A 144,179-nucleotide genomic window follows, 5' to 3' on the forward strand; every position below is an offset into this window, starting at 1 on the left:
GATTATGCAAATGAAACTCCTAAAGGTGAATGGAAATGAATGCTTTCGACAACAATACGGGTACAGTATGAGAAATGAGAGCAGTGGTCTCAGCGAGGTGCCTTGCTCAGCAGTACAAAGCCTACTACACGGCTTGCCTTTTTGCTTATCTCAGCAAAATGGTCTAGGACAGAATGGGTCACACTGGCAAAAGAATTTCTCAGTTTTGGGGTAGTGGCTGCAACACAGAAAAGACTGAGCAAATCCATAGGCTGAGCACAGCACACAGAAGGCGAGTTTTGGGTATCTTAACTGGGTCCCTCTCACATTAAGAAAAGAAATAAAGATGGAAAAGGACAGGCACAGCACACAGAGCCCTGAGTTCAGTACTAAAATCAATACCTTAAATGTCTGCTTGCCTCCACCTTTAGAAGAAAGCTGCAACTCACATACTTCCTCAAGCAGCTGGTGGTTGTCTGGCATCTCTCACTTACTGGTTTTCCCCCAAAAAAACATCATCCCAAAAGGAGCTCGGTCTAGTGGGATACTGCATTTCCAGAGGACAGGAGAACATGTTTCATGCTGGAGGGTACAAACCAAAGCCCAAGGAGGTTATCAACTCTTCCAATCACTGTTTCTTTTCTGTTTGTTTGTTTGTTTGTTTGTTTGTTTGTTTGTTTCCATAGCTAACTTTCAGCTGCTGACTGCTGTTATTGCATTCAAAATCTCATTATAGACAATATGGAAATGGACCTTATATGTAAATCCAAGAATTTACTGTCAGCGTAACTGTAATCTTAACAGTCTAATCAAAGAATTATTATTTGCCCAGATCTCATTATTGCAGAGAAAAAGTAAAGAAGGAATATTATTACCTGAAAAAAAATCTGAATGCTAATTCATCTGAAACTACTTTACACACTTCTGCTGTCAAATACCCTTTCTCTTTGTAGAGAGGAGGATGGTGCTGATGCACTCTTTCTCCTCCATCTAAGGTCCATATGGAGATGTTTTCATACATTTTCTAGAAATGTTTCACACCTTACTCTTCCTTCCTCAGTCTGCAAGTCCACACTGCATCCAGATTTATTGCTTATAGAGAGTTTTACACATGCTGGAATTTGTTCTATTTTATTTTTGATAACCCTAGGACTGCTTTTGCCCAGCTCTGAGGTCCACATTTCTTCATCTTGTTTCTAGTGAGCTGGGGTGCCCAGCATTATCCTGCATCCTCTATCTTATCACACCGTTCCTGCTTTCCTCTGCACCACATCCTCTGTCTCTTCTTTCAAGACCTCTGTTACCACACCATGCCTGCATTTCCCTACGCTGCATCAGGGGCAGGGAATGTGTGACCTTCAACAAGGCTATCCTTTTGAAAACTAGGAGCTCTCTAGAGACAGGAGGTAGCAGCAAATGGGTGCTGGTCAGCCAGAGACCGTGTGTTATTCTGGGGGAACACACAGTCCTTCATAGACAAATGAAGAACTAAGGAGGATCAGACTTTCTTGAAACCAATTGGAGTTTCTAGATTGGTAGCACAGATTCGACTCTATTTAGTTAAATTAAGTCCTTAATAATAAATTCACTTTTTTCTTCATCTGTATGTTCTTCAAAGGCATGCATTGGACCAATCTATAGGGGGCCTTATTACCAGTGGCCCCTTGGGGTGCAATTGAAATATGAATATGAAAAAATTCTGAAAAGTTCTAGTTACTGCTCCCAGTAACATTCACTGTGTACAAATACATCTAAAAATTGAGCTTTTCATAGATCAGATTCAAGTTTTTTATCTTGAATTATTAGAAAAAGTGCTTTTATTCACATTGTCTCCTTTTGTGGAGATATGTCCTACTGCTTCTCCAATAGAGAAGATTGAAAAGGCTTTTCTCAAAGCTTTGAATTAAAAGCGTTGCCTATAAGGCAACAAAGTTGAGTGGAAGAAAAAGAATAATTGGCAAATTAACAATCTCAGCAGGATCAACATTCAGTTCAGACTAGGCTGCTCAGGGCTTAGACCAGTCAGCTCTTCAAAACCCGAAGGACAGAGACTTCACAACTTCTCCAGGCAACCTGCTCCAGCCATTAATTATCCTCAGTAAAGAGCCTGTCTCTGCCTTCTTGATGACCTCCACGTATGCAAGGACAGATGGCTGTTCGGTCCCCTGACCCTTCTCTCCTCCAGGCTGAAGAAGCCCACGATCCTTGTCTTCTCCTTGTTCGCATGTGGTAGTGAATCAAAATCTCTACAGCACTGCAATATTACTTGATCTCAATCTGATTTAATCCATAGAGAACCACAGCAAGTTCATACTGGTACAGGGTGTGCTAACAAACTAAGGTTTGCTCAGTGTGGCATATGCTTTTTCTGAAGTATCCTCCCCCACTCACTCAACTCCTGGTTCAACATGCCACAGATTTCTTCTTCATCGACTCCAGTTACCAGGGATACTACGTTCTATAACTGTTTCAAGGAGGTGTCATCTCCAAGGATGAATCCTTCTCCTGAAAGAGAACAAGGCAGCTGCCTTTCTCTAGGAAGGCAAAAGCAAGCAGATGCAAACCAGATTTTTCAGAAGTACATAATAAATTTGGCTTTGATGTTGCAAAGAGACAGGTGCATAGTCTTTATCTTTCCTCTACCAGAAGGATTCCAGAGCCAGAGAGCAGGCCTTCATCCTCCTCAGACCAACAACACGATCAACTATTTGATCATGTTGTTAGCCGCATTCCTTGTTATGTGTTGCTACAAAAAACTAGAGGGCTGTGCAATTATGCATTCATGATGTTAGAGTCAAAATTTCAAACCTTCTGCAATGGATTAAGTAAATGCAGCAAGTAACATGCAACCAAAGGCCAGAATATGCCTTGGCCTGCTGCCCAATAAATGAATCCTTAAGGAGCTGGCATCTCACTTCCACACAAATATAGCACTGCAGTCTTCTCTGCTCATTACCATTCCAGTCTGAAATACTGGGGAAGACTACAGGAAAACAGACACTTGGCAGAGATGTGAAGTTATTTCCCTGCATGATGATTTATGCAGCGATACTTCCTAAATCACTAACATGGAGAGTACAAACTGTGCAGTGAACAGGAGCCCTGAGGCGTGACATGAGGTGCACAGTGGAGCTCCCACAGCAGCCTTGCATATCCTGCCAGTACAACAAGCGAGGTCTTCAGTGCAGTGACAGCAATGTGGAGTTTGGACTGAAATCCACTTGAAAGCAATTTTGTTGAGGGTAAATGGGCCGAAGTTTAGCTTAAGCCTGCTTTCCCTCGGTGCCTGCACTGGACTGCTAGATACTGACACAGAGCAAAAGCAGCTAATGCCCTCACAGGAGCCAAGAGCTCCAGCCAGCTGGTTTTCCTTATCCCTGTGGCCATGCCTGCAATGAGGCACAGCAGCCTGTTTCTGATTGAGACAGGTGGCTTGCTTTACAGGTAGATTTGCAGTCCCGTGTTGCAGTTTCAGCTCACCAGAAGGCAGGAACACACATGGGCCACACAAGAAAACTTCAACATCTGGTGATCTCGGCAGCCAAAACTCCCATCATCTACAGCATCACCAGGCATCCATCTTTGCACTTCTGCCTTCTTAAAAAGCCTTCCTCTTCTTGCTTATTCCTGGAACCAAACCCGGCTTCCATGATGGGAGGGAACAGACACAAAGACAGAAAATGGGGTATTAGGGAAATGGTCAGGAATTCATTAAGTGTAAAAGTTTCACAAGTCCAATATTTCACTAGTGAGCAGCACTGCTTTCCAAAAGTCTCAATACATTTCAGGTGCTATCTCTCACACTGTATCTTTATTTCTGATTGTACAGCAACAAGCATGCTGGGGCTGACATTTAGGTGTAGTGTTCCTCAACTTCAGAGCCGTACAAATAAAGAATGTGATACGCCTAATTGGAGGTGTTACCCAGGTTGTAAATTATATAATCCTGTCAAAACTGAATTAATCATGTATATTTCACCAGCTCAGCTCTACTCTATCCATTAATCTCTCTTCACTGAGATGTATTCTAGTGTTACAAATAACTCATTGGTTTCAAAGGCATTTCTCCCCAAATCATCCTCACTCAGGACAGACAAGATTCAGATTGAGCCTTGGGCTAGTGGTGCTTTTCTAGGCACAAAAACCCTGCACAACAAAAACTCTCTCATCTTTAATGCCTGATGGTCATGAAGGGTTAGAAATGAGAGGTTCATGCTATTACAGAAGGGCAATTCCCAGCTGCATTAAAGGGACACATGTCCTGAAAAGACTCGTGATTTTAATGCTATGACATTTTTGTGCATAGAAATGCATTTGAGTCATTTTTAAATGGTTGCACAGCTAATTCCCTTTGAGTTCTCCACAGTTGGATTCATTGAAATGGAGGCAACTGTGTTCACAGTGGTACTATTGTTGCAGTTGTGAAGGCTTTAGGCTGCAGATGAGACTAAGTTTGCAGGGGAAGGAATTATTTTTTATTAGATCAGCTAAGAAATGGAAAAATCAGACCATCTTTTGGGCATGCAAAACCCTATTTAAGATTCAAAACAAAATTTTCGCAGCTGAACACTAGGGAGCAGAGGAGCGGAGAATTGTTTCGATAAACATTTTAAGTTCAATAAAATATTCCATTTGTTTGTTTGTTTGTCTGAGACAGCAGTTTGCAGTTGCAGAGTTACCAAAACTCCTTTAGGATGAGCCACATACGTGAGCTTACTTTTGGACTTACGGAGAACAACTCCACCACTTCTCATTCCAAAAAAAGCTTATCTGGTACGCAGCTTGCTCTCATCCATACAGCACAACACACAAAAGACTTTCCTTCTCCAACCAAAACCAAGCACCAGCGGGTCACATTTGGCTGAGAGAACAAATGGTTATTCCCAAAGGAAACTTTTTCAGCTGGAGTTCCGTTGACTTTTTGTTGTTCTTTTTTTAATAAAAGAAAGGCAACAAGTGATGACATGAGGAGAAATAGTATGTATTTAGGATGGTAGAAGAGAAGCTGAAGTAGGAGAATGTCCCAAATACAACATGCAATACAAGTCAGGATTCCAGGATTGTCAGCCCTAATTTTCACAGTGGTTGGGAAATACATAATGTACACAGTTTCATGTTCCTCCAAAAGAGGGCAAGCTCTGTGCTCCATAACCCATCGTGAGCAACCCTTGTTATAGAAATCACGTGCCTTTAGGAAGGGAAGACAAGAAGGCTTAACTTAGGAAGATCATGTATTAAACGTATCTATAGGCAATCTGAGCCAAAAGTTTTTGGCCTCTTCTAAATATATTATGTAAGCACACCCTGCTAACTTTGCATCTCTCTCTATAAAATTCCTACAGTGCAGAAGGGAGAAAAATCTCTCGCTCAAGTTTACATTAGAGCTGAGTTGAACACTACAACATGAAAAAGCACTGACAGAAAGTCACTTCCCTTTTTGTTCTAGACACTGCTCAGTATTATCAGTGTGGGAAAATGCTGCCCAAATCTGGAGCTCAGAAAGGTCTGCAATCACCCACCAGTGAGTGCCAAATACACACAGTGAAAAGAGGCAGAGCAAGCTAACTCAGAGGGAAAGCATTTGTCCAGCTCTTCCCAAAGAAGATGGTGCTCAGTAGCTTGTCTGCGCTGGAGCTACAGCAGGACCTTACCACAGGAACCAAACTAAGGCTTTTCTGGCTTCTATTTAAGAAGGTCCACTGACACCAGAGACATCTCAACCCAGTTTCACAATCAGCCTTGTTTATATAACAGCAACCAGCAGCAAAGCTGCAAAGAAAGACTTTCAAGGCTCTGTTGCCCGCCTCTATTAACAGCATTTCCTCATTTAGCTATCACAAGTTCCCTAGCAACATCCCTGCGTGCACATTAACACACACATTGGAATTTGAACAGACATCTATACAATCAGCTATGGGGAAGGGCTGGAAAACTTTGCTTGTAAGTTGACTCTAAAGCAGAAGCTACTAACATGCTAGTGACATATTTGTGAAACCATGGAGTTCTTAGTGAAAGGGAAACCTGCTCAATCCAATTTCACTATTGGCATTGCCACATAGGAAGGCAGAGGGTTATCCCTTCAATGCAGCTTTCTAAGAAGGCAGTTGTCAATACATGGAATAATGCTGTGAATAACACGTAAAGATGTATGAGTGGCCAGCTAGGCATACACTGTACATGGAGTCAGAAGGAGTAAAAATTAATTTCTACACAACCTATGCCAAATCCTGTGCGTCTCTCTGTCTGCTTGGGCATTCAAATGTCACCCTCATTTCTCACTACCTAAGACTGTGGCTTTCTTGTCCAAACCAGCTAGCACGTGTGTTCACTTTCTCCAGTACTGCTCAATGAATCCACCATGGAAGCAGGACCTGCCTGATCTGATGGGTGGATTCAAGCCACTCATTTTATACATCATAAGGTGTCTGCTGTTCTGGGATGTGAGGGTTTACCAAGTGCCCAGAGCAAAATCTCTGTAACTTGTGGAAGAGAGAAGCTCCTCTTTCTTAAATCTCACTTGCAGCAGACATGTGGATGAATACCATACCTGGCTGGGCAGGGCAGAAATCATGCCAAATTCCTCATACCACTGAGGTATACCAGCACCTCCCAGATCAGCTGCATTTACCTACCACATCTGCCATGCATATAACACAGAGCTGCATAACTGGCTCAGAATAAAAACACTTGGAGGTTCTTAGGCAAGCAGGCAGTATTTTGGACACCTTTCAAGATTATCCAGTCAACCCTGAGATCACAAAACTCTCAGTCCACCTCACTTTGTGTTTCCTTTCACTGTAGGGTTAATCCGAACTGTAATTTTTCACACAGCTGGAAAGTGATTTGGAGCACACTGAGCTCCAAACCTGTTTCTTGCCCTGCTGAAGCTCCATGTGGTAGAGATATGTATGGTGCAAGAAAATTGCCTTGAGCAGAAACAGACATTTCAGGGAGATAACTTTGCTTTTGAGTCAAACACAGCATAATCTTGCCTCTTACCTATAAAAGAGTTTTTAAGAAACACCTTGATTTGCTGCTGCCTTTCCAGTGGGGTTTCCAAGCCCCCTGAAAGACCGATGTCCATGTGCAGAGCTCCTCCAGACGCGGGGGGAAGATGGTGTCTTACAGATCTGTGCCCTGAAGCGAGGGCCCAAGATAAAGCCACTGCCAGGAAGTGTGCATATCTCTGACTAATGCTCTCAACCTGTCTGTTGACAAAAGCAGCAAGAGGATTTGTAATGCCTAGGCACATCAACATCAGGCTTTGAGAAAGTCCATCTCCAAGAAACCGTGTAAATAAGTAAAGTTTTATAAGTTAACAGACTCTCATAATTGCAGTAACCCTTGTAAATTAGTAACATTGAAGTAAAAGTGCAAAGACTCTGCAGAGTTTCTGGAAGATGTCTAATAAAGTTCAAGTTTACTGAAGTGCCCAGAGGAGCTGGTGCCCAAATCATAGCATAATTTGTTGAGACACTAATGATAGCTAACTCTCAGAGGTTTATTCTAAAGCACAGGTATGAGGGCAAAAGAATCACCAGTAAGTCTCTCCTCCTGACCCAGCCAGGTCCTTCCACTCCCACAGCCTTCCAGTCTAACGGTGAATGGTGGGGGCCTTCCCCTTCCTTCAAGGAGGTCTCACAGTAAAACAGTGAGAAACCAGCCTCAGGACACCCCTCAGAACCAACATGGAAACTCTCAGGGGCATCTCTGCTTGCTGCTCTTCCTGCAAGAGGGTACTCCATCTTATAAAGATCATGTCTTCTCACCCTCTGTGAAGGTGTTTGGTAGTTTAGCACCAATTCGTGAAATGTGAAATAATGCTTTCTAATGCTTTCCTTTTATACCTTTTGCTTTGCCTTCTTCCGTTCCAGCCATTGCTAGCTCAGTCTAGCTGAGGAGAAACTGCATCTGAGTGAATAATCTAGAGTCAATGTACTATTATTTTTAAATAAACTTAATCTTTCTTTGCTCGTGGACATTCATTTACAGCAGTTCTTACTACTGCATTCACTGTTCTAAGCTATTGGGCCATCCATACTATATTTTGACTCTAATGGCTATGAATATTCACATGCTTTCAGTCATTTTGCTTGGAGCTTGTCCAACCATAAAACCATAAGTTCATAAGTTCATAAGGTTGGAAAGGACCTATAAGATCATCTAGTCCAACCATCCTCCTATCACTATCTCTACCCAACTACTAAATTAAATCCCTTAGCACCTCATCTAAACGCTTCTTGAACAGCGCTAGGGATGGTGCCTCAACCACCTCCCTAGGCAGGCCATTCCAGTGCCTGAACACTCTTTCAGAAAAGAAATGCTTCCTCAGGTCTAATCTAAATCTTCCCCAGCGCAACTTGTGGCCATTCCCTCTCGTCCTGTCATTATTTATCAGGGAGAAGAGGCCCACCCCCTCCTCACCACAACCCCCCTTCAGGAAGTGGTAGAGTGCAATAAGGTCTCCTCTGAGCCTCCTCTTCTCCAGACTGAACAATCCCAGCTCCCTCAGCCGCTCCTCATAAGACTTGTGCTCCAGACCCCTCACCAGTTTTGTTGCCCTTCTCTGAACACGCTCCAGGGCCTCAATGTCCTTCTTGTAGTGAGGGGCCCAAAACTGAACACAGTACTCGAGGTGCGGCCGTACCAGAGCTGAGTACAGGGGGATGATCACCTCCCTGCTCCTGCTGGCTACACTATTTCTAATACAGGCCAGAACCATCCTGGTGTTACATTTAGTGGAAGGCTCCTCTCCTTTGCTAGAAATCTTTAGAACTGGAAATTGCTTGTGATGATCCAAGTTAAGTCTCTAAGAAAATTACAAATTAAAAAGCAGATCTAAGCCACTTTTAACAGGCATGGCAGTGCTCAGGGTGGAAAAAGACTATTCTCTTTTCACTCATCCAGGGCAGGGCTGAGTGAGAATGGTTTCAGGCAATGGAAACAACCCTGACAGTGGAAAAGCAGATGTTCCTCAGTTTGCTCTCATGGTCCCTGCAAAGACATTGGGATCCAGTGGATTTCCAGGAGAGTAGTTCATAGAGATTCACTAACTCAAGTCAAGAGGAAAAAAAAACCAGCACAAAACTGAACAGATCAGCTTAAGGCAACAATCTGTTTGGTAACCTGAATGATTTTGAATGGCTCACGCTGAGGAACAAAACATTTACAGCTTCCCTGGCAAACTGACAGGGCTAGTAAACCCCAACAAGTAGTAGCATGTTGAAGCAGCTGTCCTTCCTATTAGTACAGCAACCTCTGCTCACCTGCGGACACTTGAGGTGAAGTCAACTGGCATAAACCCCAGAACAAAAACTGTTTGATTGCCAACGCAGAACACACCATGCTTGCAGCAGTGGTCTGCTGCGCCCAACCCCATGGCACAAGAGTTTCCACTACATGTAGAAGGGCTCCTAAGCTCCAAGGACTTCTGCATCCCACCTGCTCAGGTAGAAACTGATCCAATACACAAGCAGGAGCCTAGCTCAAAAAAAGCAAGGAGCTCTGTGTGTGCTTACATTAAAATGCTAGAACTAGCAGCTCTTGTCTAGTGTAGCCTGTTTCTAAGTCAAGGGCAGTTTGGGTCATTTAAATGCATCTGATTCATGACTCCGCTGGACTGGAAGGTGTGATTGCATGCTCCCCCTGCTCCTCCTTACCACCTTTCTTTCCTCAACTCCCTCCTTTCACCAGCCTTTGCAGACAAGGCCTTGCACAGTGAGCAACAGCACTAACAACACTCTGCTAAGACAGGTTAACGACCACAAATCTGCCTCAAACTTCGGGGCTAAAAGAACTGATAACACCTTGCTCAACAGCTGAAGATCAACTGAGCATGAGCCAAGAAAACGAAAAGCAACGTATGACTATGAGTCGATCATCTTACCCCATAAATAGTGAGTAGTCCAAGAGCCCCCTTTGAGCTCTCCTGTATGGCAGCTGGATGCATGACAAGATCTCCTCTTGAGTAGGGACACCCCACAAGGTTACACATGTGCAGAGATCCTGAACTTCTTAAAATCGAGGCTTCTTGTCAACACAGATCCTCAGGAAATTACTAATTGCTTACATTAGGCTTTGTCAGCCTCACTAAGATCATGTATCTTAGATTGCCTGTTTTAGACTTTGTTAGTCTTGCTAAGATTATATCTTATATCGATTAGGCACATATAATCCCTTATACATAACCCATAGACCAAGTTTGGGACTAGGAGTGGATTCAGCCACACATAGGCTCCCTTAACCCTGTGGTTCAAGAAGTTTAGTAATCAAGGGGGTTGACTTTCAACTTTGTTGAGTCATTGGGAGGGCCTCTTACATAAGTGTGTTTATCCAACCCTCTATGCAGTAAATCATCAAATGTATCTAGCCATCTCAACTCATAAGTTGCTCATAAATCACTACATTGTATTACATCAATAAACATATTCTAGCTTCTCCCAGTAGAAGTATAGTGTATAGTGTAGTGCACTATAGTGTAGCTTGTTTCTGTGACACAAGTATGCAGCTGATGCAGTGCTGATAGGTTTGTGCAGATATGGACTGGGGACACCTGACCCTGACAAGAGCTTCAATGCTTTTGGTTGTAATTTGACAATACATCGCTTACCCCTTAAGCAAACTCAGTAAAGCTCACAGGTAGAAGGGTTATGGGGTGTTTTCCAGATACAACCATTCAAAAACAACCCCTCTCCCTCAACTACAAACTCCGCAAGATTATCAATGCCCTGGCTCCCTACTGCCCATCTCCTTTTCTAGGATCCACTGAACCACGATGCTCCCCTTGTCCCCTGTGGAGTGGCATAACCCACACAACACCATCCACCTTTTTTTCTCCTCTTCTTGTTCCTCCCAGACTTTCTGTTCCCTCCTCTGCTTCTTGGACACAATGCAGCTCATGGTTTGTCCCCCTGCACCAAGCCCAGCACAGGCAGCAGGACAGAAATCTCAGACACCTGCAATGGGATGTGCTGTCTTTGGGTTCAAAACAGAGGAAATACATTCCTTCCACTTACAAATATAATAATATTATGCCAAATATTTCAGACCTTTGCAAGACAGATATGCTGAACCATGGTGAGGTCTTGCTCTTAACACTGAAACACAAGTAACATCCTTTTGGCAAGTAAGTGCCTGTCTGTGGTAGAACAAAGAGACTTATTTGCCAATGCATCAAGCAGAAGAGAAATTGTATTTGCTTGCATGTGCAAGACACACGGTAGAAAAAACAATGCTGAACTCTGGGCAATCGTTAAGTGTCAAAGTCAGTTCTCCATGTAGGCAATTCTATTCTAGGCTTGTGGCATCTGCAGACTTACAAGCTACAAGTCCCACAGGAAAGCACAGAGGAGGAGATGTTCATGTAGGGAGAAATATGTATTTACAGTGCATCCATATTGTGCAGCTGCACTGTGTATTATTACTCCAGCTTCTCATTTTTTAAAATCAGATCACTGCAGAAAGGAAAGAGCTCAAATTCAATGGTCTAATGGAACACCAAAATACGAAGGTTGTTTGTTTAAAAAAGAAAAAAGCATGAAAGCTGCTGATAAATCCAGCAAAATTGATTGGTGTATAAAACCATTCCAGTCAATAGATATAAAGGTGAAGGAAGCGGTGAGAAACAGCAGCTGAAGGTGCTGATAGATAGAATAAGAGAAGATAAAGGAGCCACCACAGCAGTGCTCCTCTCCTCCCTGAGGAGCTGAGCTAAGCCAGAGTTTCCTGCAGCCTTGTATTTTAGTGAACAGGGACCCTAAGTCATACTGTATCCCAAGACTGTCCAGGCTCTCACAAAAGCCCAGCCATGCCCACTGCTGCTGGCCAGATTCCCAGCCCTGCCTGTCTTGGGACTGGCTACTCACTGTCCCATCAGTGGGTCTCCGTGCAAAGGGACCATGCCAAGACCAACTGACATGGGTCGCAGTATTTCAGACCCATGCTGCCTCTGCTGGAGGGACAACAAAACTTTTGCAGGAAAGTGAGGTGCTGTGCAGTCCTGGCTTCCACCATTCTCATGCTACCAGCTGGTCTAATTTCTCTTGACATATCTTCCTTAACAACAACAACAACATGTCAGGATTAATTAAGCCAAACAGTGGGTGAGTCTTGAAAGAGAACATATATCTGCTGTGATTTGCCCTCACCTAAAAGCCAGGGAGATTTTCCTGGCATGGGGAGGAAAAAAGGGAAAGGCACTGAGAATGGCACCCTCCAGTGGAATGAGCATAGTGGGCAACTTTTAGCTGGTGGCGTGCAGAGGAACACCGCCAAAGCTTTGTCACTTGAATCTGATACCAAGCACCAAGACTTGATAAGCACCATCTCCATGCTCAAGGAAAATGACTCAGGTTCCAAATCCCAGCTGGGAGCTGAGACTTGAATGGACCCCTCAGCTTAGCAGGCCTCAGTGACACTCAGTGCAGCTGTACCTGCAGAAACACAGATCAAAGCAGGAGAAAGGGCACTTTGCCATCTCAGTGAATTTGGTCAGTAATGCAAGAAGATGACTGTTAGAAATCAGCAGGATGTTCTCACTTCCCCTTTCTTTCATTTGCCTGTCTCACTTCCAGCCCCGCTGCCAAAACTTTCATCCTTCCACAAGTCAGACAAGGAACCATACGCAGTATCTCCTATGCTTATGGTTCAGCATTAATTCATACAAGTTGAGCTCTGTCCCTTTCACCAAAGCACCACGTGGTTCAGCAATAACAAAAAACTGCACAGAACTCGGCACAATTGTTGAAATGTTTTAAAGCAGAAAAGGTATATTTTAGTAATAAAAAGGAGCTGTCTCAGTAACTAGCAATATATGTAGGAAGGACAGACATGTCATAACATCTAGTACAGATATAATTAACTAAATAATGGTGGTGGTTGATTATCGAAAATCCTGATTTGTGAATCACAGTCTTCTGCTTGTCATTGTATGTCAGCATCTAGATAATCATGGAAATGTTAGGCTGAACGTATTCTAATTTTAGCAAAGTTTCACATTTGTCCAAAAGACTTCACCAACATTATATTTATCACTGGGCTCTTAAAATTAATCCTCTCATCAGAGAGATCTCTGCACAACGGAGGAGACCAACTACAGAAAGAATGACAAGGAATTTGCTGCAAAACCTGTAACTCATTAGGCAAAATTGTTCATGAATTACTTTCTAAAACATCTATGGAGAGGCAACAAGATTGAGACGCAATTCATGTACAGAAAAAAGAGTGTTACATAAGCACTGAATGATTGAGCCCACGTTACTAGGTAGTAATATTGGAACAACAGCCTCTAATCTGTGTTGTACAGATGTTGCCATACAGGGTGTTAAAGGGTTTGACCTTATTTGTAATTCCCTGCATCCTTCAAAAGCTAAGACAATGTCTCAGATGAGATACTCAGCCATATTTCTGCTCCATTTTGATCAAAATAAATGTAGCCATTTGGCAGAAGGTACATCAACCAAACCAGGCTGAGTACAGAAGAGCATAAATGAATCCACACCTAGAGCTGTGGATTCTCTTCCTTGGAACAATCCTGGTGTATATTAGTTTATACATACAGATACAATGGAATATACAACAAATTCCAGTAAATCTCTAGATACACTGAGATCCCAAAGTTCAAGCTTAACTCCAAATCCAAGTACCTCCATGCCCCCCCCCCCCCCTTATGAAGGGCTCCATCTCTGTCAGGGTCCATAATAAAGAGGCACTATATCTACAAAGACATGGCATACAATTCTCAAGGTCACAGTACATCCTTAGGCATACTCCATCTGCATCTACACCCCACAGCTTATTGCACTTTAAGCCTGTCCACATGGTAAGTGGTTTTCTAGCCATAATTTTAATTTTAATTTTAGTGGTTTACTAGCCATAATTTTGCACCCAGTTGGCATGTGGAAGGCTATATTAAGCCCAGACGATTAATGCTGTGTTTGCTGAGAAGCAAGAAAATAGTCTCTGTGCTATTATACTCTGTCAGCTTTCCCAAACACTTCAGGCAACTAATTCTGGGGACTTTTTGACTGAATTGACATAAAATGCATCCTTCCCCTCTTGTTGCTTTTTAAATGTGCTAGGTTATTTTTATACTGCAGTCTCAGAGGTCGTTGGCAAGAGCATATTCTGCTTCCCATAAGGCACTCGAGGAAATTTACGAAGACAGTCAGGTCCCATTTGTTTTGGTCACTCTTGGTGGGTTTAAACACCAGCAGAACATGAATGAGCACTAAAATGCTGCTTGTCATCAGGAGCCCCCTGGAGCTGTCCATGGGGGAGACGTTTTGGATCAGTTACAGTGGATGCTGCTTTCAACAGCTGCACAAAGAAAATATGGTCATTGGTAGATGTGAAACTGGAGATCGACCATCTGGAAAGAAGAAAGGAAGATCTAGGAAGTGCATCACAGCAGAACTGTGAGGTGTCATTTATAAGATAAGCAAGGTGGGTGCAAGATTTAAGAGACATCCATATTTGCATGCACTTAGCACATACTTAACATTCTGGGACTGACTATTCTGTGAATACATCATTCAGAAGAGAATCCAGCTGATGACTTGTTTTCCAGATAATGTATCCATTCTGTTGGTGTGAAATGAAGTGGAAGGACTGTTCTTAAATACCTAGCTGATGTTCCCAGAGAAACAGAGATTAGGCTTTGGTAACCTCTTTCTATAGGAATTTGCTGTTTGATGGACACCAAGGTAAGGTTTGCAGCTCAGGAATGTGTTTGCAGATACAGCCGTGGATATCAAATATGTAGGTTACTGTTTTCCAGTCTCAGGTTGCTTTGTAACATCATAATCATCAAGACTTTAATTTCTCTGGCTCCTGCCATCCAGGCAATGGGGCTTCAGCAGCTCTAAACAAAAATCAGTCTGTGAGCAAACAATCACATCATTGATTTGTATGCACAAAACGAGGTGTTGCTCAACTGCAACATTTTGACATCCACTAAATATCAGATGCAGTGCCACAGAAGTAAGAGCTGGATGTTTAAACTTCCCACTGCAAATTAACTGTCTCAGCAGTCCTGTCCACAGAGTGGCCACCTCTTAACCAATAAGTGCTTTCCATATGGATGCTGTATTTGCTTGCTGTCTTCCCATGAGCTTTGTGAATAGGCAATCCCAGTGGTGCAAGCACCTCACTTGGAACTGAGGGTGTTGATGAAAGCTGCTTTCAAGTCAGTTCAATCCCTCTTATATCAAATGATGTTTGGGAGACAGAGGACCTTCTGTTGCAGCAATCAGAACAGCGTTGGTTGTTTCACTGTGGTTTATGATGTCAGCATAGTCATGTGCACTACGCAAGAGACAAAAGGTCCTATGACAGTGCTGCTGCACACTCCCATTTCAGTGGGAACTCTAGAATGTTTAGTTTCTTAAAAAAAAAAAAAGACAAAGAATAGATTGTTTCTATCTGATATTTCTGAGTTTGCTCCTAATCTTATGGAGAGAGCTAGCAGCATACTTTCTACAGCATCCAAGTGGGTAAATCAGTCCTCAGTAATGCAATTTCTGGTGAAACTAGGCTACTCAGGCAGAAGAGTATGATCAAAAAGAAAAGAGTAGTCAAGATAATCTTATCTTGCCATCCAAGATGCCTTAACATTAGAATATTCATGGCTTCTTTCTCATTTCTGACAAATTCTGATTTGGCAAAGAGGTCCAGGGCCCATCCTGCTGGGCCAGCTTCCCAGCTCAAGAACTTACCAGTAGAAATTCCTGAGGGATCAGAAATTTTGTGTCTAATGACCATTTATTGCCTGTAGTATTCTCATAAATAACACAATAGAAACTTCAATATGATAGATTGCCTCTTCTTTTTCAGGTAGACCCCCCCAGTGATGTGATTTATTCAAATGCTGAGTAGCCATTTGCCTTGTAAGACAGATGAACACTACAGAGACCTTTTCATTCATGTCATTGGAATGCTGAAAGGCTGTCTGTTACAAAATCAATACAAAGCCTTCGACTAAGAGGAAGGAAAGTTTGTCCTCCCAGTCCTGGCTGGATAGGACAATACACTGACAAGCTGGGCAATGTCAAATGAAACACTGGAACAGCTGCACAGAGGTACGGAGCCTTTGATGCTTTGAGAACACGATATACAGGATGGACAGTGGTAAAGCAGCCCGTGACTTTTGGAATGAGATTGCTTAGGATAAAGTCTGTTAAGGCCTATAGCTCACAAGACACACAAGGATCTGGTCATGTTCAGAGCCCCATGAGCAAGCATCAGTAAGTCAGGACAGACAGGATCACAAATGCATTACTGTGAGATCCACAGCCCATGCTGCCCCTACTTCTGCATTCCCAAACATTTAGAGACAGCAGGGGTTCAAATGTGCAGGAAAAAGCAGGACTGCTCCTTCATATTCAAACAGTGGGAAGCCCCAGGGATTTGGGTGGAAAAAAATAAAAAGCCCTCAGCCTCATGCAAAAGCATTGCAAAACTCCTTATTCGAGTTACTTGATGCAAAATATTTCTGCTCATTGGTGCTGCATCTGCTAAATTAAGTGCATTACTTTCTATAAATCCTTCCCATTGTCAGTGGGTTGCCTCTTACTTATGGCCATTGTCCTTTTTGTTTATATGGAGGAAAGAAACATAGCAGAGAGCTACTGTTTAATGAGCCATCACATTTAAACATCATTTGTCTCAGCTGTTTTCCTTTTCTCATCTACCTTTGCTCATTACACTCCACCCTGCTTGGCTGTTAAGAGCATAATCATGGGGAGTAAAAGCATCACGAGATTCCTTGTACCAGTGTGACGCTGTTACCTGCTGCTTCCCCCATATTCACCATCTCTGATGGGACTGTGTTTGCCTACCACCACAGTCTCAGTAGCAGCAGTTTCAGAGGCGGCTTTCCCTGAAGGACAAACAGCTGAAAGCACACTTCCCCCATATGGAACAGGGTTTTGGCTGGATTTTCTTGGTGCTGCCTGTGACGTTCACCTTGTCCCTTTGCACGTCTGTCGCAGCCAGTTGCCAGCCCCTTGCCTCTGCAGAGGGTGTGGGGTGAGGGAAAGAACCAGCAGTCTGTTCTGTGCAGATGGCACATCAGCTGTGATAACACTCAATAGGGATGGGGAAGAAAAACAGAAGCAGCAAGGTGGAGGATTGGTATTTGCAACCCTATGAAGAGGTGCTTCAGGAGACACCCCAACTTGAGAGTCCTCCTGTGCTTCATTCCCTGTCCAGGAACTGCATCAGATTTATGCCAAGCAACTGGGGAAGCAACATTCTCAAGAACAGAAGCCTTGGCATAGGAGAGTCATTTTGGGGAAGAAAAGCTATTCCTATCAACTATTACCATGGTTCAGTTTTAGCATGAAGAACTGCAATGAAAACTCAGTGTCTGGTATTTATCTCCACAGCTTAGACTGTTCATATTTTCTCAGCTGTCCAGCTTGTAGACATTCTGATGCTTGATGGCACTTTCCAACTGTGAAGACAGTGCCAGGACCAGAAAGGTGCAACTGTACCCAGTATAGCCTGTGGCTTGCATTGTTGTCTGCATAAAGGAACATGTCTGATGAGTTTGGTTTGTAGTTCATAGTAACTGGTAAGTCAGGGTCCCTGGGGTGGGAGATGACAGCTGTGGAGCTGACATTCACCTGGCTAGTGGGCAAACAGCTGAGTCTGGGGTGGATCAATGAATCTATAGCATTAACGGGACAGCTAAGTAGACTTGCTAGAAAGGCAGATCCTCAAAGGAAGTGGCCATATCCTCTCAGTCGCTCCATTAGTTGAGTTTATGTTTCTGGGCTAGATCAGTCAGATTGAAGTTTTGCATGGTACTTCATCCCAGGATAAGTTGAAGACCATTAGTACAGCAAAAAATGAAAAAATGCCTCTGAAGAAAACATTCCTGAGAACACACCATAACCTCAAATGCCTATGGAGACGGTCAAATTTCAGTCCTCTTCCCAAATCACTAGGAATATTCAGCAGACACTCCAACCTCCCACCAGTGAGGTGGTTAACATCAATCTCAAATGAAGTTCATCTGCTGTTTTTCATTCAGCCTTCCTATGAGCTGAAGGCAGCCACCTCAAAAGATATGTATGCTTTTGGATGTTCATATCCCACTTTCCGACAACCCAACGTGTGGCAGCTGTACTTTGGACAAAAGGCTCACTATTGTAAGTATTCATCTGGCAGTGATGAATACTTAGGACCAAGAAGTCCCACTTTTCTAATGGGTGGCAAATGTGTTTCTTTGTGACCACCCAAGCCCCCCAGCACACATCATGCAGAGCGTGCAGAGTGCTGAGCCCATCCTTCCCAAGGCATGCAGGTTGGCACTATTTTCTGCCAACAGTTCAGGCTCAGTAATTATGGCTGCTAAGAGATATTGGGTGTTCACTGAAAAAGGACCAATAACCTTACAGAGAAAACAGTGTCCAGGCAACCTCACTGGCGATACCGTGTTAAGCTGAGAATACCTATATAACCATGTCAGAAGTAAGCAAAGTTGGATGTGAATGTAGCAAAACCCAGAGATATGCAGAAAATCTACTTGGGGATACATTGTTGTTTTGTTGTTTGTTTGTTTCTGGTAAGATAAGAATAGCGAAAGGGAAAAACCTGGAAGGGCAATAGGGAGCAAAGAAAAGGAGTGGCAAATCCTGTGATTAAATTGCCCATCAACCAATCTACATGTAGTAACTCTAGTTTGAACCAGGATAGTTAAGAAGAAAAAAGAAAAATTACAATACAGTAACATTACTGACATTACATATCAGCCTATCTGAAGGTGAAATGTCTGCTTCTCCAAGATTCAACGTGGCAAGCTCTATGAAAAGGACTGGACCTCTTCTATAATGCAATCCTATTCCAGTCTTAGAGGAACAGAAGAGATGCATCTCCCCAACATTCACTTGATATTCCTTATTTCCCTCTCTTCTTTTCCCTTCTCATCTGGACTGGAAAACACTCTTCCAACCTTGTTAATTATTCTACGTACACTACCTTCAGAGGGAGGGAAGGGACTTTCAGAACATTATGTCCTACAATGGCACAACAGAGCTGATTCCATTTTTATGTAGAGCTTGATCCGGAGCCAGGGAAGTCTCTCTTGCTCCAGTTTGGTTCTTGTAGTCAAGATCCAACTCACACTTTATAAGCTACATCCTTGTTATGCAGCAATACTCTGCTTTTGTCTGTGTGGGAAAATTTCACCCTTGTAAGCTAGGTTATAAGACTGAAAACTATGTAGCTTTATTATTGAACGTATGAATAAAAATTCCTTTCCTCCTTTGTTTTAGTGATGTTTTGGAAGAGGCTTAAATTAAACCAAAAAGTCATTTGTTCTAAAAGAATGCCTGCAGGGGACATAAACCAATAGCGCCTTAATTATGCTTGTATGCTCATTTTGATTGCTTTAATGTCTCTAATTACAGTGGTAACACTTCTCCAGTTTGACAAGCTGGGAAGACTATTTGGCTCAACCAAGAATGGCGGATTATGCGTTATGGGACCACCTTCCAAAATAGCTTGCTTCTGCCAGCTTGGAAGGAAAGGATGCTCTCGTTGGCATCCTGTCATTTCAGCCTGTTCTTCCTTTGGAGCACTGATGATGAGGTAGCAATTTCAATGACAGTGCAGCAGCAGTGAAAAAGCTGCTATTGCCACTTTTGGCAAGCAAACTTTGTGGGCATATGCAGATCCATGGAACATATAGCTGTAAGAAACCTCAAAGAACAATCTATGCTCTCCTTCCAGGAGAACACAACATCATTTTGACATGTTCATCCAAAATCCTCTAGAGGCAGAAGGCCCCAAAGCCATTTATTCCTATGCAGTATTACTATACCATTAGTAAAGGCTTCTCAATGTCTAACTGAATCTTTCTGCTGTTTAAGCCAATTACTCTCCTGTCTCATGGCAAAAATGATTACTTTGAAGCATATTAAGTTCAATACAAATTAAATAGTAAAGACCGGACTGCAAGTGGAGTATCTGACAACTGATACTTAAATACATCTGGATGGAAGCCATACCCCGTGCAGTTTTTAAGGGCTCTCCATAGACTCTGTAAAGTGCTAAAAAACTTCACTGCAGACAATTTTAATCCAATTTGCTTAGATGGAAGAGAAGGACAGGAGCTTTTTCCTAACACTCGCAAAGATGTGTTTGACATATACCCAGAAATATGTTAATTCAGGTCCTTTAATAATATAGTCTGAAATATAATTTAATGGGTAAGCAATAGATGACATTTACATCTTAGTAAATTTAATACTTAGCATCTGACTCCTTTTGAACACTAGAAAGCTTTGAGTTCAGTGCTACCTAACACCCTCTAGAGGTATGCTTGGTATCAAAACGACCTGTGTTGGTTCCTTGTCCACCAGATCCTATGAAATAGTACCTCCAGCCTCCAAGCTGCTGGTCATTGCGATGATGTCACTCTAAGCTAGCAGCACACCAAGCTAAAACCCATGCCTAATTCAAGGGCTGGGCTGGAGCTAACAAACTGGAGTGTATTATCCTATGCCATTCACGGAGGAAGCGGATGAGATCTTCCAAAAAGTGACCTGTTTCTGAATGACAGCCTCTGAAAAGCCAGTATTTCTTCCCGCTGCCAACACTACTTCTTCTGTTCTCTATTCCATTAATACTGTTCCTTTATACGCATACACTCAAGTGCTGGATTGAGATGACAGTGCAGAACTTTGCTCTTTTATTCCTTGGGCAGGTTTGTGGAGACCTCTCTCCAAACTCCAGTGCCAAGGATAGGTAGTGTTAGGTTACCTACACAGTGTATAGCCTACTGTACAGCTCAGTGACCCTGCTGTCCATCCTATGACAACCACGGCATTTGTCATGCATCCATCTCTGTTGTATTTGTATAGATGTAGTCAAAGGAGAATGTAGTGCTGCTCATCTTAGTCGGCACCTATTACATCAACTAGTTCAGCTAGTTACTAGCCTGACCAAAAATGAAGTCTGTGTTAAAGCACATCATTAACAGATGTGATAAGCCAACATGAGCAGTCCTTCACACAAGATGTGTCAAGATCTGGGCACATTCTCATGACCCACAAGGGTTTTGTAACCATTAGTCACTGCTGGGGCAAGATAGCCCAGCAACAAGGGCCAGAAAAAGGAAACAAAACAGAAATCAGGAGACTAACACTTATGTGTCAGCAGTTCAGTACTATTTTCAGTCTTGGTCCCAGATCATACACATGCTCTTGTCTATACAGCCACCATCTCAGATCACCCCTCTCTATCCACCAACTACCCCAGCTCCCAAGAAAGCACTTTGGGTCTCTTTTCTGTAGGCATCAGATCACTCCTGTTTTTGCAGAGAACAGGAGCTATTCCGAGTCATGTGGAGCACACACTTGTTCAAGCCTTGCATTCATTAAAGTTAAGGTAAATTAACTGAAGATGTTTCATGAATGCATATGAATTAAAGCACATTAAACCCTGTGTGGACATTCAGGGATAAAGTGACCTTGCTTTACTTTGTTTAATTGTCACCACAGTGAATTGAGGCTGTTTTCTTTCTGTATTAGAGCACTCGCACAGGGGTTTAATGCACTTCGACTTCAGTGCATTAACTCACACCTCACACTAATTTGTCTTAACTCTCCATGTAAACAAGCCCTCAGAGGACTGTTTTTTCTCCTCTCTCGTGTGACAGTTCACTTTATCACAAAGTGAAATGTGTTGAAGAAAACTATTTGCAGTGATTTTTCCCTCAGCTGTTCTACGGCTACATCTTAGTTGTGAATTACTGCAGAACTTTTCCCTCTGCTTAAGTTTGCAGTGATATTTTTCCACTTTACAACACCTATATCTGAACAGCTCATAATTAGTAAAGCATGATCCCTCCCTAGGGATGATAGAGAACAGTTGGTCTGGACTGCAGGTCAGGTATGGAGGTATCCATGGAGGTTAACTGCTGAGCTCTGGGCCACACTGGATTAACTAGGCTGCTGAGCACAGAAATTGCCCCTCAGTGGATTTTTTTCTCATTAGAAATAGTCAATGGGCTTCTTCAAACCTCTGTATCATGACAGTTGTGTGGGAAAGAAAAATTACTGCCATCTCCATGACTCCTGTGAGGAGACAAATCTTTCCCCCTCCTTCTCCCCCTTTTCTTCCATCCTCCTTTTTTTTTTATTTAAGAGCTGTAGAAGAACTTCACATTAGGATACTGAAGCCATCACAGTTGGAACAGACAAAGCTGGAGTGAGGAGGGAGGTGATGGAGGCTAAGACAATGTATTTTTAGTCATTTCGATGAATTATGGAGACGTGAAGTTGATAATTTATTGAAGAAGGGAAACGGGGGACTCTATGTAAATGTTTTCAGATGAATAATTAATGTGGCTTTCTAGCATCAGGGGGTCTTTAATTAAAGCCTCTGTTAAACAAGGCAAGGCAGACGGGCCCATCTCCTTGCAGCAGCTAATTACACCTTTCCCATGTATAGCTCCGATTCAGAGATGAAGCATCATTTGCATCCATAAAGAAGGACAGATCCCACCTGGAGTGAGTGGCGGAAGGCTGTGGAGACCAGCTCAGTGGCCCCGGGGCTGAGGTGGTTTGTCTCACATTTTAAATTAGTTTCGAATACAGGCCAAATGTGAGGGGGTAGGGGAGCAGGCTGGGCAGAGGAAGGAGGGGACGCTCTTAACACAAGGCACTGAGGGGCTCAGAAAGCTACTCACAGACTTTTCAAGACAGCATTACCCAGAGCCTTGCTGTCACTGCATGATACATTTGCCTTCCTAAAGCCTGTTCATGGTGTCTCCCTGTCCCAGGACAAAAGATGATGGGAATATGGTAGCACTTGCAGGCAAATCCGTGCCTTCCCTTTGTCCTACTGCTATCTCTATCCTCAGTGTCCTCCACAAGCACCACTCCCTTAGGAGAGCATCAAGCATAGATTCTCACTTCCTGCAGGGATTTCACAGCTGTTATGAAGAGGGTGGGATAAGTGTTCACTGTAGACACAAGTCAGAACAAAGCACTCATTCCCTCTGATGCCAGGTTAAGGGCAAGAAAAATCTAAAGCCTTCTCCCCTGCAAGTGCCTGGCATCATAGAAGGTCTATGATTATTATCCATGGGAAAGTATAAAACTGTGAGAGCCCTACGCTTCAGAAGTTGGAAATGGGGCAAACGGTGAATGACAGAATCTGCCCCAGTTAATATCACTGATGAACTTTCACTATGTCCCTCAAACTGGCTTCTTTAAACTCCTTAGAGAACAGGAGGTGAGTTTCCAAACAAGGGAACAAAGTCTGTTTTTTTTTTTCCTGGAGAATGTTCTCTAAATTAGACACAGATTAATTAGTTTTGACACCTTGGCAAAGAAGCAGCATCTCACATTTTTCATCCGTTTTTACTGCCAATAACATTTGTAATAACTTTATAAAGTAAGGAGGGAACAAGAAGGAGACAGCTGAAATTTCATTTTTAATGGAAAAGGATAGAGCATGCTAAACAGGTTCTAAAAAAAAATATTTCAACACACTGAACATACAAACACAATTCTTTCCTGTGCTGCCAAAGACGGTGTTGAAGGAGAGCTTGAGGGGCTACCTAGTCTATGTCGCTCAGCTGTAAAAAGGGGTTTATTCAACCTCCTGCAAGTATTTGTCTACTTTCTGAAGCCATATTTGAGGTATCCCCTTTTGGCTCTGTACAAATATAATCTGGAGAGCATTCTCTCAAGAAAGACTCCTCTACTCCCGGAGAATACCCAGATTTTCATGAAAGCACCAAATTTATGGGATTGCTACCGTGTGTTTTCTATTCATTCACAGCAATGCTCTTGATAGGTCTGACGTGCCTGCAAGCTCAATGAAGTTTTTACTGTTGTGTTTTGAGGATGCAAGCAGTACAAGAAGTGTTGGAGGATACTCTCTGAGCCCCTTCAAGCAGCTACGAGGCTCTGCTGCTCTCTGCTGGGAAACGAAGGCAGAGTCCCAACTAGAGGATTTACAGTGTGCTCTCTTGGTCGCTGCACACACACAGTAGGTCCTCTGTACAAAAATGGACACTTGTGTGCTATCCCTCACAGCACTGCTGTAGAAACCGGTCCCCATCAAGGGCTGTTGGCATAAGTCAGCACCCCCTGCCTGCCTCTCTTCCTCTCACATCCCAGCAGCACTTAAAACCACTCCCCCTAGTTTGCAATGAACTTGATTTCTCAGCCCCCTGGACAGAGGACTGATCAATTACTGACATTCAGGACAAGACCACAACGCACCCACAGTCACAGATCAGCGTGTGGATGGGTAGAGACCCCAGCCACTACCTCGTCCCCTCATGCAGCCTGCTTTTCTTGATTGCATCTCCATGCCACGATGCTGCCCTTCGCACTGTAGACCTCAGGAAAGCTTTAAATACACCTGGCTGCAACAGTGGAAAACCACAAGTCAGAAAGCCTCGGAGCCACAGGATATGGGAAACCATGAGGCCATGGCCTCTATAAGAAAACAGCTCTTGCAGCCCGGAGAAGACAGATCCCACAGCCTGGCACTGAGCGGGGCCCTCTGTGTCTAAGAAAAAACATGTCATTTTCTGATATATTTCATCTTGCGCATCCCATTATGATTTTCAAGTAGCAGATGAAGTGACAAGAGTTTAGGATGGACATTTTCAGGGTTTGGCTCATATACTTTTATTTACAGCTCAATAAAATAAGTAGAAATATTTAAAATGAAGAGACTGCGGAAAGTGATTTGTTCCAACTCTTCACTGCAGACTCGCAGGAAACGAATCAAAGGCTCTCAGGAGTGGTTAGACCATAATTTATTAACCCAAAAGGGACTGCATTGTTAACCAGCGTTATTTATAGTGAACAGCTCAACCATCTCTACTGAACAACTCTGTGATACTGCAGGGACAAATGCAATGAGTTACTACAGAGATAGGACAATACCAGCAGCAGGTCTTTGTTACAGCTGTTAGAAAAAGTGTCCCCAGGAGACAGACACTGAATCTCTAATGGCTATCTTATTTCTGTGACAATTTATTTAAGTTTTAACTTAACAGCAGGAATGATAGCCACAGTTACACAGTGACTCCCAATAAAGGAGCGTATTGCTGATCTGCAGCTGGTGTTTTCTTATTTATTTGAAAGTCTTTAAGTTCCAGACTTAGCATATGGTGCCATATAAATAATGATATAATAATACGGCTTTGCTTTCCATGTGCCTGGATAGAAAAAAGTCTTGTGATTTATGTTACATGAGCATTATATTTAAGGCTTTATTTTGCTCAGAATTTTACATGTATTTAAAATGCATCCTCTGTTATTTTGGGGGATGTTGTTTCTTTTTGTTGCTGTTTGGTTGGTTGGTTGTTTTTTGTAATCTCTCCTTTTGAAAGAATGAACAAAACAGTGATGTTAATTTAATGGAGTCATTCATCTTACTTCCTTGTACAAAATTCAAGCTTTCCATGCCTAGCAGACAGATTCTTGCAGCAGAGAGTAGGATTGGAAATGGAGAGTTCTGCTGTTTACCAATGAGACACAGACGAAAGGAAAACATGGGGCTCGTGATCTGCCCACAGCAGGACTATATCTGAAGCCAACAGGATGCTGAGAACTGCTCAGTCCTGTCCAGTAAAGGATGGAGAGAAGAAACCCAAGGGAGAAGTTCTGCAAGGAGTCATGCTGTGGAGAAGACAGCACTGAGATGCTCAGCACAGAGCTGAAAGCAGATGCCTACCTACTTCAGCTAAACCTGCAACTGCAGTTACTGCGGCAAACACTGCCCTCTTCAAGTACAACATAGATATAACAGTTTACAGCTCTCCTTTCAGACCCTCGACACACCAGCTCTGTGAACACTACAGCCATGCAGAAATACCTAGCTGCAGAGTAGGGAAGAGCTAACACACGTTTCTGGACTTTGTTTTTCTTGGACTGACTGGCAGCAAGATTTTATTGAGCAAAACCTCTTCACAGCTACAAGGGTTACAAACATGAGTTTAAGCGTGTACAGGCTGCTGCAGAACAGTGTCAACCACAAACAGTATTTCTAAGGAGTGTACAAGATACACTAGTGTCCCTAGACACTTAAGCCATTGGTCCACATCTCCCAGAGGAAACCTGTAAGGGTTCACAAATCAAAACTGACAGATCCTAACACCAGGCAGGACACGGTACTCTCTCTCCCCATGTGAGTACAGCATAATCAGTGTAGTTTGAAGAAGTTATATCCTGAAATCTGACTAACAGTCCACACAAACAACTGCCTAAGACCCATCCACAATTTCATGCAGTATCTTTCAAGATCTTTCCAAGTGAATACACGCATGGAAGAACTCATACTCAAAAAACACAGCAGCCACATGATGACTGGGACTGTAGCAGTCACAAGGGCAAGTAAGAAAGGCAGGAGAAGCTCAAAGGAGCTGAGTACTGACTTGACAGCAGCACTTCAGTGCAGGAGGATCTTAGTGGTCAGCATGCTGGACAGTGTTATGAACCTAGTATGGAAGCAGTGGAGAAGCTAGTTTTTATAAAAGGTCAAGAGCTCAAACTGAAAAACACACTCAAAGTGAACAGAGGTGACGTGTTGGTTTAGAAGAAGTTCTGAAGTCCTGTATCCCCATCTCACTCCTCCCCACTCAAGGCTCATGGCACTTTCAACAACTCATGCCTCAAATCTAGCTCTTGTCACACTGGAGCATGAACCTGAGTATTTCCAGAGCTAGTTACTGTCAGTACTGCTTTAATCTTTTTTTCCCTTTAATCTCCTCTTTGGGGGAAACTGGCAATCTGTTTACTTTTTCTGAGTTCATCACACAGAATATAATCAAGATTTGTGTAAAACCAAGAGGAAGAAGTATCTCTCACTTGAATGCACGTGAACCTTTCCCTCAGAGTTCCACTACCCTCTTGCTTCCCTGCTTCTCTTTACAAGCTATTCACCACGTCCTTTCCATTTGACCCTTTGGGTAGGTCTTTCTCTGCCATGGGCTGCTCTTCTCCTCCATGCCTCCTCACTACTGTGGTAGTTACTAGTAGGGCCAACAAGACTTGTGCTCCAGATCTGTCACCAGTTTTGTTCCCTTCTCTGGACATGCTCCAGGGCCTCAACGTCTTGGCAATCACCTCCCTGCTCCTGCTGGCAACACTATTTCTGACAACAGCCAGGATGCCATTGGCCTTCTTGTCCACCTGGGCACACTGCTGGCTCATGTTCAGCTGAGTGTCAACTAACTTTCCAGGTCCCTTTCCTCTGTGCAGTCGTCCATCCACTCTTCCCCAGATCCATAACAGTGCCTGGGGTTGTAGTGCCCATGTACAGGATCCAACACTAAGGCTTGTTGAACCTCATCCCACTGACCTCAGCCCAGTGACCCAGCCTGCCCAGATCCCTCTGCAGCACCTTTCCACCCTCAGGCAGACAGACACAGGACCAATTCTAGCCCAAAGCCCAGACCGACAACTACAACCCCCCGAGCCCACCCCCTTCCCAGTGCCCCCGCCCCAACCTAAGATGGCGGCGCGGTACCGCCTACCGAGAAAAAGGCGCGAGGCGTCGCGGCGGCGGTTCCCTCGGCAACCTGCCGGCGTCTTCCATCCCTCCAGCCCACGGTGAGCAGGCCGAGAGGCAACGGAGAGCCTCGGGCTGGTGAGCGCGGGCGGCTGCAGCGGGAGGTCCCCGGGGCCAGGGACCTCGATCGCCGGCACACGCTGGGCTGCGGGAGCCGTCTGTCTTCCCCTTCCCCCCCGCCTATGTCAGCTTGGAGAAGAGGAGGCTCAGGGGAGACCATACCGCTCTCTATGACTGCCTGAAAGTGTGTTGAGGGTGGGGGTCAGCCTCTTCTGACAGTGATAGGATGAGAAGGAATGGCCTCAAGTTGAACCAGGGGAGGTTCAGGTTGGACATTAAGAAAAATGTCTTCTGAGAATGAGGCAGTGGCACAGGCTGCCCCGGGAGGTGGTGGAGTCACCGTCCCTTTAGGTGTTCAGGAAACGTGTAGGTGTGGCACTGAGGGGTACAGCCTAGAGCAGTTACAGGCAGTTGAACTAGATGAACTTAGTGCTCTTTTCCAACCTTTATGATTCTATGGTTCTACATTTAAAACATTCTTTTTTTTTTTTTTTCTTTTCCTCCCTCCCTCCCTCCCTCCCTCCAACAAGATCTCAGTGACCACTCAGAAACTGAAAAAATCTAGCAAACCTCCAGCTGCTATACCACCACCTATAGCTGAATCTCCACTATCACTGAAGGACTTCTCTGTGATTGAAACACCAGCGTCTGTAGACCAGCCATCTGTCTTGGAACTGTCAAAGCCTGCAGACCATCTGGTTGTTGAGAACTCACTAGGTTCTGAAGACCAATTTCCCATTCCTAGGGGAAACTCAGCTGATAGATCACCTGTGGGTGAACAGCTTGGTTTTGTAGTCAAAATGTCCATGCCTGAATCCTCACAGTCTTCGAGTAAAATGTCTCTGAATGAATCAGCAGCAGCTGTAGTTAAACCAACTGAGAAAGCATGTGAAATATCAGAGCAGCCAATGTTGTATGAAGACCCTTTTGAAGCCTCCGTTAAGTACGTGGAGAAACATAATATTCTGCAGATATTTCAGGTGAAATTTCTCTTTCCCTTCTTCCTGCAAAGGTTTGCTTGATAAACCATGCATAAGATTAGCTTGGACCAAACAGTTCCTTCCTCTAGATACTTCCTTGTCCCAAGCTTTCTTCAACTTAGGAGAAGCAATAGAAAGGGACACTTGGTCATTTCCAGGGACTGAAAGGGATGATTGCTTTTTAAAATTCAGCTAGTCTCCAAGCAGAAAGTGCAGCCTCTCATCATCAATATTTCTTTCCTTCTGTCTGTCTCTGTTTCAGGAGATCACAGTAAAACTGTTGTATGAGAAACCTGATGACCCCTTGCAGTTCATGTTGCTGCAGGTATGGTATCTTTGTGTTGCTCAGGAGATACTGCCTGTTACAGGCGCAGCAGAATGCCAGCTTTGCCGACCATGCTGGAAACATGGATAATTCATGATGCTTTCTCTCACTGTGTGCCTGTTCAACTGGGAGGAAGAGAAGGATGGGGCAGGAAGTTCCCAAAGTGCAAGGGCCTTCTTGTGCTCTAAAGGGAGAGTGTTGAAAGGTACAAGAGGATGGTTGTGTAGAAGAGCATGGTCTTGAGGGTGATGAGCCCTGAAAGATCATTATCTGAGATGTGAGGGAAGTTTGGGGGCAGAGGTAAGGCTTATCTCTGCCTGTTGTGACCTTTCTCTGTGACCCTCTGTCCCATACAGGGAGGGTACACTTCTCCTGCAAGGTACCCCAGTTCAGGAGAGTGATCTCTGATGGTCCTGGAGGAGTTTAAACAGGAAATTCAGTCTGTCAAGAGAGTGATAGTTTGGGGATTAAACAGAAGTTAGAGTTAAAAGTGTAGGGAGCTCCTTGTGGAAAGGAGGTGGTTAGAAAAAAAGAGAGGAGATAGAAAGAGAGAGGGTCCTTTCCTTCACTGCCATCTTGTCAGCAAGGAGAAGCACCACTTTTGTGATTTGCTTCTAGGTTCATCCTGTGCAGAATGTAGGCAGAACCTGCTGAGAAGTGGAAAGGTTGGTTCTCGGCAATGGTGGCAAACACGTCCCCAAATGACCCTCTTTCTTCTTTTCCTTTTTTGCCAGGTACAGTCTATGATAAATTCCAGGCAGGCAGAAATGGAGGGAGTATCAGAGGAGCACAAAGATACAGAGAAGTCTCTGTGAGAGAACTTGGGCACTCCTTCGGGCTTCTATTGACCTTGCTGTTGTGGTATTGCACAGGGCCTTTCCAGCATCATGCTTTTACAACCAGTGGAAGTACAGTTGAAAAAGTCTGCTATCTGTTTCCTGATTTTTCCGTCGTGGATGCTTGCATTTCCCCTTTCGTTTAAGTCTTGCAACCAAGAATCAGTTTGGATGTACAAACTCAAACCTGAAAGAGTGCATGGATCTACATGCACATGTGACACATCCTGAAAAGGCTGGGCTTGTCTGGTCTATACATACAAATGCGCAAATTTCACACTTTAGGCCATCTCTAGTCTCTACTTTTCTGTGCAGAGAAACAATACACTGTAGAATTAAAAAGTAATCCTGGGCAACCCACAGTCCTTTCTTTTTCGTGCTGCATTGGTGTGGCTTTTCTGCTGCCCCCAAAGCTTGCTAATACATGGAGATGTCCCTCTACTGTTTCCACACAAGTGGCAGCAGCTGTTTCACCCTTAACCATCCTTGTTGGTTTCAGATCACTCTGCTTTTTTATGTTGTCCTGCTTGTATCACTGCAAGTATATCAAGATAAACACAACACTCTGTGGCTTCAAAAGATGTTGCCAATCAGAAAAGTAAAAGGTGAATAAAGCAAAACCAACTGAAACGAAGCACTAGTAGCACAGCAGAGTGAGAGTAAGAATGATGCTTCACAAATACATCACTTGAACTGCTTTTAATTCTCAAGACACTTGCAGTACTCATTTTCATATTTTCCATGTGTTGGCTTTTACCCCCTAAAGAACATTTGTCTTCCTTGACTCTTGCCTGAAGATCACTGTAAATGTGCAATAGCGCATCCAGTTATTTTGCTGTCATTTCATGTGTATGTGCAGTAAGTGCCAGAAAGCTTTTTGTCACTACATCTCTTTTTTAGGCAAGTGTTCTAATTTCGTGATGGATGGTAATATGTTCCCAAAAGTCTGTCTTTGGCTATGAAGGGAGCATCACAGAAACTTTATCTTCCATCTATCTCCTTGTAGCTAGAATTCTGATGATCAGGTTGTGCGAGGCACCACAGCAGAGCTTGGACTCAAAACGTTGGGAAATAACTGAGGCAAGTATTTGGCACGCAGATGCTGTGTTTGAGGAAGAGTTGCCTTTCAATCAAAGGTTCTCAAAAAAGATGTGTTAACTCCTGTGTTTCCAAGTTAAAGGCAGGTAAGCACATCTGTCATTCACAAAGCAGGCAGGTTTTCAAGCTAAAGATCCACATACATCTTTCTAGGTTTTCTTAGAGATGTGATGTAGACTTAGGTGTCTAGGTTCCACTGAAGCATCAAAAGCCCTGCTTCAGCAACTGGAAGAACTGGACTCTTAGTGAAACAGATTGTTTTTCAGCCTCATATATTTTTGTTCAAGAGTTTAAGTGGCCCTGGACATTCACTCATTGTGAATGTAAGAGAAGTGCTGATAATGTACCTCCATAAAACAGAGAATGAGTTGAAGATAGTCAATTTTACATGAACACACTGGCTGGAGCCTTTTGATCCCTATCATCACTTTCCACCACATTTTCCAAGAGATGAAGGTGTTGTCACATCTTTGAATTTTGTTGTAAAATGGGATTAAGGTACTTCTGGGGACAGCCTTAGATGTGAATTTTCTGTTTCTACCATTTGTATATTGTATTTTATTGCTCTGTTTTACTTATGGAAACCATGTGAGTTGTGATATATATCATACAATAGGTGTATGCCCTCAACTTCATGTCACTTTTAAGTGAGTATTGCAAGGAAAGATCCTTAATTTCTCATTCAGATAAATTGAGAGCTGCAAAGTAGTCTTCCAACAGGTAATGGAAGTTTTGCAAGAAAGGCCCTACACAGCATTCCTCAGCAATCTCTGGGCCTAAATTTTCCTTATCTTGTGCAAACAAAGTCACTACATGGTAGCAAGAAGTTCTCTCCAGTGCAAATAAGAGAGCAGCTGTCTCTCCATTCTAAGCATAAAGTTATCTCTCCTTTCAGGAGCAGCAGTTGTGTAGTAGTGTATGTGGCTGCACTCAAGGCAGCTGTGTAGGCCTGAAACTGGCTTGCATGAATGGCAAGAGTATGTGGAAAGCAGCAGGCTTGGGGGCAATACACCAACCCCGAGTAAGGACTTTAACAGAAAATCCTGGGGAACTTCATGAGACATTTGAGGGGAAATGTTACTTCCTTCTTCTCAAGCCTTGTAGGTTACTGGAGATTGTATTTTGAACTGTGTGTATATTTATATATATTTAATTTTTTTTTTTTTTTTTAAGAAACGCAGGCCAGAAACTTCAGTCTTGAAAACAAGAACATTCTTCAGAAGGTGTGCTGATTATTGTATTTAGGCTAATACAACACCACAGTCCTTTTTGATTTGATTCAAAGTTTTGCTGAAAAACAGACCTTAGCTGATGTTTGTTTGTGTGAAGGCTTTTCTGCTGTGAAGAAAAGGAGAAAAATTAGATTTAAACTGGAAACATTTATTGTGGTCTTAATTCCAGGGTGACTGTCTTTTTGCCATTGTTTCTTTCCCAAGCCATTGGATCTATCTTTCTTCTTCGTAAGTGGACATTTATCAACGTGACATTAAACTGTCATTAAATTTCTTGCCTTGGGTGCTCTGAAGGAATTAGCAGTTCATTGTGTGTAACTGAAACTATTCCATATATGTCCTTGTGTCATACTAATCGGTGTAGATTTGAATGCCCTCCAGTAGCGTGCTAAGTAACATGACTAACACTTGCTGTTTGTTTTCCCCCTCCATAAGGGAGATGTATGTGCACTGACGTGCATTTTCTCTAAAAGAGTGTTTCAAATTTTTTCAACCACACCTGTGCATTGCTTTCCTTTGTTAATGGATAAGAATACGCTATGGAGTGGGAGGTGGAGAGGATGGAGATAATTTGTTGTTCCCAAGGGTGTAGTTTCTGTAGTTTGATCTGGGTACCTAGAAAGTGTAGTATTTTCACAGATGAGATTTGTTGTTCATCCACAAGCTGACACAGAAGCGTGATGTCCATTTCAGATGACAAATAGCACAGTTTTGTGATGCTCAGACCTTTTCTGATGTGAATCTTATAGAAAGAAATTGTACACACCTTGAAATATGTGTCACGGATCAAAATGCCAGCTTCATTTTTTGCCATCTCTGTGCAGAACTTAAATCAACTGACATACCCAAGCAGCAGTAAAGTTGTCAGTATACTGTCTCTAACCAAGTGAAAAAACAAGATATTAAAAATCTTGTAACTGCTGTTTAAAAAATTGTTTGTAATGTTCACATAGTCTCTATTTTGCTTCTTAGCTGGAGTGCACACAGGAAGGGTAGCTATTCAATGGTCTGCCACTTACAGATAGCTTGAGACATTTCATTGTGACTCACTGGATATGAATCACAGCTACGTAATACCAATTCTAAGGTAGTTTAATGCCATTGATTTTGAAATTTCACAATCATGTGAAACTTAAAGTACGCAGCAGCAATTATCCAGAGCTCGCATGTCTGAAATGGAAGAAATTAACCTCTGGGTGAAGTCTGATAAAGGGTTTGGATTAGGAGAAAACTCAAGCTGAAGACTAGTGAATTTAGGACAGCTTAGAACAGTAATACACCAGGGCAAATGGTCCTAACCCTGTCTGAAATGCCTTCAGATTGTATTTGAGGGAAAGTTTCTCCTGACTGTTCTTACACTCTGAAGAAATGAAGAAGAAAAAGAATAAACATTCTGTTGAAGTCATACTTCAGTATTCACGGTTGCATTGACTTTTTGGAACTACCTTTGTGGGCAGCATTAACATGGCAACTTCATCAAAAGTTTTGAGCCATATCTCAGTGTACACAAATGAAAAGGGAGATTTTGACTTGCGGAGGTGACATGGGTTATGTGGAGAGCAACTTTTATCATTCTCTCCTGGAGAAAGGTGGTGAGCTGGAATGTCACTCGAGAACAGTAAAATTTAGGCAAAACAGTCCCAGGAGGTTTCTATACACGTAATTCAAGGCCAGAGAATACAGACACTTCAGTTCTTAGTCTGTTTTAGAAATTCCAGGAGCAAAAGAGCAGCATGGCTCTTCCTTCTTCCCTCGAGGCCATCATCCCAATTCCCCATGCCACTCCTTTCTTGAGTGGGAAGATGTCAGCCTTCTTCAGTGCAGAACTAGCTGCATTTAGGCATTAAGAAGGGCATCTCCATGGCATATGGAGTCTAGGGTATGCTTTCCTGTCTTCCCTGCCCAGGGTACAAGGTTTGGAACTAGATGATCTATAAGGTCTCTTCCAACCTGAGCCATTCTATGATTCCCAGTGCAGAAGGTGGAAGAAACTGCTGGTGTAATTTCATTAACTACAGTGAAGTAATACCAGGGAAGGAAAAAACACTATCAGAGCTGCTCTCTTGCTTTTTTTTGTGTGTGTGTGTTGTTACCTACTCTGAGACCAAAATTAACTGCTTGTGCTTTGTCTGTGATAAGGGTGGCAAACACCTTTGGAGATGGAGAAACACAGGTCTGCACAGAGCCAGACTTACAATGATGGACAGCTACTAGTATAGTTTGCAAGACTGAAACTGTTGATAATGTAGCTAAGGGAGTAAGTACAACAACCAGCTTACTCTTGCTTGTGAAAACTTCACTATAAATTGTTATGGGAAATGTCTTATTTGGAATCATCTGGTCCAGTACTTAGAAAATGTTCTAAAGAGTTAAGAGCTGAATTCCAGTTGAAGGTGAGGGATTTTGTAAGAACAAGGGTTGACCTCTGTCCTTCCTGCTTCCCTTCCCTCAGCTTATCTTCTACTATAAAACAGGAAGTAGAGATGAATAAAGACAAATGGGATAGCACAACTGTTCGTTAATGGGGAAAACGCATCTTAACCAGCCATGGAAGAAAGATTGTTCCCACCTCAAGGAGCCACTGGTGTTTGAACAGGTGAATAGACATTAGGGAGAATGCTATATTAAATTGCAGGTGAGTGGGTGATCAGAGAGTCATTGATTTTTAAAACTGACTGAAAGTTGTTTAAACACCATAAACAACAGGAGTCCCTGTGAAGAGCAGAAAGATGCCTACTCTATCCAGCTATTGTTTAAGTATTCCCTTGGGTCTAGCATAATATCCTGTCTCTTTGCAAGGAGATCCAGGGAAAGGAAGTGTCAACAGTTTGTTGAAATTCCGTAGTATTGAAAGCACTGAGAACTCTGTCCATCAGGGAACCCAGTTTTTGTCCCTGTGTCAGCACACAGCAAATCTATTTACTGTTTGAAAATGTTGTAGCACAACTGAGCCCTCTTGAGAGACTCCTTGGCCTTGTTATGATGTCATGGTGCCAACATACATTTGACAGGGTGGATAGAAGCGCATATGGGAGAAGCTCTGCCCGTTCTCAAGAGCAAAAGCTCCCTCTCTTTTTCCTTATTAGATGTTTGAATGTTTCCAAATGAAAATCAGGACTCCTTAGAAAGGTAAGAGCTGGAAGGAGTCCAACACAACTTTTAGAGTTAATTGTCAGCTATATTTCAGAGCCTTCTTAGAAACTGTTCACAAACCTTTCTGGCTTTCCAGAAATCATTGCTGCTAGAGAGGTAGGTTGAAATAAACCGGATGAAATTTAACCTTTCCTACGTGTGTCCATGAGAGGGCAGCACAGACCGGCTGAGCTTGCGGAGGCTGGGTGACTAATTGAAGGTAGGACCGGCAGTAGCTACAAGCAGAGGCGAAAAGATCCACGCAAAAGGACTTGATGGCCCCCTATGTATCTCCCACCTGAAACTGCATCCCAAGTTGTGGTTAGCCGGGTAGTGGGTTGAGCGGGTCAAATTGGCTATTGCTGGCTACAAGTTGTTCAGAAGGGACAGGCAAGGAAAGAGCTATTGGAGCACTACCATCTACATCAGGAAAGGAATAGAATGTGAAGAGCTGTCCCTAAAAAACAGTCACGAGCAAGTTGAAAGCCTATGCTGGTTGGGCTGTAGCAGTCATGTTATGGTTGGGTTCATGCTCCTGAGGGATAAGAGCCAGTCAAAGTGTAAAATTAGGATGCTAAATTTTAGGAAAGCTAACTTCTAGTTCTTCAGGGAGTGAGTCAGTGAAACCCCATGGGAAACTATCTTCACGGACAAGAGTGCAGAGCAGAGCTGGCAGATCTTTAAAGAAGCTTTCCTCGGGGTACAAGAGCTTTCCATCCCCAGGTGCAGCAAGTCAGGAAAGGAAGGCAAGAGACCAGCCTGGCTGAACCAGGACCCGCTGGTCAAACTGGTGAGCAAGAATAAAATGCACAGGCAATGGAAGAAGGGACAGATATCATGGCAAGAGTATAAGGATGCTTCTAGGCTATGTGGGGATGGAGACAGAAAAGCCATGACCCAATTTGAAATAAATTTGGCAAGGGGTGCCAAGATGAACAAGAAAGGCTTCTACAAGTACCTCAGCTAGAAGAGGAAATTTCAAGAGGGAGTAACCCCCACTAGTGGGTGACACAGGCAAGCTGGCAACAACAGACAAGGAGAAGGCTGAGGCACTTAACATTTTTTGCCTCAGTTTTCTCTGATAACTGCTTGTCACACAGCCCTCAAACAATTGATTTGGTAGGAAGGGATTGAGAAAGCAATGCCCCTCCTGCTGTGAGTGAAGATCAGGTTAGTGACCACCTGAGGAACCTGAACATCCACAAGTTTGTGGGTCCTAATGAGATGCATTCCAGAGTCCTGGGGGAATTAGCTGATGTAGTTGCCACACCATTCTAGATGATATGTGAAAAGTCATGGTAGACAAGTGAAGTCTCTGGTGACTGGAAAACACATATTTTTAAGAAGAATAAAAAAGGATGACCCAGGGAACTACCAACCTGTCAGTCTCATCTCTGTGCTGGAAAAGGTCATGGAGCAGATCCTCCTAGAAGCTATGCTAAGGTTCTATCACTTCCCTGCTAAGGAAGACAGGGAGGTGATACGGGAGAACCAGCATGGCTTCACCAAGGGCAAGCCCTACTTGATCAACCTTTTATGGTGTTTTATGATGGTGTCACCGCATCAATGGACAAGGGATGAGCCACTGATGTCATCTATCTGGACTTCAGTAAGGCCTTTGATGTGGTACCCCACAACATACTTCTCTCCAAATTGGAAATAAATTAATCTGATGGGTGGACTGTTTGATGGACAGGGAACTGGCTGCAGGATCAAGTCCAGAGAGTGGTGGTCAGTGGCTCAATGTCTGCATGGAGATCAGTGATGAGTGATGTCCTCCAGGAGTCAGTGCTGGGGCACTGAAAGTAGGGGACTGAATCTTAAGCAGTGTCTGTGGTGACAGGACAAGGGAAAATGGTTTCAAACTAAAAGGGTAGATTTAGGTTGTATATTGGGAAAAAAGTCTTCCTCAGTGAGGGTGGTGAGGCACTGGAACAGGTTACCCAGAGAGGTGGCAGATGCCCCATCCCTGGACACATTCAAGGTCAGACTGAACTGGGTTCAGAGTGTGTCAGGGTCTGACTCATGCAGTCTTCTCAGGGAAGTTTCTAGCTAGTTACTGAAACCTTAAAATAGTTTTAGAGGAAGTGTTTAGGATAGTACCTACAGTTCTGCAAAAGCAATCAGATACCAACCACACCCTTGCCCAGGCAAATGCCTGGGAGCACTATAAACTCACCAGAGTCACGTGCACTATTTATTTCCAGCCCAGAGCTCCCAAGCACTGCACCACCCAACACCTCTCTGCTAATATCCTGTGTTCCTACTGTTGAGCTGCAATGCAACTTGATTTGACAGTCCTCTCCCTTCCTCTTGGGTCCTCCAGCCTTACAGCAACGTGGATAGTGGAGATGCTGAGAAAAATCAGATAGACAAGAGTCTTACAGCACGTGGCTTACAGGAAGTATATTGGGAACTGGACAGTGACAGGCAACCGTATGTAGATGGCAGTGCTCTACTGCCAGCACATTACAGCTTCCCGAGTCAGAAGCAGCCAATGCAGAGGAGGCAAAGAGGATGGATTTGGGAGAAATGAAGTATCCCACACGCCTTTCAGTAATGAGTTGAAACAATTCATGTGAAGAAATTTCATTGGCCCCATGCAAACAAGCAGTAACGATCTCCAAATAAGAGTGTTTTTTTCTACTGCTAACAGACAAGGGATTTTGGAGGATATATTTTTAATCATCAGCAACAGCAGTGCAGTCATCAGGTCCAGACAGAACAGCCTGTTCCCAGTCTGTTAGATGAAATACAATCGAAACACCAGAATCAGAAGTCCATCACAGTGCCATGGTCATTCAGGATCTGGAACCACAAGCTAGTACATATATCAATACAAACATCACCTACAAATTCACAACCAAGAGCAAGATGGAGGCACTTTCTAGCTTTCCCTGGGCATTGCCAGACTTTCAAAGGAGCTCTCTAAAGCATAACCAGGAAACTCCTGTGTTCACAAAAGTATATTTTCCTGCTCTACATTTTGCAAGATTCCAGGTAATCTTCTGACCAAATTTGCTGAGATTTCTGTCCTTCTGTGACCCTTCCCTTGCCAGTCTCCTGTCTGAAGTGAGCTGGCCTGCTCTAGAGTCTCTTCTCTCTCAGCCATTTTCCCTGTGAGCATATTCTAACCATCATGGGAAAAACTACCAATTAAAACACCCTTAAACTCTTCCCGAGACTCAGATAGTACAGTGCTTGAAGGCAGGAAAAACAGCTTTTATCAGATCAATGAGCAAAATTGCAAAAAGCAACTAAGTGCACACAAATTCTTCTTCAGGTCTGCAACAAAAAACAGCAATCTTCAAAGTGAAGTTAAGTGAAGTAAAAAACGTTTGCTTTGAGTTCCATATCCATCAACTGGACCACCTGAGAGAAAAGGTAGCTGGTATCTGGGGAGTAGAGAGAGTATTAATGCTGAAGGAAATGATAAAGTGATGGTCCCCTACAGGAAAGAGGTAGACTTTATCTGTGGGAATGCAATGAGATCAGCAAGGAAAGGAGAAATTGCACTTTATAAAACTCTGCTCTCTGTAGAGTGCTTTCAATCTAGCAGACTGAAGAGAGTTGGCTCCCTTGAGAATTTTGTGCTGCCCTTCAGCATATGAGCTGGGGGGTTAGAGATGGTATGGCTGTAGGATGAGAAGTACTCCCTGCCACTGTTTGTGAGCCCCCAGGATAGCAGTAGTGTGCTACGTACTTTCCAAGGCTTCCCATTTTTGCAAGATCTATAGTAATCATTCTTTTCCTCTTTTATGACTTTTAGAGCCATCAGGAGGGTCTGTAACTTCCTTTGATGATTTATTTGTGCTTCACAGCCACCATGCTTCCAAGGAACACAGCCCACCCAGGTCATCCCTCTTGCTAGGAGTAAAGCAGAGTCTTATCCACTGCTATTTCCCTGCTGCATGGATAAATGCTCAGACAGGCAGACCCTCCACAGAAGGCTGAATATGAGATTCTGGAGATTCACGTCCCACTTACCCTTTTACAGCATCAAGGGTGTTGGCTGGGGAAATGTGTTCTGTCAGGGCTTGGCTCTCTTGCCATACCAGCAGAAACTGGCTTGTGGGATGGGCCCAGGGCAGGGCTTCATCTCAGAGCTTCCCCAGGCTCCTCCATGTTTGTTTCACCTCTGTATGTACCAAAAAGGGACCTCTAAATGCCTGAAAGACCTAGGTGAAAGGAGCAGATCTAAGATGTAGGTATTTCTGTCTGGGTTTTCCTTTGCAGAAATCACCCTCAAGCCTGGTAGGCTCTCCTACCAGTTTCCTTCACAGTGAACAGAGTTAAAGAGACTACCTTAGGAGAGATTCAGAGCCCAGATATCTCGCAAGGTGTACAGAGAGGCGCCTTCAGGACTTTTTCTTTTCCAATGTGAGGAGCAACCAGCAGAGATTAGCCATTGCAGAGATTAGCCTTTGCAGAGATTACCCACCATTTCTCTAAGCATTTGGGCCAAGACCATTGATGAGCTGAAATCAGCTGTAACCCAAAATACCCTGGAGAGTCAGCTCCCTGAACCTGAACCCAATTCTTTCCCGAACTGAGCAGCTTCATCCAACTTGCTTAGCCTTTCTGCTTGCCCACTTGTCACTAGGAGAAGAAGAGATCTTTTCGAACGCTGAAAGTACAGATATTCATGCAATCATCACATTATTCCAATAGCTTGGACTCCATGCAACCAACAAAAATTGCAGGTCCCTGGAATGCTGAAATAAACCACGTGTCACAAAATAAATAAATAAATAAATAAATAAAACTTCATGGATAAAACTCTACCATATAAAGTTAGTCAAATAAGGTGTAACTTCCACCTTCACAAAAATATTAAGAAACTCCAAACATCAAGAGCGTTCTTCTTAGGATTGAGGAGGGCAATGCCATATTCATGGGTGGATTATGCACTGCCAAACGCAAAATACCAGGATTACCAACATCACAAAGATGTCTGTATCTGGCTTTTCTGTAGCGCTCTTAACTAAGGTATCTGAGGTTTTAGAAAGAAATTACTTACTGCATTCCACTTTACACTAAATATATACATACAGTTCTGCTTTTCACTCTGTATGTTTTCAGGCTTGGATGGAGTGGCCAGCCCAGAAGCCCCGTGGTTTATCCTGTCCCACTATAATTAGCCCAGGGTTGTTGCTGGTGGTATGCCATTTGTCTCCCCACACTCAGCACTGTTTGGTAAACATTTTCTGGGACAGAGTTGCTCTCCCCTGATCTCCCTAGGTGGTGCTCACTTATTTATCCCCCACACCCCTGAATTATCCCTCTCTCTTGAGTCTGAAAGGTAAAAGAAGTGTCAGAAAAAGGGCAAAACCTTGCAGAAAGGGGAAACAGCTGCAGCAAAAGCCATAGCCCAACAGGGATGGGGAGGCAGGAGGCCAGCTGCAGACCTGAGGGGCTGGAGGACATCTGTCCCCCGCAGACTCACCCCTCACACAGCAGGAGGAATTCTCTGCTCCTCCGGGGAGAGCCTGGCATCCAGCCACAACATGGGAAGGGTTTGGGTGGCCGCAGCAAGCCTCAGCCCCCATCCTGGCAGGGGAAAGAAGGTTGCAGTGCAGAATGGGAAGCAGCTGTTCACAGCCCTCCTGGGAATGCGAGAGCAAAGCCGACTGACACAGGGCAAGGACAGGGTCGCTGATGGTGGAACCCTGGGTGGGAGGTCACTGAGGCAGGAGCAGGGAAAGACGGCAGCCCTCAGCCCACGAGCAGCACCTCTGCAGCCCATCGCTGCACAAAGTGCTTTCTTCATGATGATGGCATGAGGCAGGCACAGGAGTGACTCCTGGTATCTTGATGGATCTGCCATTACTTCCTCGTTCTTACAGTGTGCTCTCTCTCTTCCCAGTCCCTTCCTTCTCACACTCTCCCAGTCCTAAATCATTATTTGGATGTTATGAAGAGAAGACATTTAAAAGGTACAGGAAGATGAAATGGTATTAGGGGTTGGGAGTAGTGTCGGCCCATTGGAATGGCCCACAGCATCTCTTCAGCATTTATCAGTTTTTTTCTTCCTTTAGGCATTCTCTAGCATCTCTCCCATGACAAATTTGAAAAACTGAGGCACACTTGGTGACAGGCACATTCTTACATTGCCCTGCCTCCATGTGCACATGGTCATAGTGATCATTCTCTCAAGGAATGTCATTTTCCACCTCCATCCGTCCTGCCAACTGAAACCCCAAACTGCAGTGTCTTCACACTCATCCCAGCACTCTGCTTCTGATCTACAGGCAGCAGAGGTGTGCACGTATGTGGATCTCTGTGTGGATCTGTGTGTGGAAACCACATGCACTTGTGGTTTTCTACATGCCAATGCTTTGTGAGGGGGAGGAATGTTTGTGAGCCTGTAGAGTTTGCAAGTACAACAATTTTCACAAATGTATGGATCTAGCTACACAAATATGTTGGCACATTCTCAACTAAAGTTGCCAGTGCAGATGTACATTGACAGGGGAGGCTGAAGCAGCTGCAGGCACTCCACGGGGTACCCTGGGCTCCCACTGTATGGTTTGTCAGCTCCAACACACTCCTTGCTCAGGCCAAGTCTCACTCTGACCCTCTGCTGCGCACACATATGCATGCAATTTCGTAGCTTGCCTCTGACAAAACACAATTAAAAAAAAACAAAACACCATGAAAATCCACAAACAGAAACCCACCATTAATGTGAAATGCACCGTACCCCCAAAAGTGCCAAACCAAACTGGACTTTTGTGTGTGTTGCTGGAAGCACAAATAATGAGCAATTGGCTCCAAGATATTTAGGCCTAGATAAATCTGCATCTCTGATCTTAAGTGTCCAAACCAGCATATTTCTTGTCCCTGTCTACCAGATCAATCTGGATGCAACAGCTGGATCTTCTTTTGCTAACCATTTGGATGCCTCACTGTGCTAGAAATGACAAAAACATAGAATCTCAGAATTTCTGGAGTTGGAAAAGACTGTCAAGATCATCAAGTCCAGCCACAACCTAACCATAATACCCACCACTAAATCATGTCCCTGAGCACCACATCCAAGTGCATTTTAAACACATCCAGGGATGGTGACTCAACCACCTCCCTGGGGAGCCTATTCCAGTGCTTAACTACCCTTTATGTACAGAAGGTTTTCCTTATATCCAACATAAACCTCCCCTGGTACAACTTGAGGCCATTTCCCCTCATCCTGTCACCTGTAACCAATGAGAAGAGACCAACTTCACTCACTGCAACTGCACTCACTCACTTTTCAGATACGTGAAGAGAGCAATAATGTCTCCCCTCAGCCTCCTCTTCCCCAGACTAAATAGCCCCAGTTCCTTCAGTTGCCCTTTTAGGGCATATTCTCCATGCTTTTCATGAGCCTTTCACAAGGCTTCACATGGTCCATTTGTCAGGGTGAAATCTTATGGGTAGCATCCATCCTGCATCTCAATTTGGCAGGACCTTTTTGGCTGTCCCCAGGTACCACGGGGACCTGTAAAACACTGGAGCTATTGCAGTTCTCACTAATTTCCCACAAGACATTTCCAAGAATGGCTACTAAGTATATACATGTCTTTTGCTGTTTGCTTTTGACTCACAAAAGACTCTAAAAACGTGATGTTCCTATCAATCACCCATCCCAAGCTTGCTACTCAGTTGGTTGAGTTTTGCATCACAGATGAAGAACACCAATCACAGGTAGCTGTAGCTCAAGGCTCCAGTAATGGGAGTGATAATTTTTGGCACACTTGGACTGGAATATGTGAGGAAGTTGAGAGAAGCGCCTTTTCTGCTGTTTCTTAGCTTCAGTTCCAGTTCATCACCAGCCAATAAGTATATATATATGTCCATAATTTTACTCACTCCTCTTAAGACCGAATGAGTTAAAAAAACATTGGGCTCAAGGCAATGCAACAGCTTCTCCACTTTTCTAGCTATCCACTGTGTCTTACACAGTAGCCAACACCTACACTTCTGTTTCTAAAATATCTCATGCTAAAAAATATCACAGTGGTTCCAAACCAAGCTACTACTTTACAAGTTTTTCCCGTGTAACACACTTAAATAAGAGCACTATTATTAATTTCTCTCTTTTCTCATCCATGCATTCATTTTACTCTCTGTTCAAACAACAGTTCAGGAGTGCTAATATTTAGATTTACACCCTTCAAATTTGCCTATCCTCTTTAAAGCTCAAGTATCTCATGCGGGTGACTCACTCATCCACCTTTTTGAGAGTACAATGAGTGAAATTCTTTAAGCGTTCTGTTTTTGGCACAACAACATTCCGATACAATCTAAGAATCACAGAGACACCCTCTGGTCCTACAAGAACTGGGAAACAGGTTTGGCTAGAAAAAAAACTGTTCCTCATGTGATGGTCACCCTACCAATCACACATCACTCTCCTCCAGCAGCCCAGGCTCCTTAAAGATCAGCCGAGAAGGGTGAAAGGGGCTCCTTGGGGAACTCACCAGCCAGACACGTGGGTCTGGTTTTCTGCATCACCAACAGGGAAGGGTGAGTACCTGGCTTTGGTCACCATCTTCTTCTTCAGACAGAGGAGCAAAAAGCTTCTAGTATGAGAAAAAGAGGTCATTTTGTTAAACGATTTCTATTTCAATCCCTGGGCTGTGTTTAGTATGAGAGAGGCTGCTACCTGGATAAGGTTAACTGCTGAAGATTTTTAAGAATTGCTTTTTTTCCTTTGATTGCAAACTCTGTCTTCTGTATGGCTGTTTTAATTTGTTTCCTCTTTTTTTTTTTTTTTTCTCCTAAAGACCAGGGAGGGGGGAATGGGAAAATTAGAACTGTTGCCAACATATTTGAGTGTCAAAAAAAAGCACTGTGGACAAATCCCCCTCACTTATGAAAATAGGGAAGGCAAGAAAAAATATCTCTTGTTTTGATTCTGCTGAACTAATGAGAGAGAGAGGAAAAAAAAAACACCTCCCAGCTCTATATCTGAGATAATTATGCCTGATGATTTACCAGCCGCCTCTCTGTTCACAGAGGCTTCGTTTCATAGCAATCTCTCTCAAAAGGAAACTTAATTAGTCTCTGACCCCTGCTTGATGCTGAGCTTTGTTTTTGCTTTACATTTCTCTCCTGGTAGCATAAAATAACTGGCTGGCTCTTCCCCTTCTCAGCGTGGTTGGATCCTGGCGACCACACTGCTCTTGGCCCGGGGTGACTGTATGCTGCTGGCAGGTGGGGCGATGGCAGAGGAGCGTGTGTGTGTTGGAGGTGTTCACCTCAGGATAAACAGATGGCCAACTGACACCCGCAAACATCCTCCTTTATGCAGCAGGGTCCAAGATTGCATCGATAAGTTATTTCACTGCGTTAACAACAGTAACAATGTATTTTGTTTACTCAAGCCTTGCTGCATGGAAGCTCATCGTGGTTTGGGATTGTGAAGGGGATCTGTGTTTGGGGTTTGTGCCTTGCCCAGAGCGTCCTGTCCCATAGCACCAGTGCAGTCAGCAGTTCCACCTTGCCAATTTCCCTCCCTTGGCACCCTGTCACTTCTCGTGCTTGTAGGGACAGTCTGTCCCTAGGGGCCGGGAAAGCCTGAGGGGTAGGAGGAGAGATGGCTGGATGGGGTGAAGGGCAGGGCAGGGTCCCTGGGCAAGTCCGAGGTTTCAGTTGCTGAAAGGCTGGGTCTGTTTTGTTGCGCTTAGATGGCTCCGAGCCGCTCCACTGAGACGTTTGGAGGCTGCAGAGCCCATGGGGAATTGCACAAATGAGTCCCTTGTCTGCGCTTCCTTACACCAGGGGAGAAGAATGCCACGCTGTGCGCAGGCATGCTGAAGCGCGGGGTGGGAGCAGGGGGTGAGGCACAGCTCTGCTCAGGCCAGCCATCCCTTCAGATGTACTGCTCTGTCCCAGCTCCTGTACTGCTGTGCTTGTGATGGTAGGCAACACTTGAGCACCTCAACTTCTGCCTGTGGTGGGGTTAAGATGTCCTCCCTCTGGCCTCCCACTGTTAGTGGGGCAGTGGCAGTGAGGGCCTCCCCAGGCCTTGGGGAGAGGGATGTGCAGTGCAGAGTTGATCACAGCATGGTTGAGGTTGGAAGGGATCTCTGAAAGTCTCCTCCACCTCCTTCACGAATGCTGGGGTGAGTGTTGGCACTTTGTAGAAACCAACGATGCTCACAGGTGTGTTTTTGGACACCCCTTGGCTGCAGTTCTGTGATTCCACCACAGCTGGCACAAAACGCAAGGGAATCAGAACAGGGCCTGCTTCTACACAAGGCAATGCCAAGCCAAATCTTACTCATAAGCCTTTTTGGCTATAGATGGAGTAAAAACAGACTAAAGCAAGGGTCGTTCATCTGTGAGGCTGTGGAAATCCTCTTTTAGCCTGCAAAAATAGGATACAGACGCTTCAAAAGTTCAACTGGGCCAATGGGGGCTAGGGAGGCGCCAAAGACAAAATCCTCCCTGAATCAAAGCACTGGTGCCAGCAGTGACCCTGTATAGGGTTATCAACTACAGCTCAGGAGCAGGAACCAGCCTTTGCAGAAGGGAACTTGCTTTTTGGCTCCCACAGACCTGCTGCAAGCCACTGTGAGTGCAAGAAGGGACGAGAGGTCAAGAAAGCTCGCAGGCCATGGAAGCAACATCTGCCTGCAGCTCCAGGAAACTATTTGGGCTGTAAAACAAACCTTAATCAGCCCACACAGAAGGCTTCCCTACTTCCAAAATTATTTCTGCCCTCAGGCACAAGCTGCTGGTTCACTGGGAGCAGGGACTGCCTCCCTGTGTTAACCTGGGTGGGTGGCTGTGAGTCATGCCTGTGTGTGAGACAAACCAAGAGGTTGGTTTTGTGCCTCAGTATTCATGCACCTGCCCCAAGTGCTTTGGCTTGATGCGGCTTACCTCTGAAGCGTAAGGGGGTGGGAAGCCTCAAATCTCCTGCAGATTTTTTTCTGGGGTGTGTTGTGAGGGCTGACTCTCAGCTGCCATCAGATCCAGCTGTTGTAATGGCCGTGGAGCCCCACCCCAGCCCTGCATCCTGATGCTGATACTGGTCCTTCTAAGTGGAGAAGCAAGTAGAAAAAAGGGATTGCCACGTCACCATTCATTTTTAGGTCCACGATAAAGGCTCTTCTGTCCGTTTTCCACTTCTTATTCTTTGTGCATTGTTTTATTTGAACACAGAGGCTTTCAGATCAAGCCCTCTTTCTTGGGCTGGTGTGCCATCATAGCACCTGTCCAAGGAGAAGCAAGAGAAAGCCAGGTCCTGCTTACAAGAGAGGGGAAGAAATCCAAACTATGGAAAGCATGTGGGCTGGGTGAGGAGACCATATCATTAATGTCTTCACATTAATGATAAAAAATAAAAATAAAAAAAAAAAGGTGAGTTGTGCCCTTGGGCAGCCAAGAGCAATCCAGATCTAGCATCCTTGTGATCTGAGTGCTGTTGTTACACTGCAGGGGTGTCCATAGGAGAAAACAGTAGGAGACAGAAGTATATGTAATGCTAAAGAAAGGATTGTGGCTTTGTTAATCACAGATGATATGATCTATAATGGTGCCTCATGACACAGTCCAGCTTTCTGCGCAGCAGCTGGAGCAGGCACAGTTTTTCATGTGATAGAATTCTTGCACCTGTGCTCAGATCAGGAAGATATTCTCTCTTTTTGGGCTGCCCCCTGAATTGCAATGACCCTCATCCAGAAATAACTAAAGGTTTTTCTAAAATCTCTGGAGTATGAGCAAGGATTAGGGCTCTAGCCTCTACTGCTTTCAGATGGGGAGAAGACAAGTGCTTGTCTCAGGTTGTTCGGGGTCTGTAGTACATGTGGCCAAGCACTGCCCAAGCCCAAATCTGAGTATTGGTGAGGCTCTGGCACAGGCTGCCAGGTCACTGTCCCTGAAGGTGTTCAAGAATCATGTAGATGTGACACTGAGGGACATGCATGATGGTGATGGGTTGAAAATAGGACTTGATGATCTTAGTGGTCCTTCCAGCCTTAATGATTATATGATTCTATGATTCTGACCATCAAGGCACTGTGTGTGACTCCTGAACCTACTTGTTAGTAGGGCAAGTTTGGCAGCTTAAGGTTGACTTCATATGTCTGCCATTCACATTCAAGTACAGTCATGCAGCTTTAGATGTATTGGGCCAGCCTCCAACCAACTGGCTGGGAGTAAAAATGACTTCTTGTCTGAGAAATAATAGCCACTCATGCTATCCTGGAAAAATACCTATGTGCTCTGCTGCTGCTTACATAGTGGTGAAAGCATCAGAGATCTCTCCATGCCTAAACCTCAAACTGCTGCAGAAATAGTGATAGGAAATTCAGGCTTTTCCCCGTCACTGGGTTTTTGTTTTTTTTTTTTTTTCCCTCTGTTCTGCCAGTCCCAAATGGCAGCTACTGAGAGGCTGGAGGTGGCTTTGTTAGAGAGGTCCCACAGTCCTCATCAAGAAACTTCTCATGGTCCATTAGCAGCTGGGTCTGCTCCACTTTTTCAAAAGTTTCTTTGAAGAATATCAGAGCTGGTAGCTCCAGAAAGAGGGGTCCCAAGTACAGGTACTCCAGTAGGAAAGTCAAGCTTCTTTGCCTTTTGCCTGTTCTAGTTGGACCCACGTCAATCTTTCTTCCACTGCTTGTGTTTTCTTAATGATACAACACGTGCAGATGTCTCAGGATTGGAGTTATTCTTCCTTGCCATGCATACACATGCTCTGTTTGAAAGAAGGGCTTCATCAGCTCTGGAATCTGGGCTCATTTCTCCAAGAGGTCTCACACCTCAGAGTAATGTCCTTATGTCTCTCTCTATGAAGGGAGCTGACTTCAAGGAGGATTGCCTGGGCCCAGCCTGAAGGATATGATGTTCTCAGGAATTTGGTGGGAATGCTACTTGTCCCATCTCCCACAAGCCAGCTGCAGCCCAAGCAGCTCTGTCCCTCACAACTGACAGGGAATGGGGGCCCCAGCCTCAGTTCTTGGCATGGGAGGAGAGGGTGATCACCCCTTAGTGAGGTGATGCCAAGCCCTGTGCCATAGGTATGCATGTGGGATACAGCTGTGTGTCTGTGATTATATTTGGTTCCATGCTAGTGCTGGCCGAAAGGAAATGGCCAATAGGATGGGTGACATGCCCTGGAATAAAGCTGGCTTCTTGGAAGGAGAAGCAAGGTGAGGACACAGAACTCATTTGGTGTTCATCCTGGTAGCTGTTGTTTCTAGCCAGGTGGAAATGCGTCACCATGAGCTGGAGATCTATGTGGGTACTTGTGTGTCAGTGAAAAAACAACCCAAAAGCGAGTTGAAGCCACTGTCTTCGCACACTCACCCCACTCTGGTGTAGCTCAACTATCAGGGAGAATTTGAGTTATCAGCTTCATGCCTGGAGAGATTTTTCCTTTAAAAAGACCATGAAACAAGGAGTGAGAGGAGTGCAGACAGATGAGTTCTGTCTATCCTCTCCTCATGGGTAATTTCTGTTTCTAAATGAAGCCTATTGTATTGTTCTAACTGATGACTGTCTTTGATTTTTCCAGTTTGCATGAAGATCTAAAGATGGCAAAAACTGACAATGGCATACGTATCTGCCAGGGTCTATTAATCCTGGGGAATGTGGTCATTGGGGTAAGTGAAGTGGGACGTGGACAGGTGGCAGCTTCCTTATAGTATGACACTTCTTAATGCTTCCTAGCCATGAGATCCCTCTTCACATGTGAAGACCACCTGTAAATAGAACAGTGCAGCATGAGAAGAGGGATAAAGGAGAGCATTCTGGAAGGTCAGTTGGATGGGGGTGGCAGGGATTGATCCACAAGACCAACATGATTCTAGAGGAACAGCTCCTGCTGCTAACCGACATCTTTCCAGCCAACTCCTTCCATATCGCAACAGGAAAGTTTATGTTAATTTTTTCTTAACATCCTCAGGTTTCAGGCCTGACCATTGTGATTCAGGCTGGGTGAGTTTTGCTTGCAGACCACGTGTTAAGGAATAATAAAAAGGTTTGCAGAGTTAGGCAGAGGAGGAGTTGAGGAGCTCCTGCTTGGTGAGAGGCTGAGTAAAATTAATGCAGTCTTCTTTTCATGTCTCTTTTATTTCCTTGGGGAATCTCAGTTTAATAGTTTTCCCTGATCCATGCTTCTCAGATGTGCGGTATTGCCCTGACGGCAGAATGCATCTTCTTTGTGTCGGATCCCCACGGTCTCTACCCTCTGCTGGAAGCCACAGAAAATGATGATATCTATGCTGCAGCCTGGATTGGTATCTTTGTTGGCTTTGCACTCCTTGCTCTGTCTATCCTCGGCATTGTTGGAGTCATGAAGTCCAACAAGACTTTGCTGCTGGTGGTAAGTATAGCAAAGTTCGCCCATTGATTCTGGATAAACTTAAAAAATATTGGCTTATTCTCTCTGCTCATCTTGACATTTACCAGCTGAGCAAAAACAGCTTTTATTAGTGAAGAGAAGCCAAAGGTTCTTCTTCTCTCTGGCTGTGTTCTCCCGAAAGGTGATATCTGTGAGGACACATGCATGAGAAGCTCCCAAACTAGGGCGGGGGAATTAATAGAGAGAACCACAATGAAGGTTTTAACAAAATGTCCTGTCCCTGACCAGGCTCTGTAGCAGTGCAGAAGCACTTGTGCAATCAGATGCAGTTGGGATGTGGTTTAGATTCTAGTTTCTCTTCACTGCCTTTCAGCTGTCATGTAACATTTAATTTAGAAGCTGATAAGTAGTGACTTCTTTACAAGGCATTAGTATGTGTTAGTATACCAAATATGGGTGCAGCAGACATTATGCATCAGCAAGCAAACAGAAATTACAGGGATGGGGATAGATAGCTTTGAATAAGCCAAGAACAATGTTAAGATGTAAATAAATCTCTACGATTTCTTACTTAGTCCTTTAGGTTGACAGTTGTGAAACTTAATTGGTGCTCGCATTAAGGGAGGGTAGAGTTGAAAACCCTGCAATCAGCTCTATCTTGGCTTAATGTAGGGTGGCAGGGTGTCTGTTTTAAAGAGAAGATGGAGATCTGAGCTCTTGTGCCAGGGAATTCACCAGCAACAAGTGATGGAAGAGAATTTCCTCAACTCCGAATGTTAATGTCTTGACTGAAACCCAAGGATGCGGTACAGGGCAGAAGCTGATGAAAGAAGAAAACTAATGCTTTGAATATGGGAAAAACATGTTGAAGTGTGAAAAGAGAAATGGAGGCATAAGAACTGCAAAGGAAATATGGAAAAGACTGAAAGGAGTTGTGCTGAGAAGGGAAGAAAAGCAGTGAAACAAACAGTGAGATGTACTCTTGAGGATAAGTTTTCATGAAGGTCCTTATAAAGCACAAGTGCTGAAGAAATCTGACAATGCACAGTCGGGAGAATCTGAACAACATACTAAACTGCACCTTCTATTTCCCTGAAGTACAGTCTCTCCTGCTAGGATTGCCTAGCTTCTTGTTGAAAAGCTTCTAGCTTGCAAACAGAAAAATAATTTGCCAATGAGAAGCAGCAAAGAAAATGGCTGATGTTAATCTTGGGCATATCGGGTAAAGTATCTTCCATAAGGATAGGGTAGGATTAATGCCATTCAGCAAGCTTCTGATGATATCATGTCTGTGAGATGGAGTACAATTCTGGTCACACACCTTCAGGAAAGCAGACTGCAAACTGAAATGAGCACAGAGAAGGATTACATGAATGTTCAGAGGAATAGAGAAGACTGGGGATACTGGTGCAGCTCAGTTTCTTCTGGCTTGAACAGGGTGTGGGGCTTAAATTTGAAAAATATAGAATGGGATTAAACTCCTTAATTTTTTTCTCCGATAGCTAACTCTGCACTCTGTCTCCAACAGTATATTATTCTGATGCTGATTACTTATGCATTTGAAATGGCTTCTTGCATCACGGCAGCAACTCACCGAGACTATGTGAGTATTGCTTTTCTCATGTCTTCATGCAGCTGCACTGGGATACATTGCAGTTTTACGGCACACAGCTTCTTGTTTAGTGGAGTAAATGTCCTGTGTGGTGGTACAATGTAAGTTCGAAGAACTACTACTGAGTTAGAGTAAGATCCCACAAGGAAAGTCTCCACAACATTTATTCTAATGGAGGAGTTATCTTTGTTCTTTTTTAATGGAGTTTTGTTAGTTTTGATGCTACAAAATGTTTATAACCTTGCAGCTAAGGAAGTAAAAGTGTGGGTTAGCTGAATCATCAGTACAGTGTTTAGTCTCTCAGCTACAGGCTGATTAATCTCTCATACAAATCTTCAGCATCACAACAGACAGTGTTACTAGTGAGGGAAAGATGACATGGGTTATTGCAGGTACTGGTGGGGAAAATGACCAGAGGCACCTCAGCTCCAAGCAACATCAAACATCAAATCAAAAAGCAACACCCATAGCTTCTGCACATCTCCTTTGGTCTGACATCTGGAAGGACCAGCTTAGGAGCCACGCTCTGTGTCTTTGTTGCTTCTGCCCCTTAAATCTTGCTCTTTAGCCTGCTCTGTGTAAAACTGGGAGTGGTGGGGGGAACAGCATTCCTGCTGGATTCTGAAGCAAGCAAACCCACTCACACATTTGCTTTACATGGCCACTTATTTACATAGTTCCTTCATTCTTTTCTGCTTTTTTTTGTTGTTTGTTCGTTTGTTTTCTCCTGTAGCTTACTCCAAACCTCTTCCTGAAGCAAATGCTGGAGAGATATATGAATTCAGAGACAGAGAGTAACACTGACAAACGGATGACCGAAGGGGTCACAAGGACATGGAATAATCTCATGCTCCAGGTAATAATAACACTTAATACTATCCCTAATTACTAAATGCTCTGCGTCTCTGGAATTTCAAATCCTTCTTGGAGCCACTCAGTAATAAAAAGGATAGCATCTGCCTTGAACCTTAGACAAAGTCCTGACACACTCCTCATTTTGCTTGTTTATCAGATGGCAGACTGACAAAGGCAAGCACTTCAAAAATCTCTCCCATAAATCTATGGTTAATGCCTAACCATGTGTAGAGGCCAGCCTTGTGCAGGGCTGTGACCTTGGCCCATGAAGACCATTCCCTTCTCTCACCCCACAGAACCAGTGCTGCGGAGTGCAGGGGCCCTCGGACTGGCAGGAGTACACATCTGCTTTTCGTGTGACACACAATGATGCTGACTACCCTTGGCCACACAACTGCTGTGTCATGGACACCCGAGGAGAGCCCATCAATCTTGATGGCTGCAAACTTGGAGTCTCCGGCTTCTATAACAGCAATGTAAGATTTTCTGTTTGTTTTGTTTTGGGTTTTTTTTTTCAGTTAACATGTGTTGGTCAAAAGTGCCTTGCTGGATGGGAATGAAATAGGGAATAGCCTTCCTTCTCTACTGTAAACTACATGTGTCCACAAATTTTCTGAAGGAGAACCAGAGCTTGTAGGCTCCTTACTGTGTAGAACACAGCACAGATTGTGATAAAGGCTTTTCTGACTGTTAGTAATAAACACAGAATCATTAAGGTTGGAAAAGACCTCTAAGATCATCAAGTCCAACTGCCAACCCATCATTATCATGTCCACTAAGCCATGTCCCTCAGTGCCAGATAAACACAGTTCTTGAACACCTTCAGGGATGGTGACTCCTCCACATCCCTGGGCAGCCTGTGCCACTGCCTCACCACTCTTTTTGAGAAAAAATGTTTCCTAACACCCAACTAGAAACCATTCCCTCTCATCCCTCATTGCTGTTACCCAGGAGAAGAGGCCAACCCCCACCTCACCATAACTTCCTTTCAGGGAGTTGTAAATAGTGATAAAGTCTCCCCAGGCTCCCACTTCTCTACACTGAACAATCCTAGCTCCCTTCACCACTCCCCACAAGATCTGTACTCCAGACCCTTTACAGCTTTGCTGCCCTTCTCTGGACAAGCTTCAGTGACTCAATGTCTTTCTTGTAGTAAGGAGGCCAAAACTTAACACAGTAATCAGTGTATGAATTGGAACAAAACTCTTCCAGTGCTACCAATATGAAGCAGCACCTCATTCATGCAGGTGGTTACCAGCTCAATCTAACATTGCCCAAAGATGAGTGCATACACGAGTGAGCAAGGCAGCAGTTCTCCTCTAGGCAGCTATCAAAATGAATGGAGAACAGATGGCAAGAGAGGAAGAAGAGGCCGTCCTCTGCCACTGTGCCCCAGGAAATGACTAGCAGGGCAACTCTGAGAAGCATCTCCTACAGTGAGATCCATTTACTGAGCACATCACTTACTGAACTTTGCAGTTAAGCAGCTTTTCCCATTCAGACAGGCTGCTGGGTCATGAGCATGAAGTTCTCCACTAACAAGCATTTCTAGAAGATGATCAGGTTTCCAAACTTGCCTACGCCTTTTAGATTCTGGATCCCAGCTCTGTGTTGACTGTCTGTACTCGACAAGTGGATAGCAAAGATTTTCCTTAAGAGTTTAAGATGGGTCTACTTTGTCTACTTTGTATTTGGAGCTAGAAACATGCAGGTTACCTGCAAGTTGTCAATAATCAGTGTAGTTCTGGCTTGTCTTTCTGAATTACTCAAATTACAATAGGAGTGGATCATGCCACTTTACTCTCTCTTGGAGGTGGATGACCTTGTAACTGAGCAACAGAAGCCCAAAGCTTGTGTTGATTCATGCATGGTTGCCTTACAGGGTTGTTATGATGCAATTTCTGGGCCATTGAATAGGCAAGCCTGGGGTGTTGCCTGGTTTGGTTTTGCCATCCTCTGCTGGACTGTGAGTACTTAGTATTTGTTTTTATTTCCCCTTCTCTTTCCTTACTATTCCACACCCACTTGGGTGGAGGTGGATGACAGAGCTGAAAAGTATCTGAAGACAACATTTATTTATCACCAATGTGCTTGTAGCCTGCTGCACTAACAGGACGACATACAAAAGTTTCTCACCATCCCTGGCTTCCACGCTCAAAGAGCTGTTGTGTCCTGCTGCAGTCTCCATAGCACAGCACAGCAAACAGCTTGCAGATTCTTGTTTTTGGAGGATATTGGGTCATCTAAACTGTAGTCATGACAGATAATTCAGTTTCTAGTTTGAAGACTTTGCAGAAGTGTTTCAAATACTTAGAGTTCAGCAGTTTTGTGACAGATAATCCCCAGTGAGCTGAGTGATTCGGTCAAATAGTTATGTCTGCACACATCTCTCTGCACTGTGAAGTTTCTGTGCAGATAAAAAAGCTTTAAGCTCCCTGTTCCTGAATGAACTTTGCTTATCACGAATTTCTGTTGCTCTCTCCTATCGGTAGGATTACAAGGGAGTGGGGGAAGAGGTGTGGGGAAGTAATGAGGAGATGAGAAACTCAGTAGTCTTGTCTTTTCAGTTCTGTGTCCTCCTCGGAACCATGTTCTACTGGAGCAGAATTGCATACTGAAGACCCAACATCCTCAGTCTTGACCTGAAGCACTCTGTGAAACTTCATTCACTCATCTGCTCCACACTCCTTGTGCTGCTGTGGGCTGGAAGTTTCCCCACTACCTCTCCCATATCGCTTTAACTCTTCAGAAGACATGACATATCAATGTCACACACTTCTTGTTCCTTCTTTGCCCCTTGTTCTGCTGTCTAAATGTCTCCTGGCTGAGGCACAACCCTTCTTTTGCTGTGTGAGAAATCCTTACATAAGGCATGATCTGATTTTTGTTCTGTGATGGCATCAGAAGGGAAAATGTCCATATATGCATGCTCCTGAAAAGTCCCTCTTTAAAACTAGGCTGAATGTAAATCACAATGCTAAAGGTTCTGGCAAGAACTGCCTGAGTAAAGCTGTAACCTCCTGTGACCAATAAGAGGCGGACGCAGCAAGGGAGAATACTGCAGAACTCTCTAATATATTTTATCTTTCAACTTCTGCTCCTGGTCTCCGTCACCCCTTGCCTTAGAGTAAGGAAGATTTTCTAAGAGTTTAAGTGTGTCAGCAGCAAAGACATATCACACATGAAAAGTCTGCTGCTGGCCAAGCTCAGTGAAAGAATAGCTCACTCCTCTGCAATGTGCTGCCTGTGTTCAAGCCTACCTCCCGTCCCTACAAAACTAATGCTTCTTCTCTACCTTCAGAAGCGCCAGACCATGAAAAATTCCAGCAACTCCATCAAAATCTTCACGTGCTTCACACAAGATTTCACTAAAATATGTTCAGAATACATGGGGTCCTCTGCTCCAATTGACCTTGTGGCAGGGGCTGTCCCACATCCCTCAATCACCTTGCTGTCTACATGGATGTCCTCTTATCCCCTGTACACTCCCCACCCCACACCCCCAGACCAGGCAGGACAGGCAGCAAAAAAAAAAAAGGCAACAGTCTTGAGAAAAATGCAAACAGGGTGCTCTTCGAACCAAATCCAGTCAGTTCAACAGCAGAGGTTTACTTCGGCACAGGCTGATCTGGTGTCTTTCTGAGTGAATGCTTCAGTTACGTGTTTGTGTAAACACCCTCTGGGGTAGAACATTTTAAGGTGTGCTGTCTCAGATGGAGACAGTTTGCCAGCTACTGTACTGACATTCCTTGTTTTTGTATGTTTGCCACAGTGATAATTAAAAACAAGTGGAAGTACAATTTTTTTCTCTTGCTCGTGATTCTATGTTTGGGAAGGGGAAATGAAGGTACGTATTTGGGACACCCAGGGCTGTGAAAAATGTCTGAGTGTGCAGTGCCCTGATGCAAAGAAGGCGTGCAGGTCAGTGGTCCCTCACTGGAGCACTGGAGGAGTCAGAGAGGGAAAAAGGATTGAAGGAGGCATTTTCTTTATGCCTGTGCATTCAAAAAGGAGAATCCCCATGGATCAGCCCCTTCAGAAGGGAAGACCATGTGGAAGGATCACTCTTTCAGTGACTGTCCTCGAGGGTCTGGACTCTCAGCCATTTCCATAAGACTTTGGTCTTCAGCCATTTTTTGTGAGACTTGAGGACACAGATACACCACGGGCACCACTTACGTCAGTGATCTGGGTTTGTTTTATAAATGTCTTTAATGCTTATTTGTTTGTTTGTCTGTACGTTACTGACAGCTACAACAATACCTAGACCTAAATAAATCCAAAGATTTACTTAGCACCAGCAAAGACTTGCTTGAATGCTCCTTCTTGTGAACTGCAAATCCCTACCTACTGCAATAGCAGGGAGAAGAGGAAGGGGGGAGGAGGGACAGCACACTGCCTCTGTTCTTAGAGTCATAGAATTGCTCAGGTTGGATAAGACCTTCAAGATCATCAAGTCCAACCACAACCAAACCATACTACCCTAACAACCCTCTGCTAAATCATGTCCCTGAGCACCGCATCCAAATGGATTTTAAACACATCCAGGGATGGTGACTAAACCACCTCACTGGGGAGCCTATTCCAGCACTAACAACCCTTTTTGTAAAGCTTTTCCTTGCTTGGGTAAATCCCTCCAAAACCTTCACAGACATAGCAACTTTGTGGAGAGCTGCTCACCTGCCTACAGATCTCCTACTTGAGCTATTTCCTCAGGCCAAGTACCTGTGGAAATAAGCCATGTGTCCAGGTATGGAACAAGCTAGAGGCTTCTGAATATGGATGTGGCTGAAGATACAGAAAACTTTAAGACCACAGTAGCAGGTAATTTCAAATACTATTTCCTCCTCTGGCCTTTTGCCTCAGACCCAGGACTCCCTTTCTCCTTGCAACATCTAAATGTGCTGTGTTAACAGCACAGCTCTCAAAATAGAGAAAATACCAGAGGATTTTATAGAAGAGAAACTGAGACTACCTTGAATACACCACTGAAATACTAACTGCTCCTACCAGTTGAAAATGATACTACTGACCTATGGCACAAGTGGCAGTCTAAGCCAGCTAGGTTTGGGTTAGTCGAGTTTACCTTTTAATTTTGGGCTTTTAGCTCACTTGACACATGAGGATTTGTAGTTTACAGAGAAAAAAAAAAAATAGAAGTTGTGATGAACCAGTGATCTCTGCAATGGTGGATCTGTGCAGAAATGCCAAGCATGCCACACTTCAACCGGAAAAATTCAGCCTTAGCTGCCTGAACTAAGGTGGGAGAAGAAAGAAAGATGCTCAGCAGGATCTTGAAAAATCCTGCACAGCTTTTTCTGTTTTTTCAGCTTCTGAAGGCTGATCCCAATCTCTACAAGTTCCCTACCTGGGATGCCAGGGGAGGGTGAGGAAGGGATGGAGCCCATCACAGGAATGGTGGTGAACAGGTTTGTGTGTTGGCTGGGGCTTGTAAAGAAATCCTGCTCATTCTCAGCTGTTTGGATTTCTGCTGGAGGTTGTGGACGAATCTGGTCATAAAAGCAGGCAATGTGCAGAGATAAATGAAAACTTCTGGACTAAAACAAGAAAAAAAATCCACCTGGTAGAATTTGCATGGTTTGTTTGCAGATTTGCTCTGAGTGTTTCTTCTCTGTAGGTGTGAATATTCACAGTTCTGTCCTGGCAAAAATCCATGTTTAAATTCTTCCACAGTTCCCAACTGTATCTTCAGATTATTAATTTACTGTACTATTCCGATTCTGAAAAATGAGTCACAGTCAGAAATATCCTTTGTTCACACTTGACTGAGCAGCTTGACCTCTAAGCCAGCAAGTGTTTCAAATCCTGGCCACCTCCCTCCTATACATGCACACAAAAAAAAACAGCGCTCTCAAATTAGTGAATGTTTGTAGACAGCGTTGCTGAAGGTCTTCATTCCTTCAGGCCACGGAGCCTACAGGCCTGCTTTTGTCCGCATCTCTCCAACAGGCCTCCCTACTCCTTTCCCCTCACTTCACCTGCATGAAACCTCTTTGCATGTCCTCTCTCAGGCCCTGTTTCTCTTCACCTCAGTGGTTCACTCACAGCACGATACCCTGTGTGCTTGTATCTAGCAGCCAGCTCAGTGCTTAAGCCTGCACCAGGCTGTTGGTGGCATTCGGTATCCTCTGACTCAGATGATTGATTTCCTATCCTGCTAACTGTCCTGCCATCTTCGTGTTTGTCATTCCTTACAAGAGGGGTTTGTGCCAAAAAAAAATGCTTATTGGGACCAAGCGTGACCTAAAACAAACTCATAAATGAAGCCTCCTCCATCTACCCCTTGGCAGCCCTGCTCTCTCCAGCGACTGGAGAAAGCCTGTGCAACGTGCGGTATGCTGGGAACCTCCTGCAGGAATTCTCCCTGAGATCTGTGGCATCCATCTTAAGGAGAGCCCGCTGCCTGAGGAACGTAGGATGACTGCTGAGGGTTTATCCTCAGCAGAAAAATAGGTGAGGGTGTTTCTGACTATGTGAGCTTGCACGCGAGGTGAAATTCCAGCACAGACAAGGTCATCAACAGTTCTTGCATGTGCACTGGTGGAGATAAACTCTGCGAGGGAGCCAAGTGATGGGCAGTGAGATGCACTTGGGGCTCTTATCAAATGTGAGAGAAAGAAGAAAACCTTCCCTCTTTCTCTACCTTTCAGGCAATGCACACCACAGGGTACCGTGGATGGCACCAAGTTATAAGAAGGTAAAGACACTACAGTTTGTGAGCACTTGTTTCTTCTAATCTAATCTGACTCTTACAAAGGAGGAGGGAAAGAAGTCACCTAGAATAATAAAATCATAAACACATTGAGGTTGGAAAAGTTCTCTAAGATCATTAAGCGCAACTGTCAGCCCATCCGCACCATGCCCGCTAACACATGTCCCTCAGTGCCTATAAAGGACCAAGAGAAAGCATTTCTGACTTTCTGACATTTTCCAGACTGGTTTGACTCTATCTTACAGCTTATGGGTATCTTTTTCTTCTTCTTTTTCAGGTTTTACTTTTCTGAAAACTTTCTCTCTTTAATAATTATCATGTGTGTTACTCTCCTTTCTCCAGCTCTGGTTGTTCTCATGTTCCTGTTCCTTGTGGCTTATTCTTAAGCAGCTACTGAGCTTTCTTTGAAGTCATTTCCTCTCACCGAATTCAAATATTTCCTGGTCTTTTCAGATAAGGGATTTGAATGCTAGAGAGATATGTGCTCCCTGCAGCAGATGTGAGAAAACAGGTCCAGTTGTAAGAAGCATCTGGACCCAAAGTACAGAACATAATTCCTATGAATTTATGAGGTATGCAAAATATGACTTATCTCACTCTGCAGTTTGCAAATACAACATGTGAAAGCAGCTACCCTTTTTTCTTACGGAAGGACCCAAATGCTCTTCTTTTAACACTTGTGTTTTACCTAACCCTTGGGGGCATGAGGATGTGGCCAGGTGTGTGCTTCACAGCTCCTTTTCATTTGTAATCCTTAACTCTGAATCAAGCGAGAAGTTTTTATTTTATTTTATTTTATTTTTTTGAAGAACTGATCCTGCTCAGAAAGAAAATGTACTCAAGATGTCATTGCCTTTCTCCATCCTGTGCATTATCATCACGTTCTTGCCGCTGCCTTGTGCTGGCTCAACCTGTTTCCCCCACTGGGATGAATTTCCCTGCCTCGCTGCCTGCCTTCCCTTTGCTGCCAGCTGACCTCAAACTCTAACCAGTGGGATATCAAAGAGGCACGTTTGGCTTCCCACAGTGGGATGCACGAGACTCAAGTATATAGCTCTCTTTGGTGCTGGCTTATCTTGTTTCCTGGTTAACAGTCAGTATGGAAACTATCTTCATCTTGATTTTGACCTCTCTGAAAGTATCTAAGATGTTCCAAACGGTGTTTCTAATGCAGCCAATGCAGATGTTTGTCCTGACTCAGACTTTCAGACCCACAGTGATGGGAAAGAAGGCAAAAAGAATTGGCTGAAATTTTGCTCAAGCACTTCCATGTGTTCAGGCACAACCACGTCTGTAGTGCCTCTTTTGCCAATTTTGACAACAGCAATGCTGGGGGCAGTTTGAGATTCTCCTGTCTTATTGCCAGATCATTGGTAGGCTCTGTGGCACAATGAATACACAAACGCTGTTTCTTATACAGCACTGATAGTTGGCTGGGGCCAACAACAATTGCAGAGTTCAGCAGACACTGTTTTCTGTTCCATTTTGCGCGCTAGTTGCCATGGAAAGCAGGAAGCACAACCCAGGCATTTTCCTAAAGGGAAACTGAAGTCATGAAGTTGGTAGGGAAGGGAGTCGAGTCCTGAGTTCAGCTGCTGATAGGAAAAAGAAATGTATTTCATTAAACCTAATGATTCTTCTGTTGTTTGGGGAGGAACACAGAGCAGGCTAAACTGCAGATATGCCCACTGACGCCGCAGCCACAAGAACTTCTGTCTTTTTTGTTGCTGTCTTTTTTTTTTCCCGTAGGATAGAATTATGAACACGTACTAACAATATTCACCTCCACACCAGAGCTGAGACTGAATCGATGAGGATGCTGCAAGAATCCAGAGAATCAGAAAACTTAATTAATAATTTTGTGAAGTTCTTGCTCATCCCTTATAAACTGACAGGACTGCACACGTGATGCATCAGAGGCTTCGTGGTAACTTTATTTGTTCAGCTTCTCCTGTTTGACTGTTAAGTGTCAGCATCCCAAAGTGTTTTTGTCCCCCTGCTCTCAGCAGATAGCAGAATTCTGCACAAGCTGTAATAACAGGAGGACATGATTATGCATCACTGAAACATCAGCCTGAAATACTAAGAAAAAAGATGAATTTTACTCTCAGAAATTTTAAAGCTTTTCAGGTAATGGTAATTCTGTAGGAGTCTCCAAGCACTTCATTCACGGAGCTGCAAAACAGCTGCAGCCCTCATAACCCCAGGTCAGAAAAATGCACCATCAGGGCCTTAACGTTCACCCCCCAGTCAGACCAAGAAAAGCACAGCTCAGTGCCCTGGCCACTCATACAGTAAGAGAAGGGTTCAAATCCCATCTCAGGAAGGCAAACACATTGGCACTGCATTCATAAACCAAACCTAGGAGACATAAAATATTTCAAAACATCACCAGGGCGCAGCTCTGTTTTTATAAAAACTCCAGTTTAATCTCATGGCTGAGACCTGGCAAAACATCTTTTTTTGTGGACGTTTCCTTTTTTTCTTTTTTTTTTTTTTAAGCACTAAGGCACAAAGGCAGACAAGTCCACACAGAGAACAAAGCTTAACAAAAATACAGTCCATCAGGGATAGCAGAAGAAATAATGAAAAACCAGAGCCAGCAGGATGGGGAACAGTCCTTTTCACAGTGTCTGATTTCCAACCTTTCCCTTGACCTGGAAGCAAATAGGTTTTCGAAGGAGACCAGTGCCTGCAAGAGCAATATCCAAGGTCTGGGCTGCTGCATGAAGCCCTTTGGAAGTGTTTGCTTCCTACCATCCTCTCCTTCCGAGCCTGTGGAAGTCCTGCTCCACCTTCAGTTGAACTTGGTGACAACCTTTCCGTTCCTTTCTTTGTACACAACTAGTTATCACCAAGACTTTCTATGATAAGGAGTGAGCATAAGCTAAACACAATTGGGATCAGCTGCAGCTTCTCCCCCACCCCTCGAGGTTATATTTTATTATTTATAGATGGAGAGAAGCAAAAGGTACAAGTGCAATACCTGGGCATGCCCAAAAGGGAATACGTGCTCCAGTAGATTGGGTGTGTTTTCAAGGACTGGGAGAAGCTTGTGGTTGAAAGCTGAGGCAGTCTTTGCTGGTCTCCCCTGATTTCAACCCTCCTCTCCCAGGGTATGATCTGGTTCAGGAAGGCAGATTCAGACCTACCAGCCACAGATTTAGCCAGAATTAATTGCCTTCTCTAAAGGCAGAAAGCCAGTTGTTCTCATGCTTTCAGTGCTAGAAATGCTGCGTAACAAAACAGTTCCATGCATCAGCCCAAGTTTCATAGATGTGTAGGGATTCTCTTCAGACAATTCCTTCATTTTAATTACATTTCCTTTTTAATATATTTATATAGAATGTTCTTTTATATATATATATATAAATTTAACACAATATTCACCGCTACAGGCATTTCAGAATTCATAGAGATAGAAAAAAGACTTTGATTGCACCTTTTGGACTCTGGGTGAGGGAAAATGTCACAGGGCTTTATGAATGCCCTCTAATAAATATCTAAGTTCCTCCGAAGCTCTAAAGGTGAAAAAAGAAGTGCCTCAGTCTTTCAGAAGTGATAGCATAAGACGGGCAGCCCCAGAGGAATAAGGTTTATAAGATTATTAAAATAGAGTGCTCATTTCTGCTTACCCTCACTCAAATAAGGCAGCTCCCACATGGACTAACACCATCTGTGACCCACTTTTCCATCAAGCAGCTCTGGACTCTGCTCACCCAACTACTTCATGCCTAGTTACACTTTTGAACTTAACAAGCTGCACAAAACCCCTGTCTACGTGGGATGAGTAAGTGAAATCTAGCCCCTTTTCATCTCCCACTAGTAGAAGTCCACAAAAGCTTGTGGATATTACACCATGACTCAAAACAGTCCATCTGCAGGCTCTTGGTCTTCAAACTCTTCACAGTCCCACAGAAATTACATGTCCCTGGGACTCTGAAATAATCCTTGTAAATCTTCAGATGATGTGACCATCTTCTTAGGAAGGTCCTTTCCACAATGCCGAGAACAATCAACTTAGCTCCCACACAAAACTTCAAATAGGGGGGCCAGGCCCATATCCCATTACACACCTCTATGCCTCTCAATGCTTCATAGAAAACCAAGCAAACAAAACCAAGGAACAATAATAAAATAATAAAAAGATCATTCCTCAAAACCTTGTGTTTTGGTCATGATGGAAGACAGGTCTTTGGTACCCACAACTGCAAAACCCTGAACTTCAGAAGAGCTTTCAGTCTCAGGTTCAATCTGATACTGCAGGGTTGCAAAGGATGACCTAATGGCCCTAATGTGAAGGTGACATGAGGTCTGAACCTTGTGATTGAATGGCTCAGTAAAGGGGGCTCTCGGGAATATCCAACCACAATCAGCATTACTTGTTGGCCAATGGCTTCTGGTTTTTTGCTCTGTCCAAATACAAATCCCTGGTTCTTGAAGCTGACTGCAACTGTGGTATCAACATGGACCTACTCTCAAGTGCTGGAAACTTGGCACGAGTTGAGTCTACAGCTTTGGATGGTGACACCAGTGCAACAAAACAAGTGTTCCCAGCTCCATAGGATCTGCAAGGGCTTTATCTCAACTCCTGATACAAGTCCATTTATGACCACAAAGCAATCGTGATGTGCCTGCATTACAACCCCCTGGATAGGATCTTGGAAGTTTGGTGCATCAGCTGAAGGTTGGAGTTGAAATAGTTACCAGAGTAAATGGCAAATAACTACAAAATGGAGATCTCATTACTGAATCTGTGCTAAATTAAAACCCAGGTCCTGAATCTGAGCTCAAATTCTGAAACACCTTTTAAAAGTACAGTCTGGATACAGATTTCATTGAAGGCTGATCTTTAATATTATATATAATTTTCCAGTAATTTTCTCTTGCAGAAACTTCCCCAGTTATGCCAAAAATACTATTACTTACTGGAACACTGCTGAGAGTGTACTATATACAAATCGCCAGGCCTCATTTCTTGTTCATAGATCAGCTTATATGAGATCAAGAAGGAAAAGAAAGAATGGTTTTAAGGTGCCAAGGTTTCATCACATTTTCTTTCTCTTTTGATGCATTACTTTATGAGTTTGTCTGGCTCCACTCCAGATGCCTTGGCAGTCAAAACTTCTAGGAACTGAAAGAATATAAATCCCTGCCCAAAGTAAACTATTTTGTTAATGCTAAAAAATCTGGGCACCATTTCCGTTATTTTTACTCTCTGGAAAACCTTACCACAATACACCTTCCCAAGTCATTTGCTGTTAACTGGTCATGGTGGTTAAAACTTCCATAAAGCAATCAGAAAGGCACTTGGGTGCATGTAAATGCAGTACAGGGCAGTACTACGAGGAACATGGAGGACTGGCAGCCCCCTGGTTTTAATGACAGGCAGCACAGGCATTTTATGGTCTGGGAGGCAGATAACATGATTGTTATGAAGGTGCTTATGCTGGACCTGCCATCCACAGCTTGCCCGTAGGCTGACATCTGTGAAACAACATGGACCCAAGCAAGAACTCTAGGATCTTTTCTGAATTAATATTCTTCCCCAACAAAACTGACAGCGCAGACTTAGTTATCTGCTCTGTTTCTTTTCATATTGCATAACACATACGTGAGAAGTGCAGTGGGGAGGATCAAATACAGCAACTTGTGACAGGAAAAAGCCCTCTTGTTTTTTCATGCTCCTTTTGTATCTGTCAAGATAAGATTCTGCTGAAGATGTATTCCCTGCATCATGTATGCCAAAGCTTCTCGAAAGCACCCTGGCATCTCTCTCCTTTAGCAACCAAAATGTGAAGATAAAGCATGATACAGACTTTGGGCCCTTCAGCCACAATGACACTAATCAAGTGACACATTCTGGACAGACCAAGATCCCATAGGGTGAGTTTGCTAGCAATTTTTAAATGCCAGTATTTTAGGGAAAAAAAAAAAAGCCCTAAATATACATCCACTGACTGGTACTCATTGTAGTGGCTAATAGTATTTCCTACCAGATGCTCAGATACCGCTCAGATGAGAGCCCATAATACACAACGGAGGATCTACAAACTCAGATATCTCCATGAATGATGGTCCCTGTAAGTACCATTACAAGGACAGTCTCAGCTCTGGCAGCAACACCTGTGTTCCCATCTCCTCTGTAGCCACTAGTGGCATTTAAATTGCAGAGACAGTACAGACTGTATCTGGCTTTGCAATTGCACATTATCACGTACCAGGCAACAGATGAGCCTGCAGTTAACTTAGAGTTAGAGGCTTTATAAAGGAAGCTTTAATTCTATTCCCATGGCAGCTATTGCTTATATGAACATGTATTTGCTTGTAATGATAACGGCCCTTCAGGAGAGAGCTTAATTCACTTCAAATCCACCACTCAGGATATTGTTCGTGATCTGTTCTACAGTCCCACAAATCATCCTCTTTACCACACCCTCAATCAATTTGAAACCATGGAGGAGCAGGGAGGTGAAAACCAGCCATGCTCTTATAGAAACACTGTAAAATTGCAAGGACAGGGAGTTTGAAGGAGGAAGGAGCACCTGGGGACATGCCACACAGTGGCAATGAAAGACCAAGGGTCAAGGATTATGTCAGTCAGGATGCAAGAGGGCAACAGCCCACGGACATGCAGATCAGAAGATCCTCCTGCTTTCCTCTGCTGTGTAGAACAAGGTTGGATATATTTGCAGAGCTGTCATCTGGCTTTAAGAACTGACAAAAATGGTTGATTCTGGCCTTTGTTATGAGCATATTTTTCCATTGATACCAGTCTGAGAAGTCTCTATTGCTGGACACTCACTCCCCAGTCACACAAATATAGCCCATCAAAGGAAGGTGTGGCTGAGTACAACAAATTTCATAATCACAACTTGGAAAATTCAAAGAACAAATAGGCGTTTCCTGTTCAGCTTTCATTCCACGCCTTGCACATGCTAGAAAGAGCACATTTTTGATGCAAGAGAAGTGCTGGAGGCAGCGCCTTTGGGTTACGTGCTTGCTACTGGAACATCCTTTGGTGTCTTACAGCTTTTGTGTTTTGCTTATGCCAGCTTCACTTTCCTCTTCAGCTATTCTCAGTTTCCTACAATATTGACTTACACTGTTCAAAGAATACAGCAGAGATAGATAGACATGGTCATTCACTGGCTGTAGGGAAAAGACACAATGAGGTTCCAAACATCTGAACCTACCGCCTCGCCTTATCTGCATCCTGAGACGCAGTGCCTCAGAACAGTGTCCCTCCCCAGCCCCATTTTGTACTTATTCTAAGATATATTTTTTCCTTTGTTTTCTGTAGAGAGGATAAGGCTTCCACAGGGCTTGTTAGACAGCAAGAATATTCCTTGGGAATTGCTTACAAAAAAAAAAAGCAGACAGTGAGGGTCTAGAAAGGGGTAAGAAAGGGAAGAGAAAAGCAAGACAAAAAGACTGACCCTCCACAGCAAGATACCTTGCAGGAAACGGTAGAAGATTGGGTTCTTCTTGCACAACATAGTAATAACAACAGCAAAATGGCAACAGAGTTGGTCTTGGTGTAGACAATCCCATCCCATCGACCATGGACAAGGGGTGAGGGAAGCAGTTGCTATTCAATCTGCCTCCCACTTCGTCCATCTAGAATCACAGAGCGCCTCTGTGGCTGGTAAAAGCAGCTGGTAGAAGTCTCCAGTCTCTGGCCGTTCTTGGGGATGGTCATTTTGTTCCGCAGTATCACTCCCTCAGGTGCTGTCCGCGAAGTTTCAGACAGATCACCACAAATGGGATTTGAAGAGGAGGTCTGAGTAGGGCTTCTTATGGGTGATAACAACACCCTGGAATCTGCTGAAGAGGAGGGGTGGTCCATAATGGGGAAAGGGGGACTGAAGAGAATCAGACTCTGGGGCCTCCCAGGCCTAGATCTATAGGAAGGCTTGGAGAACCCTGATGGCCTCTCCATCTTTGAAGACTGTGGGTTATCTCCACCTGTCTCCCCCTCAGAAGTGCGCTTTCGGCGCAGAACGGGGGCATCTAGGCCAGAGTTATGGCTGGACAGAGACGACTCCAGTTGAGAGCCAAGGGTGCTGAGCCAGGGGCATGCTGAGTCCTTTTGAGCTGGGTCACTGTTTTCTTTCTCCGCTTTGGCTTTCTTCTCTGTCAGTGGGCTCTTGGGGGGCTCCAGGTGGCCCCATGCTACTCGTTGAGTCTGCCTGCCAGTCTGCTTGGCTTCTGCTTCTTTCTTCTCCACTTGTGAAGCAGAGTTTTGAGCCTGTAGGGGCTGGGGGATCTGGGTGTACTGAATCTTGGGTGGTATCACAGGCACAGCTCTCGCCTGGCACATCTTAATCATGAAGGAGGTCCTGACCGCTGACACACTGACAGGGGCAGAGTTACGACGACCTGTGGTAGCGTGGGCCACTGCCAGGTAATCCAAATCTAGATCTACATGGGCACTGAAAGGAGAGCGCCAGGAAACACCTTTACCCACAGCAGGGCAGGTAGTTGACAGAGATGGGACAGAATCACTGCTTTTCACTTCCTTCTGCCCATACAGGAAGTTCCCAGTGGCAGAAGGCATGGCCAGGCTCTCAAATGTTAAGAAATCTGAAGCTGGAAGGAGTGAATCCAAGTTGAGGGATGACGGCCTGGTTTTCACTTTACGAGGTGTTTCTTCATCTTTATTACTCAGAAGTGACTCAGTGGCAGAGCACACTTTGGTAACAGTGTCTTCTGCCAGGGCAATGTCCCGAGACCTGGATGACTCCTCCTTCGTGATTTTTGCCTGTACAGAACTGTCTGGGGCATTCTGGTATGGTAAAGATGGCTCAAGTTTTGAGCTCCAAGGGTTTTCTTTGCTCACATCCATTTTCTTTCCCTCTGGCTCTGGAAGAGGCATTCTGGAGGGATCTTCTTGCTCAGCTGGTGTTTCCTCCCTGCTGATGGGATACCTCAGGTCATCAGTTTTCAGAGGCTCTTCTGGAAGACTCGCACTATTCTCACTTTGCTTAGCTTTGCCCAGACTAGTTGGAGAGATGGGCTCTGTTTTGGGCAGCTCGTGAGCCACTGGCAAAATGTCACTGCAAGGCTGCCGCTGTTCAGGGGCATCTATGAAAGAGAATGGGATAGTCCACAAACTCATCACTGTATCTTTACTATCCAGGGAGAGGCTACGACTGAATCGTGGCCTAAGAGAAAGGCCTGCCTCTGATCTTTGATCTTGTGGCTGAAACTCTGGGATTGTCTTCTCCCGAATGTCCTTAAAGGTTGGGGAGTGGAGTGGGCTTGTGACCCATTGGTGATCCTCCCATGGCTCCACAAGCTCCAAGCTCTGCACATTATCTGTCCAGTTATCCTCATCATCCTGGTCACCAGCATCATGAATTCTGCTGACAGCATTGCCCTCCTTCAGCTCCTGGATTCCAGCTCCATTCAGTGCCTTGGAGGAGAACATGTCCTTCCCATCAGCAGTCACTTTCTCAGGCATCTCACTCTGAATCTGAATGCCGGTATGACCATCACTTTCCTTCTGCAGTTGGCAAGCACTATCTTTTCCTTTCTCTGATTCTGAATGTGCTTCTTTGGCAAGAGAAAATTCATCTCCTAGAGGAAGCTCATTAACTTCTGGTTGACCACGAGAATTCCATTCCAGGGAAGGAGTGACACAGTCACTCATGCTGTCTTCCACCACTGGGTGGTGGTTCTTTGGAGCAGCTACGCTAGTCAGGAGAGTTCCCAGTCTGGGTGGGACTGAAGCACAGCTCTTCTGTGCAGCCACATCAGACTGGCAGTTTTGGTGGCTGTCTGGTTGCTCTGTGTTGGTGGCACCAAATAAAGGCGCCTGAGTTGTGGTCTGTGGGGTTCTGTCTCCAGATTTCTGCTCAGGCAAGGTTGAACATTGCTCCACACCAGAGGAATAATTATTTGTTTGTATTGAAGAGGATTCAGAAATTGGAACTGTCTGTGGGACAGCTGCTGGCAAGAGCAAGAGTTCTTCTTCAGATTCAATTATTTTCAGTTCATGCTGTATCTCTGGCCACAGTGGTTCTAGAAGGGCATTTGCAGCATCCTCCTCAGTCTGAAAAAAAAAGAAGAAATGCCATGATCTCACAGTTCACAACTTACTGAAAGTACCCCTCAATTTTCCTCAAGCAGTGTTTTAGGAAAGACGGCCTCCTGGACAAGCATGTTCAGGGTTATAGAACGTACACACATACAGTAACCAAACCAGAGAAAGAAATACATTTATAACAAGTAAGTTTATGGAGAAGATCTGAGATGTGGCCAGAATGAGGCCTGGGAAGATGCACTGGAAAAGTGAAGTGAATGAGAACTAGCCTATTTCTCAGCTCTTCCCATTCAGTGCTCACTTAGCCTTGCCAGAGGCTCTGCATTCCCAAATCACACTGGAATGTATAATCTGTTTAAGAATATATGCCAACAGATCTTTAAATAGATGTCCTGCGATGAGTACCACTGTAAGAAACCTGGTGAAAAAGGTCTGGTAGAAATACATAGGAAGCAGGGTCAGGGGGGGAAGTGTGTCCAGAAAATGGAATAAAAAAAGAAATTTTCAAGCTGTACAGGACAGTAGAACAGAACAGCAAAAATAGAAGTTCAGAGACCTTGGGTCAAAAGTATCAGACACCTGGACAGTCTCACATCTGGAGAGTCTCACAGCTGACAGATTGTACTGGCTGCAGTCATAGTTACAGGAAGAGAAAACAAAGAGCAGACAGCAGGTAGTTGAACAAAGACAAATCGCCAAGTGCTTAAATGGACAGAAGTGAAACCAGTGCAAGGTCAGTCCTTGACGCTGCTTAGCCTAGACCATAGACCAGGTTTTCATGACTATGGCCAACCATGAACAGCTTCCCAGTCACCACCATGACACTGTTCCCCAACTTTTTTCTCGTGACTTCTTCCTTACCGCATCCTTTACGCGTGACCCTTCCTCTGGCTCAGCCTTCTGGATCTCCTGCTGGGTGCAACTGCCTTCTGGGGAGATGGTCTTGGTCTCGAGCTGCTCATGCTCTGTCTTGCCTGCAGGGAGCGGCCCCATGTGAACCTCTGAGGCTGCTGCTTGTTCCACAGTAGGACTATGCTCTGAGGACTGCCGGAGGCTGCTTGTGCTGCTGCTCTGCCGATGTAACGTCTCTTGATTTTCTGCCGCTGCCTGTGCAGTTTCGAAGGCTTCAGGTTTTCTGGCTACTACCAGTTCCTCAGGGAGAGAACCTGGATCAGAAACACAAATGAACTTTGTTACTACTTGTGGCCCAAAGCATGTGTCTGGCAGCGCTCCCTGAAATGGAAGTTGTGCTCTTGTGACGCGAGAAGAGCAAACAGATCTGAAGAGATCCCTCCAGGCAGAACAGGATGGTGCTGTGAGGACACCCACCTCCCCAGCCCTGGTACTTTGTCAGTGGTCGAGCCAATCTGTGACTACTAATGCCTGCCCTGGCTCAGCTTAGTTTCTTCCCTGCCATGAGAGCAGGTTGAATGCCACCACAGCCAAGCTTTAGCTCCACTACCCCAACACACTTTTACCTCTGGATGCTGCCATTGGCAGGAGAGGCCCAGGTAGTTTCTCCTTCCTCTCCGGGGCTGGCTCCATCTTCATGTGGACTCCACCTTCCAGCATAGAGGGGCTGGGGCTCTCGGGAACCAGAGAAGACAGCTCCTCGAGGCTGGAGAGGGAAGGCTTGTCCCGGGTAGATATGCGGCATGGGGTGCTGTTGGTGCTGATGACTGCAGACACCCGGAGGGGGACAGAGACAGCAAAGGGCTCTGAGATGTTCAGCGCTTTCCTCTGGTGTCGAGGGGAGGCCTCTAAGGGAAAGAGACTGCTGGAAAAGCCTGATTTGGCAGCAGTTTCAGAGGTGTAGAACATGCGTCCACCTTTGGGGGAAGTCTGCTCGTTTTCAGCATCTTCTGCTGCCCTGAAGACTTTCAGCTGCTCAGGGGGGCACTTCGCCTGTGATGTCCGGCAGGGAACTTTCTCTCCACTCAGCTCTGAGCTTCCTTTGGCTCCCATGGAAGCTCCTTCCCGCTCCCACTCGTTCTCCTTGCTGAGGTCGTATGAGCTGCCTGTGCCTCCTGTCCGAATTTTCATCACTGGGACAAAAAACCCTCCGGTAGTCACTGTCCGTTTGAATCTGCTCTTGTCATCCTCCCCTAGAGGAGGATATGAGGTGGTCAGTGGGAAGAAAATAACTAGCATCAGTCTTCCTCTGCGAGGCGCCCTCCTTCATCCCTCCAGGAATAGGTTCTGCCCTTCACGAGCACCCACATTTCCCCAGAGGGATGAGAGGGATGAGAGATCAGGGGCACTGAACAACTTCCAGGCTCCAGCCCTATGGCCTCCTTCACACTGAGAAGGCAGGATTGAATAGGATGCCCTCCTCTGGAAATCTTCTAGGATTTTTATTAGAGGCACCTTTCAATAAAATGCAGCCAACTCTACGGCTAGCATGCATTGCCCACAGAGATCATAGCTCAGGACTCCATTGGTTTGTTACAAGCATTTTTAATTTCTTTATATTTTTCCTTATAAATGGGAACTTTGTGCCCACCAAAACAACCAAGAACAAAATCCAAGCAATCTCACTTCTAATAAGGACATAACTAAGTACAGCAATAACTGTCAAGTGCATGCACAGTTGAGGGTTAAAAATGCATGCACAGAAGTGTGAGGACTCGGGTGAGCAGCATGAGCACATAAAGATATACAGCACAGTGAAATAAGGAAAGACACAGACCACATGCAGGCATAGAGAGAGATCTGAGAGTGCAGAGGTGCAGCCCTTCACCCTTACAGCATAGACTGCTGATGTCTCACCTTCCACAGGCAGGGAACAAAGTGAGTCCATGCTCTTCGCGGGACGAATAGTTGCTTTTTCTGTGGAAAATGAGTTTTAGAAACAGGCTTCAGATCCCACGGCTTTGCAGGCTTCAGCCCATAAAGAACAAAGGCTGCATATAGATGGACATGCCAAACAGACATCAAAGTTATTTTCCATTTCCAAGCATTCCCCCTCTGCATGTACACCATGTGGCCTTACTACCCACAACACTTGTCCACACAGCCGGGGATCTGCTAATGCTAACAACAGCCTTGCACCTGCCAGACATGTGGAGAGCTATACTTAACCCAGCCAGTCAGCACCACTGAGTAGCAGCAGTTTGATGTCCCCAAAGCCATCGTGCACCACTGCCCTTCCCAGTCACACCACACTATTGTTTGTGGGCACTTTTTAACTAAGCTGGCATAAATGCCTTCCCACCTCTCATTCCTCATTGTAAATGTTCAGTTATTTTCGTGTTCCACCCCCAGATTCTTGCTGGCATGAGCATACCCAGCCTCCAGCAGGCACTGAAGGAAATTCATAAGAGAGTTAAGGTACTTATTCCCTGGTCACCCTCACTGGACTTGCTTGTCCAGGAATGATCTGCCGTTTGTCACCAAACACTCTACACATCTGTTCCTGAGAGGCTTTAGAGACATGTGACTGTTACTGCACTGAAAGAGGAGATGGAGGGCAAAGTGGCGGGGAAGAGCAGCAAGTTTCTGGCAACCCAAAAAGGATCCATGGAACTCTGGAAAACGTCTAGGAGTAAACTTTGCTATTTACAGTGGTGCACAAAGTAGGTAAGGGAGAGAGCGAGCAGGCTTATTGGACTTCATTTGTTTATTTAATTGAGGCTTCTGACACTGACTTCCACATGAGCACAGGAGAAACTCCAGCTACCTTTCCCATTTGTATGGAATCCTGGCTACCTTTCTCATTCATATGGCATGATGTCTTGAGCATTGGCGCTGCGTTTCCAGAGGAACAGAATTCAAGCTGCAGAGCTCACATTTTATGTGACTTGTGTGTAGACACAAAGTGTGGGAAAGCATGTGCTGAGTTTCAACAGCAAGTTTGTGTGTTTCCCCCACACTGTGCTGTAAGCAGAGAGTGCATGAAAATACAACACGGCAGCAATAAAGCATTGCTTTATTGAACTATTCTGTGCTTACATCTCTACATGCTTCAGAGTTTTTGTGCAACTGCTGGTGAAAAGGTACAGCCTCCTGTCATTCAGTACTGTGCTTGAAACTAGGTTCAGCCCCCAAAATCACTGGGCTCCAAACATTCCTCGGAATCCTTGAGCAAGAACTATTTTGGGACAGAGTAGTATTCCTTATCAAAGTGAGAAAGTGATCCCATGATCAAAATAGGATGGAGAACTATTTTGAGGTCTGCAATGGGCACCCTATGTGAGGCCATCTGTATATGCAAAACACAGTGGGAAGTCAGGGATCCAAAAAAAACTGGATCCAGAATTCATCTTCACACTTCTCTTTGGTCTAAAGACTGCCTCTCTTATATATGGTGGTACGTAATGTTGTCAATATTAACTATTACAAGTCATGCAGTGTTTCGTAGTGTTCCAATAAACACCAGCTCCTGGAGACATGAGATTATGTAAAAAATCACACCTTCACCTTCCTTACAATACATAAACTCCCAATTTCAAGGATAGTTTAAAAAAACAAACCAACAACTTAGTTTAAAAAAACTAGGATGTATGTGCCCAAAACACTTCTTTATAAAATTGGGTAAAAATAGGCTATGGTTTCTTTTAAAAATAATTATTATTTTAAAGTTATCTTCGTGGTTTTTGAATCATCATTTCTGAATGTTTAGAATTTACACTCCCAGGTAATTTTCTAGGAAGCACAGCACTTAAGATACTGAAGCTTAGGAGGGGTTAGAACTTGGGATTACAGCCAGGAGGAAAGACATTTTCTCTCTTGTCAATGCTGCAAATAATCTATTCATTCAAAGTGCCGAGCTACAGAAGTTAAAGAAATTCCTTGTTTCTCACTAAGGCACTGAACACAGTTGGTTATTTAGTGTCTTTTGGTGGAAGGACGACTATTCACCAGTGCTGTGTAAGGAATGTAAGGGTTTGGCCGTGTTGGAGTGGGCTAATCCAACCCAATATACCACATAGCACTTTCTAGATCCTAGGCTTGACAGCTGGGCAACAGGAGCCTGTTTATCACATACCAAGATGGAAATTCTGCTGTAGCTGCCAGGCATATTATCTTTAAGGGTGCTTCTTGCCATCACGTGAAAATAAGATGCCCATGAAACAAGGAAAAAAACCATGACTCCATTAGATTTAAGCCTAATGGAATTAGTGTCACATGGATATGGGCTTCCCCTTGTTGTCAGTACCACAAGAGAAGCTGTGGAGAGAAAGAATGAACTGAAAACAGTGTTCTTACCAGATAGCTTCTGTGCCCTTACAAAGACACTCCCATTTCGACTCAGTTTAGACTTTGATTCTGAGCCAGAACGGCCCAAGTTAAATATCGACTTCCATTTCTTGGACTTGGTAGATAATTTTCTCCTGGAAAATTAAAAAAAAAAAAAAAATCAGCTCAGGAAATCACCTAACCTCAGAGACTTTTATCTTTCTAGTAGCCTGTAAAAGCCTCTGAGGTCTCTACTCAGCGCTGCCCCTCTTTTCCTCTCACCCCTTTTAATTCTAGTGCATGCAAAGCATAGATAGCTACACAAAGAATTCTCCTTTTCTGCATGTGATTTCTCTGTATTGCTGATTTAACTGTGTCATGGATGGAAAGATATCTGAGCCAACTCTTCACAGAGCTGGCTCTGGCATCATGCTACAGCAATTGTGATTGACTGAGTGATGAACCATGCCTGTCTCCAAAAAGGAGAGGTTTCTGAGGCAAAAAGTGTCTTGCAACACAGAAAAGAAAAATCACCTTTTGGACAGATTTTAATTACAGAATGCAAGATAAATTCCAGAGAGAACTGATGGAATATGTACTATTCTGTGGTGCACAGAGCTATCCTTTAAAGCCCTTGTGAGTTATAGCTTTTATGGATTTGCAAAAATAAAAGGATCCCATAATACAAATGGCTATTAATGCTTGTCAAGCCAATCTGAATTTAATCATAAGTGTTGATCATATGCTAGTATAATGTAATAACTGAAATGAGAAAGCTTAAGGGAATTAAATAAACTTCTTGTAAATGTCAGATGAAGTGGTATGCCAGTTCTCCATGTCTCCTTGAAAATCACAGATTTAAAATGAGAGAAGCTGGCACTCCTGCAGCCAGTTTTCTGCTGTGAATATTGTTGCATGAAGCTCTTAGTTCATTCACAAACCTATTCCTATTCCTCCTTCAATCTTCAAGAGCAAGAACCATTTTATCTCTCTGACTTGCTTTCCAAAATGGGTTTTCTACCTCCATAGTTCTGCTTTTCTTCCAGAACAATACTTAGAAGAACACAACTCAGTCCTACAAAGACAATTAACATCTTAGTGATAGGACTGTTCTCTTCAAGTGAGAAAGGAAAACACACTGCAAAGGGCCAATACACCCTTTTGTCTTAAATTGGTTATCTTCTTGCCAGTATTCTGTTAGATGGCTCATTTTTCCTTTAATATATCAAGTGTGAAGAAATATTTTTGCTACAGTGCTTTATGGGTCAGTAGATTAATGAGTCTCCTGCTGCAGAGGCTATAATCTCTCAGAACCAGGCAGCTGAATAGCCATATATCAACTGATAGATAGACCAATAGATAAATAATTAGGTTGGGCACCAGTGCCAACAACTGCAGCAACGTCAGCTGAAACGAGACTCTTCTCAGTGTAGATGCCACTATGTATATACCTCCTAGGGCTAGAAGAGAACTTTTTCCTTGTTGCTTGGCTGTGAGTGCAGAGGAACGCAGAGAACAATGAAGCTATGCAGCTCAGTGCTGTGAACCAGCCACCAGCAGGTGGAACTCACAGCAGAGCAGTGTCCTGACCTGCTACATGCCCAGCCCACGTTAAGCCAACCTTTGTGCTCTCATGAGGATATGAAGACAATTAATTGCTCCTGCAGGAGGTTCTGACCTCATGGAGGGAGGTGGACTAGCGGAGCTGTGAGCTCAGCAGCTGAAATGTTTCTTAACTCTGTCTCTTTAGAAGGGTATGGAATTTTCTCTCAGTAGTGGCAGCCCACTTGTGTGTGCAGGTGTGGGGCTGTCACACTAGGAGAAGTTTCATTCCTAATCATGCTTGAGAACCTGCTCTTTTTGTTCACGCTTCACATCCCTCTTAGTACTTACTTGCTGTCAGGGAGGTCAACAACTGTGTGGAAGAGGGACCCAGTTACAGGGACAATCTCAGGCAAGCTGTTCTCTCTCCTCTCCTTCCGGGCAGGGTGGGAGGCCGACAGACTCCGAGCCTGTGCTTCTTCCAGGCTCACCAGCTTCATTGGCAAGGAGGTGGAGGGGTGAGTCAGATTTTTCACAACTGGTGCGTTCTCTGTAAAAGCAAGGAAGTACATTCCAGCTGCGGGGTGAGAAGAGATGAGAGCAAGAGCTTCATGTCTTTATTTCACAGGGACAGCTCCTCTGGAGAGGGGAAAGGAGAGGCACGTGCGGAGAGAGAGGCTTTTGTCAGATAAGCCTTCATCTCCCCAGCAACCTTATTCATCTGAGTGCATTACCAGCAGGGGCCATACTTGCCAGACAAAGGCTGTGTTAAACAGGCTTGCTGCCCCTGCTGTAGATATTTCGGTGAGATAGAGGTGTCCCTGAGAAGCACCAGGTTACACATGTTCCCCTCTCTCCTCCCTCCACAGATTTTGAAACAGTTGAGTCCCCAGTCCACACCTGGTGATTAATTCTTCTTTGCTTCCACATCTTTTTCCCTGTCTTGTTCTGGGAAAGGGGGCTGTTCTAAAGCCTGGCACTACTATACCTTCCTAGTGCATTTCATGGCTGTGGAGAGAATCTGCAGTACAACTAGAAGCCTTAGAGTTCACCAGTCGGTGTTTTGCTGTAGTGCTGGCCACAGTAAGGACAAAGTCCCTCATTCCCTGCCTTCTGCACTGTTGATGATTTTGAAATACCAGTTTACAGCAGATGCAGTTAGAGCTGAAGAACAGGGCAAGTGATATGTGGGATGATGCAAGGAAATGGTTACCAATGCTCTCAGCAGAGCTGGCTTTTCTGTTGTTGCTGAAGATTTGATCCACGTGGTTCAGGATGAACTCAATCACCAACTGCTGTACTCGTACTTCCAGGAAAGCTGCATCTCCATTGCAGCCAACAGCCTCTATTTCCTTTGACCTGCACAGAGAAAGAGATATACTAGTAGCCAGCATTACCACATGTGCCCTATGGGAAGCAGGGACTGGCTTTCCCTTCTTTCCCTTTCCCTTTCCCTTTCCCTTTCCCTTTCCCTTTCCCTTTCCCTTTCCCTTTCCCTTTCCCTTTCCCTTTCCCTTTCCCTTTCCCTTTCCCTTTCCCTTTCCCTTCTTTCCCTTTCCCTTTCCCTTTCCCTTTCCCTTCTTTCCCTTTCCCTTTCCCTTTCCCTTTCCCTTTCCCTTTCCCTTACCCTTTCCCTTTCCCTTTCCCTTTCCTCACCATGACCTTCTCTTCTTGCTGCCTTTTCATTCTTTTCTATATCCTTTTCTATTTTCCCTCTCACTTCTCTTATTTTCTTTCCTGCCCATGTTATTTTCCCTCTTTCCTGTTCAGTAGAAGATAAAACTCTGATTTTCAAACAGCTCTCTTTCTCCCTTCTTTGGTCCTCCTTTAGCACTTTCAAAGATGAATCTGAAAAATAACACAGTCTCCTTCAAGCACTATTTCCAAACCCCTGTGCAACACTTCAATCATCTCTCCAATGAAGGTTTGAGTGAAATCTCTCAGAAGCTTGCTCATGTCAACCCCACACCAGTTTTGACAATGCTCTGCTCCATGTCCCAGTAGGCTCTTCACTGCCCCCTGCACTCTCACACTCTCATTCTTGCTCTCAGCAAAGAAACATTCCTTATCTTGACATGCCAAAGTGTTGCTGAAGAAATAATCACTGGGCAATGGATCCTTTGTAAAGTTAATGACTGGTGTGTTAGATAACAGCTTGGGGCATTGCCAGTAGGATAACCATGTAAGGAGACTGCAGTTGCATTGCTTGCCCCTTTCTTATCCTCCTTGAGACTTACACTTAAAATAGATTGCAGGAGAAAACAGATTTCAGGTTTTTGACAAGGACAGATGCTGGAATGAAAACATCTCAGTAGTGATCCCATTTCTTAATGTTCACTAGAGTCAACATCTGATTCATTTTCAGAAGCTGCTCTGTCTTTTTTGTGATTTGCCTATAACTCTGGCCAATGTCCCTCCTGCCTGCTGTGCACAAGTCCTGGACTCACCCTTTGTAGCTCCATCCTCTGAACATATGGGTATGGGATGAATGGAGAAGGAAACTTCACAAAATATTTCAATATCAGTTTTTCAGGTAACTTGTTCTGCTCAGCCCTACAACATACCAGCTAAACATCTTCCTGCATCTTATCTGGGCCTCTTTACAGCAGAGTGCCAGGCAAAGCCAACAAAATCTATTTTGCAACACACTGCTTGCTGCCATTTATGTCTACCAAGCTTATTTCACTTATACTCAAGCAGCACTGGATGCAGGCCTGTGATGATGTTGCCCTGTCTCCCCCTCTTCGAAGCACTGATGTCTCACACCGCACCACTGCAGAAGTACTGGCACCATCGGAAATGTCATTTCCGTTCCACAGTGATGAGCTAACTCCTCGTTTTTAAATCAGTGTGCTCAACTTACAAATAACAGCTTTATTTTTGAAAGAAAAAAAATAAAAAGCAAAACCACAACTTTCCTTGGCAGCTGGCAGTAAAACCTCAGATTATTCAACCTGAAAGAACTCTTTCTCTTTTTAAAAACTACTTGTTTTGCTCTGGTATTCCCTTTAGTTGTTCTGTTTTTTTTCCTGCCTTTGCATTTCTCTCAGTGGATGCGTTTCCAGCCTCACATGCTGGTGCTTAACACGGTGCTCTGACTGAGAGGATTCTACCATACCTGAGGAGATTGGGAGCCCACACCAAGGCCAGGTTTCTGGTGTGCATGTTGGTCATGCTGCTGAAGGAGGCCAGGTGAGTCAGGTGCTTGATCAGGTATTCCAGTGTTCTACAGCAGTTTCACACAAGTAGAAAAAAAAGCGTCAGATCCCTCAGCACACACGTGGTAGTGTCACCTCTAAGCTGCTAGCACAGTGCAGCACATTGTACCCTCTCTCTTCAGTTCAGATGACCAATACTTGCCTTCAGGGACAGCAGGCCTCAGACTCAGCCCTGACCTCAGGGTTGCCCCTTCCTCAAGGAGGGCAGAGCTTGCAGTGAGCCAGCAGGCCCCATAGGACAGGATTTACAGAACCAGGGTTTGCGTGAGGTGGCAGTGAATGTCTGACCAGCCTTGCTCTGAGGTGGCCAAGGGTTAAACATGAACTAAACGATCCTCAGCACGAGTGCAAGGAAAATGGCATCTGGATGGGAGAAAGGGTGGGATCCTGCCAAGGCTGATGGCTTAGCTCATGCTCAAGTATCTCCAGCGGATTATCTGGCTCTCACCACACCCAGGACACTATCCAAGAGTGCTGTGGTGGTGGTACCCAAGAAAGCAGAGGATAGACTGAAACAGGGAGAGCCTATTTAACAACAACTTCTTCCATGGCATTTAAATGCCAAATGAACTGTTGTCAGATTTGGAAATAGTGAGTCAGCTTTTGATTAACTCTGTTCCTGTTTCAAGCAATATTCCCTTAATGCTGAGGGCCACCATCTTGTTCCCCAGAGCCTTGGTGGACATGTTCCCACCTGTAATGCGATGGTGGTAGCTCCTGGATGACATTTTGTATCCGTGCCAACTGCTCATCCTCGGGGAAGCGTGATACTGCTTCCTGTGGAGATAAAAGATAATAGACCACCCTATCAGTGTGCTCAGGGGAAAAGGAAAACAGATAAGAAGTGTCACATGAGACAGCCTGTCTCCAAGGGAATGTTCTCTTGTTACCTTGCAGAGCTATTGGTAGAAGATGCTGCTTTGTGTTCCCAGCACAGCAGAGATTTGCTGTGCTGTTATTTCATCTCTTGGTATGCCTTCCCCACACCTCAGGACAGGCTGGTCAATGTTTTGAGGAGAGGGGGTTTTGAAAACTGAGAGCTTCAATTTCTCATCTCTCTTTTTTTTTTTCCTTTCTTAAACTTGTGTATTGTCAGGTGAAATAGATATAAAGGGAAAGAGAGATGTGAAAATAATGAGAAATGAAAAATAGTGAATCCCTCTTACCAAAAACTGTGTTGAAATATAATAGGTCTTTTAAGTCCTGTGTTATGAAAACAGCTTACATATGAATGTTCTATATTCATAAAAGTAAGCAATTTTTCATCTGACATAGAGATAGCTAGAAGGAGTATGTGTGAGTTTGCATATTTTATGATGAGAGAAGTAAAATTACAGTCCAGGTAGGTTAATTAATTCTTGTACACAAGGTAAAGCTAGATTACAATGAATATAATACAACCTGGTCTTGACCAAGTGTCTATGGAGCAATAGCCTGAAGAGCAATGATAATCTTTTGTCTGCATTCCTCGGAGTTTACCACATTGGCATCCATCTGTTCAGCTACTACTTTTCAGTTTTTGTGCTTGGGGAGGGGATATCACCAGCAACTTCAAATAAAGTGTGACTGTCTGGGAACCCCTTGCCTACCCCACTGCCTCTGGGGTTTGGATTGAGTTCAAAGAAAGATGCAGGGAGCTATGCTGCCAGCACAAGTTTTGCCTTACCATCATGAGCCTGAAGTTATTAGGCACAACTGCAGAAGTATCTTCTTGTCCTTGCTACTACAACATCCATGCTAACTGTGCTGCTATCCATAGTCAGGTCACCATCTATTTCCCTGCAGACCACCTCTTACGTGCAACCAAGTCAAACCTTGTTAGTTTTAAAGTCAGAGATGAACAGGAATGTGTTTTACTTTCTTAAGACTTGGAATTGAGACCTATACCCTGCAGCATTTTGTTTTCTCACTGGTGTCATGGCAAAGAAAAATGTGTGTGCTCACAAGCTTGGTATACATGAGATGTGGATGCACTTCTTCTGCCTAAATTAAAAATAGTTTAACTATTTGCACTAGAATTTACCTCTTTCTGCAACAGTGGGCCAATTACTTATCCTTGTCACAAGCCCACACTCACACAAATGTCCGAACATCAACATCTCTGGAGGTCAGGAATCAAGCCTTTCAGTGTCACAGATGGGCAGTTTCACCATGCTGCCATTACTAGCACAAATCTTCCATGACCTGCCGTGTCCCCACAGGTAGCTGCACATGTACATGGCATGAATCAGATCTCTGACTAGGACAGCAATCCACAGCAGCAGTGTGCCAGGTCACCTGCAATTGAAAAATATCTGAACTGCAAAGGACAAGCCCTTCTGAACTGAAAAGAGCTGGCTATAAGCTTCATTTCCAGCTATGAGTAGGCAACAAGACATATTCTGAAATTTGAGAAAGTGATGCTAACTTTCCTCCTACTTTTATTGTTACTCTGATGATATGATGCCTTGGAATGGAGGGGGACCAAGAGAAAGACCGTCTTCGAGGCATGAGACTCATCAGAATGTTTAGGGGTAGCTCTTTCACTTCAACAAGTAAGAAAAGAAAGAAGGAAAAAAAACTATTGCTATCACCCTGGAAATCCTAACTACAAGCACTCTCATAATCTTCACACAAGGCTTCAAGGAACATAAACTTCAACTGATGCATCTAAAACATTATATTTCAACTAAACTCTACACAGTATTATTTTCCCTTGTGCCTACACTTAACTTCCAGGTCTCTAAGACCAAATGCACATATAGCATGTGAATGTCAGACTTTCTGAGTTCATGTCTCATTCAGACTTCCAAGCCACATTTCTGACCCTTATTTGTTGTGCCTTCAAAATCCAAGGCCCTCTCTAAAGTCAGAAATAGAACAGCAGAACACAGAATTCAATGAAGAACCAATAACTCCATTTACTATATTCCCATTAATCATGGCATTAATTCATGTATTCTGTGTTTTCATCTCTCAAGCAGTACAAGAGCACTCTGAGGATGTCAGAAGGTATCTAAAACAACTAAAAACCTTGGATTTTTTTTTTGTTACTCTGATGGTTTTTCTAGAATATACAGTCCACAAGCCCTGATTAACAAGTGGAATAGAGATCAGTAAGAAAAGGTGGGTTTGGCTTCCTACAGCTGATTTGTCACGAGGGATCATCAACCTCAATGCTCAGGTTGAAACAAGCTGAGCAGAGTCAACTTACCTATCCCATAATACAAGTACCTATCACCAGAATACTAGATGGCAAACTAATGAGTGTGAGAGGGCACTGTTCTGCAAAGGTTGATAGCCATTGAGGTCGTGACTGGAATACTACATCTATGAATGATGACCAAAAGGCCAAACCCTCTCTAGTCATTAAGTATTAGAATTTCCTTAGCTGTAAATGTCTGAATCACTCCAGTGACTCAAAGCAGAGCCTATCCCATCTCAGAGGCAGCTCCAAGTGAGTCAGACAGGCTGGGATTAGCATGCATCCTTTACTCCTACCAGCGTTCTGCTTAGGCACAGCTGCCACCATTCCCTGTTCAGACATCCCACGCACATGCACGCTCCGATAGCGGTTTTTCTGTTCCTCGGGGATTCGGTCTTTTTTATTTCTTCCCTTTCTGTATCTGACTGTGTTTCCTGTCAGCTGGGTTACCCATTATAAATCTTTACTGAGTAGAATTATGTGAATAATGGATCTTGTGGTGGAGAGAACAAACTAAGAAGCAAGAGTTTAAAAAAAATCACTTTTAAGTCAATTCAAAGTGATAACATTTTGGGGAGCTGGCACGAGATTTTAACAAACGGTTGTTCAAAGCTGACCAAGCATCATACTCAAACAAAAGTGAAAGAAAACTTCATTCAAATTTGAGGCTGTTTAACCCTTTTCTGAAGTATGTTTTATTTAAGAGTTGGATGTGTTCATTTAACATTGAAACATTTCCTTTAGAAAGTATTTGTATAAAAAACCATTTGGATAGTTACAGAAGAGTTTTCCCTTTTGTTTTTGAATAAAACTATTTACCAAATGTATCTAACCAAAATCTGCAAGTCATCAGCTCAAAACTGTGTTTTTCAGCAAACATTCTTTCCTAAAAAAAGTTTCCATCTAATCTTCGTATTTCCTTTATAGCACTTTTCTTTCATAAATCAGTAATGATAGCCAGAAAGACAGTAGCCAAACATCTCCAGCAAGAATGAGGCTCATTAGTTACTATGAATGAGTGAATAATACTCCGTATTTTCAAGGTCCTATTCATTTTTTCACTCCCCATTTTAGAGAGCCTGTCTTATATACGAAGGATCTCCACATCCTGAAAGTATAGAAAAGTTTTTCAGATCTGCTCAGAGCTATGACTTAGGTTTTTACTATACACCACCTCAAAACACAGCCAAGTCTTACTTAAAAACTGGCATCAAAATAGTAGGACATCTAGCACTATTGTCTGTCAAGCAGCATACCAAGGCTAGCAAATTTGTGTTCCTCAGCTCAGTTATAGTCCCTGGCATCTATCTGTCTTTCCTGACCTACAGAAAGCCCTTTTGCACAAGGAGTCTTTGAAGAATGCCTTCTTGTGTGGACCCTGTGGATCCCTCTTGGAGCCTCCTGTGCAGTGTTTGCAAGTTGCTGTTTGCAAGTGCTTGACTCGGTAGAGAAAATGCAGATTGCAGCACTTGAAACTAAAGTTGCTTAGATTTTGTCTACAAAATGTCTCCTCTGCAACATCCGACATTTTTGGCAGTCTGTCCTTTCCACCACCCAGCAAATAGGAAAGAGTAGGATGATAGAAATTCTTAACAAAGGACGGATGTTTCTAGCACTGAAAAAACAATCCTTCCTATCCCCTTGTAGCAGTTGTTTGAAGAAGATGTTGAATTCTTTTAGCTGAAAATTCACACCTCTAAGCGTGGACGATTTCAGCTTGAATGAGTGGATTAAAATTTGTTGGTGTCACAAACAACTGAAAATGGATTTAGAAGGGTAAGAACTGGGCAACCTTAATGACAAGTACAGCCTGCTCTGCCACCTTTTAATACAATGCTGCCTGTCATCAAAATTAGCCAACTCTCTTAAAAATTCAGGTTTCAGGGTCTAATTTTTCAGCTCCCTGCAGTCTGCTGCTACTGTATCCATGTATAATCTCTGGGTGTTTGACTTACTACTCTTTGAATTACAATCCCTTTAAACAAGATTGGAGATTTCTGTTTGGCCAGCTGCCACTTCCCTCTGCTGTTGGTGTTTATGACGTGAGCATGACAGATTTGATAAGTCATAGCTGGCATAATCTGTGTTATCATTTGCTCTCTGACAAACTCTGAGAACATGCTACAGATGCAGAAACGGTGGTACATTACATGTGGATCGAGCAATTCGTTTGTTCAGGTGTCAAGGACTGTGGGAGGGACTGTAGGAAGAGGAAATCACTTCCTAGTAATTATGATGACAAGCCCCAGGTGACCCAAGAGGCTTACAGTGATGGACAGTAATGAGGAAAAGAAAAAGAATTTGGAGTTCTGGGAGGAGGTGCACAGTGGGGAGGAAAGAGTAACACCAGGGAAGAAACGCAGTGAAAAAAAAATGAGCGAAAGAAAGGAAACAACAGAGAAAATGAGAAAAAATAAACGTGAAACAGGGGAAAGAAACAAGGACAGAGAGACAGCACAATATGAGAAGGGAAGAGCACCGAGAAGTGTTTATACAGATGCACGCACCAGAAACCAGGACACTGGTGCTGAAAACCAAACAGCTGTCACAGAGGAACCTGCAGCATGTCCATGCTGCTGGTTAGGAATGAGGGCAGCTAGGGGTCTCACCGTGAATTTCTTGTAGAGCTCATAAGTAAGCAGGGGGTTGGGCAGCTCCCTGAAGTACAGCTTGCAGAGTGACCCCACACAGTGGATGTCCTGGAGGTAAACTTCCCGTGTCAGGTCCGGGCATTGGTCAGAAACAAACTCCTGTCTGAAACAACAAGGAGGCAGCAGTGCAGATGAATAAGAGCTGTACCACATCACAACTCTACTCTACATAATTTTTCACAGCTAGAGGATGAAACAAACTGAAGATATCTCTTATCCACTGCCTGGCCCAAATTGGCTCCTGGGACCAGACCCCATGATTTCATGAGGTTTCCCTAGCAGAGTTCCATGAGGGCCTCCAAAATGATATAAAGAGATTGCTTTATTTTAAAGTAAGAGAGAACAACTCAGCTTTTGTGCTAAGACCCTCCAGGCCTTTCCCATTAACAGATGCAAAGGGAGGCTTTTTTCTTTGTCATGGATTATATCCCTGAAATGCTGTATTTCCCTATTAACAGTTTTGGACACCATTTCCCTTCCACATCCGTGCAGAGCTCTGTTGACCCTAGTACATGCCTGAGGGACTAACAACACAAAGATGCGGAGCAATATCACTGAATCCCTTTGGCATTCAGACCAATTGACCTTACCTCAGCTTTTGAATGTTGGATGTCACTCCTGAGAGGCGGTAGATCCCATCCACAATGCCATGAGTCTCAATGAACTCCGCACAGCTCTTTAGCACATAGGGGACTAGGGGAGGAAAAGAAAGCAAGAGACTTGAGAGGAGATCTTATCAATACTTACAAATATCTAAAGGGTGCGTATCAAGAGGATGAGGGCAGACTCTTCTCAGTGGCACCCAGCGACAGGATGAGGGGAAACAGGGACAAACTGGAACACACAAAGTTCCATCTGAACTTGAGAAAAAAACTTCTCTAACTTGAGGGTAACAGAGTACTGGAACAAGCTCACAGAGAGGCTGTGGAATCTTTTTCTGGGATACTAAAAACCTGCCTGGATGCTTTCCTGTTTCAGGCAACCTGCTTTAGCAGGGGGTTGGACTAGATGATATTCAGAGGTCCCTTCCAACCGCTATTATTCTGTGATCTCAAGTGAATACACACCGAAAGCTTCCATAAGTCACTGCAGAGGAGAGAGTTCCATCAAACACTAGCAGAGGCTCTCAGCAGACTCAGAGAAGGGTCCAATAACAGAAGAAATAGAGAGCATATGAAAAATAAACCCCACAAAATATCCACGGCTAATTTGTAGAGTGAGGATATGCTGTGCTTCTGCCATGTCATGCTGACATGAGACAATTATTGACCCTGAAGTCATAGAAACGCTGTGGGAAGAAAGGTAGGGCTTCTCATTTTCTCTCTCTCTCTTTTTTTTTTTTTCCTTTCCAGAAAAAGAGTCAATTTCACTCTAATTGAAAGCATGAGGTAAAGCATGAGGTCCCAGGAACATCCCCCCCTCCCCAGGATAGAGCTCCAGCCTTGCTGAATCAAGCCAAAAGGGCTGATTGGCTTGGATAAAACTCAGAGAAGCGTTCACACTTCCATATAAGCCTACATACCCATGGTTTAGTGCTCATAAACTCCCACAGAGGGGGTATAAAGTTCAAATATTGACTAGATCTGCACACTGGCAAAATCTGACATTGGCTTCAAAAGTACTCCATCAACACAACCAGCCAAGGACTTAACAGCCTTCAAGCTGAGTAGAATCTAAGGCACAACATTTACATCCAGACCTGGATCCAAAGCTTATGTTTATTTTTTCCCATTATATAGGCACAGGAACCCCCCATTCTCTTGGTCAGACCAAGCCTCCCTGTCCCCAGTACTATAACAACCCCAGCTATAACAATAACAGTGAGAGAGTCCTTCCTTATTAGGTGCTAGAAACTACTGTGTATTTAACGCAATGCTACACACAGCCATAAGCACAGAAGCCAGTAAATGCAAAAGTTGAAGTTCCTTGCTGGAATGCTGACTCTGCTGCACTGCGCATTCGGAAAGCTGCACGGAAGAAAACAGGCTAAGCCACACGTTTTACTGGAAAACCAGGCATAGCAATTACTGTATCTTTGTGACACCACAGAGATAATGCCTCTGGCTGGACCTTCCCTGATCTTTCTTGCTCAAGTTCAGGGCCATAATGACATATTAGCACACGCTTCATCACACAGGATCCAAAGACAGCACCACAAGGGCAGCCTGAAAAACAAAGCTGGCATACTGATGTTTTTCTCCAAGGTGCCGCTGAAGCCAGAGCCAGCTCGTGGCTTCTCGGAAGTGTGGGCTTGCTCTACCACCACGCAGACCAGGCTGCAGGCCCTGCTCAGGAGGGCTCCCAGGCCAGGGCTTATCTCAGTGACACACTATTGCTGAGCCCAGAGTCAGGGAAGCGCTACGCTTCTGCCTCTCAGCCCTCACTGCGGGACATAAAGAGGTCCTTCTTGTGTGTCCCCTAACGTGGCCAACCCAAATGGAGGGATAAGCAAAGTGACAATGACTACTTGGAAATCTGAGTGATCCAAACAGTCCAGTTCTCTCAAAAGAGACCAAAGAAGTCTCATCAGAGCAACAGAGAACATGACTGGGTGGGGTTTTTTTGTTTGTTTGTTTTTGCTTTGGGTTTTTTTGCGCATGGTTTCATAACGCAGGCAAAATAGCTATGATAAACACCTAAAGTCCTTGTGCTGACCTTTAAGAGCTTCACACTGCTGGGTTCAGACTAACAGCTGAGCCTCTGAAAGGGGCCTTACCCTACTACAACAACAATCATGGGAAACTGGCGAAGTTTGAGGGCAAAAGCTTTTCATCAGGCAGTCGTGGACTATTTTACAGCAGTGCCTTCCATAAGGAACATGGAAAACATTATTTGCACTGCCTCCAGCACCCAACTCTTAAGAGAAATGGGTGATGTGGAAGGATTCAGAGCAAAAGAAAAGTATGAAATTTCTTAAATATCTTGGCAAGAAAAGCCCGAGTGACGCATCGAAAAAGAGGACCTTCCTATCCCAAAATAAATCTTAGTTATCTGTAACTGTAACAGAGAACTTATATCATATGATGATGAGCATGCTAGAAATAAAGAGAAGGAAAGGCAAATGACATCAGGCCTCTTCTTCATTTTTGTCTGGTTAATCTGCACTGACTTTGTGGCAGAGGTTACGTGTATGTGGCATATTACAATTGCCTTCTTGGTTGGGGTCTCTTTGGGAGGAACAAATGTGAAGTAAGCAATAAAATGAAATCTAGGCTGATCCTGTTCCCTTCTGATCCACTGAGGTGGAAAGAATGGGTGAACTACTCCGTGCCATCTGGAAAAAAGAAGACTTAATTGAACAGAAATCCTATTAGAGCTGGAAAGCTACGTGACAAGGTCTGTTAGAAAATTAAACACGCTTTCACGTAGATAAATGTTGTACCATGCTATCTAGTTGCCACACAGATACAGTTCATATCAACAGTGCCCTTTGTTAGACACTTTTTAAAACCCCAGTATTAAGAACAAGTGCAGCAAGTAAAAATGCATACACTGATTGATGTTTGTTGTGCCTAATTTGACCACTCACAAGTGAGACCTATTAAATCATGATTCTTTTTTTGCTGAGGTTTAAGTTTCTTTGGGATAAATTAGGTCAGAAGGCCTCAGGCACATAAGCAAACCTCTTATACATAGACCAGAGAAGGCCAGCTCCATCTGTTGAGGGCTGGTAAGAATAAAACAGGCCTAAGGAGAATAATCTGCAGCAAACATACAAAACTCAACTCAGTTTGAATGTGAGTGAAAACTCCACAGCAGAGATGACCTTAGAGACTCCGGGTGGACAGTGTGCACCAATCTCTGGCAATATCTCTAGCCCTTCAATCTGCCCTGCTTTTCCAACCCTGGGCTTCTCCTGTATTTCTGACACTGCCCTTCACTCATTTTATACATGACTTCATGCCATACCAAGTCTTCGACTCTTACGAAGAGAAAGAGCTAGCTATGCCAAAATGTGTGGTGGCTTCGTGATGTCAGTAAAATCCCATGTAGGGCATATTTCACTTGCAACCAGAAATTACAGACCTTGACCTCAGATCTCTGGAGGTGAAAGGATGGCATCAGATTCCTACAAAGCAAGTCCCTAAATGCAGCACTTGTATGAAACTGGAGCACAATAAGTGTTTTCTTTGAGCAGAACCTGCAGCTCTGAAATTCCTAAGCAGTTCTTACCTCCTATAAAGCTGGGTCTTTAGTGTACTTTGAGGGATATGGGGACAAAGTGGCTGTCCCTCCCACCTCCAGCCATCTTTGAGATGTTTGGATCATTTTGGATCTGGCTACCAACCATGGGTGCAGAGACATGGTCCCAGCACTGTGGGTGTCTCCTGAAGGAAGATCAGATGGAGATGGGGATTTGTAGCAGGAGCTGTGTGTGCGTGCAGGCACTGAAGGGGAGGGGGGATGGCCTCCAACCTTGATGCTTCTATAATTAAAACTGTGCTGGAAGCTTAGAAGTTGGAAGAGGCAGCTGGTGTCACACAGACCCTGCTTGTTCTGCCAGACAGCCAAACTGTCCTCATTTAAAACTACAATAGAAACCAGATGGAAGAGGAGAGGAGAGTGTGGAGCAAAGCATCAGTCAGAAGGGAAATTGAGTTATAAACATACTGCACACAAAAGACAATACTTCTCTTCCCCTAGACAAAAATAAACCAGAAGGGCAGTCACAGTAACTCATTCCACTCTCACTAGATATCACCTCCAAGCTTTAGCATACACAGACACTTATCTTCAACAGGGTCTTCTCCCATGGCCACAGCTCATGCCAGCTTCATTACTTGTCTGCCACTCCTACCAAGCCAGGTGTTACTCCTCCCTCTCCTGTCCCTATAGGCTTTCAGCACAAGTGATGCACACTGCACCTCTCACCTTCTGACATGGAATGAGAGCAATCTCCCTTCTCCTGTCTCTTCCAAGGCACAGTGTAGCACTCAGCAAAGCCTCCCACCAGTGAGCAAGGAGATCTGTTTCTATCTATCTGACAAAGACTTCATCTGTCATAGGGAAGATCTTTCAGGATCAAAAAGAGCAAGAGCTTTCAGTGCATACTCAGTTAAATCACCTATCAGCCCTAAGAGGTCCACTAGGAGAGAGACAGAGTTACCCCATCTTACAAAGCCAGCAAAAAGCAGGAAAGATACGAATCCAGCAGGAGATGCAAACAACCACCTGTGCTCTTCAGTGATGCCTTCTAGAAGAAATTCTTGTTCTCCATGCAGCATAGAAGGACCTAGGAAGGAGGCTGTTAAGTTAGCCACACAAACTCAGCAGTGTGGATGCCACCCAAAGAGATTGTGCTTATACTTAGCTAACCTGGACTGGGTCATCTTGTCCAGAGCACACTGTACCAAACTGGACTGTATAGCAGCAAGCTTAATTTTTTCTTTTCTCCTTTTGTTGTTCTCTCAGAAGTCTCCTGCCATGGATAAAAATCAATGACAGCCACCCAGATTCTCCTTAGTGCTATTTTCAAGCTACACAGAGGAAGATTAATTTAATTTTAATTCAAGGAACTAGAGGAATAAATGCAGGCATTTCATTTCACTTGAAAGATCAACTTTCAATATCTGAGTTGCAAGAAAAAGTATTTGTCATTTTCAAAAATTTCCCCAAAGAATTAATCTTGTGCCATAAAAAAGCTGTTGGCATTTATATTTCACCATTTCAGTTTTGCATTTTTTAAGTATTTAAGTATTTTTCATTATTTTTTTACAGTTTTCTCCCATTGCTCTTAACAATAGGGCATGCTTCCTATCACATCATGTCAATTTGTGAGAAAATAAAGACCTAAACAGTCTCTTGTTTCAATTTAAATTACTGAATTAGGAGCTGTTTCCCCCTAGAAAGGAAGTGTTTCAATCTGTATGAAGAAAGAGATGTTTCTTTGTGCTCACAGACGTAACAAAACGGCACAAATTTTAGAACACACCAATACATTAATTTGGCAACTTAAACATAGGAAAGGAACAGCATTGTATAAACAGCAACGAGCTTGAGAGTTAGTATCTGAAATATGACATTTTTCTTCATTTCCTGATGATTCCTATTTTAAATAGCAAGCTTAAATGCTGATGCACTAACTTTATTTATTTATTGTTTTCTGTTTTGCTGATTTCCTCTGACATTTACTAGCACAAGGTTGACTGAAAAGTAGATACCAGAGATCAAACAGTGCTCTCCTCTCCACAGCTCACTCAAGTCCTGGTTTACCAAAGCAGCCAACTGCCTCCCAGTTCACAGCCCCAACCCACGGAAGCTAGGAATGAATCCCGCTTTGCATGCAGGCATCATCTCTGCATTCCACAGTCCCCTGGTCAGCATCAGTCAGGGATGGAAGGGACTGCAGTGCCTGGAATCCCTGCAGAGGACCTCCTCCGCCCAGATGTAAGGTGCACTGGCAGAGCTGGGGATGGGGAAACTGTGCTCTGCCCACCAGAACAGAGGACTTCATTCTCTGGGTTGTCTTTTCCCCAGCAATAAATTTATTTTATGTAAGAAGAAAAAAATAAAATTCTCTCATCATCAAATGCCAGCGTTTAGTTTGGCTGGGAGCACCGAGCTACCAGAACCACCCTGAGCACACATATACATACACGCCCGTGTTTGAACAGAGTGAGGTCGCTAAACAACACCAAACAAGCTTAAAAAATCTTGATGGAGCTTTCCTTCTCTTTTCTCCACTCGCTGCCATAAACATGGTTAAAAAAAGGATGAATAGCTGGCGCTGAGGTGACCCTGTCTGCATGGACAGCACTACTGAATCACTCTGTAAGTCACAGTCTTTGTATTTTTTTCCCTCTGTTTCTGTGGGAAACATCTCTGCAACATCATGAAGATCAGCACAGCTCCTTGCAGTGACAGCACCATCTTGAATGGGCTCAGACATACAAAACACACATCTGTCAGATTCTATGAGCCAGCCAGCTCCATTGGCCAAAGTGAGACATGGGAACACTATGCACTGCCTTGGACTGGGGCAGATGGATTTCAAGCAAACACAATTCAGTGCAGCCTTTAGGCCGGGTGTGATTTTGAATGAAGACAGTGGCACCACCAGCAAGGCTTTTTCTCATCGGTATTACACCCAGCTTAAATCTCACATATCTAAACAAGTTCTAAGGATAAGACATGTAGGAACACCTGATTTTCCAAAGCAGACCTGAGAACCAGCATGCTCCAGGCAGAAATGAAAGATACCAGAGCAGACCTGGCCAGCGCACCAAGGGAAGCCTCGGAGAAAGCATTGTGTAAGCAAATGTTCAGTCCTGACTCTCAACCCCAGCCATCAGCATACCCCACTGAAAAAGCTTGTATCTTGACATAGCTGGCAAATTCTGTCGTGCAGGCACTTTTGAGAAGAGATTGTACTAAATATGAGAATAGTTTGTAAGGGAAACATCCTGCTGTGGGTTTCCTGCAAAAAAAAAAGACCAGATAACCAAACAGGATATCTCCACTCCTAACTTTTATAGCTTTGTGGCTTAAGTTTTGCAGCATAGGTCAGTGAGCTGTGCAAGGTCTCAGCTACCATTCACATTCCAACAGAATATTAGGGTTGGTACTGTACATAGTTTTGTTCTACACAGGTAACTGGGGTACGTAATTCTGGTAATCATGAGATTGAGCAGGCTGTGAGGCAGTGTCTGCCATTAACCTAATTTCTGATGACACATACTGAACACAATATCAAATAAAAATGCTGTGTCAGAGGCCGAGGGGACGCAGGAGAGAGCAGGGCAATATCGACGCTGCAGCTCAGGGGAGCCAAGCAGCATGCAAGAAAAGAATGACAAAAAGAATGGATGGACAGTGCTCAAGGCTCCAGTCTCTTGAGTGCTCACTGCCTTTCATTCCAATCAGTAAACAAGTTTCTGGACCTCAGCTGTCACACTGTATCCTATTTTTCTTTCTTTCTCCACTCTCAAGCAAAGACGTCTATGTAAGCCACTCTACTTTACTGCTGGTAACAAAGAGAAGAAATACATGGATTTCATAAGTTTTTTCCTCCTCTCAACAGCTTTTAACTCGTATGTGTTCATTTAGAAGAGCTACAGCAGCAGTCAGATAAAAAACAGTTTGCAGTATCCACATTCTACTTGAGTCTGCAAGCTGATGCTGGCTTGCTCAACTTCTTACAGCACCAAAATGATGCTAGGAGTACACTATTGTAACTATTTATTGGCTGTGAAGAGCATAGAAACGATTCAACTGATGCTTGGGAATTCTTACAAAAGATACTTAGGACCCAGAACCTGGAGAGTCCAAGCGGATTGGTTCATATACTCCATGCCTGGCTCTCACTGTTAGCTGGCTCCTTAATCTTTGCTGAGTTATATTTTATTGTGCCAGGCAATCTTCAGTTCTCCCTGCTGTCCATTCCCAGCAAATCACTTCTACCACTTTGAGCACTCAAGGGTAGGCTGGAGGTCTATCAACACTTACAGCTCCCTTTCCAAGCTTTCTGCACAAATGAGTTGGTTATGTGTGTAAGTGATAGCCATTCCCCAGCCTTAAAGCACACATCCAGGGGTGTCACCTAATGCAGAATGGCACTGCCAGTGAGCTCAGGTGTTTTAAAAGAAGTCCAGGGGACAGTCACCCCTCTGAGAGCCCAGGTCACTGTTTCATAGCAAGGTGCAAACTCACTGAGAAGAAGGTCCTGGACCAAGCTTTCATCTGGATGAAAACCTGCACGGCTCAATCTCACAGCACGTCTTTATATCCAATGCTATGTTGTTCCTTCCTTCTTATTTTGCCTCCTGTCACACTGATGGACTGATGCAGACTGACACTAGATTATGTAGCAATGTTATTTCACTCAGGCTCCTCACTGATCTTGCCTCTAGGGCTCTCCTGGTGAAGACTGGATACAGCAATTTCTAGTGGTTACTCCAAATGGACTGTTTTACAGATAGTCAACAACTTAGGGCAAAGAGCAAGGGAAATTGTTGAGAATCATTATATTTCACAGACAGACAGATGAGGAGTCTAAATAACTAACACTTAAAGGTTGCCAATGAGAAGTGAAAGGCAAATTAAAACAGACTTTCCAAAAAAGTAAATAAAGCTTTATGATGTCAGTGTGATTGAAAACAAACGTGTGAAGACACTCGCAATAATCAGACATTATAGTTTAAAGCCAAATTCATTCCATCTTTGCACAGTTGCAGAGGCATATATTTAGACTGAGTATTTTCACTGCAAGGCTGGCTGGGCCTGACCCAAGGAACCTCACTCATACAAAAAATCCCATTGAATCCAGCTGCATTTTCCACATGAGGAAAAAATACTCTACATCCAACTCTCTCTTACTTCTTACCATGGCATTTAAATCCTAGCAAACTGAGTGCAGGACTGACAGGAGCATTTTTAGCAGCTTTTCACAAACACAAAATGATAGTGTGATGTTTAACACAGAATGGAGAGTAGAGATTGCTGCTGGCAGTGAGGGGTCACCCATAAATGCTCCTCCCAGCCCTGATCAGATGAGAATGAAGACAAGTTAGTCTTTGTTTCAAGAGGATTAAGCTGTGAGTGATTTGGATCACTGATGTTTGTCTGGTGAAATGATGTGCTGTTCTATCCATCCTAAGTAATGCTGCCCAAGGCAAACAGTTGCCACAGTCAGTGGACTTGGCCACTGTGTTCAAGAAAAATGCAGAAAATTCTGCCAGAAAAAGCCACTGAACAGACACACATACCTATATATATATATATATGTATATATACACACATATATCAACATGTAGGTGCAAATGTATGGGTGTGTGCATACAAATATGTGTGGATATATATATATATTATTATTTTTAACATATACATATGAATAGATTCATGTATGCACGTACACATATGTGAGAGAGATTTCCTATATACTGCCAGGAAATTATTCTTAAAGAACTTTAATAAGTTCTCAATTGAAAGCCAAAGGCCTACAGATGATGTTTACCGAGTCAACTGCCACAAAAGCCTTGCTAGGCCGAAGTCATAGCTCTAGGATATGCCTCACTATGGGCTGGTTCCCTTGTTTGTTGCAGCTTGCTCAGCTAGCCAGAGTGTAAGCCACTGACAGAAATTTTCTGTGCTCTCCCATTCCAGATAAAGTTCATTTAGCTAGTGCCTTGCTTTGCATATTGTCACTGTATGCTGAAGAACTTTCTGAGTTAAGTACTTGCTCTTAGACAAGGAAAGCTGTCTGTTCAGGGATTCATTCCTCAAGCATGCATGTATTTCTGCATTGGGATGTCCCCGTGGGTTGGTTTCACTCCGCAGCTTAGTTAAGAAGAGTAGCCCATGGGAAAGGGGACATTTTGGCTATACCTTTTCACCTCTTGGAGCTGCAAGCCTCCAAAGTATACCTTAGAGCCTTAATCTCAGGGAACATATTTTCCTTTCCATCCATCATGGAGCGTAAGGAACCCTAAAGGAAGCTGCAAAGCAGCCTGGACGCAACATCTGGATGTGGTGGTGCACCTTCAGGGCTTCTTGCTGAAGCAGCAGGGAAAACAGCACCACACCATCTGTCAGCCTCAGGGCAGACCTTGTGTTGCAAGAGGGCACCTCTCCCTGTTTGACCTCCACAAGACTCATCAAGGGCAGCACAGGAGGCCGAGCGTCATTTGCAGATGGTGTCACGCAGCCTCCAAGCCTTCCAGAGGCTGATGCTAGGCAGGATGGCTTAGAAGAAAAGTATTCCTGCCATGCTCTTTGTGGCTGCCTCCACTCCAGGAGTCAGCACTGCTGAGACGCAGCCCAACCACGAGGCATGGTTTCTCCAAATCTGAGCTGCAGGGCAGAAGGGTGAAGATTTCTGAACCAGAAACTGGTGCTGTCAGAGGAAAAATTACGAAAGGAGGCATGGTATGGCTTTTACAGCTCCTAATAAGAAGGGGAAAGAAATACAGCTGAATTAACTCTTCAGCATAAAGCTGCCTTCTCATTCCCCCAAAGAGTTCATATTCCCTCATCTGACAGGGACAAGTCAGGAGAAGTATCTATCTGTAGGGTGCTACGGGCCCTTCTGTGGGAAGAGTTGTCCCCATGACTTTCCTCCCACACAAAAAAAAAACCCTTATTTCCACTTGGGATATAGCCTCCATCTCTCAATAAACAGGCATGGCAATAGTTATTGAGCTGAGGGTCATTTTCAGTGCTAACAATGGGAAAAAAAAAGGCAATATCCAGCTGTTACCAAAGCAGTAAATCTCGTCACTTCACAACTGCTCTCCTCAGTTCCCAAGCCCCCCAACAGATTCCTGATACATTCCATATTTTGCTCTTTATTTTGTTTTCCATTTGGCAAAGGATAGGCTCTGAACCAGTGTGAAGAAAAACAACCTTTTTCTTTTTTTCTTTTTTTTTTTTTTCTTTTTTCACCACGCTCTCTCTGCTCCAAGTCAGACCAGGTAGTGCTTATCATTTCCTCTGCACTGCAAACACCAGCGTGCCTTCATTTCCTGCCACTGAGCCCTGGACCCCAGGCTGACATTGTTTTCAAGGCCTCTCTCGCCTGGACGTGCTTCCTGTTGATGTCAGGCCCCTCTTCCTCCCAGAGCAAATGGCCTTCCTGCCTGCACATGTATCCTTTTCCACCAAGACCAGCAGGAGCCATTTTCTTCCACTGAGGCTGAGAATAAAATCTGAAGTAGGGATGTAATGAGGTGGGGCAGAGGAGGATGTTTGACATCAGGACATATCTGGAGCCCGTCTCCACAAGGTGGAGGGAGTGAAGAGGTCAAAGCAATAGAGCCGTGTCTCAGCGATGCCGGTATTTCTGAGTACCGGAGAAATCACTTATTAGCAGAGAACATCAGAGACTAATTACAGCTGCTGATTTCCCACTGCTAAGGAATGCAGGCTCACAAAAGAAAAAGCTATAGCCACAGCCTCCATGCTCCAGCAGCACTGTCATAAGCTGCAGGAGATGCCAAGACTTTATGCTACACCATTGCCTTCATTTTTATTCCTTTAAATGGAGGAACCTCTGCTGCTGCCAGCACTATTTCACCAACAGCAGAGAAGCTGATGGCAATTGCAGAACATGACTTACACCAGACCGAAGCTCTTTAGCTTGGCACACTACCACTGCGTGCCCCAGCAGGGGAGGGAGAGCATGACCCAACACCTTTTTGGATCTCCCGTGGACTATGGCATTTTTAGTTTGCCTTTGTTGCTCCAAGAGTAGCTGATGGGTTTTCCCCAGATCCAACCAAGAGGTTTTGAAGGACAAAGTTGCTGAGATCACGAGGAGTGCCTGAGTGTGCTGTGCCTGCTATCTGGGCACTGTGGCAGGCACAGTGGCAAGCACAGGGAAGAATGTGGGTACGGAAGAGCCTGTGTGTGCATTTACACCACCTTAAGCACAGCAGTGCTGATGGGCTGGGGCTCTGAAGCATGTACTGCACCAATTGCAACCCACACAGGCTGTGAACACACCCAGGCTGATAGGAGGCTCTGTGCTATGGAAGAAGCAGCCTGAAAACGCCTGTTTGCAGGCTACACCGCAGCGCGGGCACGCAGCAGAGCCAGCCCTCGCAATGGCATTTCCTGCCCTCCAAAGTATTTCAGCTGCGCAGCTGCCACAGCCTCCGGCACTGGGCGAGGAGCTGGCTTGCATTAGGATGCATTCCTCTGCGAGCTGAGGTTTCCCCTAGCTAGGGAATGACCAGGGAAATAGGTCCCCCTGCATTTTCTACACTGCACCTAAAATTTCTGCCTAAAGAGGTGAAGTGATGAGAGGGTTTACTGTGAGGTCCCAGTGCTTAGCAAGAACCAAAAGAGGACCAGACCCTTTAAGTCACGGTCCTCTGGGGATGTTTGATGTATATTTCAATAAAATTTGCTGTTGTAACTTGCTTTTCTCCTTCCTTTCCTATTTGTCGCCTGGCCACCTTCTTGTGTAGAAACTAAGTAAAGGGTTACTCTTCCAGCCACTGGGTATGAATTGCCACAGAGGCTGACAAAATGACTCCAACTTTATGCAACAGACCCCAAGCCTGGCAGAGCCAGCAGAGTTGCGAGAGAACGAACTGGAGCTTCTTACTCAAGGTACAGTTGCAAAATCTGTTGGTAAGAGGGCAAGATGCAAAGGCCAAAAAACCCACCTACATTCTTGTGGCAGAAGCTGACTGGGGCAGCAGATGCTGAACACTCAGAGCCCAGTCCCATGCAGCTAAACCCTACGAGCATTGAGGACACCAAGCATGCTGCAGGATTGGGTTCTCCTTCCAAGTCTGCTCCCTGAGCAAAATCTTGCTCTGAGGAAAGAGCACAGCCCAGGATCCCAGCAAGCTAATATTTTCCCTTTATGTCCTCTTAGTACAGCTTGCTGTTTGTGAATGAATTACCTCAATCACTCTTAAGCACTGTACTGACCAGGAAAAGGGTGTGGGGATTATTAATGGAAAAATCCTTGAATCTTTTCGCCCTGAGCATGGCTACGGTTACAAGGAAAACAGGATACCACATTGCATATGGGGAGGAAGAAGAGAAAAGGAACAGAAACTAATGATCTACAGGGACTGACTCGCAGGGAAGAACAAAGTGACGGTGGTAAATAGGCACAGCTGGCCCAAATTAGGAGGAGAGAAGTGGACGCACAATAGCAGTCTGCAGAGGGTATAAACACCATGGAGGGAAAGGGCGCATTCCAGATGATCAAGGGGCTGTAGCTGGGAGTGACAGAACGAAATTATGAGGGAAAATGTAGGTTGAGCGGTAGGAAAAACAGCCTAGCAGTGAGACATAGAATCATGCTGCAGAACTGCCTCCTCCAGGGAAGGGGCGTGAGCTACGCTGCCTGGATGTTCAGGATCAGGCAAGAGATGCTCTGAAAGAAATGGTCCTTCATGGGCCTCTGCAGCAAAGACAAAATAATCCCACTGTCCTTCCCATGTTGTTATCAGGTAATGCTTCCTAAGCCACGGCAAGATCTTCTGGAAGAGCACACTGTGGTAACTGTCAAGGAAAGTGTAGGATGCCAGCACTTGCTACAAGAAGAGACGACCACAGCCAGCAGCTGGAGTTTGAATTGGATACTGAAGCATGCGAGAAGAAAGGCTACTTGAAAATCTTCCAGCAGAATGATTTTCCAGTGGGAAAGAGTGTATTTCACAGAATCAAAATGTTTCACAGGAATGTGGGGATTTGGTTCAATTTTTCAACCAAGAAACCATCCAAATATGTTGTTTCCAGAAGGCGAAGTACTTCAACATCAGTATTTCCCACGTGCTATCACCTTTAGGACAGCTATTATTTATGGGGAGTTTCTATGTTTCTGTTCTGATTTTAGGAATGAAGGTAATCTCTCAATAGTGGAATAGAATGCAGAGCAAAACAGCAGCCAGCTCTGATGGATATCAGGTGATATCCACAGAGGCTGGCTGGCGTCTGCTGCTCTCTGCGTGCTTACAAGGATGGCAGCATTGTTCTTTGCAAGCCAAAGTCCAGACTGTTGTATATGCTTCCTGTCAGCAAAGAAGAGAAAAAGAAGGCAAGTGTCCTAGGGTTTGCTTCTCAGCCCTCAGGTTACAACAAACCCACATTTGAAATCTTATTTGTATCTCACGTTCCCCATTGTGAGAATAAAAACCCAGCACGGCCTTACAGAATGCACTTTGCTTCCATCAGCAAAAATCCAACCCCTCGGCAAGGAGCTGCAAATTCACACAGGAGAAGTATCATTCCCATCCCATAGGTGCAAAAAATGAGAAACAGAAATGAGCCGGCAGCCTGAGGTCATGCAGCAAGTTAATGGAAGAGCTAAGGATAGAGCTTGCAGCTTTGACACCTGCACTGTAACTAAACCACAGCCAGATTTCTTGCATCCAAGATTCTGAGTAAATAAGAATTCACCTCTGAAAGTTCAGAAGCTGGTAAAGCACGCATAGATTGCAACTGGCTTATCAGAGCCACTGACCCCAAAGGTCAAGCTGAAAACCTCACACAGATGTGTTTTTCTGGGAGAGGCTCAACTCTTCTCAGGCTCCTACCTAATCAGAAGGACCCTCCTTACCCAAACCTTCAGCCAAAATCTGGAGACTAAAACCACGGCAGGTCAGAGAGTGCCAATCAGGTTACTGAAGTAGTGTTTTGGGTTGGTTTCTATAAAAGTTAGTCTTGTACCAAAAGACCAGACGGCAGTACCCCTGTGCTGGGAATGTTGGAATGGGATCCAGGCCTTGTGGCTTGGTATCCTTTCCAATTCTCTTCTTTTTTCCCCTTGAATGGTTCTCTCATAACTAAACACCACAATAATGGCAAAAAGCTGCCCAGAGACCATTTGGGGAGAAACTGTATTACTTCTGATCATTTCAGGGAATGGGGACTGGTGGAGGGTGGTAAGGGAGGTTGAATTCACTGGAGAAGACATGTTGTCCTGTCTGTTCACAGAACAGTAATCCCAAACTTCTCACTTTTCCTGTCTTCTTCTCTTAACTGATCATTGGTTTCCTTCCTTTACCTTTGATCTTTGTTTCACAGGACACCCACTTTTCTGTGTAGATTTTCTCCCTTGGAGAACAAACTCAAGCCCCACCTTTGGGATCTGAACTGAGGTTTACAACATTTCCCCTGCAAAAAGGGATTTGGGTCCGACATTTCCGATTCATCCCCGTATCTTCCAGCTGCAGCTCTAAACTGGATCAAAAGCATCTGTTCCCAGCTTTTGTTCCCTTCTGCATTCCCTTGAAATGTCTGCAAACATGATGGCTCTGTTGATGCCACCAGGGTGGTCCGACCGCTTCCCATGCCTGGGCATGCACATTGGGTAGCCATGGAGTAGTCAGCAATTCGCTGGGTGCCTCCTCTGGGATGTTGTTGTTCCTCACACCACAGCAGTGGCCTGAAGCAGCAACGCTGCCATGAAATCAACAGAAAACAAATCCACCTCCAGCTGCCCTGGCTCACTAAGAGACACACAGACTTTGTTCTCAGCCTGCAGCTGGTGATGCCAGGAGGTCAGAGAGCCATGCTGGGAGCTCGTGTCTCTCCTTGGGTTTGGGGACGGATGCTCACTCCTCTAGATACTCCCTACTTTGTCTGAAGGCTCCTGGGGCCGCTCCAGAGTGGGACACAGGCAGGCAATGCTTACAGCCACACTGGCTCATGTTGTTCCATACAAAGCTAAGGGGCAGCCCATGAAGAGCCCAGCCATGAAGAGTACCCACGAAAAGTGTCTGCTGTCACAGCATCACAGGGCAGCTCACAGAAGAGATGAGAGCAAAGACATGCTGTGAATCGGCTACCAAACACAAACCATATTTCTCTGCCCCACCATAGGATCCATGTTTAACCTTCACTGCCTCCGCAGCACTCCCCTGCCCATGTGGAGCATCTCTGTCACAGAGGATCCTCACAGGACCTCTGGATATTTGTGCTGCTCTCTATGCTTTGGCTGCTAATATGCTGCAAAGTACCAGCTTTAAGCTCTCCTTCTTTCTGACATAACATGTTTGTCTTCTGTCTGAAGATAGAAGATTCAAAGCTTTGCTGCACTTCCCTGGTCAGTACCTATCAGGTTATGATGTGGTTCCTTTTAGGAACAAGTTTGGGCTTCTCTGCACTCTCCACTCTGCATCTCCCCTAGGTTTAATGGACCTTCTGCCACGATGTTTTTTTTCCCCACAGTTTATAAGCAATTCATTTTCTCTGATTACAGTAGAGAAGGGTCCTGGTCAAAGTAGAATTTTGCAGCAAGCACCAAAAAAATTAGACTTGCTTGTCTGCAGTTTGGCTTCATTTAAGGTCATCCTGTGGTCAGGGACTCTCAAAACAGACAATACCTCATCTCCAGGTGCACAGAACGTCCCATCCAGGCACTGTCACTAAGGCTTTCCACTTGAGTGCTCCTCTGATACGTACCCAGTCTCACCAATGCTTTCTCAGCACTCTGTCCCACAAGAGATTCAGGCCAACACAATCTACTTCTCTGGGAGATGATGGTACCACCATCTTCAATGCCAACATCAATAAATAACAATACTGCTACCTGCTGTTGGCAAACCCACCTTAAATTGCATTCTTTTTCTCACTCCTGCTGGGTTTGTTCTGGTGCAACCCATGGACTTTCCTGGAGCTAACTGGTGCCTCATTCTGGTGATAACGAGATAAGTGTGGGTGTCACCACAGCACTTTGTCATAGGACAGATTCACACACACCCAAGTCACATAGACATCGCTTTTGTTTTGCTGTTTTGACAACCAAAATCATGACCCCTCTACCACTGAGAACGCTTGCTGTGTATGCAGATCTGAAGCACTTCCACACAGGTTGGCTGCAGCATCCCAGATTTATTCTGGTGTCACTGAGGTCAGGAGATGGCCTGGCACCACGCAGCCTGTGCTTCTGGAACAGCTCAGTGCTAAAAGACAGCATACTGAAATGGAGGCATACTGTTAAAGCATTTCAAGGTGCTGGGGAAAAAAACTTTTCAGAGCCACAGGAACAAGATGAAAAATGCTGTTGCTCTGCCAGCACGTGAATCCCTTCTACTCCTAGTGTTCTAGTGTATAGATTCCAAGCGTTGGAGCACTAGGAAGGACACAGTGGGTATCAAGAGCCACATGCCAGGGAGGGTCCATGGGACAACATGCAGCTAAGTAGCATGCTCTTAGCTGAGCCCCTTGGCTTGCACAGCCCTGTACCATCCAGCTTTGACACAAAGTCTTGCACATTCCCTTCTACCCTGTAGCTTTACATCAGAGGGCAGCTGAGTCCTTAGGGAACACCAGTCAGGCCAGCGGTGCCTCCAGCCCACCCAGGCAGAGAAAGGAGGAGCTTGCATGGAGACACATCATTTCAAATGTAAGAAGTGCAGACATAGGTGCTGTGGGGTACAGAGCAATGCCTTGGTCCTCCAGGCACAAAGGGCCCTCAGTCCCACGCAGAGTTAGATACACACGCAGTATTCAGGCCGTCCCAGGCTTTAGGATGGCTCTGGGGAGGGCGTGAGCTGGTTGAATCACACAACACACTACCCTTGATGTGAAATGCTGGGCACATTGCCATGATTTAACAGCACAGCCTGGTTTCTAACTGTCCCCTTGGTTTTACAGCATGCAGGCAAACATTTGGGAGGATGGTATCTTGATGGACTCAGAATGGAAGATTTGCCAAAGCATATGGAAGTCACAGGTATGTATCAGAAAGCTTGTCCTGCTCACAAAAAGAAACTCAATGGAAATGTTGCAAAAGACAGTGATTCCCAAGGGAATCCAGGCAACTTCTGAATCTGGTCTGGCCACGACCTGAGACTACTTTATAGATTGCATCAGGAAGGCAGCATTGGCCAACTAAACACAACAGCTAATCATAAAATCCAAAGAATATCCATTATGTGCTCAGCTAGTGACATTTTAAAGCCTCTAATTTTTTGCTTCTGTAGGCTCCTGGCCAGTAGTGTTCACTCTGCCTTCCTTTGGAGCCAAGCTACAGACAGACTCAGATAAAAATCCTGCAGCCCCACACCCCAGAATTCAGAGAAATTGGTCTCAGGAGCCCGTACTTTGGATCTAACAGCACTCGGGTAACCCCAGTCCTTTCATACTCAATAGCCTGAGCACTCCTGCCTGAAAGCTTTGAAAACGAGAATTGGAAGGACAACAGGAATATTCTGGCCAACAGGAATGTTATAACCTTGCTAGTGCAAAGGTAAAAGCCGTCGTGCACACAGAAGTTTAGAAGCAGCAACAGAAAAATCCTTTGAAGGAAAACAGCGCTGATTTTTATTATTGCCTTATATGAGTTCAGATTGCTGCAAAGTCAAACAAAGCAATAATAAAGCTGGGTATTTAAAAATACTTAATGTTTCACAGCCCGCTTTGAGATGAATCGGGTATCCAAACATCTGGGGACTGCAAAATCCATCAGGAAGCCCAGACAGATGAGACACATCATGGCAGGAAGGTTCGGTGCTGCCATTGGAGAGACAAGGAACAGCAGGAGATCCCTGCAGCTCCTTTTGAGCAAGAAATGTTAGTGCGACATGGATGTGTATACTAAACAAAAAGAGGAAGACGAAGAGAGAGCTCAGAAAGGTTTTTGCAAGCCTCCTGCTGCTTTGCATCTCTCTCGCGTTGCTCTGATCTCTCTGTACATGTCACTGGCTGGCAAGATGACTGCTTCCTGCTTCATGATTTCGTAATTAATTCTTTCTATATAAAAGGAATTTAAAGGAAATTATTACAAACAGTTTGGCCGCACTGCATCAAGTCATTGGATGCTATTTTATTACCCCTGCCATTTTCTTCTTTTTTTTTTTTCCACCCTTTCATTTCTCCTTTAAAAGTTAGACGCTTTCTTAAACTCTTTCCAGATTTGAGCTGTTCCCAGATTGCATGTGGACAGCAAACACAGCTCAGGCGTGGAAGAAAGAGGCTCTCACACCGGACACCCCGGTAGCTCAGGGTGCTGCAGGCAGTGTTCTCAGCAGCGTTTCACTGCGGAGAGCCGCTGCAGCATGGAAACGCTTTGGGTGTAGCAATCCCAGGCTCATCCCACAGGCACTTCATGAAAGAGGCAACTGTTCTGTGTTGGGAACCCAGAGAAATCCCACTTAAAGCCCCATTGTTTCACCCTCTCTAACAGCAGGGCTGGTCCGCTCCCTGCCGAAGCCCCTGTCTGTCCAGCAGTTGGGGAAGAGGCAAATAAATAAAGGCAGTGGTTGCTGGGAATAACAAAGATTGGGGGAAGCGAGGCAAGAGGAAGCAAGAAAAAATCCTTTCATGCTCTCTGTTTCTTCAAAGGCAAATGCCAAGGAGTTGCTTTTCTGGGCTGTGTTTCTTTGTCTCTCTGACTGCTGGATCTTGCTGTACTAAGGGCTTTGAGACACTAACAAATACATTGCGAACACAAGAAGGGGTGTTGCAGGAAAAAGGCATTGAGATCATGCTTAATCAAACTTCCTTACATTTTAATAGCTACGGCGCTGCCGTAGAAGTCAGCCAGCTCTCTGCCTTTGCAGCTCTCAGCTGAGGCGTCAGGCCAAGACCCGATGTTGGTACAGGGCTGTGCAATCTAAAAGCAGGAACTTGCTGAAGACTGTAAAACTGAAGAAGTTTTGATTCATAGAGCCATAGCACGGGCTTCCAAAATGAAGGAAGCTGATGTACTGCATGCCCCTAGCATGAGCATGTTGAAACATTAAGTATTGCAAGCTTATTCAAGTGAGACAAAGCTGCTGTTGCTCACGCCCATAGACTCTGAAACTGTTCAGAGAATGAAGTTCATTTTAAAATCAATTAGGCAGCGAGTTGATGAAAAACTGAATTACTGGCAATGCAGTAACTCAGTGACATCTCTACTTTCCAAAACCAAGCTAGTTTCAGGTGCTGAAAGCAGCCAGATGTAATTCCCTCACCTCTCTTGGTGGATCAGTCTTGCATGAGAAATCTGGAAGAGGAGTTTGGGCTAAGAACCGTTGGTTCTGTGAGCATCTTCCTTCACTGACCAAAGCTGGTGCTGAACATTATTCCTGGCTGTCTGTGCTTGGCACAGCTTCTCTTCATTTCGTCTACTACCACTGAAAAACTCCCAGAATTTTACATCTTGCACACACTTACGGTCCTCCCTTTTATCCCATTTACTGGTAGTCTCCATATGGTCAGCTTGGCTCCCACGCTGGCTTTTTCCAACCTCGCCCTTCTCCAGCTCAAACTTATTGGGATTTCCTTGCATGCTTTCTCAGTTCCATCTTAACTCATTCCCTTTCCACATTCATTCCTTCTGGTCTATTTTTCATTTCTCTGCCACACTCCTCCCTTTCTAGCTGTTTCTTTGGATGCATTATCATTACCTTCTATCAACAGCTGAGCCTGGTCTCCAAATCAGAATCAATTGAAATTGCTGCCAGTGTCTAGTAGGGGCAGCCCTTTCCACAAGCCAGGAATGAGCCACGTCCCACAGCACACTGAGGAAGCTGTACTATAAGAGTAGACTCCCTTCCAAATCAGTGACTATAGAATGAAGGTTGAAATCTTGCAGAAATGCTTTTTGCAGCAATACTTTTTGCAACATTAGCAGAAATAAAGACAGCATCCTGGCCAAATTCCAGTTTAGGTAATCCCTTCTGCTAGCTCAGATGGATGCTGGATTGTTTCTCCATTCTCCTAGCTGCAGAAGTAAGTTGGTAAATGTCATGCTCTGCTCCAAGCTAAAACATCACGTATCAGGGCAGAGGCTTGCCTCTAGCACCAGCAGCCCTCGTCTCTACGCTGTGTGATGTCACCATGGTGTTCTTCACTGCTTTGGGCAGTCCTCCCTTGCTCAATCCAGTTCCAGCTCCAATCTGGGAACTCAGCTTTGATCCACACAGAGCCCATATGCTGGGGACTGTCCCTGTGCTGCTGGAAGGGGACAATTGGACATTGTTCAGCCATTGAATCATAGCTCTGTCAGGCTGCAGGCTGGACAGGCACATTAGCCTGCAGTCTGCCCCAGGAAGGAGGACACTGAGGCGGCCACCACATCCGTAATGGACAGAAGGGATGTGTGTCACCACAGACCCTAAAAATCCAGAATATCTTCGAAGCAACATGAGTTGGTCAAGTGTGCAATATGTGACAATATGGAACAGTGAGTCCAAACAAACCATGACTCCAACTGAAATTGCTTTTGGAAAAAGAAGGAGGCAGCACAGTATGTACGTGTGTGAAAAGGTCCCTATCCCCTAGAAATAAAAGATAAACTGGAAGCTTTTAAAAAGCAAAGGACTGGTACCCTTGTTTTACTCTGTGCCCATACGGCACCTTTTCCATAGAAGATGCTGAGTGAGGTTAAGCTTGACATCTCCTAAATCACCACCCTCTGCCTGCAGCAGACCTTCTTGGGCAACTCCCATGCAAGCACTAATCAGATGTGAACCTGCTCAGGCTATAATTGCTGCGAGCAGGGCTTGAGGCTGAATAGCAGCACGCTTATTTAGCTGTCATGTTTAGGAGCCTAAGCAGTATCCAGTTAATCTTCTCAAATCCCATTATTGAAGTGGAGTGACAGATGGGTATTTTAGCAGGCTAGAAATAAGGACTAATTAGAAGTCCTAACCCTGCTTTGTGTTAGTTACACTTCTCCGACTCTGAAGCAGATTTGATAGCAGCACCCAGGTCCCCGTGCCTGGCTGATCCGGGGCTGGGGCCACAGAAAGACCTCCTCCAGGTTCCTCCAAGCCCAAGGTGGGACCCCAGATCCCAGCCTCGCTGGGATCTGGAAATGAATTTCCTGGCTCAGAGCCCTTTTGTGGCTTTGCATAGCAAACCTCAGGCAGCAGCGAGTGACTGACACTCACAATCGAGCCAGGAAGGAAGAATAATGGAGTCAATAGATCAAAACCATCCCTTCCCATTTACTGCTCTTAAGCCTGCCTTAGGCACAGACCCTTGATATATTGACTTTGGCAACGTGTGCATGCTGTCATCCTGGCAGTGAAGGTATTTGAATGGAAGGAGAAAAAATGAAAACTAAAGAGTTAAGGAAGGGGAACCAAAAGTGCTAGCAATAGGGGAGAATCCCCCTTGCCTTCTTTATGACCTGGAGCTGTCAGCCCAAGCCAACTCCACGGTCTCTTCAGAGGATCCAGGCCATTTGTTTTATCTTTTCTTTGCTTCATTCCTTTACCTTGTTGCACTTGTGATTTCCAGCTGGAATGGGATGGGAAGGGAAAGAAGAGGATTATGTAAGGAAGGTTGTTGCTCTATTTTTCTGGCTTGAATATAAGCAGAAGGTGGAATAAATCTCTCAGGAGATCTTATTCTCATTTAGACTCTTGTGGATCTGAGAATACCTGACCAGAGCAAGGGTGAGGCAAATGCAATAGCAAGTAGAGAGGATAAGAAGAGCAAAATGGTGAAGCTATTCCCTTCTCTCATTTTGCACAAGGAAAGAAAGAAAATCAGCCCTGCTGATAGCTTATTTATTTCATATGAACTGTGGCGCTGAGGTCCAGAATGAGGGCTCATCCTCCCATCACACCACTGAGCCTCACAAGGGATGACTGCAGGGACGAATGTAAAAACAAGTGTGAGGAGCACATGGAGCAAAGGCTTCTCCACACGTAGGTTGCCCCTGCTGTGCTGCCAAGCCATCTGTCTGCAGCAGGACAGACAGTCACACTCACTCCTAGAGATGGCAAATCCAGAACGCTTACAGCAAGAATATCCCAATTGAAATACTCAGATTCAGGATGGTAGACTGTCCTTTTCCTTCTAGTGTTCTTGGTTTGCTATACCAGCATTTTTGGTGAATTGAGGAAAACAGGCAGAGAGTGTTGAAGAGCTCTAGCCTGGATCTCGCCTTCTGTGCCCTGTGTCCCACATTTAGGGACAGTTTATGAGCACGTCAGCACCTTTCAGGTATAAAAGGCAGCACTGATGCTGCTGTGTCTCTTGAAAAACATAGTGATATTCTCTAAATGAAGGTTGAACCAGAGATCCTGAGCCGATCTCCTGTCTGTAATCTTTGGGAAACAAGTTACACAGCAGAGTTAGAGCAGGAATGTCTCCCAGCCCTTTGGATGCTCATTCCCTGTTTTAGAGATGCAGGTACACCTCCTCTAACCATTTAACCACCCAACAGTATTTAATTACATTACAAAAGCAAATGCACATACCATCCTAGGTGGAAGAAAGCAGAGAAAGGAAATGAGATGCAGAGAGGGTTTTGCATTTTGTTCGGTGGTTAGTTTTTGTTCTTTCTTTAACTGTTCTGTGCTTTACAGAACTAAACCAAGTCTCCTGTTCCAGATGATAAATCTTCAAGCTACTCCTGGCCCCAGAGAGCACAGAAGATAATAGCATTTCCAAAGGCGTTTAGTTAGCTGAGCCTTGAGTGTAGAAGAGGGCAGAGAGGAGGAGGAGATAAATGGCTGTGAACCCAGCTCAGCTGCTCAGGGCATATTTTGGAGAGCAGCAGCCACAGCTGAGCATCCTGCATGGGGACACACACATTCCCAGCCCTGCCCAGTCCCTGTGCTGGAGCAGGGCACATAACACAGCCACTGGCAGAGGAAAAAGGAAGGCTTCTAGTCCCCAGCTTTCTGCCTCTATGGGTCTACACCTGAGGATGGTGTGCTGCCTTGCAGCACTGTTTGTGGTATTCTATTAAGCCAAGGCATACGTAGCTTTCATAAGATGCAGCACATCAGTCTATTGCATAAAACATACATTAAGTTGCTCAAGCTGGCCAGCAGCAAGACTACAGAAAGCATTAAAGAATAGGGGTTCTTTCTGAAAAGATAATTCAATTTTAGCATTAACCAGAGCAGAAAGGATGCTCAGTACTGACCCAATTGCATTTTCAGCCTATGTTGGGTGGCCAAGGCCAATTTACGACAGAAACCTTACACATTACTATGAACATTAGAAAAACCATGAAAAGCATTACTAATAAGTGGAGGGAGGTAATCCTTCCTCTCTGCTTAGCACTGTGAGTATATGTCCAGAGCACTGCGTCCACTCTGGGCTCCTCGCAGAGGAAAGACAAGGACTTAATGGAGCAAGTCCTGCTCAGTGTCACTGTCACGTTTTCTGCTTTCCACTTGCACTAAGTTTACCTAAGTCCAACTGGCCATCCAGTCAACCCAGCATTGCTGGGAACTGGGGCTGTCACAGCTGCTGGCATCAGGATGGAGGCAGGCTGCTTTGAAGCTAGGCAAAGTTTCTCTTCCCAAACAGGGGACCAGCAACTAAATGGAAAAGGTGTGTGTTTTGCTCTTTCTCTTCTGGTGCTCTTTTGTTAAGAGTGAGAGAAATCTCCACTGGGGTGAAAATTTGGAATCCAATCCAGCTGTCCCCATGCTTAAGGCAAGAGGGTCAGGCAGAAGAGGAGGTTGCTAACTGCTTCGGTGGTGTGTGCCAAAGTGTCTGTAGGGTTAGGGACTGAACTCTTCATTCCCATACACCATAATAGCATTGGTTTGGCTCTTTAGTGAGGCTAAAGTTTAATATCAGTGTCTTTAACTTCATTATATGCAAGGGCTACAAATGTGAAAACAAGATCAGTCTCAAGCCCATGGAATACACTCACATATCTATTGTCACACTGGTACAGAGTACCAGAAAGTCTGCTTGTGGCTTCATATAAATATAGAAAACAGAGGGTTACATTATTGAATTACATATGAAAGTTAATAATACAGTCAGCACAGTTGCCCTACATTATTTAATTCCAGAGTAAATTCAATTTATGTTGCTCTGTTCTGCCTGTGTCCATTGTAAACATGCTGCAGATTTTTTTGTCGACAATGCAAAACACATCCACTGAAGTTATCAGCAGAGAAGCTGAAGGTTCTGGCATACTAACAAAGGATAATTGGGGCTTGAGGCTCTGGGAACGGATGGAAAGTTGCCTTTAAAACAACTGTCAGTGGAGCCAGTTGGCAGCTTTGATCGTGTACTAGGTACCTAGGATAATGCTGACAAAACCCTTAAGATCATCATGTCCAGCCATCAACCCAGCACTACCAAGTCCACCACTAAGCAGCGACCCCGAGTACCACGTCTACACACAGGTTGCTGTGTCAAAGCCCCAAGTTTACCCAGCCCCTGTTGGTGGTTCAAGACTGGCAGCAGACACCGGTAGTTCTCTCCTTTTAGTCACCCCCCATTTGTACTTCACATGTAGGGAAACTACATCTGATGCAGATCAGAGATGCTGTCTGAGAAGTGACATGGGTGGCCAACGTGACAACCACCTTACCCCACACCCAGCAGGGTGGATATGCTGCTGGTGACAGGGCTGTTTTCATTTCCCCTGATACTACTAAAGGAGAAACACTGAATCATATGTCTTTGACACAGCCCTGACTGCCAGTAAATGTTGCTGTTGTAAAACTTGGTCATACATGCAAAATCTGAGTTATGGGTGCAACAGGCTCTCCAAAGCAGAACTAGGCCCACACTGACACTTTAGAACCGAGCACTGAGATCACTCAGACTGCTTGCTCTCACACCCATGTCAGCTGTGTTGTACATCCACCTTGTGCAGTGCCAGTGTTTTGTCCACCACGGGTATTTGCTTGAGCCACAGCAAGCCGTCATATCACAGGCACTGAGATCCCTATCCTTGCTGCCCCACATCCAGATGAAATCAGCCGTCACCAACAAAGAGAAAGCATCCGCTAAGTCAAAATACATTTTCTCATCTAGGATCTGAAGGAAAGACGTGTGATTCATGTTGTTCACCAAGCACGGGGGAGAAGGCCGGGTCAAAGCGGGGCTCAGCACATGAGGATGTGTGCCTCCTGCAGTGCTTTGTGAGGAAAAGGGAAAGCAGGAAGCAGCATGGAAGAGCTCTCTGCTAATCACAGAGCTAACAACGAAAAGTCAATACAGAGCAAGGAGCTGAGCTCAACTTGAATACTTAACTGCAGTAACACCGTGCCACAGGGACACAAATCTCCAGCACTCAGGAACCAGAAACAGATTGGGGAAGTAACACAAACATCGTCCAAAGCAAGGAGTAACAGAGGAGCACCAGAAGCAGACAGATGGCTCCTGCTCCCGTTGTTCCCAATGTCTTGCTGCTCTCACTTTGTTGCCATAGAGGCTGATGTCTGGGACCCATAAGGTGATGCTTTGCTTGTGAGAGTGGGTGGAGAAAAGCAAACTCTGTTATTAACAGTTTTCCCCCTGCACTCTCCATTTTGGCAGCAGTGTCTCACCTCTCTGTCCTCTACACATGCCTCACACCTGGAATGGTGGCCCTAGCCCACCTCCAATTCATGGGCTCATCCCTTTCTTTAGCCCCTAATTTCAGAGCCAGGCTGTCCTTCTGGCTCCCATCACAAAGATGAGGGGATGCAACCTTAACATGCAGACAACACATTCCCAGCCTGAAGCAGGCACCACAGAGCACAAGTCATGGGCTGCTTGCTCCATCAGCAGTGGGAAACGCACAGCAGACTGCAGTGGCACATCTAGTGCCTTTTCAGCCAACCCAAAGATGCTTTGCTAGTCCTCTTCTCCTCCCAGCCCCTGCTGCTTCTTCCCATGCCAGGTGACAAGCATTTGCATAGCCCCAGAACGATGTGGGTCACGGAACTGATCTGGATTGAGAGCAACCTGTCTGCAAAGAGAGAGAAAGGTTTCTTTTCAGATCAGTCCTTGAGGCAGAACTCCCCAGTGCCACAGTTTCTAATTTCAAGAGCAGGATGAAGGCAGCTCTTCATTCTTCTGCAGCAGATTAAACGAGCATGTGGCATTTTCATTTTACCAAGGAGACTTTAAAATAATGGCCTTGTCTTTTTCCTCCATATCGCCATTAATGATCCTTCAGCAGTTTTCCCAGGCCTTTCTGCATGCATCACTAACCAAAAGCACCTAATCAAAAGCAAGGGCATGCATTCACTTCTATATGTCAACACAAGAGCAGCTTGAAAAGAAATAAAGTAAGCAGACACGAATGCATATTTTCCGTCAATGTAATTCTGCAGCATCGTATTCCACTTTGGAGCCCAGAAATTCACACAGTGATATGGCGTAAATCTTTGATGTTCAACAACGTTAGGCACAAGCACACACCCGGTTGCTGCACACTTAGGCGTGCTACAGTTTTTTGCACACACCCATGCTCAGCCCTGCCTGCTCCTACCCCAGATACACGTAGCTGCACATGTGAGGAAGGAAAGCCCTGTGACCCAGAAAAGCTGCTCCACATCTGGGCAGCAGGTTTAAGGGTTGGCTCCAAAGGGAGCCTGGCCTCAAAGCAAACTTTCTTCCCAAGTGGCAGCTCTCATCTGTCTGAGCTCAGACAAGTCAGCTTCACCATGAAACACACAGCATCAAAAGCAGGCAAGGCTGCCCCAAACCAGTCAGAGCGCACCCAGGGCCACCTTTCCTTGGACAACCCTATTACCATTGAATTATTGTTACTGTTTCCCCTAAGGAACACTTGCCAGTCCTCCAGAAAATTCTTGACCTGCTGCAAAAGCTGTTACAATTTTGTTTGGGGAACTAGTGCCAGCCAGAACTACTACATTTTTATGAGGCCACTAGCTCTAAATGAAAACTTTTCTTACTCTTTCATTCAAATGCAGCTGTGACAAGGCAGGAGCAGTTTCTGCAAAGGCTGATAATATCTCCCTGCTCCTCATATAGCACAGCTCCCTTCCTTCTGTGCCTCCAGGGAATGATGCTGGCTGGCCACAGGCTCTGACATGGCAAGCAGAGTACGAGGGGCTGGTGGTTCCAAAGCTCCTCCAGTGAAGTGGCCCCATTTCTGCAGCAAACAACAAACAAAGGCAATAACCAGTGCTGGGCAAAGTGACAGAGATTGCTTGGGTACCACTGTGGGAGCTGTGGGGAGTGTGGGAGGGGGTTAAGGGGAAAAGCTGAGCTCATTGCATCCCAACCAGACAACATCAGGCAGGAAACAGATGCGCAGCAAACCACAGAGGGGTACAGTGACACCAGAATTAACGGCTGATGGGGAAAACTAGGATGTGCCAAGCTGACCTGCAGGCTGAGAATAAGGTGCCTAATCTGAGGTTTGGCCTTTTGCTGTCCTGATAGTCTATCCTTGCCCATCATATTAAGACAGAAGAGAAAGACTCAGCCTTTTTCTGAGACCTACCTGGCTCTAAACAAAAGAAGCAAAGGTAGATGTGAGTCAGTAGTGATTTAGTGCAAAAGAGCAGATTGTCTTTTACCGGCACAATCCAGTTTTTTAGATGCTGTGGTCGCTGTTGTTTAAAAAGAATGGAAGTTGTACCTGATTGAGTGCCTTGTAAGCCAGTCTGAGTCTTCCACATTAGAAGTACTGGGAATATCAAACTCATTTTTTCTTGGTTCCTCTCATTTTAACAGCTTTGAATTTTTCAGCCCCCTCTTACAACATTCTGTGATGTGACCAAAAGCAAGACTATTGTTTCTGGCTATTTTCTTAAGCAGATCAGATTGTCACATCTCAGTAAAGGCTTGTGCACAGCCTTGCATCTCCTGTTCTCTGCTGGCCCACCCATCACTATAAAATAGTTGTCATTAAGGGAGCTGGGTTCCCAACACGTGGCTCCCACTGAGTTCAGCAGAAGCACTATGTGCTTTTCCTTGCTGGACACCTGAATGGTTATCAAAAGGCCAAAATAAGGCTCTAATGTTCACCTTTCAGGGCTAATAACTCACTAGATCCACTGCAGCAGTACAACACTTTAACAAAGTCTGACACGATGAAGTGTTTCGTAGAGGGTTAGCCCTCTTGCCAGCAGAAAGACCTGAAAACATAACTCAGGTGTGCACTGAAGTTTCAGAAAACAGAAAGCAGCTGAAGAGTCCAGCACCAGTTTTTGTTTTATCTCATGATTTTTGTGGCCTGACTCATGACTTCAGATGCTTGGGAGCACTGATAACAGCCAGCCCCCATAAGGAACACAACGGCTCTCTGTGTCTAGACTGCTGGCAGGAAAAGGCCAAGTAGGGTCAAAAGCAGCAGTGACAGGAACTGACTTAAATGTGGTCAGTTCAACACAGCCAAGCTTCAAACCAGCCGCCAGACAGCAACATCTGTCCACATCACTGAGCTGGGTCAGGTCGGAAGAATCACCAGGGGGCTAGCAGTCTGTAATCTCCTGAACTACACCACTGAACCTGCTAAAGTATTTACATCCACACCACTCTTAAATACTTTGTAAGCCTGACACAACTTTTACTGTATTACCATAAAGCTCATTACTAGGCTCACTACACTGGGCTCGGCTCATCTGATCAGGAAGACAGTGGGATCTGATCACCTTCCATTGAAACACAGCCATCTCCGATGCAGACCACTGCCAGTTATTAAACAGTTAAATGACAGGAGAGGAAACGCTGATACCTTAAGCAGAACATAATTCTCTCCACTGGAGTTTGGCAGGGACACAGGGACTAAGGTCCTTGCAGAAAGCACAAGCTGCTCGACAACAACCGCAAGCATGTAGGAGCTCAAGCTGTGTGTTTCCTCCGCAGAGCACCACGCACACCGCACAGCACCCCCTGTCTCTAGCAGCCGGCCATTGATCCCGAGGGAAAAAGGCAAACTGAATCGCCTGTGCTGGAACCTGCTTTCCAAAGGATCCACCGCAAACCCTTTCCTGGAGAGCAGCTGAACCTCCTCAGTGCTGGCAGCTTCCGTAACAGCCTGGCTGGGCGCTGCTTCCAAGCAGGGAATGGACGCAGCCTGCTCCTACCAGTTAAACACACAGCGCTATCTGAAGCAAAGAGAAAGTCAGTGCTTTGCATCTGTGACATCTGAGAACAGGCACAACAATGTCACTATCCCCAAGCCAGCTATCTCTCATGCTCTAATGCTCTTCTGATTTTGTTTCGTAAGTACAGGTTGCAAATTCATGATGTGCTGGTGACATCTGAAGGTTTGCTTCTTCCCAAAAGGCCACCTTGGCACTCTTGGTCGCATTCCTACCAATCCAACACAACTTACTTCTCAATAAACTTCTAACAACCAAGTCTTTCATTTCTGGATCCCACAGCACTGGGCCACGGGATGTGCTATTCAGCAAATATCAGCACTGTACAAAGGGAAAGGGACTTCACATCCCCCCCCCCCCCCCCCCCCCATTCTCCTCGGCATTGAGAAGTAGGTTGGCACTATGAACCATCCCACAGATGAGACTTAAGACAATGCCTTTCCTTCTTGAGCCCAAATAAACTATTTTGAAGTTTATTGAAGTTTATTGAAGTTTATAAACTGCAAGATTTCTGGTAATAAATTCTGCTGTTCTGGTGTCATTTCAGCTGCAGTAATTATGTCTTTCCCTTAAAAATCCCCCTCGATGCTCCAACTGAATGTACTGCCCGTACCTGCCTTCCCCATGCTGTTTTTCAGTGTTCCTCTAAACAGCTGTAAATTGTCCCTCCACCACTGCCGCTCACATAAGCACTGAGTGGAGTTTATCTAGCTGTATCTTGCACTGCCAAAGCAATATCAGTTCATTAAATCTGTTATTCTGGCTGCTTCGATTCAGTGGCCGTTAAGAGCTATATAAGTTAAAGGATACGGTAATTGTTACTGTCAGCTCACAATGAAATTGAATGACTAGCTTTCCCCCATACCTGAATAAATGCATGTATATAACGTTTTATCTCAGTGATACATGCTCCATCCTCTTCTCAGTGCCGTGGAGAGGACTTCCACTATATAGTCCACCCCGCTGACATTGCCATTCCTCCCTGCACTCCATCAGCCACGCTCATCAGCAAATGAAAGACCTGATTGTACAGCCCTGCCTGCACAGCGCTGACATTGCTGCTGGAAGCTCTCCTGCTCAGAGCAGCCTGACACCAGTAAAAGTTAACCGACTCCAACTGGCACAGAGTACTGACATCAGGGATGGGAACAGGCATGGATTTATCTTTCCTTATTCCATAAGTCAAACTCTCTGCTTCTTCTCTCGTCCTCCAACCTTCTCTTGGAAAAATCACCGTGCATCCTCCCACAACCAAGACCGACCGCTTCCAGTTTGGGACTCACTAATCTTATTGCAGTTTCCTCTTATCTGAGCTACCGAGCTTCAATATCATATCTGGGAGCACGGTGGTCAGGGGGAGGAGGAGAAGAGGGAAAGATAACAGGCAGGGCAGTGAAAATGTTAGTTCAGCTGCCCCCCACACCTCACACCCAGCCCTGCACCATCTCCAGCTTCTATCCTGCCTCAGTCTCCCCCCCAGGGGAAGGACAATACGGGACCAGGAACCAAATGCAGATGGCATGTCCCCAGCCCCTCTACAGGCCCTGCTTCAGGAACATTGGGTCTGGCAAGAGGCAACACTCTTCCCTCCAAGCCCAGCTCCGCAGTGCTTGCTACCTTTTTCCAAGGCCAAGGGGATGGGAGAGGGCGTCACAATGTGCATGGGGCCATCTGTGCCCTCACTGACACAGCCTTATCCCCACACACCGCGCTTCTCATGCAAGGGGCCATGCAGGCGTGTCACCAAAGCAATCCTCCACTTGTTCATTCATTGCAAGTGACTGGGCAGTGACTCTACTCCCCGCAGATAAAACAGATCCAGGTTGCCTAACCCTCGGGAAAGGTTCAGTTTCCAGTCCCACCGATGAAAACTAAAACCCAAAAGCCAGGATGCACACTCTGCTCATCCGCAACCAGAGTAAGAATAAAGAGGCATTTACCATCCTGCCCAGAGCTCTCCAGATGCTCCGTCAGATCACAGCCAAATGCGCTCGCGGCTCCCTTCCTCTTGAGTTTCTGCTTGGCTCCCTTGTTCTTCATGAGGTTAGTCCCAAAAGAGGTTCACCCCCCTCCTGCCTTCCCCCCCGCCCCCCGGCCTGGTGCGGGACGACAAAAAACTGGCTCTTCTCAGACCACCGCCCGCGTCCCGCTCCTGGGAGGTAGCATCGGGGGTCCCACACGGCGTCCGGACAGAGAAATCAACATTAATCCCCACCAGATGTTGAGCTGCTCCGGTGGCAGGGCAAGTTCAGGGTGCAAGGAGGCTGCCCAGCAGCGATCATAGCTCACGCCTGGAAGGCTTCGCATCGGGGGGAAGCGGAGGGTGGACGGGTGCCCGCATCCGAGCTGGCGAGACGAGGGCAGGCGGTGGTGGCAGTGGGGACTTCTGTCCCTCAGCGTGGCCCTGGGACGCTCTGCAGTCACCCTTCTGGGTTTCCTCAGCCAGGCTGTCGCTGCCTCCAGCCGCAAGCGTCCCGCTCTGGTTTTCCTTCTCCCAGCTTTTGGAGGAGAGTGGGTGCTCCAGCGGACTAACGGAAAGGGACTGGGGAAGAGCCTGTGCGAGGCTCCTCGCTGGCTCCCCCCCTTCCCCTCCTCCTGCCGTCGGACAGCGAGAGGAATGAGAAACCGGCTTCCTGTCCTGACTCCCTCGCCCGCTCTCCCTCCTTTCCCCCCTTTGACAAATCCTAGGATTATCCAGCTCAAAAAAATGCTGAAAGGAAGTTCGCCGAGGAGGAGCGGAGCGGGAGGGGGAGGTGGAGGGATGCAGGGGACGTTTTTTTGGCAGTAAAGTGCATTTGTGTGCGAGAGGCTGAGGAAAGGCAGCGAGGGGCTGGAGGACGGGGGAAGAAGAGGGTAAGGCTGTCCTGGCCGCGGGCAGATAATAGGCTGATGGAGGAAATCACGGCTTCCTCGGCATCGCTGAGGCCCGTGGTTGGGTGCTTCGTGAGCTGTCAAGGCTCAGCCCCGAAAAGGCCCAAGAGGGGAGGCCAGGAGATCCCTGCCACCGCTGGCCAGGTCCTTCATCCCAAGGCATCCCTCCAGCGTGGCTCTGTCCCTTCAGGGTATGCCTTCCTCTGCAGGGGCAGGGGTTGGGGCTGGCAAAGCATGAGACGGGAGCAGAAAGTTGGGAAATGAAAGACAGAGAGGCGGGAACTCTCCTCCCTCCTCCGTGGCTCTCAGCAAGAAGAAACAGATGCTGTTCCTGCACTAAACAGTCCGTGCCCAGAGAAAGCTGCCCTTTGCTGAAGGAGAGATTCAGATGCAAGGGGCTGAATCGCCCAGGAGTGACAAGAAGGAAAACTGGTTGGCCCTTCCATCAGCACTAGCTCCTGCACCCCTCCAACAGCTCTCTGCATTATACACGTCTCTGCTCGTGAGAGCAGCCCCTTACACTTTTTGTATTTTCTGTCCCAGAAACTTAGAGCTCCTTCCAGGGCTGGGGATGCCAATGGGGTGCATGTACCATAAAAGGATGCAAGCCTTGCTCTCCAAGGGCTTCACTGCCCCCTCCTGCCCCATGTCACGGAACACTCCGTGAGTCTCAGTGGAAAATGAACAAATAAAAACTTCACTAAAAAACAGTCGTAATTGGACCAGGATGTTTGTTCTTGTTTTGGTTTTTAAGGGAATTTGGTCAGGAAACAGTGCAAAGGACTCCCCTCTAAATCCCTCCTGCCTCAGCCACCACCAGCACAGAAATTTGGCCTCCTCCCACAGACCCACACGCCTTTCAACAAGCTTTTGACAATATTTCTCAGATAAACCAAGTTCCTTTGCAGTCCTTGTGCTGCCAAAATCCTTTCAGATTCTGTCCCTTTATGTGGTGACTGTATTTAAATTTTTCCTCAAAAGGGTTGAATGTTATCACATTGCATATGAGGAAAAACATCACGAGCCCTAGTGAAGGACCTTGAGCAATCATAAATCCTATTGTGCAGCTTATCATTGTAATTATCACCATTATCCCTGCTTTATAGCTGGCTGACAGGAAGATGATTTGCAGAAGGGTATCAGAGAGAAGGTATCTTGCCTGTCAGCTCCCATCCTCCTGCTCCTCAGCATTTTCCGCCAGCCTGACAGCTGTTCTCAGGAACCCTCCATGCCCACATAACACTTCAAAATGCCTTGAATCGATGCTGGGATTCTCCTAGTACCTCGGTGTTACTTCATGATCCCCTCCCATAACAGCGTGCCTCCAAACCCATTGCGTGCCACAGGACATCCTGCCTGCCTGCCAAGGCTTCAGATGGGTCAGATGGACAATGGAATGCTCAGAGACGACTGTCTTGCCTGGCCTTCTTCTGTAGGAAAAGAAACCCATCTCCTTGCCCTTCCTGTGGGAAGCATGTCCTCTCACTCACATCCCACATGATGCTGAGACCCAGAGCAGCTTTGCCACTGGGAATCACTGTGCCATCTTCTTCAAAGTCCAAAATGCTGTGGGCTAGGCAATGTGAAAGAGGAGTCACACCATGATGTGAGGAGCTCCAGAAGAGGCTGGGCCGTGCGGGTGGTTTGTGTTGCAGCAGGACAAGGTTCAGCATGAGGACAGAAGGGATTGCCTGGGGAGCCCGGGCTGGGAGGAAGAGGTCAGGCAAGGTGAGTGGGAACCAAACAAGGGAGGCTTTACAAACTAAGCGCTTCGTATCACAGCCTGAAATCAGTGCTGAGCCAGGGGATTTTTCTGAGGGAAAGGGGCGATGTTCTCCTCCACAGAGAAGAAAATAAGAAGCCTGGATTTCTGCAGCCTGGGAGGCAGGGAAGCCTGCAATAGCTGGGGTGAGCAGCGGGGTTAAGATGTAATCCAGTGTCCCTCCTGGAAAAGCTTTCTCAGATGAAAACGTGGTAAAGCCAGAAAGGAAAAGAGCTTGTGCCAGATGTATGGAAAGGTAAAAAGGAGTCCAAAGCTGAAACAGCTGGCAAAAAAAATGGGGAAATTTTTATCCCACTTAAAAAAAAACAACAAGGGGAAAAAAAGTGATTCTGCAAAATGAAAACAACAAGCCAAGCAGGAGCTCTTACAGGAACGAGCACACTTCAGGAATTACTCCTTAGTGCCTGCTGCCTTACAAACAGCATGATGGCACCAAGGTGGGCCTCACAAACATAGTGTTCGCCCTTCAGCCTGCAAGCCCACTCATCGGTATGAATTAATATGGTAATACTCTGTGCTCCTCCTCATCCACACGGGCTGGGTGTTCATAATCCCAGAAGAAGCCAGAGAGCCCGGGGAGCAGCTTTGGCCATGATGCTTCTCCTCCTCCAGGCCTGGCCTGCAGCAGAGGCCTCACACATGCTATTTCTGGGCACCCAACTCTCCCCTCCCCACTGCATTTCCTTCATCGTGTGGAGCTCTTCCCTACTCATGGCTTTGAAATCTCCACCATCCTTCCAGGCGCCTCACAGCACAAAAGGGTGGCTGGGGGTGGGGGAAAATGTAAGGACCAGGGGGTGGCTTCCCTAAAAATAGCCCTGCTGAGTACAACTGTTTTCCTGACACAGACGGGTCATTGTTAGACCCTGACACGCCAGTTCAACCTCCTTCTCCACCCCTCTGCACACTCTTTCCTCCCCTGCCCCTCTCCATCCTGGTTTCCTGCCTACTCCCATCACGTTGTGAAGCCTAAAGGCTGGTGTGGAAGCTTTTGTTTCTTTGGCTGCTTGTAAGATCACAGATTTGGGGCTCCCCTTGTCACAGAGCACCTACCACTTCTGATTCCTAACTCCTCCCATTCCCTCAGTTCTCATTGCCTTTTTTACTCCCTTGCACAGACCATAAACTAGTCTGAATGGCGATGGTTGCTTCATTCTGTGTTTGTGCAGCATCTAGCACAGAGGAACTCTAATCCTTGACAGGGGACTGTAATTGCTCTTTATTTAAACAATATAAAAACCATTATAGAAAGCCTTTATGTTTCCCAGTGCAAAACTCCATTGATAGTGCAATAATATGCAATAGTATTATAAAGAAAAAATTCAGGGAAAAGCTCTACCAGACCAGCCACACAGCTAGTGAAGGCCTCCTTTTCAGAGGTGTGCTCTGAGCCTTCTCAAAGCATCTTACCAAAGAAATGGCCTGTTCAGTGAGGCAGGAAGGCCACAAACTGGCCACAATTCCACAGAGCCATTCCAAACTCACATGTGCCCTCTCGTGAGCATCTTGCCAGCAGTCTTTGGATAACATGGAAGAGGCAGCACTGTGCTGAGTACAAGCAAAGCAGCTCGTCATGGAGAGAGGTGATTCCTCAACACGTTGCCTCAATGTAAATAATAGGAATAAGCATTCCACCAAAATAGGATTTTTTTTGCCTCCCTTCTTCCCCCAGTAAGGTAGCCAAAGAGGCCTACAGTGATTAAACAATTTCTTTAAAGCTACTGTGTGAGTCTGTAGGAAAGCAAAAAGCCAATTGGCAACATCTATGAATGTGGGAAATGCTTTAACTATAATCCTATCACTCCTCACATACTACCAGCCTGTAAGCACAGGTGATAACCAGGATCTCAAGCATAGCCAGCATCTCTAGTTGCTGAAAAAACTTAACATGGGAAGAAAATCCTGAAAAGGTCTATCTCTTCAGACATTCTTTACCTAATCACTGTGTCTAGCTGCTACACCACAGTCTAAAATAATGACTTTCATCATCTTTTCATTCACATTTGCATCTCACTAGTTCTAGGAATGTTACCAGCGTTTACCATATAGGCACTGTTCTAGCAGAAATAAGAAATCTGTAGAACTAGAAGTCTACACCATTAAAAGATAAACTATTTAGATCCTCCTACTTTCAGTTCGGACTACCAACAGCACTGCTAGTACACAACAGAGGTCCCAATACATGTAACTTCTAGTTAGCACAGCTACAGCCGCTCAGAGAACACTGACAGCAGCATCCTCTCCACTGCCTGCATTCCCACCCTCTTATTAACAGATCTACCAATCTGGTTGCACTGGGAGAAAGAAGTTGTGAGTTAACCACAAAAACAGCAGTTCATTACAGTTCCTTTATTTTAATGGTGATGCCAGGCAAAAGACTGAGAAACAGTCTCTATTGTAAGAGCTAGGCTGGAAGGGATGAAATAAATGGGTTTATTGAGGTGTTCAACTCAAGCTAATCAGTTCTGGTTACTTCTTCTAGAAGAGAAGAGCCATTTTGTAATAATCTTATTTGTTGGGAAAAAATAGCTCAACAGACGCCCATTATTTTAGGGATAAAAGCTAGCCTGTTATGTGCTTTTTTTAGATATCACTTAAAATCTGATTTATTTTATTCTGGGGTCTTCTCTTTATCACATACATGAAACTTTTTTTCCATGAAAGTGTTACATCTTGTTTTAGCACAAGCTTTCAGCTATGACTCCTCTTTTGTCTTTGAATGTCTAGCACACCAGGGAAGAGTTCCTGTGATGATGGCCTCCAGCTAGGACAGACTGTTACTTCACCTCTTCCCTCTGTCTCTAGCAAGGCAAAATAAGGTTTGATGGCAGGAAGAGGGAAGAGAGGAAATACAAGTTTGCAAAAGCCACCTGTGCCTTCTGCAAACACCTCTGCAGGAGGGATGTCAGCTGTGATGGACAGAGTGCTAGCAGCTGTGGCCAGCAAGGCCAGCTGTTCCTGCAAATGGTGGCCCCAGCATACTTATTGTTTCTTGTTTCTATGTGCTGGGCTAAGTCCCTGCAGGGAGCATAGTGGTGGGTCTGTGCAAGTGATCTCCCATTGTCTTCTCCACAAAGCTGACCATATCCTCTCTCCCTTCCAGGTTTTCCCTTCCTGTCTTGCACCACATCCCTCTGTATGGTCAGGCATGTTATGTTAAGTGGAAAAACAACTTGCCCTTTTGTTTTGCTCTCGGATGCTGATGGTACTGAGCGGGGAAATCAGATATGCAAGGAGACACCTGACGTTTCAGTGCCCTCCCCTCAGGATGTATGCAATATTTAAGCTCCCCACGTTCTCCCTTAGGGAAAGATACATCTCTCCTTTAACGTTTCTTTACCTGGCCATTGTAGCAGGTGTTTTTGTTTTTTTTTCTGGAGAGACATGCCAGGCTGTGCTGGTTTTTATTAAACTAATTTGGCCCACTTGCTTTTTTCTTTTCCTCTGCTGCTGGAAATGTCACCAGACCTGCCATGCTGTCAGCAATGTTGTGTTGTTTGAATCCTACAGGATCTCAACACCTCCAGAAAAAGATGGCACAGTCATCTTCTTTCCATCACAGGCCAAACGTGCTTGGCTTGCCGTGGCTCTGACACCTCACGTTGTCTATATCTGTGGTTCAGATTATTTCCCGACTAACGCTGACATTACATTGGATGTGAGTTACAGCAGAAAGTGCTCAGAAGACGTCAGGCTGAAACCAGTAACATGCTTTGGGTAGTTTGCAATTACTTACACAGCTTATTGGACTGCTTTCAACTTTTATGGCTAGTTGAGCATCACATTAGCAGGCCAGTATGGCCAGGAGAAGCTGTCTCCCATGTTATGGGGGCAGCTGGGGCAGGACCGCTGTCTTTTCTGCAGAAGAGCAGAGGGGCTTATCTCTAGAATAAGCTTTGGCTAAGAAGCCTGGCTCCATAATGCTGCCCTGCTATTTTTAGACCCTCTTCTAGTGTGCCCACCCAGTGCTGTTCCCCTTGTTTGTTTCCCACCAAACAATGAGACCTGAAAGAATTGCTTGGAAGAGGGCCAGCACTCTTGCAAATGAAACTGTCAGTCGGCCAAGCTTCGCAACGGCCCTTTGTAACATACTGTACTGGGAAATGGGAAGCCATTGTCCCTCTAGCTCTAAGGACTAGCGTGGGCTTATGAGCTCTGTGGTATGATCCATCCAGCCCAAGCATATCTCTGAGAGGTGTTAGAAGTCCAGGAGCGTGAAGGAAAAGAGAAAACAAAGCCAGGTGGCAAGGGGCAATGGAAGATCTGTTCTCTGTTCACCCTCACCCCTAATCCTGCACTCTTGACAGTGCATGGTTTAGCGGCAGGTTGTTCTTGGAAAGTCTTCGCTATCTGCCTTGATTGTAGCAGGAGCAGCTTATGTATATATAGGGTTACAGGTACAGTCAGATGTCATTCTCACTCACCACCCCATCTTTCTTTCCTGTGCTTCTGTGGGACTTGGCTTCCATTTTCTGCAACCTTAACACTGGGTGGTGAGGAAAAAAAGCAGCCCCAGCCAGTCTGATGAGCAGAGAAAGAACCATGTTAAGATTCATCCAGCTCACTTCGAGCAAATGGAGCCAAAGGAAAAAAAAAGGGAGGGTGGGGAGGAATGGAAAGAAGAAAGAAAAAAAAAAGCCAGGCAAAGAGTAAAGAGAATGAACAGAGATTTCTTTAAGATGAAGGGTCTGCCTGATTCTTAGCAGCCTAAATCACGAGAGCTTGGAAATTGCAGATATCCATCCAAAGTGGATTTTGTTCCATTATCTTAGGTTCCAGTTTTGTTGCTTCTTTTGTTCTCCTAAGCCAAATCCTCTCTCACCAGAAATGGATGCATATCCCAGAGGGAAATTCCAGGAACATCCTTCAGCTGGATGTGGTTTGGGTTTTCCTTTAGGCCCATAAAGCATCAGAGAGGTCAGAGCTTGCAAAAAATAGATGCCAACAAGAATCAACATTTCCAGAGGGGAAGAAATTTGCTGAGTATCAGAGCAAGATTTAGGGAAGGGAGTGATCAGCTGAAAAGGTATCTGCCCAAACTGCACAAGCATCTGGTGCTCCTGCCTGAGAAGAGGGACAGAGGGAGCACATGTCCCACGTGCCAGAATATTGTGCTTTTACTCCACCAGTCACCGTGTATGTACTCTTTGGCAAATTGAAGAGACACTGCGACAAATCCAATGGTTTGAGTTCTAGTTATGTAGCATCCTTCTTCCAATCATGCCAAGTATTTGCAAGTTGAAAATGGAACCAACACTAAGAACTGCCTAGGAGAATGCATGCTGGTAGGAAAAATGCAGATGGGAGAAAAAATAAGTAGGTATTTTAACACTGTGGGCACCCAGCACAGGTACTGTAGGTCAGTAGTCTTAGACATAAATTGTGAGTGGAAAGGAAATGGAAAGAAAGCAATTCAGGCTTTACAGCAGGCAAATCATGTAAGAGGGAGAAATTAACTTGTCAAGGAGAGGCTGCATTTAGACTGACCCTTATCAGACAGGGTCTGTGGGATAGAGTAAGTGAGATCTGGCACTGCTGCACTTCAAAGTATTACAGACCATTTTAATGACTTAAGCATCACTAATAAAATAGACCGAAGGAGTCATTTTGGGGTTGCCCCTTTTCAGAGGGAAACAAAGTTTTATACGTGTCAAGTTTTCTGGGTGGGAATTTTATTTTCATACACAGCAATTGTGTTAAAATACCAGCTCCTGGAGTACTGGGACTTCTTGCAACAACTTCAACTTTCCGTTAAAACCAGGATCAAAAAAAGCTACAGCCTTAATTAGTGCACAGGGAAATTTTGAAGACACAAACTTTAAAAGCTTGGAAGATTTTGGACAGCGAGCTAAAAAACAAAGGCCTGTCTCTATAGCAGCTCCTTATTTGGTACACACAGTCTGGTCGAGAAATCTGGGATCCTCTCAGTTCATGTTGCAGTAATAAAGCAGTTTATTTCATACTTGCTATTTATTGCAGAACACAGATCCACTGTGCTCAGTGACTAAAGATCATTTGTGAAGCCTTAATGGTCAACAGGAAATTATATTCTCATTTTGCCAAATCACTTTATCATAATGCCACTATGAAAAGACTGTTCGTCTATTTTAGTGGTTGCTTAGGAGATGCGAGAGGGATTGGCCTGCAGCCACTACCCTCTTCTGACTTCTCTAAGATAGTGCTGCAGCCCCTTACCTAGGAGCAAGTCAGAGAGGAATTGACTGAAATCAAGGAGATTTCACACTGCTTCTCATGATATTCTGTGGTGGGAAGGCCAGGTGGAGGAACTCCTGAAGTCCAACTGGATGGGAAGCAGAAAAGCTTGCCAGCCAGGAAGATGAGGGAAGAAGATGAATTAATGACATTCTGTGAAGCTCAAGGATGGCAAGAAGAGGGCTGCTGAGATGAAATAAGTTATCTGAGGGATCACTGGGAAAACACTGCATTGAGTGGCTATATGGTGGGCTCCATTCCAGGAGGAGCCTCTTGCAGGAACCATAGATGGATGTGAAATGGAGGAGGAGCAATGGGAGGACTGCTAGGCAGGAATCACAGCTGCCTTACTTTTTTTTCTTTTTTTTTAAGTTGTGCTTTTGGCCTTTAAATGAAGTGAATATTCCTGTTTGAAAAGTGAAGGTGAAATGTTGATATTTTTTAAGGCCTAATCTCCCATCACTGAATTGAGGCATTAGTATGAAGTCTGGGAGAAGTTTCCTGAAGTAAAAAATAAAAAGAAAAATCATCTCCCTATCATTTATAGATTCTTCTGGAAGTTCTAGAGAAGACTTTCTTAAAATTATTCTAGCTCTAAAATCTTGTGGGACATGTTGACCAAAAATAAACAAACTGAATTCACTACCTATGAATAATGTCTTTTTGCTACTTAATCAGTTTTGATCAGCATGTCTTACATATCCAGCACTGTTCCCATACAGCTTCATTATCCAATAAAAAGCAGAATTAAAACGCTGGTTTTCTGCTCCTTAATTGAATTCCTATTCTCATCCAGAAATAGATTGACACAAATCAAAAGTAAAAAAATAATTGTCATGTAAATAAGCAAAGCTGTTCATTATTTTCTAACATAACTAAATGCAAATTATGGATCTGAATAAATGAGAGTGATTAGATTGTTCTATTTACATCCACAGAGAGCTCTGACTAGCAAAAAGTTACTAAATTTAGCAGAAAGGTTATATTTAGTTTCAAATCAGGATGCTTTAATTACCAGCTGACAGGAAGCAACCTTTTTAGTTTTGTTTTGTTTTGTTTTCTGGTAATTATTATCAGGTTTTGGAAATAACTACAAATCTGATACACAATTAAAATAGATTGCTCCAATCATCTTAGTTTGCTACCTGATATTTTTATATCACACCATCTTGAGCAGACATTAGCACATACCTTTCCTGTGGAAACTTTATGGACATTTTTCCAAGACATTCCAAATCATTCTAATTTACTGTTGTCTTCCTCTCACCCCAAATCATTCTAATTTACTGTTGTCTTCCTCTCACCCCAATTCATTCCAATTTACTGTTGTCTTCTTCTTAAACTGCCGGGGGTACCCACAAATGAATGTGACCTTGATCATCCCCTCTTTTCAAGTTAATCTTTGCAATAGGTAACACAGTTGCTTATGTCTACTAATGTCCTGTCTCTTTATGGCCAGAGTAGGAGTGAACAGCAGCGGAAACCCTCAACACTTTAAAAAGCAGCCTTAAAAAAAAAAAATTAAAAAACAAAATGACCCTTTTCACTACAGTCTACCACCACTTATTACAGTCTCGTGAAACCACAGTCACTCAACATCTGAGGGTTATAAAAATTTTTGAACTTGCTACCTAAGCTTTGAAGTGAGTCTGAGCACAGCACTTGCACCAGACATCGTTAGGCGCCACATTTCCAGAAGACCTTGGAGTCTATGTCACCCCTATTGGCCCTCTTTCTCTGCCCTTTCCTGGTACAATGCTTCCTGTACTTCAGCTTTTCATGCTGTCCTTGGGTTCCCAGAGCCAGCGTGTAGGCTGCAGAACAATAGCAATTGCTGAAAATACGAAATAGGAGAAAAGAAAACATCTTTGTAAAACTCACACACAGGGAGTAGGATATAAAAATAAGAAGTGACAGCTCAGCTCTGGGGCCCCAGGATCTATGGGCTGTGGATAAAAACTGCTTCTATTTATCTTCTAGCTTCTTCCTTCTTGCTCTGCTTCTGAAAAATGCCACTAAAGAGCCAGATCCTCTTTGTCATCCTTCCTAGGAAGTGCATTCCTCACATGCCAATAACATCATAACTTCTATTACCTTAGCATATACTGGGCCCTTCTCCCTCCCTTTATTTGATTCCAATAGCTCAGTGAATAACTTTGCAATGAATTACTTACTCTGCAAATCTAGCTGCTTTTTCAATTTGTGGATTGTCCCAGAGAAGATTGCAATTTCCTTAGGTTCTTTATTATCTTGTGCTATCTGGCAAGTCTTCTGCAGTTTCTTCCTCTCATCTGTGGAGTGATTGTGGATGCTGAAGGGAATGTTTGTCGAGTTGTGGTTTGGGACACATTAACCACTTGTACCTAGACTGCATGGCCTGAGAAAAATCAAGAGCACTGTCACGTGCCAGTACTTCACTACAAAACGGTCATCATTATTACTTCAAGTTACAACTGACTTTTACACTTGCACCTTTCACTTGAAGAAAATGAATGTGAGAGGAGGACGCTGAAGGGAGAATCATTCACATATAGGGGAGTATGTCATTGAAGGGAGATAAATTCCATTATATTCAGAACAGAATAAAGCCCAACCAATTTCAGAGGAAGAAATGATGACTGAGAAATGATACTGCCAAGCTGCCAACAGCCACTTCATTACATTGCTGTTCTGGGGCATCCTGGTGTTTTCCACATCCTCATGCCAGTCCCTGCATATTTGTTGTCTGGCAGCAGGAGGCAACTCTGAAGGCAAATAGAACAGGTAGTGGCACAGGAAGAAACAAAGCCATCCTTGCTCTGAGCACCAGAATCTGAAAGTTGTACGTATGAAGGAAACCCTTTGAAGGGATGTGTTTGGCTTGACTGCCCTGCTGGCTTGTGTGCTGGCCCCACCTTGCTATAATGAGAGGGTTGGGGGAAAGCACAGGTTTGCTGAAGGCTCCTGTCATCCCTGAGCTCCTTAGTTTACCTTTCTATAGAGGGAAAAGGAGGCAGGGGTGGAGAGGAATAGTGACGATTTTTTTGAAGAGCCAGAGCATTTCAGAGAGAAAAAAGAAAAAGAAAACAAGGGAACTCCACCCTCTGACCACAGAAACGTCTCACCACATCCTAGGCTAGCAACTGAGTCTTCTCACTGAGGAGCAGGCTGGAAAGGAAGCCAGGAGAAGTGGGATATATAGGGACCCAGAGATATTTTTAAACATGCTGGTGTTCTGTTTGCATAGTTTTGAACTGGTTTTGTTGGCACAAGGCCCTTTCTTCCTTGGTCTTGGTAGATCACACTTGCAATGAGGTCATCCTCATGTCAAGATTAAATTTTTTGACTGATAAGACAGCTGTAGGGATGGGTAACCAGCAGCTTTTCTGTACTTGCTTATTCCACAGCCTGTTGAACTAAGGAGACACTCTGTGCACAAATATAGGACTGTCAAACAGGACCTGCTGTGGTCTTTTAGGTAATAAATGCATCTGAATGAAAGGCTTCAACAGCCTTTCCTTCCTATTCAGCTCTTGGGCTGTTAGCTGCAACCTGAGTCTGTGTTCCCTGTACAGGAGCAGACCACCACATTGGCTTATATACCCTCTCTCCTTACAGTTCTGTGCCTCAGGATCTCTGACCATCCCATGGATGAGCACAGAGCACTGGAAGGACTTGTTCAGGCACCAAATCTAGATAAGATGTGAGCCATGACTAAGCGTTGTGGAGGATGGCAGCAAGATGGCTATGGCAGTACACAGAAAGGGAAATGAGTGAGGCTCTGAGCGTGTTTATTCACTCTGGGCACTGCCAATCCTAAAATGTTTTTATGATGGGAATGATCAGTTTGCTTCCCTTAATGACCAGTGACCTGGATGTGATGAAGTCCCCGAGGCCCTGTGACACTGTCCCCTGCAATTATGGAGTGTTTCAGGAGTTTTGCTCTGGCACTTCCACTGTGCTAAACATGAAGGCCAAAGGGACGTGATAGAATCCTCCTCATTAGCCCATGGAAGGTGCCCATACTGGTTCTGGCTCTACACCTGGCCTTCCTTGATCCATGGGGAGGAGACAATGAGGTACTGTGGGCTGGAGAGGGTCCAGCCACTTCCCCGTACATGAGATGCCTGAGGTGATCTGAGCCTGTCTCCTACCACAGTGATGTGGGGCTTTGAGGTGATGTGGGACATCCCGTCTCACAACTAGTGACAAAGCCAGGGGCGGCTGAAGTGCTGGAGAAGAAAAGGCTGGCTGTGTTTATTTTTGGTAGAAACAGGAAGGTTGCTGGTAAGGCTAAAAAGAGCCTGAGAGCTATCCTTTCAGAAGCCTACTCCTAACAAAACATATATTTTCCTCTATGTGGTAAAATTAAGATCCTATCCTTTACATAATACGCTTTCATGGAAGAGGTATTTAGTTAGAAGGGAATTTCTTCAACTCCTGCTGAGAAGAAACTCCCCCTGGGCAGGAACACAACTGTTGCTTAACAACAGTAACGTTGGAAAGAAGCACACATCTGAGAAATTAAACATACGGAAGGTGGTGAGTTCAAACCTGGCCACAGTGGCAGTGGCGTAGACCTTTCCTGAGGAAGGAAACACAGGACTCATAACCATGCTTCATTGCCTAGCTCCTCTGAAGGGGAGCATCTCTACCATGCCCAAACAAAGCTGAACAGATGCTCCTGTGTTGCTGCGTGCAGAGTGATCTTTGATCCAAACACTGATTAGGATTTTTGTACTTTGCATAGGAGTACTGCAAGAGCTGCAGTCTCAAGATAAAGGTTCCCAAGCTGACTGTCTTTATTAGTTTTGATTTTCAAGCAACTCAGACTGGCCAAGGGGGAACAAAGAAACATAGCCTCTGTGGCTGATAAGTTAACATTTTCTCCATGGACCTATGTTAATTGCTTTTTTTTTTTCACTAACAGTATGAGCAGGTAGATTTAATTTTTGAACAGAAATCATGGTCAGTAACACCGAGCCTCCCCCTTCTGGGCTAAGTACCCCTTTAGAAATCCCTGTGTGTGAAGTAGTTAAAGCCCTTTGAACACGTCAATCACTTTCCTCTGAGGTAAACTAAAAATCCAGTCTGGCACTTGCAGAGATGGCTGCAGTTGGAAGAGCTCGTAGGGGCATCCTCAGTGTCACGGGAGGCACTGGTGGATTTGGGACGGAGTTGGACATCTAGTGGTAAGGCCGGGTATAATCCTAGGGTTTGCATCGATAGCTGCAAGGGGCACTTCCACGGGCGAGGCAGGGTGGGAGGAAGCAGAGAACGCACTGGAATGCTGTACGTACACTTGGTGCAGTCATCTGTCCTGCACCAGCATTTGATGAAGGGAGAAAACCAGCTCAGAGGTCATGGTCATCCAGACAAGCAACATCTTTTGAGATTCGTGTTTTGATCTCTCTGCTTAAGGTCTCTTGTGTCATTATGCATGCTTTTACCATCCTAATGAAGCAATAGCAGGAAGGACTTGACCAAAGTGAAGCAAGAGAAGATGTCTAAATAGTTAAAATTGATGTCTGCTAAGAGGCTGAGTTTAAAGAAATTGAGCTGTTTCAGCTTCAGGTTTGATTGGTGCCAGTTATGATTGCAACCAGGAGGGTCTTCTGGAACTGCTCTGTGGCTCAGAGATTAATAATGAATGCTCAGACAGAGCTGCCTCTATTACAAGAAAATGTAGCTAAGAGCAAAATTATTCAGGTGACGTGAGCAGCAGCCCAACCTAGCACTTCTGGAGGGTTATAGGAGGGTTGCATAGAGACTGAGATTTCCTTTCTTTCTTGTGGGTTTTTTTGTTTGTTTTTTTTTTCTAAATTCTCCACATTTCTTACAGTAAGAATGGGAAAGTAGTGTTATCCCTTTAGAAATGTGATTCCAACCTATTCATGGAATATCACTGGGAAATCAGAAATGTTGCTGAGTTTCTGCCTCAAAGAAACTCATCCTGGCATTGCAAGTGTGGGTAAATCTGACCTTGCTAAATCTGTCACTTGTCACAGAATCTACCTGTGGAAAGAGAGTGGTCAGGCAGTTGCTCTATCTGCCTGGAAACAGTAGATTAAGTGTGAGCACAGGAATTGGTAATGTTTTAACTAGGGGTGGATATTGTCTGCAATGTAACAGCCAGAAGGAAAAGAATAAGTGTTACTTAGAAAGTAATTAGGATTTTTGGAGCCTTTAGGATAATTGTTTTCTATTTATTTTCAGAGTGAGAAAATAAATATAATGTTAAATCTGAATAGTAATTATGGCATAGAGATGATGAAATCACACACTCTTTCCTCCAGATGTAGCACAGTAGAAAGGCACCATTTCCCCTACTTCTTTGGGAGGCAAACCTGCATGCATTAATGCATGTGTCTGGTCTCTGTAGCATCATTTTGTGGAATCACATTTGAAGTTCACTCTCTGGTGGAGTAGAGCAATATTTGCTCTTCAGGAAACAATTTCTCAGCCTCTGGAGTGTGTTGAAGTGAACTTCTCCCAGGATGCAGCTTAGCTGGTCACCTGAAAAGTGTCCTGACAGCTTCCTCCTGGCAGAAGCAAGCCCAGGATTTGTACGCATCCAAGCAGGAACATATGGGGATGTTCAACCAAAAAGGTCAAAACTTTGGCACTTTTTATCATGCTGTCTGCTTGGAAGCACTCCTCTCTGGTAAGTCAGCCAGACAGGAGGCCTTGTAGACAAAAGAGGTAGGTGGAAGAAATTAGGGCATCCCTAACAAGTGAGTCCAGGTTGCAGAGAACTCCAGGTACAAGAGGTGGAAAGGAGTAAGTAGTGTCAGTGGGCACCATTTTGTGGTAAGTGAAGTCTTCTGTTGTCCCTTGTTCTTGCTCTGACCTGCATCCCATTTACACACTGCACGAAGACATGAGGTCTGAGTGTAAGGGAATCTATGTCAAGGTTTCAGAGTCTGCTCACAGCCCCACTATGCACTTCACATTAACTCTCTTCCTCGGGCATTTAAATGAGATGGTACAGTTTCCTTAATGAGACCCTTAATTTTAAAGAGAGATACAGAGCATCCCATCTCAGCACGGAGCAGAGAAAATCTGCACAAGCAATTCCCTAGAAGCCTTCATTTCACTCTCTTCTCTCTCTATCATTAGGTTTGAATCCTTCCATTTTTTTTTAACCTAGCTGCAGTCAAGAGCTCCTCAGGGCAAGAACTTCGTCTGCCTGTCTGATAGAAGGGTGCTACAAACATTGCAGAGCTGCCTCTAGGAAGAAGGCACTTCTGTGGGAGGAGGAGAAAATCCAGCTGTAGCAATAGATCCAGAGCAGAAGAACCAGTGCTCTGGCCATCGGCAGATCTAGGGCTTTCTTGCTGGTGAAGAACTTGAATTAAAACTGTGCAGTAGGTTTACTTACACATATGATAGTTGTTTAAAGGAAGAATATCAGAAAGAAAAAGGGAATTCATAGTTAAGGCATTTCTAACACAACGAGAGCATACAGGGTTCTGAGTTTGTTCGGTTTTTTCAGTGTTATTGTTGTTTGTTCTTTTTTTATGATGGAGGAGCAATGAAAACCAGAAATAGATGGCTATTACTTTGTAAAACTCCCCGTAGCTTTCCAATAAGCGTCCCATCTTTGCAATCATTCTGTGTTGCTGTATGTTCATCTCTGCATTTGGGGACATGCAGTAAATTTCCCATTGAGGACCCCTGCACAAATGCCTTTCTGAAATGTTTATGCCTAATTAAAAAGTGTATTAATCAATGGGAACTCATTACAAGTACTTGTAACAGAATTCCATGATATATTTCTTTTAAATAACACTTGAGTACTTTAGAGAGTACTACCGAGATGATCCCAAAAAGGTCAGTGTAGAACAAAGTTGTAAAGATTGGTTCTTTACAAGGTAACAGATGCGTCTTATATTTTCCAACATACAGCAAGAAAATGTTCTTGTCTTGTTAGTATCATCTTGATAATGATAACCAGTGCTGTTCTGGCTTTGTACAATATTGTTCCCTTAAACACTTATTGCATTGTGCTGTAACTGTTAAAAAAAAGTAAGATCTTAGTGATTTTTATGAAACTCTGATGGGGATGGACCTGCTGCCCTGAAGGTGAGATCTGCCCTGGTGCTGGCCTACAAAACACAAAATAAAAATAGAGTTTTCATCTCTGCTTATAAAAGCCCTCTCCTCCCATCACGTCTCCTGTAACAGAGAGATCCTACAGACCTCTCAATGTGAGAAGGTAAAATCCTAAATAACCAGGTGAGTTCTGCCCTGAGAAGGCATCCTGGTCCTACTGCTGTGCACTGTGAGTTTCTCAGCCTCAAGTAGAGGAGCAGAGCTGTCCATGCCCTCTGGAGGTCCAGTCTCACCTCATCTTTAAAGAACTGGGTTGCAGCTGGAAGTATTTTTCCTGATGGATTTTCAAAGGAGCCATCAGGGGAAGATTCAGCTTCCTCAGATGTGCCATGGCTACGTCAAAGCTTGTCATCTAATATCTCTTTTTACGATCGGCCAAAAGGAAGAGGCATTTGAAGGGCATGGTTCATTTCTTTCCACTGACTGTAAAAGGAGTTCATGATGGCGATCCTAGCTGCAAACGCCTGCATTCAATCAAGCTGAGGGATATGCATTCTGTCCCAGTGCCCAAAATTTTTGGAGGCTTTAAACATTTAACCCCATTGCTTAACATTCAAAAATGATTCCATGTTGTTTTGTTTTGTTTTGTTTTTTATGTTGGAAACATTTATCTTCTTTTCTGGCAAGTTCAGACTCTCTTTTCTTGTATACTTAAAAAAAATAAGAACAACACATCAACTCAGACTACAACAGTTGGGTAATAGTTAACTGTCTAACAAAAGTGATGGATAAATTGTTTATTTACAAAACCCTTTAACACTATGACGTGCTGTAGAAATGCCATGTTGTCAATAATCAACAGAGTAACATCCAGTGGGCACAAGGTTGGATCACCACCCAGCAAATTAGGGCATGCTGTATTAACGTGAACACTATTTTTAGGTGAGTGCAGCTCATTACAAGCCTTCATGTAACAGTTTTGCTGAAAGAATGACCTTCACCTCTGGCAGCTTTTATTGTTTTTCTTGCTGCTGCTAAAATAAATGAGTAGCCCAGTACTTCACTTTCATCAGAATTATTATGGAAGCCCTTTCCTCTCACACCATTCTGCTCAGCTTCTGAGGGATCCCGAGCAAACTGGGATACCTGGTCTACTGCCAGCACTCCACTGAGCATCTGTCCTGTGTGCTCCTGCAATGCCCTCCCCAGAAGGTCACTTCTGTGTGCGTTTGCAACAAGAGGCATGTGGCTTTATTCAGTAAGTCCAGAGAAATATGTTGTATATTTTGGGTTCCAACTGATCCCTCCTTTTTGAGGCTGCAGGAAGTACATCAGTCATGTTTTAAATGATCCCACGCTCCAGCTGCTGCAGATTTGGAAATTGTTAATGAATGCTGCTCACAGCGTTATCTGCTTGTGGCCATATGGCTCTGCAGGGAGAAACTTTCATCCTGAAGTGTTCTGCACACCTTCCCACTGTACTTGCAACCATTGCTGGGCTGGAGGGTGGCAAACAAATCATGTTCAGAAGCCAGTGCAGAACAGCCAGGCGTGAGGCAGAATTTCATCTTCTTTTTTTTTATTACACAGCCTATCGTAGAAAATTTTTTGTCTTCAACCTATGTAAAACAGACTTGAAAGGCCATGTCTCCCGGTGATGTGTGGACAGCATTCTGCTTGGCATGCTAATGCAGGAGATGTATTCTTTCTTCTTGCATATTCTGACCTGGGTACCCTCTGCTTCCCTTCTCAGAGTTCAGCATCCTTTCAAATGAATGACCGTTCCTTCTCCCCTTATTCCAGTGCCGAAATCCTGTCTTCTGTGTGTGGCCAATATGAGGCTTTGTGATATTGATTCAAAGCAATCAATAGTAAACTATTCAAAAATGCAGGTTAAAAGTGTTCATTTCATCCATCACCTGCCCAAAAGATAATTACCTACATCTGGATCATTCCTGGCAGGTATTCAGTATATCTCTAAAGTTTATCATGAAGGAAATTCACTCCTCTCAGAATAACTTCTCTGCATTGATGATCTTACCCATAAAACCTGAATTTCTGTCTTGAATTCTTCTTGCTGCAGCTCATTATGTGCCCTTTTCCCCAGCATGGATACTAAAAATGGATTATTCCCATTTTTGTGGTGATCCTTTATACGTTCAAGACTGTACTTCACTTTCTTCTCATCAGCAAGTGTCTTCTTTCTGACACACCAGAGGGCTGTGCTGTCATTCAACAAAATCTGGTCAGGCTGTAGAGTTGGGTGGAGTGGAATTTATGAGGTTCAACAGGGCAAGTGTAGAGTTGCTCTTCCCCACCTACAGGGAAGGACCTGAATGTTCTGGTGGACAACAGGTTGGCCATGAGCCAGCAGTGGTATCCTGATGTGCATTAGAAAGAGTGTGGCCAACAGATCAAGGGAGGTGATCCTCTCCCTCTGCTTTGCCCCAGAGACACTACATAAGGAGTACTGTGTTCTGTTCTGGGCTTCCCAGTCCAGGAAAGGGAAGGAATTCCTTGAGAGAGTCCAGCAGAGGGTCGCAAAGATGATGAAGGGCCTGGAGCATCACCGTGATGAGGGAAGGCTGAGAGAGCTGGGACTGTTCAGCCTGAAGAGATCGTTTCAATACTTAGAAATATTTTAAGGGTGAGTGTCAAGCAGATGGGACCAGGCCCTTTTCAATGGTGCCCAGCAGTAGGACAAGGGGCAACAGGCAGAAGCTGAAACACAGAAAGTTCCATTTGAACATGAAAAACATCCCCAGTTTGAAAGCCACAGAGTACTGGAAAAAGAGATTGGAGTGGATGATCCCCAGAGGTCCCTTCCAACTCCTACAATTCTATGATATTAAACTAGCTTAGTTCTTTCCACCTTGTTTCACAGTCATGTTTTCTTGGCCTCGGAACTTTCTTGGTAACCTCCTCCTAGACACTGACAAGTTGATCCACGAAGGTTTTGAATCATGGTGCCTGCTGTTGAGTTCTTACCAACATTAGTTTCAAGGGATTAGTTCCCAAATCTTAACAGGAGTCTAGCCATACCTCTTTGCATGGTTTTACACGTGGTCACAGAAATGTGAAACTGATGATTTACAGTCTTATTTTGACCCTGTGCAAAACCTTCCCATTCATCCTTTTCTCTAGTCCTTCCCTAGAGGTCTGTTATATAGTTGGCAGTGAACAGCTGTTTTTCGATATCTGTGGGACTTAATTCACTTTGGATGTTACTGCCTTTGCACCTGGGGGAGAGAAAAAAATCCCCTGGGGCTCCCAGATATACCTCAGAAGAGTAATCTGACATCCTCAAAATGATTACATTTATTTCCATAGTTGTTCAAAAATAGATGTCTCCACCCTCCACATGAGGTCCTTTTAACTCTATGAAGCTTTCACCATGGGTCCCTGGCTGCAGAAGGGAGCTCCCTCCAGCAACATGTGGGTCAGGAGGAGGTTGGCTTTGTGCTGCAGCATCCCAGGGGTATAAAAGGGAGTTTTGTCTCCTGTCCTGCTGAGACACAGGACTCGGCATAGTTTAGAGGAAGAATGCTTATGAGAGCCCTTTGTTAGAAAATCTGTAGCACAGTTAGTGTATTATCTTCTCTCGTTGCTTCACTGTGCAGCAGAGAGTTGCAACGCTCCCTTTAACATTTCACTGTAGCTCCAAGGAAAGGCCCCACTGAGTGTTGTTCCACGGGCTTCAGAGCCAGCCAGCAAAAACAGACAGAGATGATTAAACTGCAGACCAACTGAGGTGAGCCTGACACAACTGCTGATGTTTGGGTCAGCTCGTGCTTGTCTTCCTTCCAGAGGATTTCACTTCTGACAGAGGAGGCTCCTGCTTCCAAGCACACAGCTCACCAAGCTGAGACAGGCTGAGCTCCTCAGTGGCCATGGGGAGGCAGGATGACATCCAAAGGGACTGCCCCAACCTCTTCACGGATATCAGCTTGCATATGTGCAGAGGGTGCGTACTCAGAGGGAGGCCCACAACAAATGCTGGTTTGATTGCTCTGCCATGAGGACATGGCAATGCTCTGCATAAAGCAGTGGGTGGGTTACTCCCTGTATCCGCAGTATCATGACATCAGGAAGAGTTTCTTATTTGCAGATGGACCTTCTTCCCTGTCTCCTGTTCTGAGCTAAGTCCTTTGTACTCTCCAATCCCTGCTCAGCTGGGGAATAATAAGGCCCAGGACAAGGCAAAATTGCCCACTACCACTGCTGATGGCAAGGCCAGGCCACCTAGCAGATAAGGAGCTCACCTTTCTGGCAAGATAAAGGAGCAGTGCAGGGATCCATCACACCCACAAACGTAGATCATCATGGAATCACAGAATGGCTTGGACTGGAACGGACCTTGGAAACTCATCCAACTCCAACCCCATGCCGTGGGCAGGCTTGCCAGTTGTGAGCCCATGCTGCCCAGGGCCCCATCCAACCTGGCCTTGAGAGTCTCCGGGGATGAAATTCTCTGGGTAGATGCTCATCATGGACTTTCCAGAGGAGAGTATTTCACACAAGGGACATTGACGTCTCAGCCTGAGTGGTCAAAAAGTTGGGGAGAAGACCTCAACTGTATGGGAAAATTTTTAAGAAACGTAATTACCTGCTATACTTCAAGAAACTTTTTTTCTCACCAGAAAATTTCTAACTCCCTTAAAACAACGCTGATTTAATTCCAAATGTTCTCTGCTTAACTTGAAAGTGATTTTAGCAACACTTTGATCTATACACAAAAGCCGCTGGGAATAGCACCAACTGCTCAAACGGACCAAGGCCAAGAGAGGAAAGGATCCCTACACCAAAATAAAAAGCATCCCAGTTCCTGGGCCTCCATCTGATCCATCCTGCACCCTGGCAAATTTACAAGATTTGAGGAATGCTGCTGTTAAAAAATAACAGTACTCTCTGGAAGGTTGTGCACTGTTGGGAATGCTTCCCTTCTCTTTCTAGATCACTCCATCCAGCTTTCTAATTACAGCTGGCTAGATTACTATTACAAATAAATTATCTGACTAATTCAGCCCTTCATCTAGCTCATGAATCATTAGCAAACAGACTTTGCTTTTTGTTGCTCTTGGTAATTATTTCATGAATGGTTCAGGCAAATAAATTTCAGTCTGTGGGATGTGTCTGCAGCTCTCTCCCCTCTCCATTTAGGCTATGTAAAGTAGCTGCCTTGCACGGCAATGTGCTGTGCCTTCCCACTCCTGAGCTGCGTATCAGAATCCTTTTAATGATAAGATTTCTCCTTTCCCATGCACAAAATCATGCCGCCACAGCTGTGTCCCAAATCCTACACACCAGGCAGAACTCCATTCACAACAGTGCTCATGAATAAGAGACAAAAGAGAGGGGGGAGGAGTGGAGCTGAGCAGCTGTGTAGAATCTGAATAAACATTCAGCAATTCCCTTTTCTGCAGCATCTGCTGGTTAAGTCTCCTTCTCAAGTGCAAACAACACACGAAGCATGTGCAGGGTGTGCTAGGAGACAGTGGTATGCCACATTTCTCCAGGGGCTGGCCCACAGCATTCAACATGTCCTATAACGTTTCCAGAGAAAAATAAAGACCCTCCTGATTGTTGTAGTCCCCACTGCTGCCTTACCTTCACACCTTACATCCCCAAATTATTCTGCTGGGACAGAGCTCCACCAAGCCTGTATTCCCTGGGGCATGGTGCCTGGCAAATCCCAAGGAGCCGGGGGAATAGCAGAAGTTTGTGTGCTAGGGCAGCTCTATCCATCATCTGTCATGGCACCCTCTCCCTGAGGATGATCAAACAGATTTGCCATATAATTGCTGACAATGCATCTCATGTTTTCATGTATATTTGGATACAAATGCCTTTCTGACCCCAGCTGGTGATCCACTGGGACCTTGACATATGCCAATTGCTCACTAGGGTGGTTTTCACCTACTGTTTAGCCCTACACACCCTGCTCCTTTGCACACGTTCCCTCCTCACCTCCCACTGCTCTCAGTATGCCCTGATACACCTTGCTGAAGGTAGTCCACTCTGCTGAAAACGCAGGCAGCTTTAGGAGGGTATTCAGTTGTTTTTGCTTCCAGAGGGCTTTGTTTATAATTGCATGTAGAGTGAGCAGCTAATATATTCATCACAGACCTGTTTTTCCTTTGTTTCCAGGCAAAAAAAACCTGAGTTTTCAAAGGAACGGATGCTGATGAGAAAAGTTTTTTCCCTTAGAGATTTTGTTTGTTCAGAATTAAAAAAAAAAAGCACTTAATTCTCCAATTTTTTGTTTGTTTGGGCTGAGGAAGGAGTATTAAAACAAATATCTTCCTATTAGAACTGAACTGAACTGAAATTGTTTGATATGACTTAAGAAAGATGTTCCACACAAAATGAAACACAAACTATGTTTCAGTGCTCACTCTTAAGGGAAAGAAAGTTGAGAGAATGGGAAACGTTGGGAAAGAATGAAAGCTGTACATTTAGGAGAAACTATCACGTGTGGAAGACAGTCACTCAATTTTTCTGTCCCTAATGAATGTTAAATGGTCTTGTGTAAAATGATAGGATGTTATAGTTACTGTCCATATTTTTCTCTCCTCTCTGGCCGTGCCTATCACAGCCAAGGATCCCATGTTGATATTCTTTTTCTTGAGCTTTGGCTTCACTGACTGCAAAACACTTTTAAAATGTACACTGCAAAGATTGAAAGTAACAGCAAGACTGAAGTCAGCTGAGAAAGTATGCTGCACTTTGAAGATGTTCTGGCATCAGAGCACTGATCTGGGACCCTGGCAACGGGATCTGTCAGGTCGCTCTTACGGAGGCTCTAAGATAACGCACATTACTCTTCCAAAAAACCTCAGGAGATTGTCAGGTCCAACCTCCTGCACAAAGCGGGGTCGGTTGTGAGGTCAGACCAAGTTGCTTAGGGCTTTGTCCTGTCTGATCTTGAAAATCTCCAAGGATGGACACAGCACATGACCCATCAACCTTCTGGTTAGTGATCTGAACCAGATCCTCCACACACCTTTTATGCAGCTGATAATAGAAGGAGAAAGTGAAGCTAAAAGAGCTGTTCAGAGAGCAGTGCCTCTCCTGGATTATTACCCTGCTGTCTCATGGCAGGATTTGCTGGCATTCACCATGACGTGTTCAGCTTCTTTTGTGATAAACACAAGCAAGATCAAATAACAGACTGAGCATCGCTCCATGTCACTATGAAATGCCACATGTCTGGCAGACTCTCAGAGATGCTATTTGATCTGCAGGTATCTGCATGGAGCCCTAGCCTCCTAAGATATCATCCTGTGGATCCATGTCTGCTAATCACCTCTGCTGTTTGCTGACAGGGGGGCTGACATCACATGTGTGCTGTGTGCAGTTTACATTCAGAAGCACAACTGTTCTTATCCCCAAAGATACCCTCAGTGTTAATTATTAATATCTTGTGTTTGCAAGTACAGTGTAATATAAGCACGTGGGGAAGATTTTTGTACATAGGAGGCCTGTCTAACATGTAGTGCCTCAAGTGAGCAGCAAAGTTCTGCAAATCCCTAATGTTCATTTCTGTAGCTGTGGACTGCAGGACTGGATCCCCCAGTAGCAATACATTCAAGTTTTCATTAGCCAAAAAATGGAAATTAGGTCTAAGTGTCATCATTCACACAGCTGCCTTTTTTCAGTGTGACTAAACCCTGAATCAGTTAGTGGGCCAAGCAGTGTGACTGTGCTCTGAGAAGCTGTAGTATTGGACACTGGAGAGGGCAGTGGGTGGTAAGATGGATGCAAAGTCATCTTGCTGCCTGTTCATTAAGCACTCCATGAGACTGGTCTCCTGTCAGTGCGTATGATGCTTATTGTCTAGAAGACACTTAGTTGTAATGACAACAGCTACATTTTTCATTTATTTCTTCTCAATTGGCTCTAGCAGACAGCTTCAGCACATGGCTGTATACTCTTTTATCTACACTGGCATATGCCAAGACACATAGAATCTAAATGTCTGTACGTCTACAAGCTTCATCCTTAAGTCCTTAACAGAGCAGAAAAACCTCAGAGTCAGCAGGGAGGCAGTTAGCATCCAGTCCTACCATGCATTTGAGGGTGCCTGCACTGCTGTCTTAGGGACTCAAGGATCCTGCTCCCCACACTTACATATCTGCTCTTAAACATATCTACTTAAACGTATCTTAAAATCTAAGTGCAATGCTTAGCGATCTAGAAGCTGGCAGAGAAGAGCATACCAGAAGGTAGCTGGAATCAGTTACTTTTGGCTTCCTGTAAATTCTTGCTTTTTATTTTTCCAAAAGATATGGCACGATTTTTAGGGCATAATAAACCTTCAGCATGCTGGACTGATACATTCCAAGGCCTGATATATGCATAGGAGTGATTCTTTCAACTGCAAACTTCTCAAAACAAAGAACCTAGAGAAAAAGAGGTTTCTAATACCTGACCTAAGTGCCTTGGTATGTATTTTAGGCCTGAGATCAAGAATTCAGTTCTGGTATATATGTTTATGCCACCATATTTATAAGATATTATGTTACAGATGACCCATATATTTTATGTGAAAAAAAGAATCCTTTGTTAAAACAGTAGCAGATGCTTAATGGTAAAATCCACCTACAGAAACGGTTATTGGAAAAGAAGAGTCCTTCAGTATCCTTACCTGCAACATATCTCAATCCAATGTAAGTTATTCTCATTTTCAGCTAACCGAATTCCGCCCCCTTAAATAAGATACAGGTACTTTGAAAATGTGCAGTAACACAATAAACACAAACATTCTTGAAAGCTGCCCTGAAAGTCAAAAGTTCAGCTCTGAAAAACCAAGATGGATGTGCACTTTCTGCAACAGAAGTGATGTCAGACGTGCTATTTTTCCAGGGGGAAGGAAGAGATTGTACTGGAGATTTTCCATTTCAGTGTATTTGAGATACGTTTTCTTTCTTTTTTTTTTTTCCTTTCCATTTACTCTTCTGGCATCAGTAGCAAAAAAGTGTGTGTGAAAGAGATTACTGAAAATATAAAGCCATTCAATAAATCAATAATGTGCTTTCACTCAGAATACTGTGTTTGGTCCTGGTCACCAGCCCACAGAGCAGTTGTGGTAGAAATGGAAGAAGTTCACAGAGCGGTGACATGAATGATTGTCTGCTTGGGAGGCTGCCGATGAGGAGAGATTGAGAAGGATGAGAGCCATTAGCTTAAAGAAGAAACAAAAGAATTGTCAGATTAACACAGAAAATGGAAGAGGAGAAACAGAGTTGATACTCCTTGGGACACTTTCCTTTAAGACAAATCTGAAAATCCCCAGTCTGGATCATTTTTGATTTGGTTTATTGTGTATTGGTATAATAATTGACAATTAATACAGCCCGTGTGCTTTGCAGATAGATGGACAGACAGTAAGCACCCACTCAGGATTCAGACTGACTAGTCATCCATTACAGAATGAATACTGCCATCACAAGCTTAGGTCTTAATAAGCATTTCTACCAACATGTACAGAAGTCTTCACCCTTTCTCCTCAATCTGTCTGCTTGTTTTTTATCAAACAGTGCAATGGAGCACAGGTTTTCTATGACCTGATTGTTAGGGAGAGCTAGTTTAGGTCCTGTGACACATAATGTTCAGTGAGACAATCCCTCCAAACACATCAGACAGTCTTTGGTCTCATATGATGAGGGGTCCAAGGCAGGCAGGGGACAATCATGTTGCTACTTGGCACTTGATCAGTTTAGAAGTGTTGAGATAGAGCTGCTTCTGTTAGCAGAAGCTAGGCTCGGTCACCTTGGAGAGCTCTTGCACTCATATGTTCCTAAATAACTACACAACTATCTACAGAATTTTCCTGCTGGCTTATTAACAACACCTATGCAATATGACATCATGCAGCATTTTGCCCCATTGCCTGCCAAATGCCTGGTCATATTCCCTGGGCATGCTCAAGGCCAGGCTGAATGGGGCCCTGGGCAGCCCGATCTGGTGGGTGGCAACTCTGCTCACAGGAGGGGGTTAGAGCTATAGGTGGGCTTTGAGATCCCTTCCAACCCAAACCATTCTATGATTCTATGATATTCCTGATTTTCCCCGCTGTAGGCTCAATATCTGACCCATGGGAGAATTTCCTCATCTTAATTTCCTAAAGTGTTATCTTCAGGTTTTTTTTTTTTTTTTTTTTTTTTTATTATTATTTGCAGAGAATAATATCTTATTCCCTCAGCTGTCCTGCTGAAACAAACGGAGGCACTCCTGACAGAGCAAAGCATCGCTACATGCTGCAGGAAGTGGGGCAATTTTCACAACCTAGCTGAAAATGCAAATTTGTCATATTATCTCTGAGCCTGGCAGAATAAATCCTGACAGTTCTGTCCTGCAGGTGCAGAGCACTGTTGCACAGGGAAGCTCGGGGTGGGAGGAGGGGGGAGGTTGTGCTTTGTGCAGAGCTAAGGTAGTGTGAATGGTGGTGCCCATGTCCTGAGGTCACTCTCCACAAGATTGCTTCCTAAGCATCACTGAGCCATGTTTGCAATTCAGTGCAATTTGGTGGGTTTTTTTTTTTGTTTTTTTTTTTTTGTCTGTGTGTGTATTGTTTCCCTGGGACATCAGGACCCCATGATTT

General features: G+C 44.6%; 2 protein-coding genes across 3 annotated transcripts; one reads left to right on the forward strand and one right to left on the reverse strand.

The window, feature by feature from the left end:
- Window positions 1-43,566: 43,566 nt before the first annotated feature.
- On the forward strand, window positions 43,567-55,751 carry UPK1B (uroplakin 1B). Its single transcript, XM_065742086.1, has 8 exons — window positions 43,567-43,696; window positions 48,696-48,783; window positions 49,305-49,505; window positions 51,013-51,087; window positions 51,830-51,952; window positions 52,248-52,427; window positions 53,834-53,917; window positions 54,519-55,751. Exons 2-8 carry the CDS (start codon window positions 48,715-48,717, stop codon window positions 54,567-54,569), a joined length of 783 nt encoding a protein of 260 aa, XP_065598158.1. The 5' UTR covers window positions 43,567-43,696; window positions 48,696-48,714; the 3' UTR covers window positions 54,570-55,751.
- Window positions 55,752-60,600: 4,849 nt separating this feature from the next.
- Window positions 60,601-116,783, reverse strand: ARHGAP31 (Rho GTPase activating protein 31). Of its 2 annotated transcripts, XR_010622524.1 has the most exons (13): window positions 116,616-116,783; window positions 85,096-85,198; window positions 84,464-84,608; window positions 79,365-79,447; window positions 78,571-78,678; window positions 76,666-76,811; window positions 75,804-76,002; window positions 73,941-74,065; window positions 71,502-71,561; window positions 70,211-70,837; window positions 69,594-69,898; window positions 66,124-68,741; window positions 60,601-60,758 (listed from the first exon to the last, which is right to left on the reverse strand). XR_010622524.1 is itself a non-coding variant. In XM_065742087.1 (12 exons), the coding sequence occupies exons 1-12, from the start codon at window positions 116,713-116,715 to the stop codon at window positions 66,276-66,278; spliced, it is 4,467 nt and encodes a 1,488-aa protein (XP_065598159.1). In that variant the 5' UTR covers window positions 116,716-116,783; the 3' UTR covers window positions 65,351-66,275. The 2 variants fall into 2 exon arrangements, 1 of the variants encoding a protein (XP_065598159.1); XM_065742087.1 differs by lacking the exon at window positions 60,601-60,758 and having other exon boundaries at window positions 65,351-68,741.
- Window positions 116,784-144,179: the final 27,396 nt, after the last annotated feature.

This window comes from Cyrtonyx montezumae, unplaced genomic scaffold (assembly GCF_038088225.1).
Source record: "Cyrtonyx montezumae isolate F1298 unplaced genomic scaffold, pur_monq_1.0 scaffold_3, whole genome shotgun sequence".
Classification (NCBI taxonomy): Eukaryota; Metazoa; Chordata; class Aves; order Galliformes; family Odontophoridae; genus Cyrtonyx; species Cyrtonyx montezumae.

Bases quoted from the DNA above. Each gene is read 5' to 3' on its own strand.
- ARHGAP31 (XM_065742087.1), bottom strand. From the start codon at position 116,715: ATGAAGAACAAGGGAGCCAAGCAGAAACTCAAGAGGAAGGGAGCCGCG. The intron at 85,199-116,615 runs GTAAATGCCTCT...TTCCTCCCCTAG, and splicing joins GGAGAGCTCTGGGCAGGATG to TCCCCTATGTGCTAAAGAGC. The intron at 78,679-79,364 runs GTGGGAACATGT...AAACTGCTGTAG, and splicing joins CTACCACCATCGCATTACAG to AACACTGGAATACCTGATCA.
- UPK1B (XM_065742086.1), top strand. From the start codon at position 48,715: ATGGCAAAAACTGACAATGGCATACGTATCTGCCAGGGTCTATTAATC. The intron at 48,784-49,304 runs GTAAGTGAAGTG...CATGCTTCTCAG, and splicing joins TGGGGAATGTGGTCATTGGG to ATGTGCGGTATTGCCCTGAC. The intron at 49,506-51,012 runs GTAAGTATAGCA...TGTCTCCAACAG, and splicing joins ACAAGACTTTGCTGCTGGTG to TATATTATTCTGATGCTGAT.